The sequence below is a fragment of the Caretta caretta genome, chromosome 2 (genome assembly GCF_965140235.1).
Source record: "Caretta caretta isolate rCarCar2 chromosome 2, rCarCar1.hap1, whole genome shotgun sequence".
In the NCBI taxonomy this organism is placed as follows: Eukaryota; Metazoa; Chordata; order Testudines; family Cheloniidae; genus Caretta; species Caretta caretta.
In genome coordinates, this window is record NC_134207.1 from 268971840 (window position 1) to 269116018 (window position 144179).

Sequence of the window (144179 nt, forward strand, 5' to 3'; positions counted from 1 at the left end):
ATTCTCTGTGTTTTGAATCTAATTACCCTGTAAGGTATCTACCATCCTGATTTTACAGAGGTGATTCTTTTTTACTTCTATTAAAAGTCTTTTTGTATGGAAACTGAATGCTTTTTCATTGTTCCAAGATCCAAGGGTTTGGGTCTGTGGTCACCTATGCAAATTGGTGAGGATTTTTACCAAACCTTCCCCAGGAAGTGGGGTGCAAGGGTTGGGATGATTTTGGGGGGAAAGACGTTTCCAAACAACGCTTTCCCAGTAACCCAGATAAATGTCTGGTGGTGGCAGTGGAACTCCAAGGGCAAAGGGTAAAATAGTTTGTACCTTGGGGAAGTTTTAACCTAAGCTGGTAAAAGTAAGCTTAGGAGGTTTTCATGCAGGTCCCCACATCTGTACCCTAGAGTTCAGAGTGGGGAAGGAATCTTGACATGGTGGCAGAGTGGTGGGATTAACCTGAAATCCTTTTGAGATCAATATGAGATTTTTTGAACCAGAAAAACAGATTTTAAAAAGGAAATATTTTGTTTTTCCTTTGGGGCTGCTGGAAAGGAGGTCCAACTGAAAGCAGCTAGTTTTTTCTCTGCTTTGGGGCCAGAGCAGAGACAAAAGGGGATTATCTTTGTAAATTGCAGGTTTTCTTTGCCTGGAGGCAGAGTAGTTAACCTGCTGCAGGGAAATGCATAGTCTTCACAAACCTGAGGTTTTTTCCCCCCTAAAAGTAAATAGGGGGTTGTTCTACCCATTTGCCTGGAGACAAATGTGGTAGGGTTTTTTTTTTTAGGATTTTGATTTTTTTTTTTTTACAAGGAGCACAGATTTGAAAAGGAATTTTTTTTCCTTTGGGCTGCTGGAAAGCAGGTTTCCAAGTAGCTGGAGGTTTTTTTGCTTTGATTTGGGGCCAGAGCAGAGACAAAAGGGAATTGTCTTTTTCTGTAGGCTGACAATCACTATCAGAGAATAGATATTCTATTCCAGCACAGCAAAATTTTACAAGCCAAGATTTGTTTGTCTTATTTCTAAACCTCGGGTGTAAAGTTAGTTAAAAACAGAGAGGTTAGGATGACAGACTCCACGGCTCAACAAAAGCTGGAATTAGCCAGATTTCAGGCTGATGAAAAACAAAAGGAACATGAAAGACAGATAGAACTCATGCGGATGGAGAAGGAGGTACAGGAAGCTGCCCACAGGAGGGAAATGGAGGCAAGGAAGCATGTGGAGGAGGAGAAGGAAAAAGAGAGGAAGCATGAACTGGAGATGGAGAAGGTAAAGGCTCAGCAGAATATACCACCAAAGCCTAGCAATCCTTCTCCAGGTACCACTTCCCATCCCAGAAAGTTCCCCACCTACAAGGCAGGCAATGATAAGGAGGCCTTCTTAGAAAACTTCGAAAGGGCCTGCGTTGGGTACAACATCTCTACTGACCAATACATGGTAGAGCTGAGGCCGCAGTTCAGTGGACCCTTAGCTGAGGTGGCGGCTGAAATGCCTAAAGAACACATGAACAAGTATGAACTGTTTAAATCCAAGGCGAGAGTCAGAATGGGGATAACACCCGAGCAGTCTCATCGGAGGTTCAGAGCCCTAAGGTGGAAACTAGACGTGTCATTTACCCGACATGCCTACCACATTGTGAAACATTGGGATGCCTGGATATCAGGAGCAAGTGTTGAATCTCCAGTAAATTTGCCCTTCCTAATGCAAATGGAACAATTCTTAGAGGGTGTTCCTGAGGAAATAGAAAGATACATCCTAGATGGGAAGCCCAAAACTGTAATTGAGGCAGGAGAGATTGGAGCCAGATGGGTGGAGGTGGCAGAGAAGAAGAAAACTGGTCGCAGTTGGAGCAGAGACGAGAAGGGACAACCCCAGACCACACCCTATTACCGGGGGCCGGCCAAGGCCCCACCTACCTCCCAAAGAACCCTCCAGACACCTTATCGTCCCACCACTCTTCTCCAGCAACCCACCTCGCCCCAGTGACCTGTCAGCTTGATGATGTTTTAAATGTAACGAGCTGGGGCATGTAAAGGCCAACTGCCCCAAGAACCCCAACAGATTACAGTTCATTGCACCGGAATCACACCAGAGGTCTGCAGGCCCAGATACCTCCCAGATACCCTTGGAGCGGAGGGAAACTGTGAGTGTGGGCGGGAAGAAGGTCACCTCATGGAGGGACACCAGAGCACAAGTGTCAGCTATTCGTGCTTCCTTAGTGGACCCCAATTTAATCAACCCAGAGATCCAAGTGACGATTCAACCCTTCCAGTCCAACTCTTTCAATTTGCCTACAGCCAAGTTGCCTGTCCAATACCAGGGCTGGTCAGGAACGTGGACTTTTGCAGTCTATGATGATTATCCCATCCCCATGCTGTTGGGGGAAGACTTGACCAATCATGTGAAGTGGGCCAAGAGGGTGGGAATGGTCACCCTCAGCCAGGCTAAACAAGCCGTGAGGCCTAGCTCTGTTCCGGAAACTTCTATCAGGACCCGGTCAGAGGTGATGGACCCAGACCCCAGGCCAATGTCTGCAACAGCAGTAGTGGATCCAGTCCCAGAGACCTAGATGGAACCAGTCCCAGAACCGGAACTGGGAGAACAACCAGCACCAGACCCATTGCCAGCACTGAATCCAGTACTTGCAACCTCAACACCAGAGGGCACCACCGAACCTGAACCAGCAGCAGCCCATAACCCTACACAAGAGGCTCAGCCGGAGCCTGAACCCCAACATAGTGTCCCAGTGGAGAGCGGTTCACAGTCAATGGAAACAGCCCCATCCCCTACATCGCTTCCAGAGGGACCAAGCATAGGTCCACAATCCAATGAGGAACTGATGTCTCCAGCATCAAGGGAACAGTTCCAGACTGAACAGGAAGCAGATGAAAGCCTCCAGAGAGCTTGGATGGTGGCACAGAGCAACCCACCGCCTCTCAGCTCTTCTAATCAATCCAGATTTGTTGCAGAAAGAGGACTTTTATACAAGGACTTTTATACAACACAGCAGGAGTTTGCCTGGGAGTTCGCCTGGAGTGAGCCCAGTGAGGCTTACATCTTGCCAACTTCTCTGAGGAAGCTCATAGTAAGAAGGTGATATGGAAGGGGGGGGGTTCAGCTGTTGTGACCTGCACTGGATGTGCCATGTTTGTCTCTCTTCTACGGGACAGAAGCGACTTTATGTGTACAAAGTGGAAGCTGGTCTCCATACTGGAAGAGAAGATTGAAGGTCTGGAGCAACAGATAACGTCCCTGCGTTGCATATGAGAAACAGAGGATTTTCTGGACAAAAGTCAGGATATGCTTCTACGGGCACAAAGCTCTAAAGATTTAGAGCAGGTTGCACAGCGGAGCCAAGAGGCCAGTGAAGAAGCTTGGCAACATGTGACCTCCAGAAGAAGAAGGGGGAATGTCCGGGTTCTAGCAATGTGGACACAGGTAACTAACCGCTTTCATGTTCTCTCCACAGGTACCATTGCGGAGAGTGGACCAGATGATATGTCTGGGGGGAGAAAGCAGAAGGAGACTCCGCTGGTTGGAAGGCATGAGATGCGCTGTCCTGAGATGGGGGGTTCCATGACCACCACTCCCAAGAGAAGGAGGCGGGTGGTGGTGGTCGGGGACTCTCTACTCCGGGGGACTGAGTTATCTATCTGCCGCCCTGACCGGGAAAACCGAGAAGTCTGCTGCTTGCCAGTAGCTAAGATTCGTGATGTGACGGAGAGACTGCCGAGACTCATCAAGCCCTCAGATCGCTACCCCTTCCTGCTTCTCCACGTGGGCACCAATGATACTGCCAAGAATGACCTTGAGCGGATCACTGTGGACTACGTGGCTCTGGGAAGAAGGATAAAGGAGTTTGAGGCGCAAGTGGTGTTCTCGTCCATCCTCCCCGTGGAAGGAAAAGGCCTGGGTAGGGACCGTCGAATAATGGAAGTCAACAAATGGCTACGCAGGTGGTGTCGGAGAGAAGGCTTTGGATTCTTTGACCATGGGATGGTGTTCCATGAAGGAGGAGTGCTGGGCAAAGACGGGCTCCACCTTATGAAGAGAGGGAAGAGCATCTTTGCGAGCAGGCTGGCTAACCTAGTGAGGAGGGCTTTAAACTAGGTTCACCGGGGGAAGGAGACCAAAGCCCTGAGGTAAGTGGGAAAGAGGGATACCGGGAGGAAGCACAGGCAGGAATGTCTGTGAGGGGGCTCCTGCCTCATACTGAGAATGAGGGGCAATCAGCAGGTTATCTCAAGTGCTTATATACGAATGCACAAAGCCTTGGAAACAAACAGGGAGAACTGGAGGTCCTGGTGATGTCAAGGAATTATGATGTGATTGGAATAACAGAGACTTGGTGGGATAACTCACATGACTGGAGTACTGTCATGGATGGTTATAAACTGTTCAGGAAGGACAGGCAGGGCAGAAAAGGTGGGGGAGTAGCACTGTATGTAAGGGAGCAGTATGACTGCTCAGAGCTCCGGTACGAAACTGCAGAAAAACCTGAGTGTCTCTGGATTAAGTTTAGAAGTGTGAGCAACAGAAGTGATGTAGTGGTGGGAATCTGCTATAGACCACCGGACCAGGGGGATGAGGTGGATGAGGCTTTCTTCCGGCAGCTCACGGAAGCTACTAGATCACATGCACTGGTTCTCATGGGTGACTTTAATTTTCCTGATATCTGCTGGGAGAGTAATACAGCGGTGCATAGACAATCCAGGAAGTTTTTGGAAAGCATAGGGGACAATTTCCTGGTGCAAGTGCTAGAGGAGCCAACTGGGGGGGAGCTTTTCTTGACCTGCTGCTCACAAACCGGGAAGAATTAGTGGAGGAAGCAAAAGTGGATGGGAATCTGGGAGGCAGTGACCATGAGTTGGTTGAGTTCAGGATCCTGACACAGGGAAGAAAGGTAAGCAGCAGGATATGGACCCTGGACTTCAGGAAAGCAGACTTCGACTCCCTTAGGGAACGGATGGGTAGGATTCCCTGGGGGACTAACATGAAAGGGAAAGGTGTCCAGGAGAGCTGGCTGTATTTCAAGGAATCCCTGTTGAGGTTACAGGGACAAACCATCCCAATGTGTCGAAACAATAGTAAATATGGCAGGCGACCAGCTTGGCTTAACAGTGAAATCCTAGCGGATCTTAAGCATAAAAAAGAAGCTTACAAGAAGTGGAAGGTTGGACATATGACCAGGGAAGAGTATAAAAATATTGCTCGGGCATGTAGGAATGAAATTAGGAGGGCCAAATCACTCCTGGAGCTGCAGCTAGCGAGAGATGTTAAGAGTAACAAGAAGGGTTTCTTCAGGTATGTTGGCAACAAGAAGAAAGCCAAGGAAAGTGTGGGCCCCTTAATGAATGAGGGAGGCAACCTAGTGACAGAGGATGTGGAAAAAGCTAATGTACTCAATGCTTTTTTTGCCTCTGTCTTCACGAACAAGGTCAGCTCCCAGACTGCTGCGCTGGGCATCACAACATGGGGAACAGATGGCCAGCCCTCTGTGGAGAAAGAGGTGGTTAGGGACTATTTAGAAAAGCTGGATGTGCACAAGTCCATGGGGCCGGACGAGTTGCATCCGAGAGTGCTAAAGGAACTGGCGGCTGTGATTGCAGAGCCATTGGCCATTATCTTTGAAAACTCGTGGCGAACGGGGGAAGTCCCGGATGACTGGAAAAAGGCTAATGTAGTGCCAATCTTTAAAAAAGGGAAGAAGGAGGATCCTAGGAACTACAGGCCAGTAAGCCTCACTTCAGTCCCCCGAAAAATCATGGAGCAGGTCCTCAAAGAATCAATCCTGAAGCACTTAGAGGAGAGGAAAGTGATCAGGAACAGTCAGCATGGATTCACCAAGGGAAGGTCATGCCTGACTAATCTAATCACCTTCTATGATGAGATTACTGGTTCTGTGGATGAAGGGAAAGCAGTGGATGTATTGTATCTTGACTTTAGCAAAGCTTTTGACACGGTCTCCCACAGTATTCTTGTCAGCAAGCTAAAGAAGTATGGGCTGGATGAATGCACTATAAGGTGGATAGAAAGTTGGCTAGATTGTCAGGCTCAACGGGTAGTGATCAATGGCTCCATGTCTAGTTGGCAGCCGGAGTCAAGTGGAGTGCCCCAGGGTCGGTCCTGGGGCCAGTTTTGTTCAATATCTTCATAAATGATCTGGAGGATGGTGTGGATTGCACTCTCAGAAAATTTGCAGATGATACTAAACTGGGAGGAGTGGTAGATACGCTGGAGGGCAGGGATAGGATACAAAGGGACCTAGACAATTTGGAGGATTGGGCCAAAAGAAATCTGATGAGGTTCAATAAGGATAAGTGCAGGGTCCTGCACTTAGGACGGAAGAACCCAATGCACCACTACAGACTAGGGACCGAATGGCTAGGCAGCAGTTCTGCGGAAAAGGACCTAGGGGTGACAGTGGACAAGAAGCTGGATATGAGTCAACAGTGTGCCCTCGTTGCCAAGAAGGCTAACGGCAATTTGGGCTGTATAAGTCAGGGCATTCCCAGCAGATGACCTCCTGAGGTCCCTTCCAACCCTGATATTCTATGATTCTATGATTCTAAGGAAACTCTTTCTGGTGGACACCAGGAAGACTGGCATCCTCAGAGACAGTAGGTAGTTCCAACTAAATACTGGGCCAAGCTCTTGAGCTTAGCCCACGATCACCCTAGTGGCCATGCTGGGGTGAACAGGACTAAAGACCATTTAGGGGGGTCATTCCACTGGGAGGGAATGGGCAAGGATGTTTCTACCTATGTCCAGCCACTCCCCATCATTGAAGTTCCATTTCAGCGAGTAGCTGTGGATATTCTGGGTCCTTTTCTGAAAAAGACACCCAGAGGAGAGCAGTACATACTGACTTTCATGGATTTTGCCACCCGATGGCTGGAAGCAGTAGCTCTAAGCAACACCAGGGCTAAAAGTGTGTGTCAGGCACTAGCAGACATTTTTGCCAGAGTAGGTTGGCCCTCCGACATCCTCACAGATGCAGGGACTAATTTCCTGGCAGGAACTATGGAAAACCTTTGGGAAGCTTATTGGGTAAATCACTTGGTTGCCATTCCTTACCACCATCACACAAATGGCATGCTGGAAAAGTTTAATGGGACTTTGGGGGCCATGATACATAAATTTGTAAATGAGCACTCCAATGATTGGGACCTAGTGTTGCAGCAGTTGCTCTTTGCCTACAGAGCTGTACCACATCCCAGGTTAGGGTTTTCCCCATTTGAAATTTTATATGGCCGTGAGGTTAAGGGGCCATTACAGTTGGTGAAGCAGCAATGGGAGGGATTTACACCTTCTCCAGGAACTAACATTCTGGACTTTGTAACCAACCTACAAAACACCCTCCGAACCTCTTTAGCCCTTGCTAAAGAAAACTTACAGGATGCTCAAAAAGAACAAAAAGCCTGGTATGATAAACATGCCAGAGAGCGCTCCTTCAAAGTAGGGGACCAGGTCATGGTCTTAAAGGCGCTCCAGGCCCATAAAATGGAAGCATCGTGGGAAGGGCAATTCACGGTCCAGGAGTGCCTGGGAGCCGTTAATTATCTCATAGCATTCCCCACCTTCAACTGAAAGCCTAAGGTGTACCATATTAATTCTCTAAAGCCCTTTTATTCCAGAGAATTAAAGGTTTGTCAGTTTACAGCCCAGCGAGGAGACGACACTGAGTGGCTTGAAGATGTCTACTACGAAGGGAAAAGTGCTGGTGGTGTGGAAGAGGTGAACCTCTCCATGACCCTTGGGCGTATGCAGTGACAGCAGATCAAGGAGCTGTGCACTAGCTACATGCCGACGTTCTCAGCCACCCCAGGACTGACTGAACGGGCATATCACTCCATTGACACAGGTAATGCTCACCCAATTAAAGTCCAACCTTACCGGGTGTCTCCTCAAGCTAAAACGGCTATAGACCGGGAGATCCAGGATATGTTACAGATGGGTGAAATCCGCCCCTCTGGAAGTGCATGGGCATCTCCAGTGGTTCTAGTTCCCAAACCAGATGGGGAGATACGTTTTTGCATGGACTACCATAAGCTAAATGCTGTAACTCGCCCAGACAACTATTCAATGCCCCGCACAGATGAACTATTAGAGAAACTGGGACGGGTCCAGTTCATCTCTACCTTGGACTTAACCAAGGGGTACTGGCAGGTACCGCTAGATGAATCCGCCAAGGAAAGGTCAGCGTTCACCACACATGTCAGGCTGTATGAATTTAATGTACTCCCTTTCGGGCTGCGAAATGCACCCGCCACCTTCCAAAGACTTGTAGATGGTCTCCTAGCGGGATTAGGAGAATATGCAGTCGCCTACCTTGACGAAGTGTCCATATTTTCAGATTCCTGGGCAGAACACCTGGAACATCTACAAAAAGTCTTTGAGCGCATAAGGGAGGCAGGACTAACTGTTAAGGCTAAGAATTGTCAAATAGGCCTAAACAGAGTGACTTCCCTTGGACACCAGGTGGGTCAAGGAACTATCAGCCCCCTACAGGCCAAAGTGGATGCTATCCAAAAGTGGCCTGTCCCAAAGTCAAAGAAACAGGTTCAATCCTTCTTAGACTTGGCCGGTTATTACAGATGATTTGTACCGCAATACAGCCAAATCGCCGCCCCACTGACAGACCTAACCAAAAGGAAACAGCCAAATGCCGTTCAGTGGACCGAAGAGTTTCAGAAGGCCTCTAACCAGCTTAAAGCGACACTCATGTCTGACCCTGTACTAAGGGCCCCAGACTTTGACAAACTGTTCCTAATAACCACAGATGCGTCCGAGCGTGGTGTGGGAGCAGTTTTAATGCAGAAAGGACCTGATCAAGAATTCCACCCTGTAGTGTTTCTCAGCAAGAAGCTGTCTGAGAGGGAAAGCAACTGGTCAGTCAGTGAAAAAGAATGTTACACCATTGTCTAAGCTCTGGAAAAGCTACGCCCATATGTTTGGGGATGGCGTTTCCACCTGCAAACAGACCATGCTGCACTATAGTGGCTTCATACCGCCATGGGAAATAACAAAAAACTTATTCGGTGGAGTTTAGCTCTCCAAGATTTTGATTTCGACATCCAACACATCTCAGGAGCTTCTTACAAAGTGGCTGATGCACTCTCCCATGAAAGTTTCCCAGAATCAACTGGTTAAAATCATCCTTGAGATGTGGAAAATATTGTTAGTCTTTATGTAATTGGTAGTATATTTAGAGGTGCATGTGTCTTATTAACTCTGTTTTTTCCTAGAGCTCCAGGAAGAAATCCCAGCCAGGGTTTCACCCTAGCTGAGATTTGGGGGGCATGTCATAAATATAAAGGGAAGGGTAAACCCCTTTAAAATCCCTCCTGGCCAGAGGAAAAATCCTCTCACCTGTAAAGGGTTAAGAAGCTAAAGGTAACCTCGCTGGCATCTGAGCAAAATGACCAATGAGGAGACAAGATATTTTCAAAAGTTGGGAGGAGGGAGAAAAACAAAGGGTCTGTGTCTGTCTGTATGCTGCTTTTGCCAGGGACAGAACAGGAATGGAGTCTTAGAACTTAGTAAGTAATCTAGCTAGGTCTGTGTTAGATTATGATTTCTTTAAATGGCTGAGAAAATAGCTGTGCTGAATAGAATGAATATTCCTGTCTGTGTGTCCTTTTTATAGCTTAAGGTTTTGTCCAGAGGGATTCTCTATGTTTTGAATCTAATTACCCTGAAAGGTATCTACCATCCTGATTTTACAGAGGTGATTCCTTTTTACTTCTATTAAAAGTCTTCTTGTAAGAAAACTGAATGCTTTTTCATTGTTCTAAGATCCAAGGGTTTGGGTCTGTGGTCACCTATGCAAATTGGTGAGGATTTTTACCAAACCTTCCCCAGGAAGTGGGGTGCAAGGATTGGGATGATTTTGGGGGGAAAGACGTGTCCAAACTACGTTTTCTCAGGAACCCAGATAAAGTTTGGTGGTGGCAGTGGAAATCCAAGGGCAAAGGGTAAAATAATTTGTACCTTGGGGAAGTTTTAACCTAAGCTGGTAAAAGTAAGCTTAGGAGGTTTTCATGCAGGTCCCCACATTTGTACCCTGGAGTTCAGAGTGGGGAAGGAACCTTGACAGCTGCAGACACTGGAGGAAGAGTAATCGAGTGTTCTGTAAGTGAGACCGAAGCCCACAGGTGATATATTTACGTTAAGTTTGCTTACCATGTTTGAAATGAGTTTGTGTAACTGGCAAGTGAAGTGCCAGTTAGAGAGAGAGAGAGGATTTTCAGAGACCTCCTTTTGATGTTAGAGGGGCCATGTTGTTCTCTCGGTACACAGCGGCAGAGGTTGTGCTATGGGCAACCTGGTTGTGATTCTATAGGTAAGACTGTGTTACAGATTTCAGTTGGCACGAACACGTAAACACACCTGGTCATTCTGGGCTGCTCAGGGAAAAATGAAAACCGGCAGGTTACAGTAGAAGAGGAGGTTGAATTTGCAGTTGCTCAGAATGGAGTTAGGAGGTTATTGTTTTTATAAGAAGGACTTACACCTACTCATTTGGCAAATTGAGCAAGGCAGTGTCTCACCTTGGCGTTAGTTTTCTCTGATACTAAAATTACTTTCTAAAAATGGCTGGGATTTGGTTTACCAGTTAATGAAAAAACATATGGTTGGGAATCACTTGTGTTTTATCTGTGTCACTTCTTCTGTTTTTGAGGGGGGAAAATAAGGTTTCCTGATAGCTGCAAATAAGCGCACCAAGCTGAACCCACTGCATTTAACATTACAGATCCACGGGTGAGAAGAAACCTCACAAAGAGCGAGGGCATGGGAGGATATGTTGGGAATGTGCATTATTTTTTGTTATCTGTGGGACACTGAAGTGAAAGCTTTAGAGGAGTGTTGGAACGTGTAATTAACAGTGCTGTAGGCAATATGAAGGTGGCAAAGAATGCAGGAGACTTTTCCCTCAGCTTCCTTTCTCCATGCTTTCTAGGTGTTGTGTGTGTCAAGTGCATTGTGATGCAGCTTTAACTGTCACTAACTGTAGTTTTTGCTTGTGTTTAGTGTCTGTAACTCCATTTATAGTGGAGTAACTGAGAGCAGAATTTGGCTATAGCTACATGGTTAACGTTTACATCTGTTTTGAGTGGGAAGATGTATGAGGAGAAGTGTGTTTTAATAATCGCATGGGATTTGTCAATATTCACAATAAAGCTGTGGATGGGCCATTCAAAGTTCACTCATTCCTGCATTTCTGTGACTAATTAGCTCTGTCCTGAAATCAGAAGAATTTGCAAGTATTAAGGAGGTTTAGAGAGCTGAAGAATCCCACCTCAATATCACAGTGAAAATGTATCTTGCACATGCTGACATGAAAACAGCTCACTGAAGACTAGCCTACATAAGTGCCAGCCAAAATTGCTGCCCCTGAGGTCAGGGGCCCACCCGGCTACTGCTGTGATGCTCCCCTGCAGGGCCCTGGCACCCCAGAAGAGGAGGGGAAGGGAAAAGAGTAGACAGAGCTATTGCTCTGCCCCTGCTCCCCCACCTCCATGGCCTGTTCAGATCCACAGGGAAGAATATGTCAGACCCCAGGAAGGTGTATAGCAGCTTCCACACAGTGGACTGAAGGGTTCCATGTGCCCTCTGACCTGTGAATCTCTTCAATACCCCAGTCCTGGGCTGTGCCACAATCCAGCTCTCAATCCATTTATATTATAAGACAAAAGTCTCATCAAGTTGGGCACTAGCTCACCTGTTTAATTACAAGAGTTCATCGCTGATATTCTGGCCCTCCCTGCTCTCTCGTCTATTGTTGGCTTAAACCCACTTGTCACATCTTGCCTCAAAATTATTCTGTGAGCTCTTCAGGGCAGGGATTGTATTTTACTATAGATGTATCCAGAGCACTTAGCACAATGGGTCCCCTAGTTGCTACTCTAACTAGCACACAAAAATACTAGGTTTCAGAGTAGCAGCTGCGTTAGTCTGTATCCGCAAAAAGAAAAGGAGGACTTGTGGCACCTTAGAGACTAACAAATTTATTTGAGCATGAGATTTCGTGAGCTACAGCTCACTTCATCAGATGCATTCTGTGGAAAATACAGTGGGGAGATTTATATACACAGAGAACATGAAACAATGGGTGTTACCATACACACTGTAACGAGAGTGATCAGGTAAGGTGAGCTATTAGCAGCAGGAGAGCGGGCATGGGTGGGGGAACCTTTTGTAGTGATAATCAAGGTGGGACATTTCCAGCAGCTGACAAGAACGTCTGAGGAACAGCGGAGGGCGGGGGAGAATAAACATGGGGAAATAGTTTTACTTTGTGTAATGACCCATCCACTCCCAGTCTTTATTCAAGCCGAAGTTAATTATATCCAGTTTGCAAATTAATTCCAATTCAGCAGTCTCTCGTTGGAGTCTGTTTTTGAAGTTTTTTTGTTGAAGAATTGCCACTTCATCCTAGCCACTATGGATGTAGAAGCCCTCTACACCAACATTCCACACAAAGATGGACTACATGCCATCAGGAACAGTATTCCTGATAATGTCACTGCAAACCTGGTGTCTGAACTTTGTGACTTCATCCTCACCCATAACTATTTCACATTTGGGGACAATGTATACCTTCAAATCAGCGGCACTGCCATGGGTACCTGCATAGCCCCACAGTATGCCAACATTTTTATGACTGACTTAGAACAAGTCAGCTAATGCCCCTACTCTACTTGCGCTACATTGATGACATCTTCATCATCTGGACCCATGGAAAAGAAGCCCTGGAGGAATTCCACCATGATTTCAACAATTTCCATCCCACCATCAACCTCAGCCTGGTCCAGTCCACACAAGAGATCCACTTCCTGGATGCTACAGTGCTAATAAACGATGGTCACATAAACACCACCCTATACCGGAAACCTACTGACCGCTATTCCTACCTACATGCCTCCAGCTTTCATCCAGACCACACAACACGATCCATTGTCTACAGCCAAGCTCTACGATACAACCACATTTGCTCCAACTCCTCAGATAGAGACAAACACCTACAAGATCTCTATCAAGCATTCTTACAACTACAATACCCACCTGCTGAAGTGAAGAAACAGATTGACAGAGCCAGAAGAGTACCCAGAAGTCACCTACTACAGGACAGGCCCAACAAAGAAAATAACAGAACGCCACTAGCCGTCACCTTCAGCCCCCAATGAAAACCTCTCCAATGCATCATCAAGGATCTACAACCTATCCTGAACGACGACCCATCACACTCACAGACCTTGGGAGACAAGCCAGTCCTTGCTTACAGACAGCCCCCCAGCCTGAAGAAAATATTTACCAACAACCACACACCACACAACAGAACCACTAACCCAGGAACCTATCCTTGCAACAAAGCCCGTTGCCAACTGTGTCCACATATCTATTCAGGGGACACCATCACAGGGCCTAATAACATCAGCCACACTATCAGAGGCTCGTTCACCTGCACATCTACCAATGTGATATATGCCATCGTGTGCCAGCAATGCCCCTCTGCCATGTACATTGGACAAACTGGACAGTCTCTACGTAAAAGAATAAATGGACAGAAATCAGACATCAAGAATTAGAACATTCAAAAACCATTCAGAGAACACTTCAATCTCTTTGGTCACTCGATTACAGACCTAAAAGTGGCAATTCTTCAACAAAAAAACTTCAAAAACAGACTTCAATGAGAGACTGCTGCATTGGAATTAATTTGCTAACTGGATACAATTAACTTAGGCTGGAATAAAGACTGGGAGTGGATGGGTCATTACACAAAGTAAAACTATTTCCCCGTGTTTATTCCTCCCCCCGCCCCCGCTGTTCCTCAGATGTTCTTGTTAACTGCTGGAAATGCCCCACCTTGATTATCACTACTAAAGGTTTTCTCCCCTCCTACCCCCCCCCCCCCCGGCTCTCCTGCTGCTAATAGCTCACCTTACCTGATCACTCTTGTTACAGTGTGTATGGAAACACCCATTGTTTCATGTTATCTGTGTATATAAATCTCCTCACTGTATTTTCCACTGAATGCATCCGATGAAGTGAGCTGTAGCTCACAAAAGCTTATGCTCAAATAAATTGGTTAGTCTTTAAGGTGCCACAAGTCCTCCTATTTGAAAATACTTGTCATTCTCTACACAACCAGGAGAGGCTACTGGGCGTTTTGGAGGAGTAACTTTGGATTCTGTGCTTAGTGGTCAAGGCCCTTGAGGCATTGTCTGTTTGGTCTCTTTGTTGTTTGTTTGTGTCTTGGGGAGGGCTGTGTAGCTAGATCCCTGAGCTGTTTGATCAGCCCTGCTGTTTTAAGTCTGTAGAGAAGTAAATAGGCTTTCATTTGACCAATATTCCTTAATCCCTTTAGCTGTACAGAGTTTTTAACAGGGGAAACTCCTTGACATTCTTTTAGATGATATTACAGATGCTATTACCTGTCCTTTGGGGGAGAAAGGCGACCCCAGCATACAGCCTTGGTGTTTGGGATGCTAAGGAATGAGGGATCATCACCCTACTCACTACCTAGAAGCTGAATGGGAAGAAGTGGCAGATTTGGGTCCCAACTTCAGACCTAGAAGTTCTGGGGTAACGCTAGCACGAGAGGGAACATGGAAGCCTCTTATGCCTGCCTGTGAACATGCCCATCCAGTAGGATCTAAAGGAAGGAGATATGTGATGGAGTTGGAGTTGCCTGTGACTGTGAATGCTAATGTTCCATTTGTCCTGTCATTGTAAGGGGATTTGCTGTATGAATATGTAGGGTTAATTCAAGAAGAGGCTGTCCTGCAGAGTAGCTTGCAAAGGGAAGGGCCCAACCCTATGAACACAGGAGAACAGAGAGCCTCACTAAATGTTAAAGACACACACTCTCTCAAGCAGCAAGGGAGACAATTAAGGGGAACAGACTGACCTCCAGGCCCAGAGGTTAGGAGTGATGGGAAGCTGGGCCTGACAGGACTCTAGGTAGGATACACATGTGTAGACCTTTTGTTGTTTTAAAATCCTCTCTCTCTCTAAAGCTTTGCTCCTATGACCTAAGCAATACTTTTGCTTTAAGCAGGGTTATTGTGTCACTCTGTGCTTGGGTAATGCTGACAGACCCTAGTCATCAGCGGGCGGGATTGAACCGCGGACCTCTGGAGCTTAGTGCATGAGCCTCTACCATATGAGCTAAAAGCTAGCTGACTGGTAGCTAAGGTTCCAGAGCAGACTCATTTAACTTTCTCTGTAAGTGATCTCGGTGCCACTAGATGGGACAAAACACCACACCCAGGAGGTGAGTGGGTTACATACATCCCCTAGCTGAGGAACCTCCTGAGCTTCAGAGTCTTCCCAGTTGAAATCCTGGACAAGCCCCCACTTGTAATGCCGACAGATACCGGGTGGTCAGTGGGGGGGATTGAACAAGGGACATCTGGAGCTTAGTGCATAAGCCTCTACCGCAGGAGCTAGAAGCCAACTGGTGGATAGCTAAGGCTGTCGAGCAGACTCAGTTTCTCTCTCTCTCTCTAAGTGGTCTCGGTGCCACTAGATGGGACAGAACCCCACCCCCAAGAGGTGTGTGAGTTACGCTTTGTCACAGACTCCCGAAGAGGATCAAGTGCAGGGGCCCAAACTCAGTCAGGCCTTCAGGGTCAGAATGATTTTGCAGCCCAGGGCTCAGCCTGCGAGTGGCAGAACAATGGGCTTCCACCCTGGGAATGGTGAAGACACCAGGCCTGAGACCTGACGGGTGCTCTCAGAAAGACCAGGAAAGGGATGGAGGTGCAGCTGGCCCTGAACCCTGACAGTGAGGACCTCACTCAAGGTGTCCCCAGACCTTGCTTCTTTCAGCTGCCCTGGTGACCAGGAGACTTGGGATTGGAAGGAGAGGGAGAGGGACATGGACAGTGATTTGCTTCCTCATGCACTGGTCCAAGCATATGGATCCACCAGCCAGCAAAAGCCACTCCTTGGGGTTGGACCAAACCATAGCAGCTATATCATCAGATCAACCTGCTGAACCCTGTGAAACAGCCCTGCAAGATGCTCATTTGCTGGGGCTGTGAACAGGGAACAAGATGTGACCCATATCTGTACATGATCTTGCTGCATTCAGTCTGGGACCTTGCTCATCTCATGTGCTACACAGACAGCAAGCACAGGAGCTGCTGCCTCTGTCTGAGTGCAAGTGTCCCTCATGTACAAGCCTGTACTCCCCCTTGTTTCCTAGGCTGTTGGGGACATCCATTGGTGCCTCCTACATGGGGACGTGGGTGAGAAAGAGACTGGTGCATGTCTATCACCGCTGTGCCAGGTTGCAGCCCCTCTTCTGCTTCTTTCTGAGCTTCTGACTGAACTTTTCTCCTCACATTTTTATCGTTGGACACCTTTTCCTGGGCCTCGTCAAATCCTGGGACCTTCTTGTGCATCTCCTCTTGACACTGGCCAAGCTGAACACCTAAGTCCAGGAGGAGGAAGCTTAGTCAAGGGGCGTCTCTCTGCACTTGTGAGGCCAGTTTCCTGAGGCTCGCACATTCTCATATCTAGGCAGAATTCCTCTGGTTGGTGTTCATTGATTCCCTTGCACCAGTGTTCATTAGCTGGGGTTGTCTGGTCATGTCCCCCCACAAACCTGTTTTAAACATGTGTCAAGGTTCCTCCCCCACTCTGAACTCTAGGGTACAGATGTGGGGACCTGCATGAAAACCTCCTAAGCTTACTTTTACCAGCTTAGGTTAAAACTTCCCCAAGGTACAAATTAATTTTACCCTTTGCCCTTGGAATTTCCACTGCCACCACCAAACTTTAACTGGGTTTACTAGGAAACGTAGTTTGGACACATCTTTCCCCCCCAAAATCCTCCCAACCCTTGCACCCCACTTCCTGGGGAAGGTTTGGTAAAAATCCTCACCAATTTGCATAGGTGACCACAGACCCAAACCCTTGGATCTTAGAACAATGAAAAAGCATTCAGTTTCCATACAAGAAGACTTTTAATAGAAGTAAAGGAATCACCTCTGTAAAATCAGGATGGTAGATACCTTACAGGGTAATTAGATTCAAAACATAGAGAATCCCTGTAGGCAAAACCTTAAGTTACAAAAAAGACACACAGACAGGGACAGTCATTCTATTCAACACAGCTCTTTTCTCAGCCATTTAAAGAAATCATAATCTAACATATACCTAACTAGATTACTTACTAAAAGTTCTAAGACTCCATTCCTGTTCTGTCCCCGGCAAAAGCAGCATACAGACAGCACCAGACCCTTTGTTTTTCTCCCTCCTCCCAGCTTTTGAAAGTATCTTGTCTCCTCATTGGTCATTTTGGTCAGGTGCCAATGAGTTTACCTTTAGCTTCTTAACCATTTATAGGTGAGAGGATTTTTCCTCTGGCCAGGAGGGATATAAAAGGGGTTTACCCTTCCCTTTATATTTATGACAACATGTAAACCCACATCCACCCCTACCCTTTTTTTCCCCTTTGCCCCATTTAGCAGACCCCTGTGTCTTTGTGTCTCCTCCCGTCTATGGAGAGGAGGTGTGACAAGGTGTGCCCTGTGGGAGCCAGCTGAGGTCACCCAATTAGGTTGAACTGTAAAGAGAACAGGGTGGACAAACTCCAAAATCTGGTGGATATTCCAATATTTAGATTTACCAAGCCAGCACAAAACAGCTTCTATATTACCTCATTAGTTACTCAGAAATTCAAACCATGCAGTTTCCTTCAAGTGCCCAGCCTCAGGCCTCCATCCAGGTACCCATGTCAAAATATGATGATGATTACTGAAAATCTTATTTCATCATATAAAATAAAAGGTTCTTCTGATCCCAAAGGACCAGGCACATGCCCAGGTCAAATTATAACATAGATCTTACCCAAAATATAGGCTTATAGCCAATTCTTATTAACTGAACTAAAATTTATTAAAAAAGAAAAGAGAGTGTATTGGTTAAAAGATCAATATACGTACAGACATGAGTTCAATTCTTAAGATTCAGATACATAGCAGAGATGAAGAAATTTATTTAAGGTTTCAGAGTAGCAGCCATGTTAGTCTGTATTCGCAAAAAGAAAAGGAGGACTTGTGGCACCTTAGAGACTAACCAATTTATTTGAGCATAAGCTTTCGTGAGCTACAGCTCACTTCATCGGATGCATAAAAGTGGAAAATGCAATGAGGATGTTTTTATACACACAGACCATGAAAAAATGGGTGTTTATCACTTCAGAAGGTTTTCTTCCTCCACCCCACTCTCCTGCTGGTAATAGCTTATCTAAAGTGATCACTCTCCTTACAATGTGTATGATAATCAAGGTGGGCCATTTCCAGCACAAATCCAGGGTTTAGCAAGAACGTCTGAGGAATCGGGGGGGGGGGGTAGGAAAAAACAAGGGGAAATAGGTTACCTTGCATAATGACTTAGCCACTCCCAGTCTCTATTCAAGCCTAAGTTAATTGTATCCAATTTGCAAATGAATTCCAATTCAGCAGTCTCTCGCTGGACTCTGGTTTTGAAGTTTTTCTGTTGTAATATTGCAACTTTCATGTCTGTAATCGCGTGACCAGCAGGAGAATGGGGTGGGGGGAGAGAAAAGAGAGCAGGAGAGTGGGGTGGGGGGGAGAGAAAACCTGGATTTGTGCTGGAAATGGCCCACCTTGATTATCATACACATTGTAAGGAGAGGGATCACTTTAGATAAGCTATTACCAGCAGGAGAGTGGGGTGGAGGGAGAAAACCTTTTGAAGTGATAAACACCCATTTTTTCATGGTCTGTGTGTATAAAAACATCCTCACTGCATTTTCCACTTTTATGCATCCGATGAAGTGAGCTGTAGCTCACAAAATCTTATGCTCAAATAAATTGGTTAGTCTCTAAGGTGCCACAAGTACTCCTTTTCTTTTTGCGAATACAGACTAACACGGCTGCTTCTCTGAAACCTGTCATTATGCAAGTTTTCTTTAGCAAGGGCTAAAGAGGTTCGGAGGGTGTTTTGTAGGTTGGTTACAAAGTCCAGAATGTTAGTTCCTGGAGAAGGTGTAAATCCCTCCCATTGCTGCTTCACCAACTGTAATGGCCCCTTAACCTCACGGCCATATACAAGTTCAAGTGGGGAAAACCCTAAACTGGGATGTGGTACAGCTCTGTAGGCAAAGAGCAACTGCTGCAGCACTAGGTCCCAATCATTGGAGTGCTCATTTATAAATTTATGTATCATGGCCGCCAAAGTTCCATTAAACTTCTCCACCATGCCATTTGTTTGATGATGGTAAGGAGTGGCAACCAAGTGATTTACCCCATGAGCTTCCCAAAGGTTTTCCATAGTTCCTGCCAGGAAATTAGTCCCTGCATCTGTGAGGATGTCGGAGGGCCAACCTACCCTGGCAAAAATGTCTGCTAGAGCCTGACACACACTTTTAGCCCTGGTGTTGCTTAGAGCTACTGCTTCCGGCCATCGGGTGGCAAAATCCATGAAAGTCAGTATGTACTGCTTTCCTCTGGGTGTCTTTTTTGGAAAAGGACCCAGAATATCCACAGCTACTCGCTGAAATGGAACTTCAATGATGGGGAGTGGCTGGAGAGGGGCTTTGACCTGGTCTTGGGGTTTTCCCACTCTTTGGCATACTTCACAAGACCGGACATAGGTAGAAACATCCTTGCCCATTCCCTCCCAGTGGAATGACCCCCCCAAATGGTCTTTGGTCCTGTTCACCCCAGCATGGCCACTAGGGTGATCGTGGGCTAAGCTCAAGAGCCTGGCCCGGTATTTAGTTGGAACTACCAACTTTCTCTGAGGATGCCAGTCTTCCTGGTGTCCTCCAGAAAGAGTTTCCTTGTATAAAAGTCCTCTTTCTACAACCAACCTGGATGGGTCACTGGGGCAAGGTGGGTTGCTGGAGAATGGAGTGGTGAGATGATAAGGGGTCTGGACGGTTCTTTGGGAAGTAGGTGGGGCCTTGGCCGGCCCCCGGTAATAGGGTGTGGTCTGGGGTTGTCCCTTCTCGTCTCTGCTCCAACTGCGACCAGTTTTCTTCTTCTCTGCCACCTCCACCCATCTGGCTCCAATCTCTCCTGCCTCAATTACAGTTTTGGGCTTCCCATCTAGGATGTATCTTTCTATTTCCTCAGGAACACCCTCTAAGAATTGTTCCATTTGCATTAGGAAGGGCAAATTTACTGGAGATTCAACACTTGCTCCTGATATCCAGGCATCCCAATGTTTCACAATGTGGTAGGCATGTTGGGTAAATGACACGTCTGGTTTCCACCTTAGGGCTCTGAACCTCCGACGAGAATGCTCGGGTGTTATCCCCATTCTGACTCTTGCCTTGGATTTAAACGGTTCATACTTGTTCATGTGTTCTTTAGGCATTTCAGCCGCCACCTCAGCTAAGGGTCCACTGAGCTGCGGCCTCAGCTCTACCATGTATTGGTCGGTAGAGATGCTGTACCCAAGGCAGGCCCTTTCAAAGTTTTCTATGAAGGCCTCAGTATCATCACCTGCCTTGTAGGTGGGGAACTTTCTGGGATGGGAAGTGGTACCTGGAGAAGGATTGCTAGGCTTTGTTGGTATATTCTGCTGAGCCTTTACCTTCTCCATCTCCAGTGCATGCTTCCTCTCTTTTTCCCTCTCCTCCTCCACATGCTTCCTCTCTTTTTCCTTCTCCTCCTTCTCCAGCCGCATGAGCTCTATCTGTCTTTCATGTTCCTTTTGTTTTTCCTGAGCCTGAAATCTGGCTAATTCCAGCTTTTGTTGAGCCGTGGAGTCTGTCATCCTAACCTCTCTGTTTTTAACTAACTTTACACCCGAGGTTTAGAAATAAACCAACAAAACTTGGCTGTAAAATTTTGCTGTGCTGGAATAGGATACCTATTCTCTGATAATGATTGTCAGCCTACAGAAAAAGACAATTCCCTTGTCTCTGCTCTGGCCCCAAATTAAATCAAAAAACCTCCAACTACTTGGAAACCTGCTTACCAGCAGCCTAAAGGAAAAAAAATTCCTTTTCAAACTGGTGCTCCTTGTAAAAAAAGTCAAAATCCTAAAAAAAAAAACAAAAAAACAAAAACCCTGCCACCTTTGTCTCCAGGCAAATGGGTAGAACACCCCCCCCCCCCGTTTACTTTTAGAAAAAATAAAAAAAACTCTGGGTTGGAAGACTGTGAATTTCCCTGCAGGAGTTAAGTACCCTGCCTCCAGGGAAAGAAAACCTGCAATTCACAAAGATAATCCCCTTTTGTCTCTGCTCTGGCCCCAAAGCAGAGAAAAATCTAGCTGCTTTCCAGCAGCTCCAAAGGAAAAAAAAATTCCTTTTTTAAAATCTGTATTTCTAGTTCAAAAAATCTCAAATTGATCTCAAAATTATTTCCGCTTAATCCCACCACTCTGCCACCATGTCAAGGTTCCCCCCTCACTCTGAACTCTAGGGTACAGATGTGGGGACCTGCATGAAAACCTCCTAAGCTTACTTTTACCAGCTTAGGTTAAAACTTCCCCAAGGTACAAACTATTCCACCCGTTGTCCTTGGATTGGCCGCTACCACCACCAAACTAATACTGGTTACTGGGGAAGAGCTGTTTGGACACGTCTTTCCCCCCAAAATCCTCCCAACCCTTGCACCCCACTTCCTGGGAAAGGTTTGGTAAAAATCCTCACCAATTTGCACAGGTGACCACAGACCAAAACCCTTGGATCTGAGAACAATGAAAAAGCATTCAGTTTTCTTACAAGAAAACTTTTAATAGAAATAGAAGTAAATAGAAGTAAAGGAATCATCCCTGTAAAATCAGGATGGTAGATACCTTACAGGGTAATTAGATTCAAAACGTAGAGAATCCCTCTAGGCAAAACCTTAAGTTACAAAAAAGACACACAGACAGAAATAGTCATTCTATTCAGCACAATTCTTTTCTCAGCCATTTAAAGAAATCATAATCTAACACATACCTAGCTAGATTACTTACTAAAAGTTCTAAGACTCCATTCCTGTTCTATCCCCACCAAAAGCAGCATATAGACAGACACAGACCCTTTGTTTCTCTCCCTCCTCCCAGCTTTTGAAAGTATCTTGTCTCCTCATTGGTCATTTTGGTCAGGTGCCAGCGAGGTTACCTTTAGCTTCTTAACTCTTTACAGGTGAGAGGATTTTTCCTCTAGCCAGGAGGGATTTTAAAGGGGTTTACCCTTCCCTTTATATTTATGACACTGGGTGTAAACTAATTAAGGTGGTGAGATATAATTGGTTACATAATCATGTTATAATATGTTAGGATTGGTTCGTTAAATTTCAGGAAATTGATTGGTTAAGGTATAGCTAAGCAGAACTCAAGTTTTACTATATAGGCTGCAGTCAATCAGGAAGTAAGGGGGGAGGAAATGGGAACCTGGAATGGGGGTGGGGAAATTGGAATCATGTTTTGCTAAGGGATGGGAACAGGGACACAGGTAAGGCTCTGTGATGTCAGAGCTGGGAAGGGGGACACTAAGTAAGGAAACTGGAATCATGCTTGCTGGAAGTTCACCCCAATAAACATCGAATTGTTTGCACCTTTGGACTTCGGGTATTGTTGCTCTCTGTTCATGCGAGAAGGACCAGGGAAGTAAGTGGGTGAAGGAATAAACCCCCTAACATGTTCAGGTTTCCCCTCTGTACAATGGGATTAATGATGCTTCCCTCTTTGTGATCTGATGAAAAGAGTTAGCTATTATCATTATTACCTGGCCACCATAGCATCTCAGCTGCACACCCACATGATAATTACAGCTGCCTCAATAACCACTGCCCCCTACCAACAATATTTCTCTGTTAAAAAAAACACCCCAGGACATTCACTGACAAAAACCTTCATTCGTACAGTGAAAATTGACCAGTGGTTTGATGTGACCTTCTAGAACACAGAGTTTAGCATAACTCAAGCTTATGAAATCCAGGAAACACAGAGTTACATGCCCATGCAGGATACCTGCTCGTGCAACCTTAACTCTCCCCTCTATGAGAGAGGCCCCAATACACACATAACACATAACGCTACTTTTGCCCTGTACTGAACAGGAGCTACATACACCTGCCCGGCACTCACACACTTAGCGTACTCCACAGAAAGAACATCACAGCTGCTAAATTTTAAAACCCTTTCACCCTTGTGCACACAATGTCATCTTACACTGTTCCGTCACTTACCCTTCACTGAACAGACAGACCACAATCTTCTCCCAGCTCACTGTGGCTAACCCCCATGAGCTTGATTATATTACAAACTAAAATGAGACATGTATGGCTCTAGGGGCAGGGACTGCCTTCTTACTGCATGTTTGCAGAGCATCCAGCACAATAAAGCCCCAATGCTTGATTGGAGCCCTTAGATGCTAATAAAATACAAATAAATATACATAAAACAGTGTATTAGCATTAATTTGATTGTATTTTGGTGTTTCCAAACTGTAGCTACATACAACAAATAACTTTTTTTCGGGGGTAGAGGGCATGTGAGGGTGTAGCAGAGGCAAAAGGGGGAGGATGGGCATATGGGAACAAATTAGGGATGAAAACAAGGGAAAGTGGTAGGGAAGAAGGACAGAGGCAATGGTGGGGTGCAGCGATATTGCAGGGCAGGTGGCATTATTGGCAGTGGGGTGGGTTGTTTATGCATAGTGATTGAAGTAGGTTTCAGAGTCCAAAATAGGAAATCCAAAAGGTTCATTATCACATGGCAGGTTGGGAAGGTTCTGGTCCCTGGCTCCCTGCTATTGGCTGATGATGGCTACAGTTGCTTCCAGGGGGATAAGCCTTTTACACCTTGTCCTGGAGGCTGCCCCAATGGTACAGGCCCCTTCCTCCATAGATCAGTGGAAGGTGGGAGCTGCTGGGCCTCGGTCATTACTCTTACAGCCAGGGTCTCCTCAACATGTTGTGTAGTCTAGTAGTCATAGCCTCTCTCTTGGGTGTCTTTCGTTTTGCCATCTGCTCTCTCAGTTTTTCTTCAAACTTCCTGTACTTTTCTTCAGTTCCTCCACCCCCATACGCTCCACCTCAGAATACAGCTCATTGGTGTAGCATATGCTTCCATTCTCCTCCACCATTTTCTCAGTTATTTCCATCAGCTCATTAACCTGCTCGTCCCTCTCTGCTCCAGTTGCTTTGTTGTTGAAAGCGCAGTATCGGTTCTTACACTCTTGAATCAGCTCCTTAAGATTTTTGTTATCTGAGTTTGTCACATAGTCCCTCAGTGAGTCACCCCCTAAATCTTCTTTCCGGGTGAACAGGACAATCGTGTTCCTCTTAGCTTCGACTCCAAAAATCTCCCATACTCGCTTCACTGCTTCCTTGTCTTCTTCAGTGTAACGGCCCAGCTGAGTCACCAGCACCAGAGCATGGGGGCCTGGGGCAGAGAGCAGGATACAATGACTGATCTCTCGATAGGTTTCTGTGTCACTGGCCTCTGGAGAAAATACATCAGGCATATTGATAACCACAACTTCCTTCCCGTTCCAGCTCATGCTCCCTGTACTGCAAGCCTCGGTTACTGGCTTTGCCCCCAGTTTGGAATCAAACACTTTGTTGCCAAGGATGGTGTTTCCCGTTGCACTTTTCCCAGCTCCTTCCTTACCAACAAGGATGAATTTTAATTTGATGTGGCTGCTTTCTTGTGCACCTGTTGGGAAGAATTTTGACAGATTTACTATGTTATTGCATGTATAATAAAGTAAAGATGGTGGGTTTAAGATTTCTCTTAATTAAAACAAATATTTATATAAACTTGCATTAAAACTACAGGCTGCCTGAGTTTCAAGATTTGGGTCTGGATTTGAAACCTCCCTGTGTTTGAATTCAGATCAGAATTCAGGTCCAGGTCACTGGAGCATCCCAGTGCTTTGATACAAATGGATTTTAAGTCACATGTGAAAGGTGCTGCTCTCACCACTATGGTGTAAGAGCTGAGCAGCCAGTTGGCATTTGACATCATCACAGAACTGTAACACAAAAAATATGACAGCCTCTTCGGAATATGAGAGCAGAAACAACGGAGGATGTGGTGTGTTAGCATTGACCTGCATGGACTGAGATTTCTGAGGACTTACAAAAGGAATCAAAGGTTTCAGAGTAGCAGCCGTGTTAGTCTGTATTCACAAAAAGAAAAGGAGTACTTGTGGCACCTTAATAAATTTGTTAGTTTCTAAGGTGCCACAAGTACTCCTTTTCTAAAAGGAATCAAAGGGGATTTAGTGTATCATTATTTCCATTAATAGTTGTGTGGGGTCACAGGTGTACATGGCCAGAAGAGGTAATCTATGGTAATCTAGTGTGAACTCCTGCATAATGCAAGGCAGAGAATTTTAGCCAGTTACCTTTGTATTGAGCCCAGTAACTTGTGTTTACCTAAAGCACGTTCCAGAAAGGCAACCAGTCTCAATCTGAAAATACCAAGAAACAAGGAATTCCCCACTTCCATTGGGAGCTTGTTCCAATGGTTAATTACACTCACTGTCGAAGGTGTGCCTAATTTCTCAACTGAATTTATCTGGCTTTAACTTTCAGCAGTTGGTTCGTGTTCTGCAAGATTAAAGTGTTCTTTGGCACACAGTAATTTCTCCAAATGAATGTATTTATACCCTTGATACTGATTTTGATAAACTAAACAGATTGAGTCTTTAAATCTCTCACTGTAAGGCATTTTCTCCAGCCCTCAAATCCCTTTTGTAGCTCTTTGCTGCACCCTCACCCACTGTATAACATCCCTTTTCTAATGTGAACGCTAGAAATGGATGCATTTTTGATGAGATTACAAGTTGAGTTGATAAAAGAAACTGTATGATGTTTATCCTTAGGCTTCTCTAAGGCGTTGGACTTGGTATTGCATGACATTCTCATGAAAATACTAGATACAACATCACAGCACATGTTAAATGGATTAAAATCTCGTTAATTGACGGATCTCAAAAAGGAGTTTTCAATGGTGAATCATCATCAGATGGGAGTGTTTCTGAGGGGTTTTGTGAGGACTGGGGGTAGGCCCAACATTATTTGATACTTGTATTCAATATCTGGAAGTAAATATAAAAGCACTGAGATAAAAATTGTGGATGACACGAACTCCCAGTCCGACGCTGTGGCAAAAAGGGCTAATGTGATCCTTGGATGTATACACAGGCATAAGGAGGTGATTTTATCCATGTTTATGGCATTTCTCAGACTGATCCTGGAATAGTGCGTCCAGTTCTGGTGTCACCTTTTTAAAAAAAAAAGCTGAAAAATGTAGAGGGTACAAAGCACTACCAAAATGATTCAAGGGGTGGAGAAAATGGCAGATGTTAATGACTTAAAAACCTCTAAGGATGGAGATTCCACCGCCTCCCCAGGTAACCCATTCCAGTGCTTCACCACCCTCCTAGTGAAATAGTGTTTCCTAATATCCAACCTAGACCTCCCCAACTGAAACTTGAGACCATTGCTCCTTGTTCTGTCATTTGCCACCACTGAGAACAGCCGAGCTCCATCCTCTTTGGAACCCCCCTTCAGGCAGTTGAAGGCTGCTATCAAATCCCCCCTCACTCTTCTCTTCTGCAGACTAAACAATCCCAGTTCCCTCAGCCTCTCCTCGTAAGCCATGTGCCCCAGCCCCCTAATCATTTTCATTGCCCTCCACTGGACTCTCTCTAGTTGTCCCCATCCTTTCTGTAGTTCGTGGGGGGTCCCCAAAACTGGACCAAATACTCAAGATGTGGCCTCACCAGTGGCGAATAGAGGAGAATAATCACTTCCATCGATCTGCTGGCAATGTTCCTCCTAATGCAGCCCAATATGCTGTTATCCTTCTTGGCAACAAGGGCACACTGCTGACTCCTATCCAGCTCCTCATCCACTGTAATCCCCAGGTCCTTTTCTGCAGAACTGCTGCACAGCCAGTCGGTCCCCAGTTTGTAGCGGTGCATGGGATTCTTCCTTCCGAAGTGCAGGACTCTGCACTTGTCTTTGTTGAACCTCATCAGATTTCTTTTGTCCCAATCCTCCAATTTGTCTAGGTCATTCTGAACTCTATCTCTACTCTTCAGCATATCTACCTCTCCCTCCAGCTTAGTGTCATCTGTGAACTTGCTGAATGTTCCATCCATCCCCTCATCCAGATCATCAATTAAGATGTTGAAGAAAACCAGCCCTTGGGGCACTCCACTTGATACCAGCTGCCAACTTGACATCGAGCTGTTTATCACTACCCGCTGAGCACCACAATCTAGCCAGCTTTCTATCCACCTTGTGGTCGATTTATCGAATCCATACTTTTTTAACTTGCTGGCAAGAATATTGTGGGAGACTGTATCAAAAGCTTTCCTAAAGTCAAGGTATATCACATCCACCGCTTTCCCCATATCCACAGAGCCAATTATCTCACCATAGAAGGCAGTCAGGATGGCCAGGCATGAGTTGGCCTTGACGAATCCATGTTGACTGTTCCTGATCACCTTCCTCTCCTCCAAGTGCTTCAAAATGGATTCCTTGAGGACCTGCTCCATGATTTTGCTGGGGACTGAGGTGAGACTGACCGGTCTGTAGTTCCCTGGGTTCTCCTTCATCCCTTTTTAAAAGATGTGCATTATATTTGCCTTTTTCCAGTCATCGAGGACCTCCCCCAATTGCCACAATTTTTCAAAGATAATGGCCAATGGCTCTGCAATCCCATCAGCTAATTCCCTGAGCACCTTCAAATGCATTAGATCCAGACCCATGGACTTGTGCATGTCCAGTTTTTCGAAATAGCCCTTAACCTGTTCTTTCACCACTGAGAGCTGCTCACCTCCTTCCCATACTGTGCTGTCCAGTGCAGCAGTCTGGGGGCTGACCTTGTCTGTGAAGACCGAGGGAAAAAAAGCATTGAGTACTTCAGCTTTTTCCACATCTGTCACTAGGTTGCCTCCCCCATTCAGTAAGGGTCCCACACTTTCCCTGACCTTCTTGTTGCTAACATATCTGTAGAAACCCTTCTTGTTACCCTTCACATCCGTTGCTAGCTGCAACTCCAGTTGTGTTTTGGCCTTCCTGATTACACCCCTGCATGCTCGAGCAATATTTTTATACTCCTCCCTAGTCATCTGTCCAAGTTTCCACTTCTTGTAGCTTCCTTTTTGAGTTTAAGCTCACAGAAGATTTCTCTGTTAAGCCAAGCTAGTTGCCTGCCATATTTGCTATTCTTTCTGCACATCAGGATGGTTTGTTCCTGCACCCTCAATAAGGATTCTTTAAAATACAGGCAGCTCTCCTGGACTCCTTTCCCCCTCATATTAGTCTCCGAAGGGATCCTGCCCATCAGTTCCCTGAGGGAGTCAAAGTATGCTTTGTTGAAATCCAGGGTCCGTATTCTGCTGCTCTCCTTTCTTCCTTTTGTCAGGATTGTGAACTTGACCATCTTATGGTCACTGCTGACCAGGTTGCCATCCACTTCTACTTCCCCTACCAATTCTTCCCTATTTGTGAACAGTAGGTCAAGAGGAGCACGGCCCCTAGCTGGTTCCTCCAGCACTTGCACCAGGAAGTTGGCCCTAACACTCTCCTAAAACTTTGTGGATTTTCTGTGCACTGCTGTATTGTTTTCCCAGCAGATGTCAGAGTGATTCAAGTCCCCCATTAGAACCAGGGCCTGTGATCTGGAAACTTCTGTTAGTTGTCCAAAGAAAGCCTTGTCTACCTTCTCCTGCTGGTCTGGTGGTCTGTAGCAGATACCTTCCACTTCCAGTGGAAGACTTATGAAGCTCACTGTGTTGAGCTTACCAATAGAAGATTGAGAGGTGACTTGAGTACAAGTGCCTTCAGGCAGAGAAAACACCAGGTACTAAAGGGCTCTGTAATGTACCAAAGAGAAGCATATAAAGTGCGAATGGCTGGAAGCTAAAGCCAGAGATACTGAAATTAGAAATAAGGCACACATTTACCAGTCAGGATAATTAACCATTGGAACAAGCTACCAAGGGAAGTGGTGGATTCACCATCCCAGCTCATAAAATATTCAGATCAAGATTCAATGTCTTTCTGGAAGAGATGCTTTAGGCAAACACAAGTTATTGATCTCATTACTGGAGTAACTGGATGGAATTCTTTTGTCTCTGCTATACAGGAGCACAGACTAGATGATCTAATGGGTCCTTCTGGGCTTAAAATCTGGGTCTGTGAGGTCCTATTCCCATGCCTAAAACTACACCTGTATGTAACTCATTGAAGCATTGGTGCCTAAGTCAGTAGCGAGTGCAGAATAGATTTCTGAGTGTCACTTACCTTCAGCAGTTTCTTCATTTTCTCTCCCTTTCCTTTCTGGCTGAAAGATTTATAAAAATAAGCAGTTATTTGCAAACATGTTATCAGAGCAAAGAAAAATCATGAATAAGGCTGCAAAAATTCTCCTTGCCATCTCTAAGATTCTTTTTAATGTATTTGTTCAGCAGTGATCAGCCTCTCACTCAAATTGTAATTTTCTGCAATAATTACATGCATCTTCTCTTGAATCATGGTCTTACTGTTCCTTAGAAATGGCTACCCATGAAAAGGTCTTCTGACATATCTGTCAGATCCCAAAACTTGAGACTGGATCAGGATCAGCAGAAACTGCAAAAAATAATGAACAACAAGGGAGATGATCCAGGAAAAGAACAGAGTAAATGGCTTAGAGAAGGTAGGCCAGGCACTTACAGTTATACTAATAATTAAAACATAATCCAACTATTAATAATTAATTAATCCTTAATAAATACCTCGCTCTCATACAGCCTTTTTCATTAGTAGATTTCAAATCACGTTCTAAAGTGTCATAATTACAGTCCTGGGATTACAATCTGGTGAAGGGCTGAGTGCCTTTGGCAAGGTGCCAGACCCCTCAGTACTCAGCCCCTCAAGTCCAGATTCCCCTAAATACCACAGAACTTTGTTTAGGTCCCATTTGCACAGGAGTAAGTATACTTAAATATGCAAATTCAGAGCTAATCTCATTACCATCATTGCTTCCTTCTTCCCTTGTTTTACCTTTTCCTTGTAGTACTTCTGTATTTCTTTCAGCAGGTTTTCTTCCTGTTCTGCCTCTGTGGCTTTTTGAGCTTCTGACAGCATTTCTAAAGCTCGATATACAGTCTCGCCTAGTTTTAGATGCATTTCCTTTATTTCCTCTGGCCTTGACTTTAAGCCTTCCTTTATATTTTTATATTTCTCCTTGAAGTGATGTATCATATCTTTTACCTTTTCTTCCTCTTGTTCTCTGTATTTTTTCTCAAGTGCCCTCTCCTGTTGTTCAATCTTCTCTTTGGCATATTTGTACATCTCATTGCTGTAAGATCGGCCTCCATTCCCCTGCACCATTTCCTCAATCACTTTCCTCAGTTCATTAATCTGCTCATCCCTTTCTGTGCCAGTTGCTTTATTGTTGAAAGCGCAGCATCGGTTCCCACAAACTTTAATCAACTTCCGAAGATCTTGGTTATCCAAGTCTCTTATATAATCATTCAGTGAGTCACCTTCTAAGTCTTCTTTCCGGCTGAATAAGACAACCGTGTACCTCATCGCTTCAGCCCCAAAAATCTCTCGTATTCGCCTGACTGCTGCCATATCGTCTTCAGTGTAACAGCCCAGCTGTGTAACCAGCACCAGAGCATGGGGGCCTGGGCAGGAGAGCATGATACAGCGAGCGATCTCACAGGCAGATGCTTCAACAGGGGCCTTTGTATCAAAAATATCAGGAGTATCGATAACCACAACCTCCCTCCCATCCCATGTTACCCTCTCTTTAGCACAAGTCTCAGTTACTGACTTTACGCTGAGCTTGGACTCAAACTTTCTCTTGCCAAGGATGGTGTTTCCTGTCGCACTTTTCCCAGCTCCACTTTTACCAACGAGGACAATTCTCAGTTCACGTCCTCCAGGGTCTTGACCATCAGCATGAGAATCTGTGGGAAACAAATGAGATTCAGAACATCATTGCACAGGTAATAAGGTAGCGACAGACAGACTGGAGCTGTGAGGATAACTGTTAATGGATACTTCAGCTCAACTCTCTTGCCTCTGTTTTCTGTCAGTGAATTGTGTGCAAACAGACTGATTTTCTTTCATTTTTATTCAGAATTATTCACTGAATATTTCCTCCAAATAATATTTTATCTGTAGTTTCCTCTTTTTGTACAAGTAGCTCATTGAAACAATTCAATATTCAAAATTTCACTTTCACAGAACACATGAGTAACATGGTATTGTTACCCCTTTTTAGCCTGAGCCATTAGCCAATATGTGAGGCCATGAGGGTCCTTTCTAGTTGGAGGAGAAACTGCTAAGATTGTGGAACTGGATCCCCCCACTTAAACATCTCCCCACATGACCTTACACCACAGAGTTTTTGTCAGACGCTGCCCTCACATTTTCTCTAGCAAAGTTATGAACTCTTTCTATTCTGGGTTGTAGGTGTAGGGTTTCTACATCGTCCAGATGGTTCAAATCCCTCTGTTCCTCTTCAGGGACTCCATTCTAGAGGTTTGCTGGGGTGCTGAGCTCCTGCCCAAACATGAGGAGTTCTGGGGTACGCTTTGAACTCTCATAGCCTGCTGTTCTATGAGCCATCACAAGGAATGGGACATGCTGGTCCCCATCCATTTAGTGTGTTGTTCAACAGTAGCCAGCTGAGCCCCCAGCATCCTATTGAACCTTCCCCCCCTCACCCCCCAACAGACTGTGTGTGTGCTGGGGTGGGGTGAGTTGGGGATCCTTAGAGTCTCACAAACCTGCTGAAACACTTTGGAGTCACAGTTTCTCCTTTGATCCATGCAGTGGCAGATTAGCCAGTGGGCGCCTGGGCCCCATCCAATTAGGGGACCCTGGAAAAATGGGCACCCCACCCCCAGCAGACAAGTGCTGGGGCAGGTCAGGGGAAGTCTTCGCGCCCTGCCCCTACTCCCTGGAAGCAGTGCCAGATGGAGTGGGGGAAGCCCATGTGTCCCAATCCCGCTCTGCTCCCTGGCAGGAGTGCTGGGCAGCCAGGGTGGGGCAGGGGAAGCCCCTGCTCCCCGACTCCGCTATGCTCCTTGGCAGAAGCTCCAGGCGGCAGGGGATGGCCCAACACCGGGACCCCGGCTGCAGCCATAAGACCGGAGGAGCTCTAGCTCCCTGTTTTTGCCTCAGGGCTGGGGAAACTGTCACTCTCTGCTGCGGCCCCAGGGAGCAAACGGGGGGCTGCAGTGTGGGGACGCAGAATGGGGCGGGGCCATGGGTAGAACAAGGGCAGGGCCGTCGGGGAAGGGAGAGAACGGTGTGAGGCCCTGGGCAGGGCCACAGGCGGAAGGGGCAGAATCAGGGTGGGACTGTGGGCAGAAGTTGTGGGGAGGGGGCCCCCCGCTTACTCTGGCCAAGGGCCCCACGGAACCTTAATCTGCCTCTAGTTTCCTGTGCAACTCACTTGGGACCCCAGATCTGGTGAAGAATTCATTCACTAGAACCCCTGCTACTGTCACAGCAGGTCTGGATTGCATATCGGATAAGGCTCAGGCCATTTTGTGAAGTATCCGTCGCTACCAGTAAATACTGATTGTCGGCGTCTGTGTCAGGCAGAGGCCCCAGCACACGGACAGCAATGCACTCCCTTGGTGCTCGAGATACTGCTGCAAAGGGCCCTCCCTGTGTTAGGGGCGGCTGCTGTAAGACTTGCGGACGGATAGACCCACCCCATTTGTGAGCCTAATGATGAGAAATTGGGGTGGCCAACCTGAGCCTGAGGAGGAGCCAGAATTTACCAATGTACGTTGCCAAAGAGCCACAGTAATACGTCAGCGGCCCCTTCCCCCCCATCAGCTCCCCCACCCTTCTCCCAGCACCTCCCACACACCAGCAGCCCCGCGGATCAGCGCCTCCCCCTCCCTCCCGATCAGCTGTTTCATGGCGTGCGGGAGGCTCTGGGAGGGAAGCGGGGAGCAGCGAGGGCACGGCAGGCTCAAGGGAGGGGGTGGAAAGGGGTGGAGTGGGGGCAGGGCCTGTGGCAGAGACGGGGTCGAGCAGTGAGCACCCCCCAGCACACGGGAAAGTTGGCGCCTGTAGCTCCAGCCCCGGAGTCGGTGCCTGGACAAGGAGCCGCAGATTAACTTCTGAAGAGCCGCATGGGGCTCCGGAGCCCCAGGTTGTATAGCCCCAGCCCGCTATACAATGCTCCTATAGCCCCAGCCCGCTATACAATGCTCCTATAGCCCCAGCCCGCTATACAATGCTCCTATAGCCCCAGCCCGCTATACAATGTTCTAAACAGATGTAACAAGAAATGATGATGGGGAAAAGGTACGAAAAAGGGAGACAGAAAGACAAATTAGCCCAAACGAAAAGGTCTCCTGCTAGAGATTCATAGATTCCAAGGCCAGAAGGGGCCATTGTGATCATCTAATCTGATCCTCTTCTGACAGGTGGAGGGCTGGGTTTACCGGTGGTGTCCCCTAGTGGTTAGGTCACTGGGCCTCCACTCCCCACAAACCTCATCCTCAACAACAACTCTTGCCGACATACCCTCTCGTTGGGTCACCAATTCATGCCCCTTTCTGGAGTTACAGATTTCAAAGAAATATACAGAGTCCCAAGGCCCTACTTGTGGTGAGGATGTAAGTCCACCTCCTGACCCCCTATAGGTGGCTCATCCTTGCCTCGGGACTCTGAATGTCTCTACTCTCTCCTTACTTCTGGGAGGGCATAAACCTCCCTTCCCTGCGACAAGGACCTGGGCCCTCTCTCTCCAACGGGCTCCAACCCAGGGCCCTATGAGAGGCAACAGTATCAAGCACCCTGGAGCACCTCAAGGGTGCCTCCTTGGGCCACTTCCTACCATTCACCTCCCCAAAAAGACTCAAAGTTCAACACAGAGAGGAGAAATCCAGCTGGGCTCAGCTGGTAGCTGTTAGGATATAGATATTCAGGCCTGTCTGCAAAGGCCTGTACTTTAAGAATTTAGGTGTATTCTTATCGCTTGGCTAGTTCTAGAGGTATAAAAGAAAGAAATCACTGTCTGCCGGTGTAAGGGCCTTCTCTTACTGTGACAGTTTGTGGCCCTGTGCTTAGGCTCAGGCCTTTGGCTAAGCAGCAGAGGCAGCCATAAACTGGGAAGCGACCGGTCACATCCTCACATTCCAAACTAGTCACATTGAAATAAGGTGCTATTGGGCTGTTAGGCACTATCAGGACAGGATTGTATTCCTATCACCTCCAGAGAAAGGGAAGTGCCTAGAAAATGTAAAAGGAAACTTAGTTTGATAGCATCCTGTCTGGCAAGAACTCACTTATCAATAGCTGGGATGTGAAATCCTCACTTCTGTATTGTTTTGTCATTATAGTTCCCACTTTGCTGTTGTTTGTCTGTATAATTTCTGTCTGGTTCTGTGATTGTTCCTGTCTGCTGTATAATTAATTTTGCTGGGTGTAAACTAATTGAGGTGGTGGGATATAATTGGTTACATAATCATGTTACAATATGTTAGGATTGGTTAGTTAAATTTCAGGAAAATGATTGGTTAAGGTATAGCAAAGCGGAACTCAAGTTTTACTATATAGTCTGCAGTCAATCAGGAAGTGAGTGGGTGGGGGAAATGGGAACAGGGAATGGAGGGTGGGGGAAATGGGAACAGGGAATGGGGATGGGGAAATTGGAATCATGTTTTGCTAAAGGGGGAAATGGGAACAGGGAATGGGGGTGGGGAAATTGGAATCATGTTTAGCTAAGGGCAGGAATGGGAACAGGGACACAGGTAAGGCTCTGTGGTGTCAGAGCTGGGAAGGAGGATACTAAGGAAGGAAACTGGAATCATGCTTGCTGGAAGTTCACCCCAATAAACATCGAATTGTTTGCACCTTTGGACTTCGGGTATTGTTGCTCTCTGTTCATGCGAGAAGGACCAGGGAAGTAAGGGGTGAAGGAATAAGCCCCCTAACAGTAGCCTCTTCCTGAGAGCGAAGGCTTCTGCAATTCCCTCATTTGGGAGCTCTCAGGATAGGTCTGTCCACTTCTGAGCTGTCTGGCTCCCTTTTAAGCTCCTCCTCCAGCAGGAGCAGGCTGTACAGGTGGCGGGGTCAGAGATACCTGGGCCCAGAACTTCTCCTTAACTCCTTCAGTTCCAGTGTGGAACTATATACCCCATCACACACTGTATAACACAGGCCATAGAATCCTCCCAAAATGATTCCTATCACAGATTTTTTAGAAAAACATCCAGCCTTGATTTAAAAATTACCAGTGATGGAGAATCCACCATAACCCTTGGTAAATTGTTCCAATGGTTAATTACGCTCACCATTAAAAACTTATGCCTTATTTCCAGTCTGAATATGTCAAGCTTCAACTTCCAGCCATTGGATTGTGTTAGACCTTTCTCTGCTAGACTGAAGACCCCATAATTCAATATTGGTTCCCCATGTAGGTATTTATCGACTCTAATCAAGTCACCCCTTAACCTTCTCTTTGTTAAGCTAAATAGACAGAGCTCCGTGAGCTTACCACTATAAAGGCATGTTCTCTAATCCTTTAATCGTTCTCATGGCTCTTCTCTGAACCCTTTTCCATTTATCAACATATGGGCATCAGAACCGGACACAGTATTTTAGCAGTGATTGCACCAGAGCCAAATCCACAGGTAAAATAACCTCTCTGCTCCTACTCAAGATTCCCCTGTTTATGTATCCTAGGTTCTAATTAGAAAATTTGGCCATAGTGTCACACTGAGAATCAATCATGTTCAACTGATTATCCACCAGGACCCACAAATCTTTTTTTTCCAAGAGAACACTGTTTCCAAGGATAGAGTCCCCCACCCTGTAACTACAGCTTACCTTCTTTGTTCCTAGAGGTATACATTTGTGTGACAGGGTGCTGGCTAGGAAACCCTGAGCCAGCCTTCTGTCACGCCAGCTCCAACCAGGAAAGGGGAATTGGAGCTGCCTGAGTAAGCCCAGCCCTAAGTGGCAAATAGAGAACAGCTGTCAGCCTCGTTAGCCAGGGGCTACATAAAGGCTGGCAGGAAGGACCCCAAGGGGGAGGAAAGGGAGTAGCCAAGGAGTTAGAGGCCATGTGCCCCATGGCTGCAGAAGTTAGCAGTCCCTGAGGCTATGAGCCTGATGCTGTTGGTAGCTACAAGTTGGTGGGAAGTTGTACTGTAAATAAATAGCACAGGTGATTTCACCACAGCAGAGGTCTCTGGCTGGTTTGTGGGTGCAGAAGTGGCAGAAGACAAAGGGGCCTGCCTGTGGCCTGTTACATGTGGGGCCTTGTCCAGGATCCTGAGCCAATGGATGTGGTTGGCAGCCTAGAGATGGAGGAGGCCCTGCAGTGGCTCATCAAATAGCAGGAGCAGATGCACAAGGCACTGCAAGGCTTCCAGCAGTCCCCCAGGCAGAGCCAGGCCTTGCTAACCTGGCAGGCAGAACAACTAAAAGGCCTACAGGACTTTATAAGAGAGCAGGCCAGTGTAAAGCAGCATCTCCCAGTGAATGGTGAGTCCTGTGGTAGGGGATGGCATTTGGCTGCTGGGCTTGGGACTCTGTAAAATGGGCCCTGCAGTTGATCTGGATGCCTACCTTGGTATGTTTGAGTGGGTAGCCATGGGCACTGGATGGGATAGGGCAACCTGGGCCCCATGGCTGGCTCCCTACCTAGCAGGAGAAGCTCAAGCAGCCTATGTGGTCTTGAGTGGGGAACAGACCTGGCATTATGAGACAGTGAGGGCGGCCATCCTAGACCGGATGGGCCTGTTGGCAGAGAAATACAGCCAAAAATTCCCATCAGCCCAATGGACAGGGGCTATGCAGCCTGGTGCATTCTCCCAGAGACTGAGGGACTGGGCCACCCACAGGCTAAGGCACAAGATGCAAACAGTGGGGGTGATAATAGATGCCCTAGTCCTAGAACAATTCCTACAGGGCCTCCCCAAGAAGCCTTCTGTGGGGTTTCCCCCCCACACCAAAGATAGTACTTTGTCCCATCTTGAGAGTACAAATCTAACCTCTCCCCTCTGGGCCACTCTGGGTTACAAATGATGTTATAGCTATCTAGTCTTAGCCAAAGTTCTCTGGCCAATTCTACTCCCAGGTGGCTGATTTTCTTCTTTAAATGATTTTTCAGCTCCGTAAGTCCTCGCTGCAGCTCATCTCCCTTACCAAGCAGGACAGGGCCTTCCTGGTCTTCCAATTTTTGTGGGAAACTTTCTTATTCATGACAGTCAGGTTGCAGGTCACCTCATCAATTTGCCTTGGCAACCCAGCGGTAGTTGTATAAAGGGGATTCAAGTTCTTCCCGGAACGCTTTGTAATTGCTTTCCCAACCAAGATTCTCTCCATCCTTTCTGGGAAGCTTCAAGATGTTGCTCTATTTTTCTGTGAAGTCTGGCACATTTGTTTTTGGTCTTGTTTTAATTTATTTTATTAGGCCTACAGCTCTCCAGCTTTAGGTCTTTCTTTAAGTTTTATTTTAATTCCTTTTGCAAAGCTCTTGTTTTAAGTTCTTTTGGACATCTGTAACTTTTGTCAGCACGTCTCTTATTTGTTCCATCTTGATTCAACAGGAATACCAGCTCACAATTTCTCTCCTTGAAAACTGACTCCCACTCATGACATCAATATTACTCCTTTTTAGCCCAAGCTATAGCCAATATTCAAGACCTTGTGGGTTGTTTCCAGTAGAAGGAGAAATTGATGATAGATTCAAGTCTTTGGTTGAAGCAATCCTCTTTATTTACAAAGAAGGCACACAAAGTCTGATTCCGTGAACACAGTAGGAATTAAACAGGAGGCAGTTTCTTTGCTCTCAATTCCAAGCCACTTTCTAGCCAGCATGCTATCAAAAAACAAAAGAACAACAACAAAACCAACAACTACTCTCTCAAGACCATGTTACATGATGCCTGACTAGTTGTCTTCTAATTTTCTGCTTGTTTTTTTGCCTCCCTCTGGCTGCTTGAGACCCACACACATGTAAACAGAGCTGCAACCAATCAAACCCCTGAACTTGCATTCAGTCTAGTCTCTGGGCCATGTTTTCCACTCCCTTGGCTTCCAGAGCAAGACAGGCCTTGTGGGTGGAAAGGGCAAATGTTTTTAGTGTGTAGTCCCCCTTTCTGAAATTAAATGCCCTACCATGTTGGGCTGCTGTGGTGTTTTCCCCACCGTAGGGCGGTTAAATTTAATTATATTATGGTCACTATTACCAAGCGGTCCAGCTGTATTCACCTCTTGGACCATGTCTCAGGCACATGAGTAACTTGACATTTGTGGTCATTCTCTAGTTTGCCTGTCAGGTGCCTGAGACCCAGATCTTTGGAGTCCTTCTCTCTGGAGCCTCCAAATTAATAGGGGTTACACATCGAATTCAGAGTTCCTCATTCTTTATCAGAAATGGAAGCATCCAGAATGGGAGGCAGCTGCTGATAATATTAGGAAGGTGTCAAAGGTTTTTCTTTGTGAGGTAGGAGGAAATTTCCTTACACTTTTCAAAAGTAAAATCATTTATGTGTGTCCTTGGGGAAGTTGGGTGTGCTGCAAAGTGGGACACAGAGGAGGCAACAGACAGTAGAAGTTGCAGCTGTAACAGGTCAGCGGGAAGGCTGGGCAGTAGGACATGGTTGGGGGAAGGGATGCAGCTGAGAGGTGGAGAAACAGAGGAGTCATGTGGAAGTTATTCTAATGGTGGGAAAGCAGAGGAGAGTCACAGTTGGACAGTGGCTACATCTATTTTGCTATTTATTCCTATGCTAGCTAGCTGTCTGTGCGGTATCTGTACTCTACTTACCGTTGTAAATATAGACATCCAATGAGGCAAGTGGGAGAAGAGAGAAAATGTTTGTCTTGACCCTCCACATAAAACCTAGGTCACTGCAAGATTTTAGAAACTTAAAATTTGACCCCTGATCACTTTTACAGGAGTCTCTCCCTGACTTGCCAGCACTCAGCCACCCTTGGAAATATGGAATCATGGATATTACATCTGTGAAAAGACGGAAATCTATTTCCATAACAAAACAAAACTAGCCAAACCCAAACAGCAGACAAGAGGAGTAAGGCAGCCCCACAGCCATGGTTAATTGTCCAGCTTGTTGGGTGCTCAGAACTCGTAGTCACAACATGATCTCCACCGAACTACACTTCATTCATTAATCTGACTAGATTACACAACAAAGTTTTACACAACAAAGTTCGGTTGACATAAAGCAGTTTGTCGACCTAATTATGTCAGTGTCTACACCAGGGATTGGCAACCTTTGGCATGTGGCCCATCAGGGAAACCCGCTGGGGGGCCGGGACGGTTTGTTTACCTGCAGCGTCCAGAGGTTCGGCCACTCGCAGCTCCTACTGGCCTCAGTTCGCCGTTCCAGGCCAATAGGGGCTGCGGGAAGCGGCAGCCAGCACATCCCTCGGCCCGCACTGCCCCCCTGACTCCTGCAGCCGCCACACATAACCAGCCCCCCCCCACATCCCATGCCCTGATTCCTGCAACCCCCCCCCCATATTCCCATCTGCACCCCTTGCACCAAACGGAAACTGCTCCAGGTAAGAGCTCCACAACGAACTCCCTGCCCAAGCCCTGAGCCCCCTCCTGCACCTTAACTCCTGGTCAGACCCTGCCCACCAACCCCCAGCCCGCTCCTGCACCCCCAGCCCTGAGCCCCCTCCTGCACCTTAACTCCTGGTCAGACCCTGCCCACCAACCCCCAGCCCGCTCCTGCACCCCCAGCCCTGGGCACCCTCCTGCACCTTAACTCCTGGTCAGACCCTGCCCACCAACCCCCAGCCCGCTCCTGCACCCCCAGCCCTGGGCACCCTCCCGCACCTTAACTCCTGGTCAGACCCTGCCCACCAACCCCCAGCCCGCTCCTGCACCCCCAGCCCTGGGCACCCTCCCGCACCTTAACTCCTGGTCAGACCCTGCCCACCAACCCCCAGCCCGCTCCTGCACCCCCAGCCCTGGGCACCCTCCTGCACCTTAACTCCTGGTCAGACCCTGCCCACCAACCCCCAGCCCGCTCCTGCACCCCCAGCCCTGGGCACCCTCCTGCACCTTAACTCCTGGTGAGACCCTGCCCACCAACCCCCAGCCCGCTCCTGCACCCCCAGCCCTGGGCACCCTCCCGCACCATAACTCCTGGTCAGACCCTGCCCACCAACCCCCAGCCCGCTCCTGCACCCCCAGCCCTGGGCACCCTCCCGCACCTTAACTCCTGGTCAGACCCTGCCCACCAACCCCCAGCCCGCTCCTGCACCCCCAGCCCTGGGCACCCTCCCGCACCTTAACTCCTGGTCAGACCCTGCCCACCAACCCCCAGCCCGCTCCTGCACCCCCAGCCCTGGGCACCCTCCCGCACCATAAGTCCCTAACTCCCTCCCAGAGCCCACATCCCAAGCCTGAGCCCCTTCCCGCATCCTAACTCCCGAACAGATCCCGCACCCCAATGTTTTCTTACATTTTTTTTATAAAGCGCTCTTATCCAAAGCGCTTTACAATAGTTAGCTAACGGTACAAACAATATTTGGAAAGATCATGAAGTGGTCCGCCGAGACCCTCAACAATTTTCAAGTGGTCTGTAGAAAAATAAGTTAGACTACAAAAAGAATCAAGGTACCTCACTTTATTTTCATTTACTTCCTATTACTTATAGGAGGAGGATGAAGAAAAAAAGAATGAAAAATGGTGGTTGGGGGGAGGCAAGAGAGAATGTTCTTTTTCTTCGTGGGATCCCAAGGGGGGGGGGGCGCCCAAAAATGAAGCTGAGCACAGGGTCCCACTAACTCTAAATCTGTCACTGGACTGGTAAAACAAATAATAGCTGCCCAATTTGAACCCATTACTCTTCAGCCCAGAGTGCCCCACTTTCTCGAGGGTATATCATTTCTAGTGTATTCCCCTTTCGTAAACTAAGTTACATGTTTAAAAACATGATAAATCAACTCCAAATAAACAACACCGTATGGACCTGCACTACGGTGAATCTATGGAAATTAAGACTGTCAGAGCCAGCTTTTCCCCTTTCTCTTATAGAGAGATCAGGAGTGCCTTTTTTCCCTTCAGACCTCCTAGCTCTGGGACTTACATAAGGGATATGGGGAATGGGACTGGTGGAGGGGGCAACCTTAACACCAGATTTGTTTGTTTTGCAAAATTGCAGTCAGGCCATTTAACTCTCCCAGTTAGGAAGGGTGCATTGATCATCAAGCCACAATTGTAACTCGATATTAAATATGTTTGTCTGGTGACTATCACTTACAGCGGACGTGTAGCCTGGAACTGAGACTATCATGCACATTTCCTGCCAAGATCAGTTCAAGAAACTTTCAGTTACCCCCGCAAACAAAATTATAAATCAGTCTCTGCTGTACCTTTTAATCATTACTGGATTAAGTTTAGAAGTGTGAGCAACAAGGGTGATGTCGTGGTGGGAGTCTGCTATAGACCACTGGACCAGGGGGATGAGGTGGACGAGGCTTTCTTCAGGCAACTAACAGAAGTTACTAGATCACAGGCCCTGGTTCTCATGGGGGACTTCAATCACCCTGATATCGGCTGGGAGAGCAATACAGCGGTGCACAGACAATCCAGGAAGTTTTTGGAAAGTGTAGGGGTCAATTTCCTGGTGCAAGTGCTGGAGGAACCAACTAGGGGCAGAGGTCTTCTTGACCTGCTGCTCACAAACAGGGAAGAATTAGTAGGGGAAGCAAAAGTGGATGGGAACCTGGGAGGAAGCGACCATGAGATGGTCGAGGTCAGGATCCTGACACAGGGAAGAAAGGAGAGCAGCAGAATACAGACCCTGGACTTCAGAAAAGCAGACTTTGACTCCCTCAGGGAACTGATGGGCAGGATCCCCTGGGAGAATAAAATGAGGGGGAAAGGAGTCCAGGAGAGCTGGCTGTATTTTAAAGAATCCTTACTGAGGTTACAGGGACAAACCATCCCGATATGTAGTAAGAATAGTAAATACGGCAGGCGACCAGCTTGGCTTCACAGTGAAATCCTTGCTGATCTTAAACACAAAAAAGAAGCTTACAAGATGTGGAAGATTGGACAAATGACCCAGGAAGAGTATAAAAATATTGCTCGGGCATGCAGGAGTGAAATCAGGAAGGCCAAATCACACTTGGAATTGCAGCTAGCAAGAGATGTCAAGAGTAACAAGAAGGGTTTCTACAGGTATGTTGGCAACAAGAAGAAGGTCAGGGAAAGTGTGGGCCCCTTACTGAATAGAGGAGGCAAACTAGTGACAAAGGATGTGGAAAAAGCTAATGTACTCAGTGCTTTTTTTGCCTCTGTCTTCACTAACAAGGTCAGCTCCCAGACTACTGCACTGGGCAGCACAGCATGGGGAGGAGGTGACAAACCCTCTGTGGAGAAAGAAGTGGTTCAGGACTATTTAGAAAAGCTGGACGAGCATAAGTCCATGGGGCCGGATGCACTGCATCCGAGAGTGCTAAAGCAGTTGGTGGATGTGATTGCAGAGCCGTTGGCCATTATCTTTGAAAACTCAATGGCGATTGGGGGAGGTCCCGGATGACTGGAAGAAGGCTAATGTAGTGCCCATCTTTTAAAAAGGGAAGAAGGAGGATCCGGGGAATTACAGGGCAGTCAGCCTCACACCAGTCCCTGGAAAAATTATGCAGCAGGTCCTCAAGGAATCAATTCTGAAGCACTTAGAGGAGAGGAAAGTGATCAGGAACAGTCAGCATGGATTCACCAAGGGAAAGTCATGCCTGACTAACCTAATTGCCTTCTATGACGAGATAACTGGCTCTGTGGATGAGGGGAAAGCAGTGGACATGTTTTTCCTTGACTTTAGCAAAGCTTTTGACACGGTCTCCCACAGTATTCTTGCCAGCAAGTTAAAGAAGTATGGGCTGGATGAATGGACTATAAGGTGGATAGAAAGCTGGCTAGATTGTCAGGCTCAACGGGTAGTGATCAATGGCTCCATGTCTAGCTGGCAGCCAGTTTCAAGTGGAGTGCCCCAAAGGTCGGTCCTCAGGCTGGTTTTGTTCAATATCTTCATTAATGATCTGGAGGATGGTGTGGATTGCACCCTCAGCAAGTTTGCAGATGACACTAAAGTGGGAGGAGAGGTAGATACGCTGGAGAGTAGGGATAGGATACAGAGGGACCTAGGCAAATGAGAGGATTGGGCAAAAGAAATCTGATGAGGTTCAACAAGGACAAGTGCAGAGTCCTGCACTTAGGACGGAAGAATCCCATGCACCGCTACAGACTAGCTGAGCAGCAGTTCTTCAGAAAAGGACCTAGGGGTGACAGTGGACGAGAAGCTGGATATGAGTCAGCAGTGTGCCGTTGTTGCCAAGAAGGCCAATGGCATTTTGGGCTGTATAAGTAGGGGCATTGCCAGCAGATCGAGGGACGTGATCGTTCCCCTTTATTCGACATTGGTGAGGCCTCACCTGGTGGACTGTGTCCAGTTTTGGGTCCCACACTACAAGAAGGATGTGGAAAAATTGGAAAACATCCAGCGGAGGGCAACAAAAATGATTAGGGGACTGGAACACATGACTTATGAGGAGAGGCTGAGAGAACTGGGATTGTTCAGTCTGTGGAAGAGAAGAATGAGGGGGGATTTGATAGCTGCTTTCAACTACCTGAAAGGGGGTTCCAAAGAGGATGGATCTTGACTGTTCTCAGTGGTAGCAGATGACAGAATGAGGAGTAATGGTCTCAAGTTGCAGTGGGGGAGGTTTAGGTTGGATGTTAGGAAAAACTTTTTCACTAGGAGGGTGGTGAAACACTGGAATGCGTTGCCTAGGGAGGTAGGGAGGAAGGTGCTCCTTCCTTTGAGGTTTTTAAGGTCAGGCTTGACAAAGTCCTGGCTGGGATGATTTAGTTGGGGATTGGTCCTGCTTTGAGCAGAGGGTTGGACTAGATGACCTCCTGAGGTCCCTTCCAAACCTGATATTCTATGATTCACGCTTCTGTAAGGCATGTGGTTTATTCCCCCATCACATTCTGATAAAAAAGAATTAATACAATATCAACGTTGCTCACATAAAATAAAACAAAAATGGTTAACCAATAGAGCCCTAAAAGTAATTGTAAATAGGGGATCATTCTTGTGTGGGAGTGTTTTTCATGGGGTCCCACAGGGATCTATTCTTGGCCCAGTGCTGTTCAATATCTTTATCAATGATATGGAAAAAATATAAAATCATTGCTGGTAAAGTTTGTAGATGACACAAACATTGGTGGAGTGGTAAATAACAATGGGGCTAGATCAGTTATAGAGCATTATAACAACATACTTTTTAACACAGCCAAATGCAAGGTCATACAGGTAGGAAGAAAGAATGTGTAGGTCACACTTACAAGACAGGGGAGTGCACCCTGGAATGCAGTGACACAGAAAAGGATTTAGGGATTACAATGTATAACCTGTTTAACATGAGCTCCCAGAGCAATGCTGTAGCTAAGAGGGTTAACACAACTCTTGGATGTACAAGCAGCAAAATATCAAGTAGGAGCAGGGAGGTGATATCACCTGTATACAACATTAGTGAGACCATTACTAGAACACTGCGTCCAGCTCCTATGTCCACACTTCAAACATTATGTTGACAAATTGGAGAGGGTTTGGAGAAGAATGAGGTCTGGGAAACCTGCCTTATAGTGAATAACTTAAGAAGCTCAGTCTATTTCTTTGATCCAAGAGAAAGCTGATCACAGTCTATAAGTACCTATATCTAGCAGATTAAAGCATAAAAAGATTCAGTGGTTGGAAGCTGAAGCCAAAGTCAAACTCGAAATAAGGCACATATTTTTTAACAGCGAGAGTAATTAACTGTTGGAGCAACTTCATGTGGGAGGGCTTTCCCTTTACCCTCCCCCCTGGTTCTTGTCACACAGACAGAAAGCAGAAGACCAGAAGTCCGAAGTGCAGTGCTATGCAATGTTTATTGGGGGTTGTCATAAATATAAAGGGAAGGGTAAACACCTTTAAAATCCCTCCTGGACAGAGGAAAACCCTTTCACCTGTAAAGGGTTAAGAAGCTAGGATAACCTCACTGGCACCTGACCACAATGACCAATGAGGAGACAAGATACTTTCAAAGCTGGAGAGGGGGAGACAAGGCTGGGTCTGTCTGTGTGATGCTTTTGCCGGAGACAGAACAGAAATAGAGTCTTAGAACTTAGTAAGTAATCTAGCTAGATATGCGTTAGATTCTGTTTATTTAAATGGCTGAGAAAATAAGCTGTGCTGAATGGAATGGATATTCCTGTCTTTGTGTCTTTTTGTAACTTAAGGTTTTGCCTAGAGGGATTCTCTATGTTTTGAATCTAATTACCCTGTAAGGTATTCACCATCCTGATTTTACAGAGGTGATTCTTTTTACTTTTTCTTCTATTAAAATTCTTCTTTTAAGAAACTGAATGCTTTTTCATGGTTCTTAAGATCCAAGGGGTTGGATCTCCGGTCATCTATGCAAATTGGTGAGGATTTTTATCAAACCTTCCCCAGGAAAGGGGGGGGGGTAATGTTTGGGAAGATATTTTGGGGGGAAAGACGTTTCCAAACGGAATCCTTCCTAATAAAATAAAGCCAGTTAGACGTTTGGTGGTGGCAGCGAAAGTCCAAGGGCAAAAGGTAAAATAGTTTGTACCTTGGGGAAGTTTTAACCTAAGCTGGTAAAAGTAAGCTGAGGGGGTTTTCATGCAGGTCCCCACATCTGTACCCCAGAGTTCAGAGTGGGGACGGAACCTTGACAGGGTTAGTTTCCAGCAAGCATGTGTATCATAACTCTGATGTCGCAGAGCCTTATTGGTTAGTCTTTAAGGTGCCACAGGACTCCTCCTTGTTTTTGCTGAAACAGACAAACACGGCTACCCCTCTGAAATAAATACCAGCAACCCCACTGGCCCTTTACCTAGCCAGTTTCTTGTGGATATCTCAGTATAATTAAAACTTGAGGAGGAATTCAAAGGAGAAGAGATTAGTGGCTTCATATACTGTATGAGTGATCTCACTGATTTCAGTGGGACTATTCACATACCTAAAGTTAGGCACGTACTTAAGTGCTTTACAAAATTGGGGCGAGAATGCTAAGCACTTAGCAGGACTGAGCCCTAAGATAAAAGAGCAGATAAAAGAGAGAGTGAAAGAATCAATACCGAAGTGCAGGGTGCATTCTCTTCAACCTGATGCATCAAAAGTCAAACTGTCAGGTAAGTTCTCATTTAATTCCTGATGAAAATGTATTTGTACACATAGAGCAGTACATAGGAATGGCCACACTGGTTCAGAGCAAAGGTCCATCTAGCCCAGTGTCCCGTCTCCCAACAGTGGCCAATGCCAAGTACTTCAGAGGGAATGAACAGGACAGGGCAGTTTATTGTGTGATCCATCCTGTCATAGAAGATTAGGGTTGGAAGGGACCTCAGGAGGTCATCTAGTCCAACCCCCTGCTCAAAGCAGGACCAATCCCCAATTTTTGCCCCAGATCTCTAAATGACCCCTTCAACGATTGAACTCACAACCCTGGGTTTAGCAGGCCAATGCTCAAACCACTAAGCTATCCCTCTCCCTCACTCCCAGCTTCTGGCAGTCAGAGGCTTAGGTACACCCAGAGCACAGGGTTGCATCCCTGAGCATCTTGGCTTATAGCCATTGACGGACCCATCCTCCATACCAGAGACTGATTTTCATATACCCTCCTCAGCTTGAGTTACTGGCAGTTAGGAAAATTGGTATGGTCCCAATCCTGCAAACACTTCCACGTGTGTGTATGTGAGTATAGCCATTGCCTTCACTGGGACTAGCCCTGTTCTTAAACAAGACAAAACGTGTTTGTAGGATCAGTGCCTATGACTACAGTATAGCTTGGTACTTAAGCATATGTCTAACTCTAAGCACATGGGAGTAGTTCCATCGAAGTCACATGTCAATAGTATTAATTGTGATTAAAGTTAAGCACATACTTAAGTATCTTGCTGAATCAGGGTCTTTATTTCTAAACTGGGAAAATTTGAGGAAGAAGAATGATGGACATTAAATATTAAGAAACAAAGTGTCATTTTTAGAACCTCACTATTCTGGCCATAATCAAGATTTCAAGGCTGATAGAGGAATATTTCTAATACTGTAGTTTCTAAATTCTGAGCTTGGAGGTAAAAGGATGTTTTAAATAAATAACACATTTTAATCTATTTCAGAGAGAGATGAAAGGGAGGAAGAGCAAAGGAGGAGCCATAATGTATGGTGAGAAAGTTACACCAAGAGCCTTGTTCTGGCCACATTTCTGTGCTTCATTCAGAGGACCTTCCTCTTCTCTGCACCAACTTTCAGTGGGGATTCCAGAGGGCTCTGTTCTGGGCCCCCTCCTATTTTCCCTCTGACCCTATCTATTTAGTACATAAATATTGTTTTACCTCCATGCTGACAACTCACAAATATCCACTTCTGACCTATCTCCTTCTCCCCAAACTAAAGTCTCAGCCAGTCTTTCTGACATGTCATTGGTGACGTCCAGCCTTCAAATCTATTTCAAAATGGCCATAACAGAGCCTTTAATCTTTCTCAATAAAACTCTCCACTTTTCTTCTCTTTCTTAGTTACTGTGCCCAGCACCACCATCCTCCATGTCACTCAGGCCTATGACCTGGGCATCATCTTTAGCACCAGCATTTCTTTAGACCCTTACCTCCAGGTCATGTCTACATCTTGCTGCTTCCGCCTGCACAACATCGCTCGGATTCAGTCTTTCCTTTCTGTCCGCCCTACTAAAACTCTCCTCCAGGCCCTGTTTATTACTCAACCTCCTCTCTGGAGGAGCAGTCTTCCTCCAAGTCTATCCATTGAATATAGTATTGCATAAAACATAGAATCATAGAAGATTAGGGTTATCACAGAATCATAGAATATAAGGGTTGGAAGGGACCTCAGGAGGTCATCTAGTCCAACCCCCTGCTCAAAGCAGGACCAATCCCCAATTAAATCATCCTAGCCAGGGCTTTGTCAAGCCTGACCTTAAAAATTTCTAAGGAAGGAGATTCTACCACCTCCCTAGGTAACGCATTCCAGTGTTTCACCACCCTCCTAGTGAAAAAGCTTTTCCTAATATCCAACCTAAATCTCCCCTACTGCAACTTGAGACCATTGCTCCTTGTTCTGCCATCAGCTACTACTGAGAACAGTCTAGATCCATCCTCTTTGGAACCCCCTTTCAGGTAGTTGAAAGCAGCTATCAAATCCTCCCTCATTCTTCTCTTCCGCAGACTAAACAATGCCAGTTCCCTCAGCCTCTCCTCATAAGTCATGTGTTCCAGTCCCCTAATCATTTTCATTGCCCTCCGCTGTAAAACTCCACAACATTTTTGTCCTTTACATTTCTCCTTAAACCCACCTATGCCATGGTGCCTACAAAACACATGACAATGGTGAGGCAGCTGATGTGCTGTAGTCAGGGATAACAGTCTCACAATTATCTTGTGCTCCTTCCATCTGTTTCTTGTATTCATTTGTAGTCTCCGTTTTAAATTTAGAGTACAAGCTTTGTGTGGCTGTTCAGTGGTCGGACCTAGACCTGCTCACCTGTCCATAGTGTCTGCAGGTCCTTGGTTGCTCTGTTGTCTTCTTAGCTTGGTATCCTCTTAACTGCTTCTGTCTCCTGTCTGTTGGTCCTCTGCTGTGACTCATTCTATGCCTCATGGTAAGCAGAGTCACAGTTCTACAGCTCATCAGTCCCTGTGCTGGGCTACTATCTAGTTCACTGGAGGATGTATTGCGATGGTTCAGCATTGCCAAATAGGGATCCCTTCCTTTCCGTTTTGCCTTTGCCATCAGTCTCTTTGCTGTTGTTGGTGCTGATTCTGCCTTCTTGTTTTGTGTGAATCCAGGGGAAGATGTCTTAAGATCAAATTCCCATTTGTTGCTGAATTGTTTGAATTCTGTTGCAGTGTACTGTGGCCCATAGTCTGAGACAGCATGTCAGTTATGCCAGGCCTTAATAGATTCATGGATTCCAAGGCCAGAAGGGACCATTGTGATCATCTTGTCACACCTCCAGTATAACACAGCCCAGAGAACTCCCCCAAAATAATTCCTAGAGCAGAACTTTTAGGAAGACACCCAACCTTCGTTTTAAAATTGCCAGTGATGGAGAATCCACCACAGTCCTTGGTAAATTGTTCCAATGGTTAATCAGATGCTCTATTAAAAACGCTTGCCTGATTTCCAGTCTGAATTTGCTGAGCTTTAGCTTCTAGCCGTTGGATCCTGGTGTTACCCCTGGGTGCACTAGATTGAAGCGCCCATCTTAATAAGTATGGCCTACGCATTTGTTCCTAGATCTGTGAGCTTATATTTGGCATTGAAATGCGTATTGCTTGCTTGTGGATAGTTTACCATGTGATCCAGATCACTCTGTATACGTGACCTGTCCTCTTCATATTTTTGCCACACCCCCAATCTTTGTGTCATCTGACAATTTTATCATTAATGATTTTACTTTTTCTCCCAGGTCATTGATCAAAATGGCAGTATAGGGCCAAGAACTGATTCTTGTGGGAGAAACACCCAATTAGTGACGATTCCCTGTTTACAATTATAATTCCCTGTTCCGAGACCTTTCAGTTAACCAGTTTTTAATCCATTTTATGTGTGCCACATTGGTTTTGTATTGTTCTAGTTTCTTAATCAAATTGTCAAGTGGTACCTGACAGAGGTCTAAGTATATTACATCAACACTATTATCTTTACCAGCTAAACTTATAATCTCATCAAAAAAGCTACCAAGTTAGTTTGACCGGACCTATTTTCAATAAACGCATGTTGATTGGCATTAATTATATTACCCTCCTTTAATTCTTTATTAATCAAGTTCCAAATCAGATGTTCATTTAATTTCCCAGGATCTATGTCAGACTGACAGGTCTATAATTTACCAAGTCATCCCATTTGCCCTTTTAAAATATTGGCACAATATGAACTTTCTTCCAGTCTTCTGAAACTTCCCCAGTGTTCCAATACTTATTGAAAATCAACATTAGTAATTTAGTGAGCTCCTCAGGCAGCAATAAAACTCTTGGATGCAAGTTATCCTGACCTGCACATTTAAAAATGTCTAACATTAGTTGAAACAATGAGGAGTCCGGTGCACCTTAAAGACTAACAGATTTATTTGGGCATAAGCTTTCATGGGTAAAAAACCCACTTCTTCAGATGCATGGAGTGAAAATTACAGTTGCAGGCATTATTATACTGACACATGAAGAGAAGGGAGTTACCTCACAAGTGGAGAACCAGTGCTGACAGGGCCAATTCAGTCAGGGGGGATGTGCTCCACTCCCAATAATTGATGAGGAGATGTCAATACCAGGAGAAGGAAAGCTGCTTTTGTAGTGAGCCAGCCACTCCCAGTCCCTATTCAAGCCCAAATTAATGGTGTTAAATTTGCAAATGAATTTTAGTTCTGCAGTTTCTCTTTGAAGTCTGTTTTTGAAGTTTTTTTGTTCAAGTATGGCTACTTTTAGATCTGTTATTGTTTTTGTGGATACAGACTAACACGTTTACCCCTGATACTTGACATTAGTTGCTGCTGTTTAACATCCATGTGGTATGACTTTATCATCTGGCTTTTTCCCAAATAGAGAACAAACATATTTACTGAAAACTTCTGCCTTTTCTGCTTTAGTATTCTACCACATGTGTACACCAATTTACAGTCTATATCCACCTAGTAATGGGACAGTACCATTGTTAAGGCTTTTTTTGGTTCCTATATAATTTAAAAACTCCTTATTGTCATTAACTCAGCTGGCCATAGATTTCTTCTTCTAACCTTTTGTTTCTTTTTCAAATTTTCTGCAGTTCCTAGCCTCTGACTTACGTTCATTATTATCAGGTTCCGCTTTCTTTCTTTCTTTCTTTCTTTCTTTCTTTCTTTCTTTCTTTCTTTCATATAATTTTTATAGCTGCCTTCACTTCCCCTCTAAGTCAGATTGTCTGGGTTTTTTCCATCAGTGTGGCCTTCTTTACTGATTGTGAGTTTGTGGCTTTTGAGACATCTATTAAAATGTTCTTAAACAGTTTCCAATTATAATTCATATTCTTCTGTTTAAATTATTTCTCCCAGCTGATTTGGCTCATAACTCTTTCCACTTTTGTGAAACTGGCCCAAATTTGCTAGGGCTGCTGACGGTCTCTGGGCCTCTGCACCTTCAGAAAGGCTCCAAGACACATCACAGAGCAGAAAATGTACATAAGTCATAGAAACATAGAAGATTAGGGTTGGAAGAGACCTCAGGAGGTCATCTAGTTCAATCCCCTCCTCAAAGCAGGACCAACGCCAAATAAATTATCCCAGCCAGGGCTTTCTCAAGCTGGGCCTTAAAAACCTCTAGGGATGGAGATTCAACCATTTCCTTAGGTAACCCATTCCAGTGCTTCACCACCCTCCTAGTGAAATAATGTTTCCTAATATCCAACCTAGACCTCCCCTACTACTATGTGAGACCATTGCTCCTTGTTCTGTCATCTGCCACCTCTGAGAACAGCTGAGCTCCATCCTCTTTGGAACCCCCCTTCAAGTAGTTGAAGGCTGATATCAAAACCCTCCTCATTCTTCTCTTCTGCAGACTAAACAAGCCCAGTTTCCTTAGCCTCTCCTCATAAGTCATGTGCCCCAGCCCACTAATCATTTTCGTTGCCCTCTGCTGGACTCTCTGCAATTTGTCCACATCCCTTCTGTAGTGGGGGGACCAAAACTGGACAAAATACTTAGATGTGGTCTCACCATTGCCGAAGAGAGGGGAATAATCACTTCCCTCGATCTGCTGGCAATGCTCCTACTAATGCAACCCAATATGCCGTTGGCCTTCTTGGCAACAAGGGCACATGGCTGACTCATATCCATCTTCTCGTCCACTGTAATCCCCACGTCCTTTTCTGCAGACTGCTGCTCAGCCAGTCAGTCCCCAGCCTGTAGCAGTACATGGGATTCTTCCTTCCTAAGTGCAGGACTCTACACTTGTCCTTGTTGAACCTCATCAGATTTCTTTTGTCCCAATCCTCCAATTTGTCTAGGTCACTCTGGACCCTATTCCTACCCTTCAGCTTATCTACCTCTCCCCCCAGCTTAATGTCATTTGCGAACTTGCTGAGGGAGCAATTCATCCCATCATCCAGATCATTAATGAAGATGTTGAACAAAACCGGCCCCAGCACCAATCCCTGGGGCACTCCGCTTGATACCGGCTGCCAACTAGACATCGAGCCATTGATCACTACCCATTGAGTAGGACAATCTAGCCAGCTTTCTATCCACCTTATAGTCCATTCATCCAATCCATACTTCTTTAGCTTGCTGGCAAGAATACTGTGGGAGACCATATCAAAGGCTTTTCTAAAGTCAAGATATATCAGATTCACCGCTTTCCCCATATCCACTGAGCCAGTTATCTCATCATAGAAGGCAATCAGGTTGGTCAGGCATGACTTGCCCTTGGTGAATCCATGTTGACTCTTTTTGATCACCTTCCACTCCTCCAAGTGCTTCAAAATGGATTTCTTGAGAATCTGCTCAATGATTTTTCAAGGAAAAGTAAGGAAATATTCCCCAATGCACCATATTCTGTCCTAGATCCCCTCCTGGAAGGTCTTGCAAAAAACATTTGGCACCACATTCATCTCCACACCAGAGCAGAACCTGGTATAGGGGTGTGGTGTTGGGATGGTTTCATGGGTCAGACAGGAATCAGTTTGATCCCCAGCACTATTTAGAGCAGTCCACTTGACCTTGGCTGCCCAAGGCCCATGTTGGCCATTCAGCAGCTGGGGACCTGCTGAGTTGTAGGTGCACCCAACCCCTCCCTGCTCCCACTTCCAGAATGCCTCCTACACTGGAATTTCTGGTGGAAGAGTGCTGGCTCTGGTCTGCTGGGGAGCGCCTCCTATAATGGGTAATGAGCCTGGAAGGGGCTCTCATGAACTCGGCCCTGGAGTGCAAAGCCCAAAGATTCTCCTGTGCACAGTTTATTGGTGTTAATCCATTCTTTTCCAGGCACAGTAGATTGTTGTCATTTTTCACAGTACAGCCCATGATGACAAGTACACCCCACACCAGGTCTGAAATGCTACAAGGGCTAATCGGACATGCTGTGCCTGGATGAGGTGTAGGCTGGAAGGACAGCCCTAACTGATGATGAATCCCAGCCAGGTAGGAAAGGGCTGGGCTGCAGGAAGGTGCTGAACTTGAATAAAACCTGGAAGAAGAGAGCAAAAGGGGGGTGCAGGGGGAGAGAGTCTGCAGTCACTCTCGGGGTTGAGAGAAAGGAGTAGGAAGAAGTCCACAGAAACAGCAGCAAGGGGTAAGACTGTACAGATCTTGGCCACTTGTTATAGGGTTTCTGGGCTGGAATCCAGAGTAGAGGGTGGGCATGGGTTCCCATCCCAGCCGTTGAGGGAATGGCATAGGCAGGGCAGTGGGCTTTGAAGACTGCCTGAGGCAGTTTGTCCAGTGATACTCTCATACCCTGAAAGGGGCAAACTAAAGTAACCTGGCTGGAGGGCCAAGCCAGGAACAAGAAGTGCTGCAGGTCCTGGATGAGAGAGGCAATGGCACGGGAGATTGCGAAAACAGGCTGAGACTGTTGAGAGGCAGATAGAGACTTAATCCCCAGAGTAACCATGAGGAGGCACCACCTGTGGTGAGTGGAACCCGTCCCAGGCTCCCTAGATCCTTCCCCATACTGGCTGTGCCTGATGGACTCATTTAATCAGTTCTTGGTCGCTGGCTCTGGCTGCTCCTCCTTCCCCACGAGGCAGCTGATGACTGCATCTCGCGCCCAGTGAGGACACTGAGCAGTGACTAAGCCCCAGCTCCAGAAGCTTCCTATTAATCCCAAATATAATGAGAGCTAGTTAGTTAATCATAAAATCCCAAACCATGTGCTGTGTGACCACTTTTTCCTACAGGAACCAATGGAAGTCTCTCAATCTGATAAGGAAATTTCCTCAAATGACCTGCAAAACCAAAAACTTCCAACAATTTCTGCTTCAGACGCCAGAGTCAACATGACTTTGTACACCACCCCTAACCTCCCACCGCCATCAGCTGTGGAGACAAAAGAATCCTGAGTCCCATTCCTTTACCAATGCACTCTGCAGCTTTCTACCCAAATTCTCTCAGAGACCCTCCCTTGCACGTAGTAGGGCTCCTCCTTCTCACAACTTCCTGATCAGGGAACCAGGGCTGCTCCAGAGAGTGAGAGACCCCCCCAAGCTGAACTGAGGTAGGAAGCCTGCAGCCTGTCAGGACACTTATCCCTCACAATGTGTGGGGGGGATTGAGTGGGGAGGGAGAAGTAATGTTTGGGGGGTGGCAGCCAAGAGGGGTGGGGTGACTGTTCTAAGGGAGATGGTAGATTTGGCAATGGTGAGGCTGCTTTTCACTGAGGGTGGGAAGGTTTCAGCAGCAGAGGGCACTCAGTGTCCCGTCAGGTGCAGGCCTCAGGACCATTTGTCAGTGATCGGGTTGAGGCTCCTGTTATGTGTGACTCTGAACTAACATTCTCACAGAACCAGGTTGGAGAAACCAAAGAGACAGCTCCTGACCTGTCTAGAAACTAAGCACACGTTCATGGCCTGGGCAACGACTAAGGAGCTGTGCATGAGCTCACACTCCCAATTCAGAGAGAGCAAGGGAAAGAAATTCCAGCTCAGTGAAGGTGACATGCCCCCATTCACACCCACACCCCCCCTACTGATTCTGCACATGCTTCAGATAGAGAGACAGGAAGAGAGACAGGAAGCGAAATTAGTCTCTGGTGCGGGAGACAGAGACCTGCAGTTACTGCTGATTAAGACAGAGGAGCGGGAACTGCTTCAGCAGAGTGTGACCACAATTGCGCCCAGAAACATGTGTTTGCAAGTGCTCCCCAGCTACAAAAACAGGAAGGGAAAGAGGCACTAACACAGTGTGGGTAACCACCACGCCTCAGTTATCACACTGCAGACAGAGACAGGAAAGAAAGACGTGAACAGCAAGGTATCTAACTCTATTTCATCGTAAACAAGGTGACTTTTTCCTCTCAGCCTGCCCTGTTAGACGTCCCAGCATCTGACAGTATAGAAATGTATTTCAGATCACACATTTTACAATTAGCATTTTACAGTGTTATTCACACAGCTCTCTCCCATTTCATGGCAGTTACAATAATGGGAAGTCTGCAGTATAAAAGTGGGAGGGTGTGTGGGGGGGAACAGTGGAAACGGCCAGGTGGGAAGAGGCGTGAGGAACTGGTAAGCAGCTCTCTGATAATAGGTAGGAGAGAAGTGCTGGGTTTTGAGCTCCATTTTAAGATGGACTGGGAAAGCAGAGAAGTCCAGCTAGGTGGGCAGAGTATTCCAGACAGCTTGATGTCAGCAACAAAGAATCAATCCCTGAAAGATGAGAAAAGGGAGCAGGCGGCTGGTAAGGGGCAGAATTGGCAGAGAGGAGGAAGCAAATAGGGATCTAGGAGGAGATCACATAAGTAAGTGAAAAGGAGCAGGTGGGGCTGTAGGGGAGGCCCAGCCACTCCTCTGAATTCTGGCCCTTGGATTCTAATCCAGGGCTGCGGTCTCTCCTACACCCAAACATTCCCTGTTTCACACTCTCCTGTAGCTAATTCCTACCACTTCAACTTTCGTAGCTCTCAAAGCTTGCCAGAGAGTCCTGTTCGTGGATTTTAAGGCCAAAGGGACAATTTGATGATCTAGTCTGACTTCATGCACAGTGCAGAACACCTGACGAAGCGGGTTCCAGCCCACGAAAGCTTATGCCCAAAAAAATTTGTTCGTCTTTAAGGTGCCACAGGACTCCTTGCTGTTAATTCAGAACATAGAACTTCACCCAGTGATTTCTACATCAAACCAAATAATGTGCTGGAATTAGAGCATCCATTTTACAAAGACATCCAATCCTCATTTAAAGATGGAGAATCCACTTAGTTAGTTGTTCCAGTGGTTGATTATCCTCATTCTTAAAAATGTGTGCCTTATTTGTCTAGCTTTTACTTCCAGTCATAGGAGCTTGTCATACCTATAACTTGTTATTCTAGTCCTAGGAATTGTGATCAAGACATCTCTTAATCTACTCTTTGATAAGGTAATAGTTTGAGCTTCTTAAGCCTTTCATTGGGAGGCATGTTTTCCAGATATTGAATCACTCTCATGACTCTTCTGTGAACCTTTATGGTTCTTTCCAGCATCATTTCTGAAGTGTAAACACAGTATTCCAGTAGTGGTCTCAACAACGCCATGTGCCAAGGTCATATAAACTCTATTCCTACTTGAGATTCCCCCGTTCGTGCATCCAAGGATCCCAATAGCTCATCTGGACACATCTTTGCACTGGAAGCTCATGTTCAGTTGATTCTCTAACATGGACCCCCAGTCCTTTTCAGAGATGGTACTTCTTTGATATCATCCCCCATCCTGTAAATATGGCCTACGTTCTTTGTTCCTAGATGCATGGCCTTCCATTTGGCCACATAAAATGCAAGCTGTTTGATTGTACCCAGTATATGAAGTGATACAGATTGCTCTGTAACACGGACCTGTCCTCATGTTATTTCACTTCACTGATCTCAGTTATATGCAAATTTTACCATCAGTTGTATTGTATTTTCTGCCAGATCACTGGAAAAACTCATAAGTAGTGTTGGGGCAAGAACCCATCCCTCCGGGACACCACTAGCAACATACCCTGTTCTGAGGTCCAGAGGAAGGAGAGAGGTACTCCTGTTGAAAGTCTCTGGTTGAAGACAAAAGGGGGGTGGAAAGCAGGGTTGATGTCATTGTAGGGGGGTCTTCTATAGGCCATGCAATCAGAACAAGGAGGATGTGGATGATGCATTTGTAGAACAAATAACAGATGTATCCAAAGCATAGCTAGTGAACAGGAGGGGCAAACAGGAATTTTGCAAGGGAGTTCTCCAGGTGAAGGAGGAGCGATGAGGTGACCCTTGAGGTGAGTTTGTTGTCTGTTAGTTTGTTTGTGTGTGGTGTGCTTGCTTAGTGTGTGACTGCTGGATTAAAGTGTATAATATGGTCTGTCTGAGGGCTGTGAGCTGAGCCAAGCAGTCTGCCAGGGTAGGCTGAGAGTTTACTAATGAGACTCCAGCCTGCCATCCTTCAATCCCTACTCCCTTTAGGATCCCTTGGCAAGGGGGCAGAGCTAATTCAGGGAGAACAGAGGTTTAAAAAGCCAGCTCCTCAGCAAACAGGGGAGTTTTGCAAGGGAGTATGAGACACAGATACACCCAACAAACATACTCTAAATTTGGACCAATAACCGCCCAAAACATAAAGAACAAACGCAGCCCTCCGCCCCGCACCCCATGCCAGGTAGAGTCCAGCAGCAGAGTGGGAGCTATCCAACTTATTGCTCTGAATGCAGCAGGTAGAAGTTCCTGCCTTGTGGGCAGGTGGCCTATGTGTGCATTCAGTGAAAGCTGCTCCTGGCCCACTGAGACTGCATACGTGCTCTGGAGGCCAGAGTGGCTGAACTGGAGGAGCTAAGAGAGACAGAGGGGTATAGATGAGACTTTCAGAGACACAGTAGCGTGGTCCCATCCCTGATGCAACAGCCTTTGTGCAGGTGAGGGGCATGAAAGCCCCAGGGAAGGAGAACATGTAGCTAAAGTGGAGGGAAATGATCCCGGTGGTTTGGTACTTGAAAGTACCAATGACATAGGGAAAAGTAGGAGAGGACTCCTGGAGTCCAGATTTAGGCTGCTAGGTAAGGATTAAAGACCAGGACCTCCATGGTAACATTCTCTGAGATGCTCCCAGTTCCATGTGGAGGGCCAGTTACGCAGGTGGAATTGTAGGGTCTCAATGCATGGGGGATGAGATGATGATGATGTAGGGAGGAGGGGGTTAGGTCTATTAGGAACTGGGGAACCTTTTGGGAAAGGAAGAGCCTATACAGGAACAATGGGCTCCACCCAAACCCCCAAGCTGGATTTTGGAGATTTTTCAGAGCAGTTTAGACAAACCGTCAGGGATGATCTAGATACTACTTAGTCCTGCAATGAGTGCAGGGGGCTGGACTAGTTGACCTCTTGAAGTCCCTCCCAGTCCTACAATTCTATTAGATCTATTTTCTTGGCTCCCTGCAGTGCAGAGCTCAGGTCAGGTGAATGCCCCAAGCTCTGGGCTCTCCCTTTCACTAACCTTCCAGCTCAAATCCAGGCTGGCAAGAAAGGGAAGCTTGGCTGAAATGAACCAACCCCAGCTGACCTGGGCTGTAGTGTACAGAGCTCCCTGCCCAACAAGCAGAGGGCGCCCTCCTGATGATGGCTCTGTGCTGTTGTACGCAGCAGTGATAGTTATGGAAAGCAACATGCAGAAAGCTGTAGTATTTAAGCAATAATAATTTTTGCAGTCTATCCGAAACAGACGTCAAAACACAAAGCAGCCCATGCTCAGCGATTCCAAGAGGAGTGGCAGTCTCAGGGGCAGTTTAAGTTTGATTTCTGAAAACAGCTGGGCAGCTAACCTCAGGCCAAGCCAGGGGAAGGAGTAAAGAGGAGCTGAAATCAAGCTGGCTCCACCTTTGATCCTAATACGGAGCAGCGAGAAAGATCATCTGGACAAAAACAAGCCCCGGCTAATGTGCTGCTCTCTCCAAAGTGTGCCTGGCTTTCGTAAAACGTTGAATTAGCCTCCACAACCTTCCTTTCCTCCCCTGCAGACTACAGTGATCTCAGCCCAAGAAGCCCTGGAATGTGATTCCTCCCGAGGACATGCTCAATTCAGATGTAATGACATTGACTTGGGGTGCAACAGAATGTAGCGAGGAGAGCATGGAATGGATTGTATTAACACTAGTGAGCTGCTCGTGAATGATTTTATGACTAAACATATTGGTGACTTCTTTCTCTGAACGTCATTGTAACCGGAAAAGTCGCTAGCTGTGTCGCTGGTCACTTTGACACTTCTTTCCTCGCTAGGGAAACCAAAAAGTCGCTAAATCTAGTGACCAAGTAGCTAAGTTGGGAAAACTCCCGTATGGATACCCACTCTAGACTCCAGGTTCATCAACCATTGCGTCTCTTGACTAGATACCTATATCTCCGTCCCTCCTGACAGGTGTTTCCAGGCAGCACAGTCCCCTGACTCTACTGTGACTTTCTTTGCCCAGCAAAGTCAGACTGCCTAAGCAGACCTGCTTTGCTTTTCTCCTCAGAAAACAGTGTAATTACCCACAGTTAAGTTACTACTCAGGTCGTTCTAAGCAAGAACATTTATTGTTAAGGTAAAATCATTACAGGTAAAACATGTTAAAACAATAAAAGAACTGACACATATACTGATAAACTTACCAGAGATCACCCTAACTCCAACCAGGTCTCTGACTAGGGAACAGTCCTTCAAACCCCACTCAGGGGTTTTTTGTTGTCCCAAGCTCCTAACAGTTTATACTCAGAACAAGCACATTAATGAATAATGGGGCCTCGGAGGCCAAAGTCCTTCCGAGCTTCCCTAAGGATTGGGGCCCTCCGTGGATCAAAGGTCTTGTCCATTTGCTGGATCAGGAAGAAGGCTCTGAGTCAGTTTAAACTCAGGTTATTGACTCATCTTTGACTTCTGGTCTCTAGAGAAGCCAGCTGGGACCAATCCATGTGAGTATTTCAAGGGGGTGGTGCCTCTTGGGAAGTGTTACAACCTGAGTGAATTTGCCTAATCGCTCCCCACTGTTAGTTCCTGGAGGGATTTCGGTTCCCCTCCCTCATGGAATTACACACAATCACTGTTCCACAGTGATCCATGAACATAACGTAGCAAGACTTCCCATAATTCAGTCAGGAAATTACCAAACCCTGTCACAAGAGGCAATACATTTTTGTTCACATTACTTTTGCCTGTCAGGGAGGGGGAGTGTGAGATTTTCCTGTTGAAACAAACAATGTGAACACAAATATTTGACAATTATTGTGAAGACAAAAGCCTGCTAGGGAGGAGAGAAAATAAACATGGGAGGAAGAAGGATCATAGAAATCCCCGAATGCTGCTTCCATTCAGAAGTCAAATTGGGGGAAAGGGATGTGGTGACTCTCCTCCAAGATCCTTCCACCAAATAACTTCGGCTTAGGTGAGTTACCAGAATGAGGCATCACTCCCAGCATATTGTGCAAAATCTGATGGTGTGTATCACTGGGCTCCACTGAGCTCAACGAGCTTGGTACCCGCATGGCAGAGCTTGAGTATGCCTAAGGATTTTTCTGGGCTCATTGGGTTTGGCTCCTTGACTGGGGGAAAAAGTGATGACATCTCCCAAATGTCACCCCCTTGTCTCACCAAAATGAGACATCACTCACCAGAAATGGTGCACATTTGTGACTCTCCCTTTTCTTCTTACACAAGGAGTGAAAGTTGACTATGCTGACATTTAAATCGCCATGACTGGGCATCTGAGCTAACATGTCTCTGAGATGCATATGGCAGTTCACACCTTTTAAAGCTATTGGCCCAGGCTCTGCGGTGGAATCAGGTAGATGTTGCTGCATAGTCACATTTTAAGGTTTTATCTGCAACCATAATAGCTAGAGACCTACCGTTTAAAAAAAAATGAAAGCTGAGACACTGGAGAACAAGACAGTATATTCGGTGATGCTCTGGTCATAGAATCATAGAATCATAGAATATCAGGGTTGGAAGGGACCTCAGGAGGTCATCTAGTCCAACCCCCTGCTGAAAGCAGGACCAATCCCCAATTAAATCATCCTAGCCAGGGCTTTGTCAAGCCTGACCTTAAAAATTTCTAAGGAAGGAGATTCTACCACCTCCCTAGGTAACGCATTCCAGTGTTTCACCACCCTCCTAGTGAAAAAGCTTTTCCTAATATCCAACCTAAACCTCCCCCACTGCAACTTGAGACCATTACTCCTTGTCCTGTCCTCTTCTACCACTGAGAATAGTCTAGAACCATCCTCTCTGGAACCACCTCTCAGGTAGTTGAAAGCAGCTATCAAATCCCCCCTCATTCTTCTCTTCTGCAGACTAAACAATCCCAGTTCCCTCAGCCTCTCCTCATAAGTCATGTGTTCCAGACCCCTAATCATTTTTGTTGCCCTTCGCTGGACTCTGTCCAATTTATCCACATCCTTCTTGTAGTGTGGGGCCCAAAACTGGACACAGTACTCCAGATGAGGCCTCACCAATGTCGAATAGAGGGGAATGATCACGTCCCTCGATCTGCTGGCAATGCCCCTACTTATACATCCCAAAATGCCATTGGCCTTCTTGGCAACAAGGGCACACTGCTGACTCATATCCAGCTTCTCGTCCACTGTAACCCCTAGGTCCTTTTCTGCAGAACTGCTGCCGAGCCATTCGGTCCCTAGTCTGTAGCTGTGCATTGGGTTCTTCCGTCCTAAGTGCAGGACCCTGCACATATCCTTATTGAACCTCATCAGATTTCTTTTGGCCCAATCCTCCAATTTGTCTAGGTCCCTCTGTATCCTACCCCTGGTGTGGGTTTCTGAGCCCTGCTTCCATTGAAATCAAAACAAAAACTCATTGACTTCACTGGAGGAGAAGCAGGACCATAGGAGGAAATGAATAAAAAAATGATGTTTTTTATTTACCTCATTTAAAAAGCTGTTTTAATTTCAGTAACTTACCAGCCCCATTTCCTTTGTTTTTTGGTAATTTTTTCTTCATTTTCATATAAATTTAGGAGTGTAAAAAGTGTCCTCAAAGTTATAAAGGTGCTTAACTCTCATTGATACCAATGGGTGTTAGGTACCTAAATACCTTTGGAGATCTGAGCCTGAATCTTTACTGAGAATTTCCATTAAGTAATTAGGCAAATCCTTGGGCCTGAATTCATAAATCCATAGATCTTAGGCCAGGAGGGATGGTGATGATCAATTAGTTTGCCTTCCTGAATGGCCCAGGCCATAGAGCCTCACCCAGTAATTTCTGCATCAAACCCATAACTTCTGTTTAAGCCATAATGTATCTTTTAGAAAGATGCACCATATCCCGGGGTAAATTGTTCCAATGGTTAATAACCCTCAAGACTAAAACTTCGTGCTTTATTTCTAGTCTTGCAGCCATTGGATCTTAGATCTTTTTTCTTCTAGATCAGTGGTTCTCAAACTTTTTTTTCACGGACTACTTGAAAATTACTGAGGGTCTCAGTGGATCACTTAATGATCTTTCCAAATGTTGTTTGGACCATTAGCTAACTATTGTAAAGCGCTTTGGATAAAAGCGCTATCTATAAAAACCCTTAATAATAATTAACTATCCCTCTCGCATGCACACTATCTGCACACATAGCTCAGCTTTAACATGCTAAACAAATCTAGATGTCAATTAGAAATAGTCATGCTTTCATTGCAAATATTCAAACAATATTTTCTTGCTCTGCTCTGTAGAGCCCCTCACGGATACAAAATAGGGTTACCAGATAGCAACTGTGAAAAAACGGGACAGGGGGTGGGGGGCGTAATAGCCGCCTATATAAGAAAAAGTCCCCAAAACTGGGACTGTCCCTTTAAAAACAGGATGGATGGTCACCTAGACAGTCGTTCCCCATTTGGGAGTTGTGCGTTCGATTTTTCCTTCCTAAGTGAAGTACTTTGCACTTGTCTTTATTTTTATTGAATTTCATCTTGTTGAATTCAGACCGATTCTCCAATTTATCAAGGTCATTTTGAATTTTAAACCTGTCCTCTAAAGTGCTTGCAACCTTTCCCAACTTGGTGTCATCTGCAAATGTTATAAGCATACTCTCTAATCCAGTATCATTATTTGTCACTCCACCAACTTTTGTATCATCTGAAAATTTTACCAGCAATATTTCTAAATCCAATAAAAAGATACTGTATAGCACTGGGCCAAGAACAGATCTCTGTAGAATTCCACTAGAAATACGACCAAGGATGATGATTCCTTATGTGCAGTTATATTTTGTGATCTGTTAACCAGTTTTTAATTCAGTTAATGTTGGCAACAATGGTTTTGCATAGTATTAATGTTTTTTTCAGCAGACTTTCATGAAAGACTATGTCAAATCAATTGACTGACCGTCATTATTAGCCAATCAGCATAGGGATTTGTTTAATACTATTAATGAGAAATAACCATAGAATGATTATGGAAATAACTTACCCGTAACCAATCACAGAGTCGGGTATTTCATAATTAGGAAAAAATGTGGGTACACTTCGGTGACAGTACAACATCCCTGTTCTCTGACTGCCTGAGATATTTCCATTTCTGCATAGTACGAAATAAATATTTATGGATGATTTTATTCATGCTCATTCAGTTGTCCCATGCTACTCTGACTGCAAAGTTAACAGAAGAACTAGACATGACACTTCAAAGACTGTACAGTCACAATGGGGTGAAACTTCATTAATAACAAGTCAGATTAAACCACAGGGGGAAATGTAAAGAAACATAATTCATTCACCACCAAGATGGAAAATAATTGCCAAATGTGTCCCGGTTTGGCAAATATGAATATACCCAAAGCCACAGATCCCAAATCACACTCACTATTCTATAACTATTCTCAGCTTCTTCTCTGATTTGTTTTTGTTTTTCCTCATAACATTTCTGTATTTCTTCCAACTCTTTCAGCAGCTTTTGCTCCATGGCTTCCATTTCTTTTTGTTCCATGTGCTTCAGCTGCAGGAAAGCATCTTCTTTATCCTTCTCCTGCTTTTCAAGTTTTTCCTTTAATTCTTCTTCTCTCAGGTTTGACTCTTCCTTTATCTTCTTACAGTTCTCTGTAAACCACTGTATTATTTCTTCTTTCTTTCTTTCCATCTCTTCCCTGTACATTTTCTGTAACTCGTCCATTTTGAATTGGAGCTTCTTCTCAACATATTGGTAAGTCTCATTTGTATATCGGCCTCCATTCTCCTGTACCATTCTCTCCATCAATCCCATCAGCTCTTTAACCTGAGCATCCTGTTCCGCTCCTGTGGCTTTGTTGTTGAAAGCGCAGTATCGGTTCCCACACTCATCAATCAGCCTTTGAAGATCTCTGTTATCTGAATGTGTTACATAGTCACTCAATGAGCCATCCCCTAAATCTTCCTTTCGGGTGAATAAGATAATGACATGCTTCATTACCTCAACTCCAAAAATCTCTTGCATTCGCTGCACGGCATCCTCATCTTCCTCAGTGTAACGGCCCAGCTGGATCACCAGCACCAGGGCGTGGGGGCCTGGAGAGGAGAGCACAACACAGCGACAGATCTCCTGGGAGGTTTCTTCGTCAGGTACCTTTGTGTCCAAAATGGCAGAAGTATCGATAACCACCACCTCCCTCCCATTCCAGCTCCTGCTCCCTTTAACACATTTCTCAGTTACTGGCTTTGCACTGAGTTTGGAGTCAAACACCTTCTGGCCCAGGATGGTGTTCCCTGTTGCACTTTTCCCAGCTCCAGTTATACCAACAAGGATGATTTTCCATTCAGGTTTTCCAGGGTATTGGTCACCATTGCCTTGGGCTGTTGGAACAAATATGACAGAATTGACACATCACAGAATTGACAACATTCACAGAGAAGAGATTATTTAGGAGTTCTCTTTCTGGAATAAAAAATGTTTTAACTCTTAAAGAGCTGTTTAAAAAGCACTACTCTTACTGACATGTCATAGCATAATAGTTGAAATATTCTATCTTTTTTATTCTATCTTATTTTAAATCAGTAAGATCAGCTGCTGTATATTACTAGTTGAACAATCTTATCTTCTTTCTGGATCAAAGTGTCTCCTGTTTATGTTACAATGGAACAGTTTGGCTCTGTGTGCATGACTATTACTGACGTCATGAAATAAGGCAAAAACAATAAAGATATAAAAATGAAAACACTCCACAAACTAAGATAAAATTCAGAATAATTTTTTTTCAGTTTGGAATGAAAACAAATTTTGCAACATCCTGCAACATGGAAATTCAGAGTTTTGAGTAGCTCCAGCAGAGAGCTTATGCAAAGTCAAGGCAGGCCCAGAATCCAGCTCTCAAACTAGTTTAGCGAACCCCAGTTTTATCCTGTGCAACAATTTCCTTTTCAAACAGATTACAGCAGACTGGGACATTCTACCCCAACCACTATAATCTCCACTCCTCCCCCATGGCCACAGGTAGAATTCAGGATTCCTTATAACCAATAGTCTATTGCTGATGAGTAAATAGTTGTGTAACACACTCAGAAAGTGTGTATCCAGTCCTCACTCCCGTAATGCAAGTAATAAGGGTCTAAAATATAAATGAGAAGATCAAAGGATTCAAACCTGTTGCTGATCTTTGAGGGGGTTGGTATGGTTTTATATATACCTCTAGAAATAAAGAATGTCAGCCATACCTACAGGATGGGGGACACTAACCTGGGAAGCAGAGACTCTGAAAAATATTTGAGGATCATGGTGAATAATCAGCTGAACATGAGCTCCCAGTGTGACACTGTGGCCCAAATAGCTAATGTAATCCTGGGATGAATTTGGCACTGTTGAGACCGCGGCTGGAATATGATGCGCAGTTCTGGGGCCCACAATTCAAGAAGGCTGTTGAAAAATTGGAAAGGGGTCAGAGAAGATCCAGGAGATTGATTAAAGGATTAGAAAACCTGCTTTACTGTGATTGAGCTCTTTGAGTCTATCTATTTAGTTTAACAAAGAGAAGGTTAAGGAATGACTTGATTACATTCTATAAGTATCTACATGGGTAAGAAATATTGAATAATAAGCTCTTCAGTCTAGCAGAGAAAGGTCTAATATGCTCCAATGGCTGGAAGTTGAAGCTAGACAATTCAAACTGGAAATAAGATATACATTTTAAACAATGAGAATAATTAACCACTGGAACAATTTACCAAGGGTCATGGGGAATTCGCCATCACTGACAATGTTTAAATCAAGGTTGCATTCTTTTCTCTAGGAATTATTTAGGAGCAGTTCTCTGGCCTGTGTTACACGCAAGGTCAGACTAGATTTAATTCTGTTTGAACCAGAGCAGATCATTTTTAAAAAAAATCCACTCGATTTAAAAATTGCCTGTGCTGGAGAATCCACCACAACCCTTGGTAAGTTTTCCAGTGGTTAATTACTCCCACTGTTAAAAAAGTATGCCTTATTTCCAGTCTGACTTTGCCTAGCTTCAACTTCCAGTCATTGGATCGTGTTATACCCTTCTCTGCTAGATTGAAGGGCCCATTATAATATTTGTTACCCATGTACATACTCACAGACTGTGATACAGTCACCCCTTAACCTTCTCTTGTTAAGGTAAATAGTTGAGCACCTAACGTTTATCTCTAAGGCATATTTTCCAATCCATTCATTATTCTGAACCTCTACCATTTATCAACACCCTTCTTGAATTGTGGATACCAGAACTGGATACAGTATTCCAGCAAAGGTCATACCAGTGCCAAACACAGAGGTCCTATAACCTCCCTATGATTACTTGAGATTCCTCTGTTTATATATCCACGAATTGCAGTAGCCTTTTTGGCCACTGCATCACATTGGGAACCCATGTTCAACTGATTTAATATGATATTACCAGTACCACCCAGTAACTAATGTAGAAACTAAAAATGCAAAGCAGAGTGTGTATGTAAAGAAGCAATGCATGTTTTAGAGCTAAAGCTCTTTTGCCAAGAAGGTGAGTGTTCCTGAAAACAGCCTTTGGGTTACAGTTGTTAACATTCTTTCAACAGACCTTTACTTAGAGCTGCTGTACTTGGTAACAGGCTTTGTACCCCCGAGACAAAGTCGTGTCTGGCCAACTCCCCTTGAAGCAGCAGGCACACATTGCTTTGGATCTTCCAGGAAGTGATGGTTGAGCACTTGTTGTAATGCACCAAGTGAGATGTTTCTCTAGCAATGTGGTCGAAGACGTAATTTACAAAGGAATTCATAATATCCATGGCCTTAGAGGAGATGCCAGTGTCCACGTGAACTTACTTCAACTTGATTTTGGGGAAGTTCTATGGTCTGTGTTATACAGGACATCAGACTAGATAAGCACAATGGTTCTTCTGGCTTTCAAAACTATGACTCTATGAACACTTTATGCACATGGATGCATTTCTTGTCCCCCTTCTTCTGGGTCATGGTCATGACTTTCTTTACAGCCCTTTTTCAGAGCAGGAGTAGATTTTGCTGGCTCAGGCAAGACTTTGCTGGCTCAGGCATTTTGACAGCTCCGTCTTCTCTCCAGTTCAATAACAACTTAGTTAAAATGGCTGCTCCTCTCTTTATTTATAGGTTTCTTATGCAAATGAGCTGCATATACTTTAAAGTTTTCTATTGGAACTTAGATGATGTATATGGGAAAATGTTATATTCTGCAACTTGCAGAAGAGAGATTCTCATCTCCACTGATTGTTCAGACAATGACATTTTTCAGCCAATCATGAATCACTACCCCTCCAGGAAAAGGGATAAAAGGAAAAGAAACATTGAGTTGCATCACCACACTTATTCTGTGACTGTCTGTGAAAGGTAATTGTTGCAGTAAGAATTACAATGCCTGGTGCGAGGGTTCCAGATTTCTTGAAACATATAGATAGACTTTGATGTAGTGCTGGGGAGGAGCTAGTGGTTGTGGTACATGTAGGTACCAATGACAGGGAAGAATAGGAGAGAGGTCCTGGAGGCCATATTTAGGCTGCTAGGTAAGAGATTGAAGGCCAGAACCTCCATGGTAGCATTCTCTGAAATGCTTCCAGTCCCAGACACAGGGCCACTTAGACAGGCAGAGCTGCAGGGTCCCAATGCATGGATGAAACGATGGTGTAGGGAAGAGGGGTTTAGATTTATTAGGATTTGAGGAAACTTTTGGGAAAGGGGGAGCCTATACAGGAGGGATGGGCTCCACCTAAACCAAAATGGAACCAGGTTTCTGGCCCTTAACATTAGAAAGGTCATAGAGGAGTTTTCAAACTAAGGGCTGGGGAAAGCTGACAGGTGCGGAGGAGCATGTGGCTCTAACAGAGACCTCCCTTAAGGGAGGATCTACTAATTGAAATTCTCTATGTCCTAGTAAGGAGGAGAGGATGGAAAATAAAATGCAGGTAGGATCTGATGAGAAACAGTGAAATGAAAAAAAGTGCCATTCAATTACATCATGTAATGGGAGACAGCTAAAAAGTGACAAGTTTTTGAAGTGCTTATATACCAATGTTAGAAGTCTAAATAATAAGATGGTTGAACAAGAGTGCCTAATATTAAAGAGAATATTGATATAATAGGGTGTAACGATGCTGGTTCTGGCAGGACCCAACTGAGAGTGCCAATTCAGGACAAACTGCTTAAAGCAGGGCAGTTACAGCCCAAGGCTAGGGTTTCTGTGCATACCAAGGCAAACCAAACCAGCCAAACAGAGAAGACTTTGGTTTTACCCCACTGGCTAACCACAAGTCACACAAGCAACTCCCTTAGACACCCCAGTTTCCCAGTATCACCACCAGTGCCACTCGTTATGGGGACAAATGTTATGAAAACCAATACCCCAGTAAAAGAAAAAAGGTTCTCCCGATCCCAAAGGACCAAGCCTCAGACCCAGATCAATATACAAATCAGATCTTACCCACAAATCACGCTGTTGCCAACCCCTTAGAATCTAAAATCTAAAGGCTTATTCATAAAAGGGAAAAGATAGAGATGAGAGCTAGAATTGGTGAAATGGAATCCATGGCATACAGTCATGGCAAAGTTCTTGGTTCAGGCTTGCAGCAGTAATAGAATAAACTGCAGGTTCAAATCAAATCTCTGGAGAACATCACCAGCTGGGATGGGTCATTCAGTCCTTGGTTCAAAGCTTCAGTGTAGCCAAGTCCCTCCAGAGATAAGGAGCAGGATTGAAGACCAGATGGAGGAGCTGCAGCAGCTTTTTATAGTCTCTTGCCGTGTGGTCTCTGCTTCCTTTGTTCCAAAGACAAGCTGCCCATCCCATGGCCTGGAAAAACCTCAGAGTTCTGTCCATAGGCATGTCCCTGCATACCTTGCTGAGTCACAAGGTGTGTCTGCCTTCTCTCAATGGGTCACTTGTATCACTGATGGTCCTTAATGGGCCATCAAGCAGGCTAGGCAGAGCTGACCCCAACTTGTCTGGGGTGTCACCCAGAAGCATAGCACAAGTTTGAACTACAGACAGTAGAGCACCAATAATTATAACTTTAAATACAAAAATGATACATGCATATAGATAGCATAATCATAACCAGCAAACCATAACCTTGTCTTAGACACCTTATTTGACCCCCTATATACAAGATTTGGTGCCACTACAGGACCTTTGTTGCAACAATGTTCTATATGGTCCCAGTTCAAGTCAATACCATCACATAGGCATCACAGAAACTTGGTGGAATGAGGATAATCTATAGGACACAGTTGTGATGTTATTGACATGAACTGTGAGCGTACAGATCATTGTTGCAACCAAGGTCTTATAAAAGAAAAGGAGTACTTGTGGCACCTTAGAGACTAACAAATTTATTTGAGCATAAGCTTTCTTGAGCTACAGCTCACTTCGTCGGATGCATTCAGTGGAAAATACAGTGGGGAGATTTATATACACAGAGAACATGAAACAATGGGTGTTACCATACACACTGTAAGGAGAGTGATCACTTAAGATGAGCTATTACCAGCAGGAGAGCAAGGGAGGCGGGGGGGAGAAAACCTTTTGTAGTGATAATCAAGGTGGGCCATTTCCAGCAGTTGACAAGAACGTCTGAGGAACAGTGGGGGGTAGGGGTGGGGGAAATAGTTTTACTTTGTGTAATGACCCATCCACTCCCAGTCTCTATTCAAGCCTAAGGTAATTGTATCCAGTTTGCAAATTAATTCCAATTCAGCAGTCTCTCGTTGGAGTCTGTTTTTGAAGTTTTTTTGTTGAAGAATTGCCACTTTTAGATCTGTAATCAAGTGACCAGAGATATTGAAGTGTTCTCCGACTGGTTTTTGAATGTTATAATTCTTGACGTCTGATTTGTGTCCATTTATTCTTTTATGTAGAGACTGTCCAGTTTGACCAATGTACATGGCAGAGGGGCATTGCTGGCACATGATGGCATATATCACATTGGTAGATGTGCAGGTGAATGAGCCTCTGATAGTGTGGCTGATGTGATTAGGCCCTATGATGGTGTCCCCTGAATAGATATGTGGACGCAGTTGGCAACGGGCTTTGTTGCAAGGATAGGTTCCTGGGTTAGTGGTTTTGTTGTGTGGTGTGTGGTTGCTGGTGAGTATTTGCTTCAGGTTGGGGGGCTGTCTGTAAGCAAGGACTGGCCTGTCTCCCAAGATCTGTGAGAGTGATGGGTCATCCTTCAGGATAGGTTGTAGATCCTTGATGATGCATTGGAGAGGTTTTAGTTGGGGGCTGAAGGTGATGGCTAGTGGCGTTCTGTTATTTTCTTTGTTGGGCCTGTCCTGTAGTAGGTGACTTCTGGGTACTCTTCTGGCTCTGTCAATCTGTTTCTTCACTTCAGCAGGTGGGTAGTGTAGTTGTAAGAACGCTTGATAGAGATCTTGCAGGTGTTTGTCTCTGTCTGAGGGGCTGGAGCAAATGTGGTTGTATCGTAGAGCTTGGCTGTAGACAATGGATCATGTTGTGTAGTCTGGATGAAAGCTGGAGGCATGTAGGTAGGAATAGAGGTCAGTAGGTTTCCGGTATAGGATGGTGTTTATATGACCATCACTTATTAGCACCGTAGTGTCCAGGAAGTGGATCTCTTGTGTGGACTGGTCCAGGCTGAGGTTGATGGTGGGATGGAAATTGTTGAAATCATGGTGGAATTCCTCAAGGGCTTCTTTTCCATGGGTCCAGATGATGAAGATATCATCAGTGTAGCGCAAGTAGAGTAGGGGTATTAGGGGACGAGAGCTGAGGAAGCGTTGTTCTAAGTCAGCCATAAAAATGTTGGCATACTGTGGGTTCATGTGGGTACCCACAGCAGTGCCGCTGATTTGGGTATACATTGGTAGGTATACATTGTCCCCAAATGTGAAATAGTTATGGGTGAGGACAAAGTTACAAAGTTCAGCCACCAGGTTAGCCGTGACATTATCGGGGATAGTGTTCCTGATGGCTTGTAGTCCATCTTTGTGTGGAATGTTGGTGTAGAGGGCTTCTACATCCATAGTGGCCAAGATGGTGTTTTCAGGAAGATCACCGATGGATTGTAGTTTCCTCAGGAAGTTAGCGGTGTCTCGCAGATAGCTGGGAGTGCTGGTAGCGTAGGGCCTGAGGAGGGAGTCTACATAGCCAGACAATCCTGCTGTCAGGGTGCCAATGCCTGAGATGATGGGGCATCCAGGATTTCCAGGTTTATGGATCTTGGGTAGCAGACAGAATACCCCAGGTCGGGGTTCCAGGGGTGTGTCTGTGCGGATTTGTTCTTGTGCTTTTTCAGGGAGTTGCACTCCTAGTGTAGACTTATAGTTGCACCAAATCTTGTGCACAGGAGGTCAAGTAAGGGACTATGAAAAGGTTGTAATTTGCTGGTTATAATTATGCTGTCTGTATGCGTGTATCATTTTTGTATTTGAAGTTATGAATATTGGCTATGTACTTGTATCTCAATGTGTTTGATTCTAAGTAGCATTAGTGAAGCATTTGACCAGCTTATTGTGAAGGGACTCTTCAGATTAAGTGCCCAATCAAGAAACACTTAACTGACAATGGACCTTGGGAGACTCCAGTCCACACATTAGGAGCCTTCCTGGGAACGTTCAAGGTAGCATGTGAGCAATGGCTGCTCTACCTGTAAAGAACTGAGTTAAGCATGGACATGTGACTTGCTCATGTGACTCCAAACTCCATTTTGCTGCTGTGATTTTCCACAGTAAGAACAAAGAGGTGTACTTCCACATGGCAGAGGATATAAAAGGCCCTGGAATCCCCTCCATTTTGTCTTCATTCCTGCTTCTTACCTCTGGAGGAACTTTGATACAAACTGAAGCTCTGAAAAATGGACTAAATGACTCATCCAAAGCTGTGGATGTTCTCCAGAGACTTGATTTGAGCCTGCAGTTTATTCCATCACTGCTACAAGCCTGAACCAAGAACTTTGCCATTACTGTATGTAATTGATTCCTTGAACCAATTTTAGCTCTCATCTATATTTCTTTCTTTATATGAACAAACCCTTAGATTTTAGATTCAAAAGGACTGACAACAGCATGATTTGTGGGTAAGATCTGCCTTGTATATTGACCTGGGTCTGAGGCTTGGTCCTTTGGGATTGGGAGAACCCTTTTTCTTTTACTGGGGTATTGGTTTTCATAACATTTGTCCCCATAACGAGTGGCACTGGTGGTGATACTGGGAAACTGGGGTGTCTAAGGGAGTTGCTTGCGTGACTTGTGGTTAGCCAGTGGGGTAAAACCAAAGTCTTCTCTGTTTGGCTGGTTTGGTGTGCCTTAGTAGTAAAGGAACCCCAGCCTTGGGCTGTGACTGCCCTGCTCTAAGCAATTTGTCCTGAACTGATACTCTCAATAGTGTCCCACCAGAGGCTGCTTTGTTACAACAGTAATATGAGGGTACAAAATATATCAGAAGGAAAGAACAGGTCATGCTGATGGGGGAGTGGCACTATATGTGAAAGAAAGCACAGAAGAGAAGAATGAGGGGGGATTTGATAGCTGCTTTCAACTACCTGAAAGGGGGTTCCAAAGAGGATGGATCTAAACTGTTCTCAGTGGTACCAGATGATAGAACAAGGAGTAATGGTCTCAAGTTGCAGTGCGGGAGGTTTAGGTTGGATATTAGGAAAAGCTTTTTCACTAGGAGGGTGGTGAAGCACTGGAATGGGTTACCTAGAGAGGTGGTGGAATCTCCTTCCTTTGAGGTTTTTAAGGTCAGGCTTGACAAAGCCCTGGCTGGGATGATTTAGTTGGGCTGTGGGCGTAATGGAACACCTCCTTGTTGACCTGCTTGTTGGTAATGATTTTTTCTGTGTAGCTCAGGTTAAGGTATTTAGTTGGGGATTGGTCCTGCTTTGAGGAGGGGGTTGGACTAGACGACCTTCTGAGGTCCCTTCCAACCCTGATATTCTATGATTCTATGGGATAATTAGAAAGGCCAAAAAATAATCTGAAGAACCGCTAGCCAAAACTGAAAAAGTGACAGCAAATTTTCTTTAAGTAAATCAGAAGCAAGAAGCCTGCTAGACAACCAGTGGGGCCACTGGACAATCGAGATGCTGAAGGATCACTCAAGGACAATAAGGCCATTGTGGGGAAACTAAATGAATTTTTTGCATCAGTCTTAATGGCTGAGGATGTGAGGGAAATTCCCAAACCTGAGCCATTCTTTTTAGGTAACAAATCTGAGGAGCTGTCCCAGATTGAGGTGTCATTAAAGGAGGTTTTGGAACAAACTGATAAACTAAACAGTAATAAGTCACTAGGACCAGATGGTATTCACCCAAGAGTTCTGAAGGAACTCAAATGTGAAATTGCTGGACTACTAACTGTCATTTAAATCATCTTCTCAACCAAATAACTGGAGGATAGCTAATGTGATTCCAATTTTTAAAAAAGGGCTCCAGAGGTGACCCAAGCAATTACAGGCCTGTAAGCCTGATTTCAGTACTCGGCAAACGGGTGGTAACTAATAAAGAACAAAATTGTCAGACACATAGATGAACATAATTTGCTGGGGAATAGTCAACGTGGTTTTTGTAAAGGGAAATCATGCCTCACCAATCTACTAGAATTCTTTGAGGAGGTTCAAGAAGCGTGTGGACAAGGGGGATTCAGTGGATATAGTATACTTAGATTTTCAGAAAGCCTTTGACAAGGTCCCTCACCAAAGGCTCTTAAGCAAAATAATCTGCCACGGGTTAAGAGGGAAGGTCCTCATGGATTCATAACTAGTTAAAAGATAGGAAACAAAGGGTAGGAATAAATGGTCTATTTTCAGAATGGAGAGAGGTATATAATGGTGTCCCTCAGTGGTCTATACTGGGTCCAGTCCTATTCAACATATTCATAAATGATCTGGAAAAGGCGTTAAACAGTGAGGTGGCAAAATTTGCAGATGATACAAAAGTATTCAAGAAGTTAAGTCCCAGGAAGACTGCGAAGAGCTACAAAAGGATCTCTCGAAACTGGGTGACTGGGGAACAAAATGGCAGAGGAAATTCAGTGCTGATAAATGCAAAGTAATGCACATTGGAGAACATAATCTCAACTATACATATACAATGAGGGGGTCTAAATTAGCTGTTACCACTCAAGAAAGAGATCTTGGAGGCATTGTGGAGAGTTCCCTGAAAACATCCACTCAATGTGCAGCGGCAGTCAAAAAAGCAAACAGAATGTTGGGAATCATTAAGAAAGGGATAGATAAGGAGACACTACTTTCGGCGGCATGTAGGACAGGTGTAGCTGCATGTCGCAGTGAGAAGTAGGCTGTGTTCACACTGGGGTGTGGAGCTGCACGTGTCCATGAAAGGCTCTGGTGGGGTGAGCAGTGGAAAATGGCCTCAGCAGCTCTGCACTGCCAGAGCCTTTCACTGGGACGAAGAAAGGCTCTGGTGGCATGGAGGCAGCAGGGAAAGCCTCAGCCTGCCCCTGCCGCCTCGCCCCTGCCAGAGCTTTTCCTGGCTGCCTCCCAGCTGCTGGCGTCTTTCCCTGTAGCAAGAAAAGGCTCTGGCAGCAGGGAGGCAATGGGATACTACCTGGCTAAAAACAGCAGTGTAGATGGAGGCATGGCTTGGGCGAATAGAGAGCCAGACAGGGTGTGAACTCAAGTACATACCCACACCTTTCAGGTGTATGTGTACTCTACCTGCCTAAGCCATCCCTCAGTGAGTACACCACGATTTATACCCATGTTGAGGAGGGGAAGAAGGGAGAGGGCTACTCAGGTATGGACTCTACATGTGGCTGAAATAATGTGCAGTGTAGATACACTCCAAGTCTGGTTCCTTTCAGGCTGGATTTCAGTTCCCAGGGGGCCATGGTCATCGGCTGCTCTTGGAGGGTTATTTTGCTGAGCAAGGTGGGGCTACAGACCTGGTCTATATGGCTATGCTGCTGGAGTATCTGACCACTGAGATTCTCCAGCTGGCTGGTGATGCTGCTCAGGACAACAAGAGAAACCAGAATATAGAACGATAGAACCACAGCGTTAGAAGGGACTGCAAGGGTCATGCAGTCTAATCCCCTGCCAAGATGCAGGATTTGTTGTCTAAACCATGTGGTGTGGGAAGGAAGGAAAGTATTTTGACTGTGGGCGTAATGGAACACCTCCTTGTTGGTAATGATTTTTTCTGTGTAGCTCAGGTTAAGGTATTTGCCCACAGCAAGTATTTGCTGGGACCCCCAAGGGAAAGGGTAAGGTCTCAGGAATTGCTTGGGGAATGGGAGAAAGCCTCCTTGATTCCTCTGCGGCAGCGGGAAGCCACATGCTTCCAGGTGTGGAGGTGGTTGAGACCTGCTCCTGCATTGCAGATGAGGGATGGGAGTATAGGGCCTGCCAAGGAGAGAATTGTCCAGGTTGTTAGCTGCCAGCAGGTTGCAGATGAACCAGAGACAGCCCCCGCTCTAGGGAGCATAGAGAAATGTGTCTTAGAGGGGAGCCCAGAGAAGGGAGAGGGAACCTCAGAAACCACTGGGGTGGGTGAGGATTCCTGTTACTTTGTAACACAGGGAAGCAGGGTGCTTCCAAATACGGGAGGGGCTGAGACTAGCTCCTTTCCTGTAGAAGGCAGCATGCCTTCAGGATCAGGGGCAGGGGAGGTGTTGTCAGTGATTAAGGAAACTGTCCCAGTTGTTAGCTGGCAGGATTTTGCAGTTGAATAAGGATGGACCCCTTCTCAAGGAGGACAGAGAAATATGTCTTAGTCGGGGGCCCAGAGGAGGAAACTGGGGAGGGAATAGTGGGGGTACAGGAATGTCTCCTCACTGGTCACTCGGGAGAGGATTCCCAGGACCAAATGGATGAGACAGCATCTGAACACCCAGGCAGTCAGCCTGTGACCTAGGTATTCAGAGGGAAGTGTGTAACCGACCTCCTGGAGACACAGCCGACTTCTTAGGGACAGAGAAAGAGGTGACAGAGGGAACCCCAATCCAGGTCCCTGTTTTTCAGGATGCTGTTTCGGATAAATTTTTGGAAAGTAACTGTCTCTTTAAACCAAGATGCAGCTCCAATGCCTGTGATAGCAGATGAGTTGAGACCAGAAAATTGCCAGGTGATGGTTTGTGAGAATGCAAACGACCCAACTGACAGAGACGGGGGTGTTTTCCCCCAGGCTGGTGAGACACAGGGAGCAGTTATGGAAAAGCTGCAGGGACAGGTGCACCTGATCAAAGGGTAAACACACCTCGCCCAGGGAACAGAGATCACAGTCCTCTAGGAAAAGGAGGCAGGAAAGGAATCAGGGCTGGGAGGGGGAAACGCAGGGTAACCCCAAAAAGGGAGCTGGATTTTTTCCATATGTACTGCCCTCGGATTGGGAGACAGCTCCCCAGAGGGCCCGCCAATGTGCAGGATCCCCCTGGACCCTTATCTCACCAAACCTTGAGGTACCAAACTCCCAGAAACATGATTAAATTAAGAGCCCACACTGAAGGGAGCACGGGAGGGAAAGAAAACCCAGTGACTGATGACATGGGAGAAAGTCAAAAAACAGGAGTTCTCACAACAAAATGTTTGGTGGCCTCACAAGGCGGCCATCAACTCGTGTTGGTGGCCACACTGACACGTTTTCCTAAAATATTTAATTAACTTTAGGAATAAATAAATATGCACAGATCCACATCCAAATCATTGTAAGTTAAGTAGGGTTTCTTTTTGCAGACTCGGTAATAAAAATAACACTTTGAAAAGTGATATTTGTATATTTGTTAGTATCACTTTTCACAGGACACTTAATAGCTCCATGGGAGGCTGTGAAAAGCAATAAGTGACATCCACAAACATACACCTATCACTTTTCACAGCAAGCCCCAGGACGAGTTAGGCCCTGGGTGGGGAGGTCAGAGGTGGAGGCAGCTGGTGCCAGGGACAATGGTGGGATGGATATGGGGCCAGGGAAGGCAGCCAGGGGGCTTGGGAGGTGAATGCGGGGCCAGGAAGGCAGGAGGGTCCAGAGACGATGGGGTGGGGATTGAATGTGGGGCCGGGGGAGGCAGCAGGAGTCAGGGATGATGAGGGTGGGTGGTGAGCCCGCTGCAGTGTGGCTAGAGCTGGAGTTGGCGCCCTCTGCCACATGGCCAGGGGTCAGTGCCTGTGACCAGAGCCCAGAGCAGGAGTTACGTGGCTGGAGCTGGGGGTTAGAGCCTGCTGCCAGGTGTCAGTGCCCATGGCCAGAGCCAGGGGTAGGAGCCTCATGGCCAGAGCTGGGAGTCAGAGCCTACTGCTGTGTGGCCAGAGCGGTAGGTCGATGCCTGGGGCCAGTGCCCAGCACCACGTGGCCAGAACCTGGAGCTGAGTGCCGAAGCCCGGGGCTGCGTGGCTGAAGCCAGGGGCCAGTGCTCGGCACTCGCTGCTATGTGGCCAGGGCCAGGGGTTGGCATCCAGGGCCAGCTCCCGCCATCACGTGGCCAGAGCCCAGGATCAGAACCGGATGCATCTGATGAAGTGAGCTGTAGCTCACGAAAGCTTATGCTCAAATAAATTGGTTAGTCTCTAAGGTGCCACAAGTACTCCTTTTCTTTTTGCGAATACAGACTAACACGGCTGCTACTCTGAAACCTGTATTCCCTCACTGGTTACTCAGAAATTCAAACAACACAGTTCCCTTAAAGCACCCAGACTCAGGCCGCCATCCAGGTACACAAGTCAACATATGATGATGATTACTGAAAAATCTTATTTTATCACATAAAAGAAAAGGTTCTTCTGATCCCAATGGATCTGCCACATTCCCAGGTCAACATATAACTTAGACCTTACCCAAAATACACACTTATACCCAATTATTAACTAAAATTTATTAAAAAAGAAAAGGGAGAGAATATTGGTTAAAAGATCAATATACATACAGATATGAACTCAATTCTTGAGGTTCAGATTCGTAGAGTTGTTGAGCTTTGTAGATTAAGATAATTCTTTTCAGATCAGTCCAGAGTTATAAAGTCAATGTCCATTATGGGGCACCAGGAATCCTTGGATCTCATTCTTTGTAGCTTGCAGCTTTCCCATAAGCATTCAAGCAGATATGAGATAAAAAAGGATCGTATCCTAGGGTTTTTATAAATTTCGAGCAATCTCTTGGCCTGAGAGAACAATTCGGGTTAACCCTTTTGTCTCTCAAACATCATGGCAATTAGCATTGGGTAATTTATCCATTGAAAAGTTCATATACAGTTTACCACAACCTTCAAAGAGACATGTAGACAATAATACTACCTATTTCAATCAAGTGTCATCACAGATGTTAATATTCCTTTTGGATCTTGAATCAAAGCTAGAGTAACAGACAAGAATTGTTTGTTTACATCACAGGACCTGAGCAAACACCTACCCTTCTATGGCTCTAACAATGCTGGTTTGCATTTCAAAATTCTATTCTAACCTAATGCAATAACCCAACTACCATTTACCTATCTTCCTAACAAGTCTCTAAAGGTCAACCATGGCTCAGCTGGCCTGCAGATTTTCCTTAACCCTTTTCTGGCCATGTGTCATATTTCATAAGATGTTATATTATAGACAGATAACATCACATATGGTTTTCACTAAAATATGCTGTTGGTTTGGGAAGTGACCAGACACTAGCTGTCCAGAGACAGTGACAAGGGAAGAGGTAACCAATGCCCGGGTGGGTGCTGAAAAGACATCACCAGCTATTGTCCAGCAGAGGAGTTACAATTCAATGACTCATTCACAGGAGACACACAGGAGTATTGATTCACCTTGTGACTGAGCAATGCCCACCAGACATGCCTGGACTTGTGTTCTCCAAGCACATGGGACTAAGGGTATATATCAGAATGCAGGGTCCCCATGCTTGGTTTTTCTCCCTCCCCACTTATGGTGCAAGCAACAAGGATGATCAGAAGACTGAAGACTCCAATGGAGGAGACTGGCCCAGGTTTCAAGAGTGAAATCTCTGTACTATGAACTGAAATGTCCAGTGGGGTGAGAAAAACTGCTTAATCTAGATGTTGCCCTGTGTAATAGGGTTGAGAGTTTAGACTGCATGCTTATATTTTATTTTATTTTGGTAACTAACTCTGACTTTTTGCCTACCACTTATAATCACGTAAAATCTATCTTTTGTAGTCAATAAATTTGTTTAACTATTTATCTTTATCAGTGAGTTTGGCTGAAGTGTTTGGTAAGGGTGTTTGCTCAGGTTTACAAAGGCTGGTGTATATCCACTTTCCATCGATGAAGTGGTGAACCAATTAATAAATTTGCACTACTCATCTTGATCAGTGCAAAATGGTATATTCCTGAGGTACAGAGCTGGGAGCGGGGGGAGATTCGGCTGGTGCCTTTCTCTGGGTGATTCATGAGTGGCTCTGGGAGCATTCATGCTATCTGGCTGGGTGTGGGGGCTCCACATGCGGTTGTGCTGAGTGATCACAGCGCCTGGAGGGGTTTGCTGCTTGTCATTAGCAAAGCATTGTGAGAGACAGCCCAGGTTGGAGAGTTAAGGGGGCACAGCAGTTCCACAGTCCCGGGCTGCACCCCAGGGATCCCGTCACACCCATTGCCTGTCGCTCCTGATGCTGCTCCAGGATGCTGACATTGCCCATTGCCCTGTCGCTCCTGATGCTGAGGAGCTGCTACCACTGTCCTTGGTGGTATATCCCGGGGAGACTGAGGATGACCCCTGGACGAGGTTTGCCCAGGGGGAGAGTAGGAAGCAGCCCAGGGAAACCAGGCAACAGTTGGGTTGAGAGCTGGCCTGGTACAAGGTCAGCGTATTATGGGCAGATCCCTGCTGACCCAGTGGCAGATCACTCTGCTGTTAGGGCCTTGGTCTGGGATGTGATGGAACTGGGAGGGCCCACATCCCCCCTGCCACCCCACCCCTGAGGTGGCAGTACTCCCCCTCTTTAGGCCAAGAGGCCTGCATTCCTCGGACACCCCTGCCACAGTCCCATACATTGTGCTTGGCGCTCACCCCTGTTGGAGCCCCACAGACTATGCTTGGCGCTCACCCTGCCTGACTGCAGGCCAAGGCCCTGACTGCTGCCCTACCCTGCTTAAAGGCTGGGTGAGTGAACTGCTACAGCTCTTCCTGGTTGCCAGGCTATTTATAGCCCTGCCCCACTTGAAGGCTGAGGCCCGGTTGCAAGGTGCTAATTCCCCCTTTTCCCTTTGTTTGGAGAATACTCTAATAAGCCAAACTGAGAGCAGGTGTGACCTCCCTCAGAAGGAGGGAGGCCACGCCAACTTATACTCCACAACTCCCATTGGGAGGCTGTTCAAGAACCTCACTCCTCTGATGGTTAGAAACAGTCTTCTAATTTCCAACCTGAATATACTCATGGCCATATTAATAAAAAGAAACCAAGGAAAGAAGAAGTGGGAATTCTAAACCCTGAGGATGGGATGGAGACTAAAGATACACTGGGCATGGCCCAACTCCCAAACGAATACTTTGCCTCAGTTTTAAATAAGGGTAACGAGGAACCTAAGGGTAGTGGCAGAGTGGCTAATGGAAATGAGGATAGGGAAGTAGAAATTACCACATCTGAAGTGGGAGTCAAACTTATACAGCTAAACAATACTAAATCAGGGGGCCCAGATCATCTCCATCCAAGAATATTAAAGGAACTGGCACATGAAATTGCAAGCCCAATAGCAAGGATTTTTAATGAATCTGTAAACTCAGGGGGTCGTACCCTAAGATTGGAGAATTGCTAGTATAGGACCTATTTTTGAGAAAGGGGGAAAAGGTGATCAGAGAAACTATAGGTCTTTTAGTTTGACCTCAGTGGTACACAAGGTCTTGGAACAAATTTTGAAAGAGAAAGTAGTTAAGGACATAGAAGGAAATGGTAGTTGGGATAAAATACAACATGGTTTACAAATGACAGATCTTGCCTAACCAACCTGATCTCTCTCTTTGAGAAGATAACTGATTTTTTTTAGATAAAGGAAATGCAGTAGAGCTCATATGCCTGGATTTCAGTAATGCATTGGGTACAGTTCCACATGGGAAATCATTAGTTAAATTGGAGAAGATGGGGATTAATATGAGAATTGAAAGGTGGATAAATAACTAGTGGGATGCTGTATGATTGAAATATGACCATTTATATAATTAATATTGCCCCATTAGACAATTGCAACAAAACTTGTACAAAAAATATCATGTAAGATGTCAGTGGAAAAATTATGATTCCATAAAGATGATTATCCTGTTTAAATCCATGTATCATCAATGGATCTGAAGTTATGAATATCTGTGTCTCAATATCTGTATTTGTTCCTGGAGGAACACCCAACAGGTAATATCTACATCAAAGCCAGACAGCTTTGTGTTGAGGCCCATCAAAGGCAACTCTCACAGTCGGCCATAGAAGAAATTCATTCTGCCCAGATGGCTCTTCCTGCAGACAACTTAGCCTCCAAGTGGCCAATAGGATCCCCGGGGAGTCAGCAATCCATGTAAGGACAGGTGACTTGCTCATGTGACCCTGGACTCCATCTTGTGCCAGTAATTTTACACAAACTGTGCTGTGTGCTTTGTTTTGGGACAGTAAAATTCCAAGCACATGGCAAAGGGTATAAAAGACCCTTCAATCATCTCCATGTTGTCTCTTTCCTGCTCTGATTCTCTGGACTGTGGATTTACAACTAAAAGGAGCACACTGAACTTTGGAAGCTACCAGAGACTTTACAAGCCAGCAGTTTATTCCATCACTGCTTCAAACCTGATGCAAGAAATTTGCAACGATTTATGTATATTATCTATTAACCATTTTAACTCTCTTCTCTTCTTTATAAATAAATGTTTAGATTTTAGTTACTAAAGGATTGGCAACAGCATGATTATTGGGTAAAATCTGAGTTACATATTGATCTGGCTGTGCGGCTGAACTCTTGAGATCAGAAAGAGCCTTTGTTTGATGAAACTGGTTTTCAGTAACCACTCATCATAATGTCTCGTGTCTGGGTGATGAAATAAGGGCTGGAATGCCTAAGGAGACTGCATTTTTGACTTCTTGTTAACCAGTGTGGTGAGATAGAAGTTTACTTTTCTTGCTGGCTTGGTGTAATCTAATAAGGCAGACTACTTCTCAGCAGTTTATCCTGAATCTGTTATCCTCATCTGTGACCAGGCATGGTGACAACTGGTTAAAGGGGAGACTACAAGGGGCCATGCTCAAAGGTGAACTGTCAAGATGGAGGGAGGTTATTAGTCAAGTTCCACAGGGATCAGTCTTGGGACCGATCTTATTTAATATATTAGTGACCTTGGCACAAAAAGTGGGAGTGTGCTAATAAAATTTGTGGATGACAAAAATTTGGGAGGTATTGCCAATACAGATGAGCAGAATATCCTACAATAAGCTCTGAATGACTTTGAAAACTGGAGTAATAGAAATGGGATGAAATTTAATCGCGCAACGTGACAGGTCATGCACTTTATGGACTAACAACAAGAATGTTTGCTATAAGCTGGGGACTTATCAGTTGGAAGTGACAGAGGAGGAGAAAGATCTGGGTGTATTGGTTGATCACAGGATGACTATAAGCCACCAGTGCGATGTGGTCATGAAAAAGGCTAATGAAGTGCTAGGATGCACCAGGTATTTCCAGTAGAGATAGTGTTAGTACCATTATACAAGGCACTAGTGAGATCTCATCTGGAATACTCTGTGCCATTCTGGTCTCCCATGTTTAAGCAAGATGCATTCAAACTGGAACTGATACAGAGAAAGGCTACTAGGATGATCAGAGGAATGGAAAATCTGCCTTATGAGAGGAGACTAAAAGAGCTTGGCTCATTTATCCTAACAAAAGGACGGCCCAGGAAGATATGATTGCTCTCTATAAATACATCAGAAGGTGAGGAATTATTTTAGTTAGTTAGTTAGGCAGAGTGATGGGGCACTAGATGAGGAGGGCTCTGAGTTACTCCAGAGAATTCTTTCCCAGGTCTTGCAAAAATGCTCAGGGACTAACTGACCACCATATTTGCTGTTGGGAAGAAATTTTCCCCCAGTTCAGATTGGCAGAGACCCCGGAGGGTTTTCACCTTCCTCTGAAGCATAGGATAGTTGCAGATTTAAACTAATGTAAATGGTGGATTCTCTGTAACTTGGAGTCTTTAAATTGTGATTTGAGGACTTCAGTAACTAAACCAGAGGTTATGGGTCTATTAGAGGAATGTGGGGGGGGGGCGCCGAGGTTCTGTGCTTTGTGATGTGCAAGAGGTCAGAGTAGATGATCATGATGGTCTCCTCTGGGCTTAAAGTCTTTGAGTTTATCCCCATTTGTTCTTGTCTCAACATTGTCCTTTAGCTTAAATAGCTCGTAACCCACCCTGATGTTTACCCCTCTAATGTATTTATAGAGAGTAGACAGATCTCCTCTCTGATCAGCCTAGTAGCTGTTCCCTACACATCAATTCATTCTTCATCCAGCTTGAATTCATCCGTCTTCAACATGGGTGACCAGAATTGAACACAGTATTCTGGTGACGTTTTACCAATGCCCTGTACAGTGGCATTGATACTTCTCTATCTCCTGATACCTCACCTGATACATCCTAGGATCACATTTGCCTTTTTTTTGCAACTGCATCACACTGGTGGCTTGTAGTCCTCCTGTGACTGACCCACAGTCCCAGGTCTCTCTCCTCTTCTGTCGCTTCCAACTGATGATCCCCCAGGATGTAGCAGAAATACTTACTATTAGACCCAAAGTGCATGACCTTGCACTTTGTATTATTGAATTCCATCCCATTTCTGTCACTCCAGTCTTCCAGATCTTCCTATATAATGTTCTGATCCTCCTCTGTATTGATGATGTCTCCCAATTTTGTATCGGCAGCAACTTTCATTAGCACACTCCTGTGCCAAGGTTATTAATAAAAATATTTAATATGATTCGTGACAAGACTGACCCTTGAGAAACTCCACCAGTAACCTCCCTCTAGCCCAATAATTCACCTTTCAGCACAACCCATCATCTCCTCCCCTTTAGCCACTTCCTTCTCCTCTGGACATTTCTTGTACTGATTCCCATCTTCTCTAATTCCACTAATCATTTCTCAAGTGGTACTGTATCAAATGCTTTATTGAAGTCCAAGTATTTTAGATCTACTGCATTTCCCTTATCTAAAAAATCAGTTATTTTCTTAAAGAAGGAAATCAGGTTAATCTGGCAAGATCTATCTTTGGTAAAGCCATGTCACATTACATCCCCTTGACCATTTACCTCATGAATTTAATTATTCTTTCTTTCACAATTTGTTCTAAAGCCTTGCATACTACTGAGGTCAGACTCAGAGATCTGTAATTGTCTGGATCACTTTTTTTCCCTTTTGTTAAATACAGATATGCCATTAGCTCTTCTTCAGTCATATGGTACTACCCTCAAATAGACAGATTTATTAAAAATCCTTAGCATTGGAATAGCAATCTCATATGCAAGTATTTTTGGGATGGAAATTATCTGTTTCCCCCAGTTTGAGCTCATTAAGCTCTTTATGTTTTTTCTTCCATCTCTGATGTGATAATTTCCATTTCTACAGACTCATTTCCATCAGCAGTCCTGCCTTCATGTTCATGTTCCATATTATCATCCTTATTGTAAACTGAAGCAAAGTATTTAGTTTGAGGGCCACAGCTAGATTATCTTTAATCTCCTTCCCATCCACATGGTGTAGCAGCCCCACCTCATCCTTCCTTAGTCTGTTCTTATTTATATAACTAAAAAACCTCTTATTTATTTTAATTACCTTGGCATGAGCTAATTCAGCTTGACTTTTAGTAATTCTGACTCCTCCTTCAACTCTGTTATCTCTCTAGTGATGCCGCACAACTTCGCCATTCGCATTGACTCCCGTGCCCATAACCCTAGCCACTGATTCAGAATTTTTGAATCCCTCCTAAACCCCTCACCCTCTTCCACACACTTTCTTCCTTCTTTGCACAGCATTCTGCCAGTTAGTTCAAAGAAAAAAATGACAAAAATCCAAGGAAACCCCTCTTCCCCCCCTTCTTCCATCACCTCCTGTCACAGTCTCCTCCTTTTCCTCTGTCACAGATACTAAGACTCTCCTCCACCTGCCCCAGTGACCCCCACACTCTCCAGCCTTTTGAACTTCCTCATCCCCCATTCTCGCCATTGCCCTCACCCTTCTCAATCTCTTGCTCTCATCAGCCTCCTTCTCATAACACATGTGTGTGTCATCATCACCATCGTCATAAAATAATTGCAGTGTTGAGACAATCCCCCCTTCAAATTACCATCCCACCTCTTTTACCCCTTCAGTCTAGCTCCTGCTCCCTATACTGCACTGAAATGGCTCTTACCAAAGTCTCTAATGATCTTTTCTTGACCAGATTTCCTTCTTTATCTATGGGTGGCCTTTGACACTGTCACCCACAATCTTCTTTTTCAAATCAGATCATCCCTGGGTTTTCCTGATGCCATCCTCTCTTGGTTCTCCTCCTACCTCTTGGATCACTCCTTCAGTGTCTCATTGGGTGGGTCTTCTTCTTCTCTCTCTTTCAGTAGAGGTCCCTTAGGGCTCTGTCCTTGGCACCCTCCTCTTCTCTCTCTCCCCACTACATCTCTGAGCAATCTCGTCTGCAAATATGTCTTTGAAACCCATTCATACTGACGATGCACAAATCCACCTGTCTACTCTGGACCTGTCTCCCTCCAACCAAACTAATATCTGTCACCTATAGGTATAAGTTTTTGCTAGGTAAGGCATAGGTTTAAGTCAAGGCAATAATGCCAGGATCCTACAGGCCTCAAGGTCTGTAAGACAATAGCTTAGCTAAACTAATCAAGGCCTAAAAAGCCTTAGCTTAAGCAGTTAACTAGGAGTAACCCTAAATCATAAGCTAACACAAGACAGAGGGCTGTAATGCCTAAACTGCTGACAGGTAACCAGAAGGTGATAGTTTATACCAGCTTGAGATATTTTAAGTTAGGGACATCAGCACATGTCTGACCACAGGAACGCCGTGGTAACTAATGGACGTGTATGCCAAGGAGCTTGAGGTAAAAGGACTAGTAACCTCTGGGAGAAGGGCACCCCAACATTAGTAGGATGAGGAAATGCAGATAAGGAAAAGGGGGGAAGCTCCTGCTGAATATGCATCAGGCATAGTAGCTTCAGCATAACACATTATAAAAGCTGTATCTCAGCTGCTGTGCCTTGGGAGATGCCAGGCGGACGACCACTGGTGATGTGATGAGGATGACTAACATTTTAGGTGTGAGTATATGGATGCTCAGATGCTCATGCTGTATTATCTACTTTGCTGGGATGGAGCATTTGTAACTTTGCTAACTGTATTAATAAAACTATTACAAATGAACACAGGTCTTTCCTAAGTGTGACTGTTGCAACCCTGCACATTGTGGTTGCCAAATTAATAGCAATTCTAATAACTATGGGTCTAATTTTGAGACTAGAATCTACAAAACCCTGCAGTGTTAAGTGGGCATTCTTGTTGGATCATATTAAAGAAGTTCTGTATTAAAATCACAAATGAGTTTGATTCCCCAGAGTTTAAATTCCAGGGTATTACTAATTAAGAGGTCTCTTGGTTTTTGGTACTGTTTCTCTCCCTCTATGTGTGAAACTTGCAAGCTGCTAATTGTGTTAGTACATTCTAAGACAGAGTCTGTTCTCAAAGCAATTCACAGAGAGAGAGACTCAAAGCAATACTCTAACAACAGAAACAGCACCCAGAGACTCCCCGCCCTTTTGTTGTATTAACAATTGTGATTAAAATAGAGATAGAGGATGTATGTGGATGGATGTTTGGTGTGGATAATAACTGAATGATCAGGGAGGTGCCAGCCTAAGAATCCAGTGTCCATCGGCTGAAGAAGGCGTCAAGTGGAAATAACCAGAGGACCCCCAGAGGGCAGACTGGAATCCACCCAACAGCCTCAAGAATGGGAGAACCAAAGAACAAGATAACATCTTGGAGCTGTCAGGAATGTGCTATCTGCTGATTGATTCAGCAACAGCATGATGAAGCAATTCCCATAGACTGGCCTAGGAAGAAATTCCTATAAAAATGGACTCTAGAAAGTGAGAACTTTGGGGTCTGATTCTGCGAACCAACTTCCAGGAGCATCAGATGAGCATCTGACAAGGCCCTGCTCCCTCCTCATGTCCAGGCCACCTGGCCAGTGGCTTGGCATGAGCAACTCTAAGGCTGGTAACTATGATAACAACCTTGCAGAACCTGTGTGTGTGTTTGTATGAATGAATGTGTGAATAAATATGAGATTGAATGGAATGTTATAGCTATAACTAACTGCTTACTATGATTCTTTCTGTATTCACAATAAATGTGGTATTTTGCCTTTTTCCCTTTAATAAGATCCTGCTGGTTTTTATTTTATTGGTATAACATTCTTACGTAATCAATAGAATTAATATACAATCAATAGATCAGGCAGCATATCTCAACACGTCTTTCTGACGTCTCCTTGTGGATGTCCAGCCATCAGCTGAAATATGTTATGGCCAACAGTAAGCTCCTGATCTTTCCCCAAAAACTCCTGTTACTCAAACCCATACACTTGGCTTCATCTTTGACTTCCCCTTCTCTTCTGACCCTCACTTACCACCTATATATACATTTTGCCATTTCTTGCTGCACTATGTCTCCTGGATGTGACCTTTTCTCTCTGGCTACACCACCAAAACTTCTGCCCATGCCTTGATCATTTTGCATCTTGACTATTGTAATCCCCTCTCTGGCTGACATCCCTGCAGCCTGTCCCTGCAGGTGAGAGTTAAGGTGAACTGGCAGAGTTGTATGGGAATCCTATCAATGGAAAAGTGTGCTGTGCATTGGCAGAGCCATGGAGAAGGAGGGAAGAACTGGAATAATGGGAGATTGCGCATCAGGACTGAGGTACATTGGCAGAGCAACAAACCTTGCACAATTTTTTTTTTTGCCATACACTGTACCTGGCTCTACTCCACACTATCATCAGTCTCTTACTTTTCCAACCATTAATAACTCCAGAGTCATCCAAAATAAAAACAATTTTCAAACAGACAAACAAACAAACAAACAACCTGCCATTTGGTCAGAAACACAGAACATTTGGTAGTCCTGGAAACCTGGATTTCCCTCTCCTATTTGAGGAGCTCACATCCGCACTCAGGACAGCCTATTCCCATCCAGGTGGGGAGGCGTTCATCTGTTCTGGGGAGCCACTGTAGCTGTTCAGGTGGATAAAGGTATATCTGACCTGTAAGTTGAAACCTATCATTTTTGGGACTTTCATTTTCCACTACACGGAAAGCTGAGTAGAGCATAAAGGCAGCAATGGGGGCACAACAAGGATTTTAATGTCACTTTCTTACCATGGGAAAGTTCATCTCTTGCCAGATTTCCTTCTTCCATATCTGGGTGAGCCATCTGTAAAAAAAAAACACAGACCCAAACGAAAAGCCTATTTACTTGTTTACAGATTTCAAACACCAGAGCTGATCAAACAGCCCAGGACTCTAGCCACGCAGCCCTCCCCAAGACACAAACAAACAACAAAGAGACCAAACAGACAGTGCCTCACGTGCCTTGACCACTAAGCATAGAATCCAAAGTTACTCCTCCAAAACACCCAGTAGCCTCTCCTGGTCGCCCTCCTTGTAATGTATGTTGTGTAGAGAGTGACCTCAGCTCACACAAACTAGTATTTTTGTGTGCTTGTTAAAGAAGTGACTAGTGGCCCCAGCCAAGACTGCTGGCCCCATTGGGCTAAGTGCTGAGAATACATTTATAGTAAAATACAATCCATGCCCTGAAGAGCTCACAGAATAATTTTGAGACAAGATGTGACGAGAGAGCAGGGAGGACCAGAGTATCAGCGATGAACTCTTGTAATTAAACAGGTGAGCTAGAGCCCAACTTGATGAGACTTTTGTCTTATAACATAAATGGATTGAGAGCTGGATTGTGGCACAGCCCAGGACTGGGGTACTGAAGAGATTCACAGGCCAGAGGGCACATGGAACCCTTCAGTCCACTGTGTGGAAGCTGCTATACACCTTCCTGGGGTCTGACATATTCTCCCCCGTGGAGCTGAACAGGCCATGGAGGTGGGGGAGCAGGGGCAGAGCAATAGCTCTGTCTACTCTTTTCCCTTCCCCTCCTCTTCTGGGGTGCCAGGGCCCTGCAGGGGAGCATCACAGCAGCAGCCGGGTGGGCCCCTGACCTCAGGGGCAGCAATTTTGGCTGGCACTTATGTGGGCTAGTCTTCAGTGAGCTGTTTTCATGTCAGCATGTGCAAGTTACATTTTCACTGTGATATTGAGGTGGGATTCTTCAGCTCTCTAAACCTCCTTAATACTTGCAATTTCTTCCGATTTCAGGACTGAGCTAATTAGTGACAGAAATGCAGGAATGAGTGAACTTTGAATGGCCCATCCACAGCTTTATTGTGAATATTGATAAATCCCATGCGATTATTAAAACACACTTCTCCTCATACATCTTCCCACTGAAAACGGATGTTAACATTAACCATGTAGCTATAGCCAAATTCTGCTCTCGGTTACTCCACTATAAATGGAGTTACAGACACTAAACACAAGCAAAAACTACAGTTAGTGACAGTTAAAGCTGCATCACAATGCACTTGGCACACACAACACCTAGAAAGCATGGAGAAAGGAAGCTGAGGGAAAAGTCTCCTGCATTCTTTGCCACCTTCATATTGCCTACAGCACTGTTAATTACACGTTCCAACACTCCTCTAAAGCTTTCACTTCAGTGTCCCACAGATAACAAAAAACAATGCACATTCCCAACATATCCTCCCATGCCCTCGCTCTTTGTGAGGTTTCTTCTCACCCGTGGATCTGTAATGTTAAATGCAGTGGGTTCAGCTTGGTGCGCTTATTTGCAGCTATCAGGAAACCTTATTTCCCCCCCCTCAAAAACAGAAGAAGTGACACAGATAAAACACAAGTGATTCCCAACCATATGTTTTTTCATTAACTGGTAAACCAAATCCCAGCCATTTTTAGGAAGTAATTTTAGTACCAGAGAAAACTAACGCCAAGGCGAGACACTGCCTTGCTCAATTTGTCAAATGAGTAGGCGTAAGTCCTTCTTATAAAAACAATAACCTCCTAACTCCATTCTGAGCAACTGCAAATTCAACCTCCTCTTCCACTGCAGCCTGCCGGGTTTCCTTTTTCCCTGAGCAGCCCAGAATGACCAGGTGTGTTTCCGTGCTCGTGCCGACTGAAATCTGTAACCCCGTCTTACCTATAGAGTCACAGCCAGGTTGCCCACAGCACCGCTGTGTACCGAGAGAAGAACATGGCCCCTCGAACATCAAAAGGAGGTCTCTGAAAATCCTCTCTCTCTCTCTAACTGGCGCTTCACCTGCCAGTTACACAAACTCATTTCAAACACGCTAAGCAAACTTAACGTAAATAGATCACCTGTGGGCTTCGGTCTCAGCCACAGACCCCTCGATTCCTCTTCCTCCCGTGTCCGCAGCTCTCTCCAGCTTCTTCGCTGGCCCGCCGGGAAGCCGGTGTCTGAGCGGAGCAGCCTCGGCAGCTCTCACGGGTCCTTGCCGCAGCGAAGTTTGGATTCCCACCTGTGTCCGAGACAGCATTCAGCCGTGAAGGAAGGGATGCAGAGAACTCCTCCAAACTCTTGCTGCGCGTGGGCAGGGTGCAAGGGATGAGAAGAATCCTTTTGCCCCGCAAGGCAACCCGAGAGCCTTTCCCAGGGGCTGCCTTTGCGCGGAGCAGCAAGCCAGACTGAAGCTGAGGCCCCCCGTCTTTGAGATGTGGAGGGCAGCCTAGGGCAAGCTCTCCCCCCGGAGCTCCAGCTTTACCATGGCAAGCGATGCACCTCACAAGTCCAACCTTCTTCTCACGGTGAATTAGTGGTGAACAGGAAGTGACTTTTACTCATGTCGTCGTTATTTACACTCTGAGTGCACTACAATAGCAATAATGACTAACAATAATAATCGTGTCAGCAAATACTTGCCTATGGATTGCTTGCAAACTGATGGTTCAAATCCTCCCTCTGTGCTGTGCAAGTACACAGCTAAGACACAGGGGCCAGATATTTAAAAGTATTTAGGAACCAAAAGATGCGGGTCGGCACCTCTTCCATTTTTCAAAAGTGAGTAGATGCCTAACTGCCATGTAAGTGAAAGGCAGTTCGGCACCTAGGTGCTTTTGAAATCCCAGTAGCCACCAAACTGCATCTTTAGGTGCCTAAATACATTTAAAGGTCTGGCCCATGGTATCATTTTGTTCCCTGGTTGGATGACCCAGTCTTATAAACAGAAGTCTCTCTTATAGTGAATTTTCCATGAACCAATTCCAGTGTCTATGTATTCGTTTATTTATTTATTTGTGTTACCACAGCATCTAGGAGCCTCAGTCATAGACCACGACCCCTGTGCATGAGACACTGTAAATACAGAACAAAAAGACAGTCCCCAAAGAGCTGACAATCTAAGTATAAGACAAGAGACAGTAGACGGATACCCACAGACTGATGGGGAAGTGCAAGGAAACAGCAAGACAATATTGGTTAGCATGACAGACAGTGGTCTCTGCACACCAGCAGCCTACCTGTTGTGAAGTTTTTTGTAAACGTCACAATAAAGGGGAGTTTTATGGAGGCATTATGGAGGGAGAACCGGAAGTCCTGGCAAAGTCAAGGAATTATCATGTGATGGAATAACAGAGACTTGGTGGGATAACTCACATGGCTGGAGTACTGTCATGGATGGATATAAATGGTTCAGGAAGGACAGGCAGGGCAGAAAAGGTGGGGGAGTTGCACTGTATGTAAGGGAGCAGTATGACTGCTCAGAGCTCCGGTATGAAACTGCAGAAAAACCTGAGAGTCTCTGGATTAAGTTCAGAAGTGTGAGCAACAAGGGTGATGTCGTGGTGGGAGTCTGATATAGACCACTGGACCAGGGGGATGAGGTGGACGAGGCTTTCTTCCGGCAACTCAAGGAAGTTACTAGATCGCAGACCCTGGTTCTCATGGGAGACTTCAATCACCCTGATATCAGCTGGGAGAGCAATACAGCGGTGCACAGACAATCCAGGAAGTTTTTGGAAACTGTAGGGGACAATTTCCTGGTGCAAGTGCTGGAGGAACCAACTAGGGGCAGACCTCTTCTTGACTTGCTGCTTACAAACCAGGAAGAATTAGTAGGGGAAGCAAAAGTGGATGGGAACCTGGGAAGCAGTGACCATGAGATGGTCGAGTTCAGGATCCTGACACAGGGAAGAAAGGAAAGCAGCAGAATACGGATCCTGGACTTCAGAAAAGCAGACTTTGACTTCCTCAGGGAACTGATGGGCAGGATCCCCTGGGAGAATAACATGAGGGGGAAAGGAGTCCAGGAGAGCTGGCTGTATTTTAAAGAATCCCTATTGAGGTTACAGGGACAAACCATCCCGATGTGTAGTAGGAATAGTAAATATGGCAGGCGACCAGCTTGGCTTAACAGTGAAATCCTTGCAGATCTTAAACACAAAAAAGCAGCTTACAAGAAGTGGAAGATTGGACAAATGACCAGGGAAGAGTATAAAAATATTGCTTGGGCATGCAGGAATGAAATCAGGAAGGCCAAATCACACCTGTAGTTGCAGTTAGCAAGAGATGTTAAGAGTAACAAGAAGGGTTTCTTCAGGTATGTTAGCAACAAGAAGAAAGTCAAAGAAAGTGTGGGCCCCTTACTGAATGAGGGAGGCAACCTAGTGACAGAGGATATGGAAAAAGCTAATGTACTCAATGCTTTTTTTGCCTCTGTCTTCATGAACAAGGTCAGCTCCCAGACTACTGCCTTGGGCATCACAGCATGGGGAGGAGGTGACCAGCCCTCTGTGAAGGAAGAAGTGGTTCGGGACTATTTGGAAAAGCTGGACGAGCACAAGTCCATGGGGCTGGATGCATTGCATCCGAGAGTGCTAAAGGAGTTGGCGGATGTGGTTGCAGAGCCATTGGCCATTATCTTTGAAAACTCATGGAGATTGGGGGAAGTCCCGGACAACTGGAAAAAGGCTAATGTAGTGCCCATCTTTAAAAAGGGGAAGAAGGAGGATCCTGGGAACTACAGGCCAGTCAGCCTCACCTCAGTCCCTGGAAATATCATGGAGCAGGTCCTCAAGGAATCAATTCTGAAGCACTTAGAGGAGAGGAAAGTGATCAGGAACAGTCAGCATGGATTCACCAAGGGCAAGTCATGCCTGACTAATCTAATTGCCTTCTACAACGAGATAACTGGCTCTGTGGAAGAGGGGAAGGCAGTGGACGTGTTGTTCCTTGACTTTAGCAAAGCTTTTCACATGGTCGCCCACACAATTCTTGCCAGCAAGTTAAAGAAGTATGGGCTGGATGAATGGACGATAAGGTGGATAGAAAGTTGGCTAGATTGTCGGGCTCAACGGGTAGTGATCAATGGCTCCATGTCTAGCTGGCAGCCAGTTTCAAGTGGAGTGCCCCAAGGGTCTGTCCTGGGGCCGGTTTTGTTTAATATCTTCATTAATGATCTGGAGGATGGTGTGGATTGCACCTTCAGCAAGTTTGCAGATGACACTAAACTGGGAGGAGAGGTAGATATGCTGGAGGGTAGGGATAGGATACAGAGGGCCCTAGACAAATTAGAGGATTGGGCCAAGAGAAATCTGATGAGGTTCAACAAGGACAAGTGCAGAGTCCTGCACTTAGGACGGAAGAATCCCATGCACCGCTACAGACTAGGGACTGAATGTCTCAGCAGCAGTTCTGCAGAAAAGGACCTAGGGGTTACAGTGGATGAGAAGCTGGATATGAGTCCATAGTGTGCCCTTGTTGCCAAGAAGGCCAATGGCATTTTGGGATGTATAAGTAGGGGCATTGCCAGCAGATCGAGGGACGTGATTGTTCCCCTCTATTCAACATTGGTGAGGCCTCATCTGGAGTACTGTGTCCAGTTTTGGGCCCCACACTACAAGAAGGATGGGGAAAAATTGGAAAGAGTGCAGCGGAGGGCAATGAAAATGATTAGGGGACTGGAACACATGACTTATGAGGAGAGGCTGAGGGAACTGGCATTGTTTAGTCTGCAGAAGAGAAGAATGAGGGAGGATTTGATAGCTGCTTTCAACTACCTGAAAGGGGGTTCCAAAGAGGATGGATCTAGACTGTTCTCAGTAGTAGCTGATGGCAGAACAAGGAGCAATGGTCTCAAGTTGTAGTAGGGGAGATTTAGGTTGGATATTAGGAAAAAATTTTTCACTAGGAGGGTGGTGAAGCACTGGAATGCGTTACCGAGGGAGGTGGTGGAATCTCCTTCCTTAGAAGTTTTTAAGGTCAGGCTTGACAAAGCCCTGGCTGGGATGATTTAGTTGGGGATTGGTCCTGCTTTGAGCAGGGGGTTGAACTAGATGACCTCCTGAGGTCCCTTCCAACCCTGATATTCTATGATTCTATGATTCTATGATTTGAAAGAGGATAATGAGATAGCTTTGCAGATGTTTATAGGAGGCGCCTCCCAAATATCAGGGGAAGAAGGGAGAAAGCATGAAAGAGCTTGTTTGAAAATTTAAGAAGTGGGCCATAGAGGCTGGCAACATAGGCCAATAGGAGGCAAGCATTGACAGCTCTAGAGCGAATGAAAGATGATAGGCTGGATGGGGATTGACCAGAAAGGACCTTGAAAATGAAGACAAGCAGCTTATACTTGATGCTATAGAGAAGAGGGAGCCAGCGAAAGGATGCAAAGAGAGGGGTGATATGGTGAAAGTGATGGGCTAGGAAAACAATCTTCGCAGCAGCATTCTGAATAGATATGAGCAGGGCAAGACTGCATTTGTCAAGGCCGGAGAAAAGGATGTTGCAGTAATTGAGATGCAAGGTGAGGAGAACCTGGATGAGAATTTTTGCTCTGTGGCTGGACAGGTATCTTAGAGAAGTTACGCAGAAGGAATTGGCAAGATTTGGACATAACCTGGATGTGAGAACTGAGAGAGAGGTCTGAGTCAAAGATGACAATCAACTTACTTGATTACAATCTGTAAGTACCTACATGGGGAACAAGAATTTTATGATAGGCTCCTCAATCTAGCAGAGAAAGGCATAGCATGATCCAATGGCTGGAAGTTGAAGCTAAACAAATTTAGACAGGAAAAAAGCATAACCTTTTAGCAATGAGGGTAATTAATCATAGGAGCAATTTACCAGGGTCAATGGGGATTCTCCACCACTGGCAATTTTTAAATCAAGAGTGGATTTTTTTTTCTAAAAGATCTGCTGTATTTGAAACAGGAATGGATTCAGGGAAGTTCTCTGGACTGTGTTAGGCAGGAGGGCATACTGCCTCCGCACCTCTGCCTCCCAGCCCTCATTAAGGCTCTTTCCCTTTCTTTCATAGATATTGTACAAAACACAGCACGCAGCTTTAATTGAAGCCGATAGTGCACTGTGGCCTCCAACTTTATCCTGAGACATTACCTGCCTCTCAAACGGCCAGGTGCACACCCCATGGCCATCGTGCAGCTGCTCAGGCAAGTTAAACAGCTTCTGTCTTGTATCCAAGGGCCTGGCAAAGGGCTCCATCAGTCAGGGAAGCAGAGGCTAAACTGGATCTCCTAGGACCATACCATTGATGTCCGTAGTGATCCTGGGGGCACATTCTCCACTGCTCATTAAGGGAAACAGACATGAAGTCTGAAAGATCATAGCTTCGTGGACCTTTCCCGACCACCCTGCATTGATGTTTGGGAACCTGCCACAGTGATCCACCAGTGATCATCCAAAGTGATCCACCAGCCTGAGGTATACCCCAGAGAAATACCCCTGTCTGTTTATAAACTCTGATAATTGGTGCAGGGCGGCAAATAATAGGCACATGGATCCCATCAGTTGCCCCAGTACAATTCGGGAACCCCATGTGTGCAATAACTTCCTGAACAGTATCAATCTTTAGGACCTGGAGCATCAGTATGTTTTGCATAGCAGCACACACCGGCTGCATGACAACAACCCCAACTGTTGATCTGCCCATGCCAAACTGGTAGCTACAGACCAGTAACAGTCACAGGTGGCCAGCTTCCAGATGGCAATTCTGACCCATTTCTCAATGGGTATGGTAGCTCACATGTTGGAAACTTGTCTTTGTCATCCTAAACTTCTAGCACCGCTGAAGGTCATCCCAAGGCTGCAGAATGAACCTTTCCCTCCAATCAGGAGTGGTTTCTCAAGCCCAGAAATGGCACTGTGTGAAGCAGCTCAAGGAAAAGTTTTATGCAGGAGCAATTGCTGGATATCCTCCTCCTTATTCCCCTGCTGCTATTCACTCATTAGCATATTTCCATAAAACACATGGTATTAGGGGTTTATTAATAAATACTGATAATACTAATAATACTAATGAATTAAATATAGCTGCCTTCACCTTCCCTCTAAGCCTGCTGGTTTTTGAGGCACAGTGGCCTTCTTTCTCAATTCGGGGATTGTGGCATTCTGGGCAGCTAGTAAGGTGTTCTTAAACAATTCCCAATTATCATTCATAGTTTTCTGATTAAATTCTTCCTCCCAGCAGATTTAACTCATCATTTTTTAAATCTTTTTGAAATTGTCCCTTTTAAAGCATCAAGTATGTTTATCCCTGGACTTCATTCTGTTTGCACATTATAAATGTGATCAAGTACTGATCACTTGCACCTAAGTTAGCATTAATTTTTAATTCTGTGATCAGTTCCTCTTTCTCTGTCAAGATGAGGTTGAATGCAATATTCCCCAGTATTGGATAAAACACTTATTATAATTCATATGTTTTCTCTATAGGGAAATCAGACACATTTTTAGTACATCCCAGTTCTTCACCAGATTCTTTTGTTTGTCTGTTGTGTCCCCATCCCCTACTCTTCATCTGTTTGTGTCATAAGAACATAACTGTAAGCTGTTTTGGGCAGGGATAGCATTTTTTCTGTGTTTGAACACTGCTCAGAATGATGGGGTCCCAAATGGAGCTTTCACATGTTACAAAAATAATAATCCACACAGAGATGTGATTGTGACATTGCACCCCATAATACTCTATAGAAATATGCTTATGTGTGTAAATATGACATAACTGGAATATGTTTTATGCCAGATATGTCATATAACATATCTCTGCAAAGGTTATGGTCTATTGGATATATTCATCCATTTTACAGGCATGTACCATTTTTTGTATTTGAAGCTATGAATGTTGGCTATGTACTTGTTTGATTTTAAGTAGCCTCAGTGAAGCAGTTGGTCAGTTTCTTGAGAAAAGACTATTCTCAGTAAGTGCCCAGTCAAGAAACACTTAAGCTAACAATGAACTTTGAGAGACGCCAATCCACATCTGAGCTTTCCTGGGAATGTAGCTCAGCCTGTAAAGCTCTGAGTCATGCATGGACATGTGACTTGCCCACATGACTCCAAAACTCCATCTTGCAGCTGGATTCTTGAAGGGTTAAAATCCATTGCTGATGTAATAACCTGGTATATGGATTTGTGTACAGGCCCATAGTCCAGAGTTTGGTCAAGAGGTCAGAGGCCTAGCAATAGCTAAGAAAAAGCAGAATAACCAAAGATAACCTTGCTTTTGCTAAGATATGCCTGGTCAGCAAAAAGCCAGATGTTGGGGGAAATAATTGTATCTTATTCAAAGTTTCAAATAGAACAAAGAAGCCCTGTTTCTGTTGCGTTCGTTTCTTCTGTAGGGAGATGTTCTTCCCACACATCCAACCTTGAGTTTATGAAAGGTTCAAGCATGCCTCCTCCCACTTCCCTTTCCCAGGGACCAATGCCTGCCTTAAAACACAAATGAACAACTTGAAAGACAATCTCTATTGCCATATACTTTCACTGTTTCTTTGCTTTTACCCCTAGATATGTATCTGTTGGACAATCAAAGGAGCTACTTCATTCCTATGGACCCCAAATCAGAATTCAGCAAATATATTTTACACTAATACATTTATTAAAGTACTAATTAAATGTTAATTTGTCAACTTGAGACCATGGGCGGAGACATTATGTAATCTTTGACCTTTGGCTACTGTGCTATCATGTCTTGCAGCTAAACCTATCCGGGGGTATGGGACTGCCTACCTTGTCACTTTGCCCGCCCATGGAAAATCCATATATTCCATTGCAATCAATTGATTGACAGTGTCTCTGAGCCTAATAAGCGAGGTGACACTCTGTCAGTGCTGTACGTAATAAACTCCTGTGCTTGACCTCTACACAGCGTGGATTTATGTCCTTCAATTCTGCATAAAAGAGGGGAAGGGGTTTCCACCCACAAGAGAGAGTCTATTTAAGCCCATGGAAACCCTTCCATTTTGTCTTCAGATGGCTCAAGAGGTAGCCTCTCCACCCCCAACGGATACCTGAAAGAAACTGGAACAAAGGAGAGTAACTACAGGGGTGTGAGTGATTGCTGGACCCAGACCAGAAGGAGACTAACCTGTAAAAGAAGCTTACTGGAACTTCCCTGAAGGTGAGATTTCATCTGTAATCACTTTCTTACTGTACTAGGCTTAGACTTGTGTGTTTTTATTTTATTTTGCTTGGTAATTCACTTTGTTCTGTCTGTTATTACTTAGAACCACTTAAATCCCACTTTTTGTATTTAATACAATCACTTCTTACTTATTAATTAACCCAGAGCGCGTATTAATACGTGGGGGGGGAGGGGGAGGAAACAAATAGCTGTGTGTATCTCTCTATCAGTGTTATAGAGGGTGAACAATTTATGAGTTTACCCTGTATAAGCTTTATATGGGGTAAAACAGATTTATTTGGGGTTTGGACGCAATTGGGAGTTGGGTACCTGAGTGCTGGAGCTGTTTTCAGTTAAGCCTGCAGCTTTTGGGGGAAGTAGTTCAGACCTGGGTCTGTCTGTAGCAGGCTAGCGTGTCTGGCTCAAACCAGGCAGGGCACTGAAGTCCCAAGCTGGCAGGGAAAACAGGCTCAGAGGTAGTCTCGGCACATCAGGAGGCAGTCCCAAAGGGGTTTCTGTGACCCAACACGTCAGTCATTATTATTCATCAGCTGCAGCGGCACAGGAGCCAGCAAACAGAGCTGTAAACAGGAGAGTCTGAGGGGGAGTTTGTAAGGGGAGTTTGCATTGTGGTGCTTGTTTGGGGTTTGTTTTTGTTGTGGGTGGTGGTGTTTGGGTGTGGTTTGTGTTTCCCAGATTAACAGGATTTAGGTGGGAAGGCTATGACAGATACAGAGGCAGCCGTGGGAGTGACCCATGTAGTGGAAGACACAATGGAGATGACTGGATGTGGAAGCTGCAGTATGTCCATGATCCTGGAGGGGGGACCTGGCAAGAGTTTTGTCTGAATGAAATACCGTCTGATAGAGCTGATGGAGGAGAAGATCCGAGGTTTGGAGATGCAGGTGGAAAGTCTGGTTGAGTTTAGGAAGGGGTTTGAGCAGATTATGGAGCAAAGACATGAGGTATCTGAAGGGAAAAGCTCAGACTTGCAGATGGGAGCAGGACTGGGGAATTCTGAGGGGAGACTGGGTGAGGAAAGTGGTCAGTGGAAGCATGTGACTAAAAGAACCAGGCAGAGGAAAAGATGGGCTCGTGAAGGAGAAACAGAGCTCAAGAACAGGTTTGCAGAGTTGGAAAATGAAGAAGGGGCTCAGCAGGTGGTCATTGAAGATGGAGGGGCAAGGAAGAAGAGAAGAGCGGCTAGTCTTATAGGAAAAGGGGAAGAGTCAATGGAGACTACACCAAATATGAGCCCCAGGAGGATACAGAATGGGTTGAAGAGGATTACAAGGGAGAATAGGAATGGAAAGAACTTGCAGCCACCGTCACCAGGAAAAGGCAGGTCTACGTGATTGGAGACTCTTTGCTTAGAAGAATAGACAGGCCTGTAACCAGAACTGATCCAGAGAATAGAAGGGTGTGCTGTCTTCCAGGTGCTAAGATGTGGGATGTAGACCTGAGGTTGAAAAGGATCCTAAAGGGAGCAGGAAAGAATCCCCTAATTATCCTTCATGTGGGAACAAATGATATAGCTAGATTCTCGCTGGAAAGTATTAAGGGAGACTATGATAGGCTGGGGAAGACGCTTAAGGAAATCGAGGCCCAGGTGATCTGCCGTGGGATTCTGCCTGTTCCTAGAGAAGGGCAACAAAGGTGTGACAAGATTATGACAATCAACAGATGGCTTAGGCAGTGGTGCTATAAGGAGGGCTTGTCCATCCTCCCCGTGGAAGGAAAAGGCCAGGGCAGGGACCGTCGAATCGTGGAAGTCAATAAATGGCTACACAGGTGGTGTCGGAGAGAAGGCTTTGGATTCTTTGACCATGGGATGGTGTTCCATGAAGGAGGAGTGCTGGGCAGAGACGGGTATGAAACTGCAGAAAAACCTGAGTGTCTCTGGATTAGGTTTAGAAGCGTGAGCAACAAGAGTGATGTAGTGGTGGGAGTCTGCTATAGACCACCGGACAGGGGGATGAGGTGGACGAGGCTTTCTACCGGCAACTCGCAGGAGCTACTAGATCGCATGCCTTGGTTCTCATGGGAGACTTTAATCTTCCTGATATCTGCTGGGAGAGCACTACAATCCAGGAAGTTTTTGGATAATGTAGGGGACAATTTCCTGGTGCAAGTGCTAGAGGAGCCAACTAGGGGGGGAGCTTTTCTTGACCTGCTGCTCACAAACCGGGAAGAATTAGCGGGGGAAGCAAAAGTGGATGGGAATCTGGGAGGCAGTGACCATGAGTTGGTTGAGTTCAGGATCCTGACACAGGGAAGAAAGGTAAGCAGCAGAATACGGACCCTGGACTTCAGGAAAGCAGACTTCGACTCCCTCAGGGAACTGATGGGTAGGATCCCCTGGGAGAATAACATGAAGGGGAAAGGAGTCCAGGAAAGCTGGCTGTATTTCAAGGAATCCCTATTGAGGTTACAGGGACAAACCATCCCGATGTGTCAAAAGAATAGTAAATATGGCAGGCGACCAGCTTGGCTTAATGGTGAAATCCTTGCAGATCTTAAACATAAAAAGAAGCTTACAAGAAGTGGAAGATTGGACAACTGACCAGGGAAGAATATAATAATATTGCTTGGGCATGTAGGAATGAAATCAGGAAGGCCAAATCACACCTGGAGCTGCAGCTACCAAGGGATGTTAAGAGTAACAAGAAGGGTTTCTTCAGGTATGTTGGCAACAAGAAGAAAGCCAAGGAAAGTGTGGGCCCCTTACTGAATGAGGGAGGCAACCTAGTGACAGAGGATGTGGAAAAAGCTAATGTACTCAATGCTCTTTTTGCCTCTGTCTTCATGAACAAGGTCAGCTCCCAGACTGCTGCGCTGGGCATCACAGCATGGGGAGTAGATGGCCAGCCCTCTGTGGAGAAAGAGGTGGTTAGGGACTATTTAGAAAAGCTGGACGTGAACAAGTCCATGGGGCCGGATGCGTTGCATCCGAGAGTGCTAAAGGAATTTGCGGCTGTGATTGCAGAGCCATTGGCCATTATCTTTGAAAACTCGTGGCGAACGGGGGAAGTCCCGGATGACTGGAAAAAGGCTAATGTAGTGCCAATCTTTAGAAAAGGGAAGAAGGAGGATCCTGGGAACTACAGACCAGTCAGCCTCACCTCAGTCCCCGGAAAAATCATGGAGCAGGTCCTCAAGGAATCAATCCTGAAGCACTTACATGAGGGGAAAGTGATCAGGAACAGTCAGCATGGATTCACCAAGGGAAGGTCAAGGCCCCCAGATTCCTAGTTTAAAGTTCTCTTAATCAGTTGTGCCAGCTTCCATCCTAGAAGTCTATTTCCTTCCCTACTCAGATGAAGTCCATCCCGAGAGAACTGTCCTCTGTCCATGAATGCATCCCAGTGGCCATACATAGAATCACAGAATCATACTTCTTTAACTTGCTGACAAGAGTACTGTGGGAGACCGTGTCAAAAGCTTTGCTAAAGTCAAGATACAATACATCCACTGCTTTCCCTTCATCCACAGAACCAGTAATCTCATCATAGACGGCGATTAGATTAGTCAGGCATGACCTTCCCTTGGTGAATCCATGCTGACTGTTCCTGATCACTTTCTTCTCGTGTAAGTGCTTCAGGATTGACTCCTTGAGGACCTGCTCCATGATTTTTCCGGGGACTGAGGTGAGGCTGACTGGCCTGTAGTATACAGCCGTGGGTAGGAGAATGTATATAAGGAGGAAGGGCAGTGTGGATACCAGTCTAATAGGTCATACTGGCTGTAGAATGACCGTGCCTAATAGGGTACAGAATGTGAGCGAGGCCAAACAGCAAAAATTAAGATGTTTGTACACTAATGCGAGGAGCCGAGGTAACAAAATGGAGGAACTAGAGCTACTGGTGCAGGAAGAGAAACCGGATATTCTAGGGAGAACAGAAACAGGGTGGAATAGTCGTCATGACTGGAGTACGGGTATTGAAGGGTGTGTGCTGTTTAGGAAAGACCGAAATGAAGGTAAAGGTGGTGGAGTAGCATTGTATATCAATGATGAGGTAGAATGTAAAGAAATAAGAAGGGATGGAAAGGATAAGACAGAGTCCATCTGGGCAAAAATTACATTGGGGAAGAAAACTATTAGAGCCTCCCCTGGGATAGTGCTTGGGGTGTGCTATAGACCGCCGGGATCTAATTTGGATATGGATAGAGCCCTTTTTAATGTTTTTAATAAAGTAAATACTAATGGAAACTGTGTGATCATGGGAGACTTTAACTTCCCAGATATAGACTGGAGGATGAGTGCTAGTAATAATAATAGGGCTCAGATTTTCCTAGATGTGATAGCTGATGGATTCCTTCATCAAGTAGTTGCTGAACCGACTAGAGGGAATGCCATTTTAGATTTGGTTTTGGTGAGTAGTGAGGACCTCACAGAAGAAATGGTTGTAGGGGATAATCTTGGTTCAAGTGATCATGAGCTAATTCAGTTCAAACTGAATGGAAGGATTAACAAAAATAAATCTGCAACTAGGGTTTTTGATTTCAAGAGGGCTGACTTTCAAAAATTAAGGAAATTAGTTAGGGAAGTGGATTGGACTGGAGAACTTAGGGATCTAAAGGTAGAGGAGGCCTGTGATTACTTTAAACCAAAGCTGCAGAAGCTATCGGAAGCCTGCATCCCAAGAAAGGGAAAAAAATTCATAGGCAGGAGTTCAGAGTAACAGCCATGTTAGTCTGTATTCACAAAAAGAAAAGGAGGACTTGTGGCACCTTAGAGACTAACCAATTTATTTGAGCATAAGTTTTCGTGAGCTACAGCTCACTTCATCGGATGCATACTGTGGAAAGTGTAGAAGATCTTTTTATACACACAAAGCATGAAAAAATGGGTGTTTACCACTACAAAAGGTTTTCTCTCCCCCCACTCCACTCTCCTGCTGGTAATAGCTTATCTAAAGTGATCACTCTCCTTGCAATGTGTATGATAATCAAGTTGGGCCATTTCCAGCACAAATCCAGGTTTTCTCCCCCCCCCCCCCGCCCCAAACCCCCTCTCCTGTTAGTAATAGCTTATCTAAAGTGATCACTCTCCTTACAATGTGTATGATAATCAAGGTGGACCATTTCCAGCACAAATCCAGGGTTTAACAAGAATGTGGGGGGGGGGGGTAGGAAAAAACAAGGGGAAATAGGTTACCTTGCATAATGACTTAGCCACTCCCAGTCTCTATTCAAGCCTAAGTTAATTGTATCCAATTTGCAAATGAATTCCAATTCAACAGTCTCTCGCTGGAGTCTGGTTTTGAAGTTTTTTTTGTTGTAATATCGCAACTTTCATGTCTGTAATCGCATGACCAGAAAGATTGAAGTGTTCTCCGACTGGTTTATGAATGTTATAATTCTTGACATCTGATTTGTGTCCATTTATTCTTTTACGTAGAGAAAAAGGAGTTGTAAACCAAGTTGGATGAGCAAGCATCTCAGAGAGGTGATTAAGAAAAAACAGAAAGCATACAGGGACTGGAAGATGGGAGGGATCAGCAAGGAAAGCTACCTTATTGAGGTCAGAACATGTAGGGATAAAGTGAGACAGGCTAAAAGTCAAGTAGAGTTGGACCTTGCAAAGGGAATTAAAACCAATAGTAAAAGGTTCTATAGCCATATAAATAAGAAGAAAACAAAGGAAGAAGAAGTGGGACCGCTAAACACTGAGGATGAAGTGGAGGTCAAGGATAATCTAGGCATGGCCCAACATCTAAACAAATACTTTGCCTCAGTCTTTAATAAGGCTAAAGAGTATCTTAGGGATAATGATAGCATGACAAATGGGAATGAGGATATGGAAGTAGATATTATCATATCTGAGGTAGAAGCGAAACTCAAACAGCTTAATGGGACTAAATCGGGGGGCCCAGATAATCTTCACCCAAGAATATTAAAGGAATTGGCACCCGAAATTGCAAGCCCATTAGCAAAAACTTTTAATGAATCTGTAAACTCAGGAGTTGTACCGTATGATTGGAGAATTGCTAACATAGTTCCTATTTTTAAGAAAGGGAAAAAAAGTGATCTAGGTAACTACAGGCCTGTTAGTTTGACATCTGTAGTATGCAAGGTCTTGGAAAAAAATTTGAAGGAGAAAGTAGTTAAGGACATTGAGGTCAATGGTAAATGGGACAAAATACAACATGGTTTTACAAAAGGTAGATCGTGCCAAACCAACCTGATCTCCTTCTTTGAGAAAGTAACAGATATTTTAGACAAAGGAAATGCAGTGGATCTAATTTACCTCGATTTCAGTAAGGCATTTGATACGGTGCCACATGGGGAATTATTAGTTAAATTGGAAAAGATGGGGATCAATATGAAAATTGAAAGGTGGATAAGGAATTGGTTAAAGGCGAGACTACAACGGGTCCTACTGAAAGGTGAACTGTCAGGCTGGAGGGAGATTACCAGTGGAGTTCCTCAAGGATCAGTTTTGGGACCAATCTTATTTAATCTTTTTATTACTGACCTTGGCATAAAAAGTGGGAGTATGCTAATAAAGTTTGTGGATGATACAAAGCTGGGAGGTATTGCCAATTTAGAGAAGGACAGGGATATCATACAGGAGGATCTGGATGACCTTGTAAACTGGAGTAATAGTAATAGGATGAAATTTAATAGTGAGAAGTGTAAGGTTATGCATTTAGGGATTAATAACAAGAATTTTAGTTATAAGCTGGGGATGCATCAATTAGAAGTAACAGAGGAGGAGAAGGACCTTGGAGTATTGGTTGATCATAGGATGACTATGATGCTCACCTGGAATACTGTGTGCAGTTCTGGTCTCCCATGTTTAAGAAGGATGAATTCAAACTGGAACAGGTACAGAGAAGGGCTACTAGGATGATCCGAGGAATGGAAAACTTGTTTTATGAAAGGAGACTCAAGGAGCTTGGCTTGTTTAGCCTAAGTAAAAGAAGGTTGAGGGGAGATATGATTGCTCTCTATAAATACATCAGAGGGATAAAAACTGGAGAAGGAGAGGAATTATTTAAGTTCAGTACCAATGTGGACACAAGAACAAATGGATATAAACTGGCCACCAGGAAGTTTAGTCTTGAAATTAGACGAAGGTTTCTAACCATCAGAGGAGTGAAGTTTTGGAATAGCCTTCCAAGGGAAGCAGCGGGGGCAAAAGATTTATCTGGCTTTAAGATTAAACTCAATAAGTTTATGAAGGAGATGGTATGATGGGATATCATGATTTTGATAGTTAATTGATCTTTAAATATTCATGGTAAATAGGCCTAATGGTCTGTGATGGGATGTTAGATGGGGTGGGATCTGAGTTACCCAGGAAAGAATTTTCTGTAGTATCTGGCTAGTGAATCTTGCCCATATGCTCAGGGTTTAGCTGATCGCCATATTTGGGGTCGGGAAGGAATTTTCCTCCAGGGCAGATTGGAAGAGGCCCTGGAGGTTTTTTGCCTTCCTCTGTAGCATGGGGCACGGGTCACTTGCTGGAGGATTCTCTGCTCCTTGAAGTCCTTTTTCACTCGGAGGGTGGTGAAACACTGGAATGCCGTTACCGAGGGAGGTGGTGGAATCTCCTTCCTTAGAAGTTTTTAAGGTCAGGCTTGACAAAGCCCTGGCTAGGATGATTTAGTTGGGGATTGGTCCTGCTTTGAGCAGGGGGTTGGACTAGATGACCTTCTGAGGTCCCTTTCAACCCTGATATTCTATGATTCTATGATTTGGTAAATATGTCCATTTTAAGGGAAAAAATATAGGATTGTACCCTGGAAGATATATGTGCATGAGAAACAAAACAAAATGCACAACTGGATTCATCAGGAGTTCTGACCTGCATTCCTGCTCTGGTCCCGGCAAAAGCATCACACAGACAGAGCAAACACTTTGTTCCCCCCCCTCCAGATTTGAAAGAATCTTGTCCTCTCATTGGCCATTTTGGTCAGGCGCCAGCAAGGTTACCTTAGCTTCTTAACCCTTTACAGGTAAAAGGGTTTTGCCTCTGGCCAAGAGGGATTTTATAGCACTGTATACAGAAAGGTGGTGACCCTTCCCTTTATATTTATGACACAGGCTGAATGTTCTCATACGTTGCTACTGTTCTACACAAACCACTTCCTGTAAAATTCAGACTTGTTTATTTCGCAAATGGTATTTCCTGTTCAGTGGCAGTAGCTCATCCCACTGCATTTACTTAGAATGAAATTTGGATCACTGAGTAGTTTGTTTTCATTTTCACAACAATTTCATTAACTACTAATTTGAAGCAACTGTCAAAAAGAGGAAACCAGAAGACTTCAGACATTTTTGTATAATACCACCGGCTGGAAGGACTGTGCAGAAGATGGAAATATCTGCTTAATCTGAAGAAATATCACAGGTTTGATCTCCAAGTTGACCAGATGATGAAGAAGGTGTGTGTGTGTGTGTGTGTGTGTGTGTGTGTGTGTGTGTGTCTATAAGAGTGAGAGAGAGGCATAGGGAGAGAAAATAAGGGTGGGCAAGAGAGGTATTTTAAACTGGCTACAAAGCTTGACAAATGAAAACACTTCTAAGGTAGCAGGAGGAAATACAGGGAACAAGCCTTTGTCTTTCTGTTTGATATTTAGGTGCCTAAAGCCTGCCTGAGATCTGTTTCCAAAGGGGATAAGGGAGCACATGGGGGTGGAGGGGAATAAAGTTTTGACAGAGAATGCTTGACATTTACAGATGGTATGCATTTATTCCCAAATGCTGCAACAACCCAAGATAGCCGGGTGTAATTTTGGACAGCCTGGAGACTACTGTGTCCATGAGAGTCCAGCCCTCCCCCAGCCCTGCCCTTGTCCCAAGTTAGTGGAGGCACAAAGTTATTATAAAGCCACCTTCCTCCTTACTCAATCCCACGGCTGAGCTCAGCTCAGGTGCAGAGATGCCCAGTCCCCTCAAACCTGTCTTCTGATACTTATAATGATTTCTTACTGTCTATCCTCCACCTGCTTTGACTAAATGTATGGCTTTGTCTCATCTGCCTTCAGTTAATGTCTCAAAGACAAAAAGGCATCCTCCCCAGAACTTTATTTTGTCTTATGCGCTCCTCAACTCAATATTTCCCTTTTATTTCATTACCTAAAATCAGCCAAGGGAGGGGACACCAGGGGTAACAGTGTAGGAATCCATGTTTACCTGGGCTTGCTATGTGCACAATTTGCAGGTTTAGAGTCAAACCAGAGTTTTTTAAAGATGGTATTGTATTGAGTCTCTGTAGGCCATCTGCCTAGCTACTTTTTAATTTACTATAGCCATCCTAGCACAACGAGCTCACCGACACTATAGATTCAGGCTTAGTCTGGCACAAAACAAAAGCAAGCAGCCAGTCCAAAAAATGAAAATATGAATATATGATGTGTAATGTAAAATGAAATCCTGAGTGGTCTGTCCTTCCTCCACTCACTGCATACAAACGAGTCCACAGTATGGGGTTCCCATGACAAAGCCAGAGTGTGATCCTCAAACAGAGTGTGATCCTCAGGAACAGCCAGCATGGATTCACCAAGGGAAGGTCATGCCTGACTAATCTAATCGCCTTCTATGATGAGATTACTGGTTCTGTGGATGAAGGGAAAGCAATGGATGTATTGTTTCTTGACTTTAGCAAAGCTTTTGACACGGTCTCCCACAGTATTCTTGTCAGCAAGTTAAGGAAGTATGGGCTGGATGAATGCACTACAAGGTGGGTAGAAAGCTGGCTAGATTGTCGGGCTCAACGGGTAGTGATCAATGGCTCCATGTCTAGTTGGCAGCCGGTATCAAGTGGAGTGCCCCAAGGGTCGGTCCTGGGGCCGGTTTTGTTCAATATCTTCATAAATGATCTGGAGGATGGTGTGGATTGCACTCTCAGCAAATTTGCGGATGATACTAAACTGGGAGGAGTGGTAGATACGCTGGAGGGGAGGGATAGGATACAGAAGGACCTAGACAAATTGGAGGATTGGGCCAAAAGAAATCTGATGAGGTTCAATAAGGATAAGTGCAGGGTCCTGCACTTAGGACGGAAGAACCCAATGCACAGCTACAGACTAGGGACCGAATGGCTAGGCAGCAGTTCTGCGGAAAAGGACCTAGGGGTGACAGTGGATGAGAAGCTGGATATGAGTCAGCAGTGTGCCCTTGTTGCCAAGAAGGCCAATGGCATTTTGGGATGTATAAGTAGGGGCATAGCGAGCAGATCGAGGGACGTGATCGTTCCCCTCTATTCGACATTGGTGAGGCCTCATCTGGAGTACTGTGTCCAGTTTTGGGCCCCACACTTCAAGAAGGATGTGGATAAATTGGAGAGAGTCCAGCGAAGGGCAACAAAAATGATTAGGGGTCTGGAACATATGAGTTATGAGGAGAGGCTGAGGGAGCTGGGATTGTTTAGCCTGCAGAAGAGAAGAATGAGGGGGGATTTGATAGCTGTTTTCAACTACCTGAAAGGGGGTTCCAAAGAGGATGGCTCTAGACTGTTCTCAATGGTATCAGAAGACAGAACGAGGAGTAATGGTCTCAAGTTACAGTGGGGGAGGTTTAGATTGGATATTAGGAAAAACTTTTTCACTATGAGGGTGGTGAAACACTGGAATGCGTTACCTAGGGAGGTGGTAGAATCTCCTTCCTTAGAGGTTTTTAAGGTCAGGCTTGACAAAGCCCTGGCTGGGATGATTTAACTGGGAATTGGTCCTGCTTTGAGCAGGGGGTTGGACTAGATGACCTTCTGGGGTCCCTTCCAACCCTTATATTCTATGATTCTATGATTCTATGATTCTATGAAACCAGGTGAAAAAGGCAGGGAAATGCCTGTCTTGCCTGCAGGGCCCAATTCAGTAGGACTATGGAACAGTCTGAGGTGGGTGTCTCTCAGTCTCTCACATTGAAGCCATTCCACTTTTTATTCAATGTGTGTTGGGCCAGAATGATTATATAGAGCACAGCACTCACTTGAGACATGGGGAAACCCTGTTCAAATCCCTACTCATCAGACAAAGGGGGAATTGAACTGATGTCTTCTATCCCCTGGGTGACTTCCCTAACCACTGGGCTGAAGGTTATAAGGGAACTGTTGTCTTCCAACCATCAACCATTCTGTAGGGAGTTAGGCTGGCAACGAAGCTGCCTGACTCTACAAGAGGGGTTCCTGGCTGTGGGTTGCAAGTAGAACAAGGTGCCTTCGTGCAGTTCTGGCTTTAGGCACCAAATTCCTTGAGGGGGCAGGACTTAGGACCACACCCTTCTCAGCAGTATCTCCTATTGGCTCCTTGCCTAGCATCCTGGCTTTTACCTATCTCTCCCCATGCATTGTACAGGGAGCCTAGGTGCCTAACCCACGGTTTGTGGATTCCAGTGATTTTCAAGACACCTAAAAGTCCCTTTATGGATTCTGGCCTTAGACCCCGATACTGCAATTGAATCCACTAGCACCATTTCACTTTGGAAAAGCCACAATTACAGTCAATGGATCTCCATGCAGGCACAGCATCCATGCTAGTGTAATGTCGACAAACCCCGGTCGTTGACGGGCAGGATAGAACCGGGGACCTCTGAAGCTTAGTGTATGAGACTCTACCGCATGAGCCAAAAGCCAGTTGGCTGGTAGCTAAGCCTGTAGAGCAGACTCATTTGCTTTCTCTCTCTAAGGGTCTCTGTGCCACTAGAGGGGATAGAACACCACACCCAGGAGGTGTGTGGGTTACACTAGCACAGGGGTCGGCAACCGTTGTCAACCAGCCCATCAGGGAAAAGCCGCTGGCGGGCCTGGCCGGTTTGTTTATCTGGAGCATCTGCAAGTATGGAGCCCCACAGCTCCCATTGGCCGCAGTTCGCCTTTCCTGGCCAATGGGAGCTGCAGGAAGTGGCGTGGGCCGAGGGACGTGCTAGCCACTACTTCCCACAGCTCCCATTGGTCGGGAACAGTGAACCGTGGCCAGTGAGAGCTGCGGGGCTCCGTGCCTGCGGACACTCTAGATAAACAAACCAGCCCAGCCAGCCAGCGGCTTTACCTGACGATAAAGGGTGACAAAGGTTGCCGACCTCTGCACTAGCAGCTCCAATTCTAGGATCGAGATCTTAGCTTCTAAGCTCTTGTGGTAGGGACATGAAGGAAGAGTTTCAAAGGCACAAATATCAGTTAGGGACCTAGCGTCCATGGACATTAAATGCAACTTATGCCTCTGAAAATCTCCCCCCTTGTCTTCTCTTCATCTGTAATGCCATGCATATTCATGGCACTGTATAAATAAAATAATTAAGAAATAAACCACCCTTCAGTTTGCACAAGAACAAAGAGACACACATGAGATGGGATTTGGTCTTGGCTTTCATGAGTATTAACCAGTTCCATTGATTTTTCAGGAAAAAAGCTGTTTAAGATCCCTGTTTTAAAGGAGAAATGTCAGCCTATCAATCACTTGGAACAACCATGCCGGTATGTACTAGTGAAGGACAAATCCACAGAGGTTCTAAGGTTTGGTTACTATGTGTCAGAACCAACTTGATAGAGAAACCAGACTTGTAAGCTCATGAGAACAGGCCCTTTTGAGATTGTGAGCAACACTGTGAGCTAGCAGCAAGTGATCAAAAAGTAGATCATAGAGAAATATAGGTGGGAAGCTTAGGATGGCAAAATCAGATGCACACACAGAATCTATCTTTGACTCTGGGTCTTCCTCTGCTTTCTTGAATCCCGGCTTGAACAATTGCTAGAAAAACACACACTGCCTCCTAACTAGGTCAGATCATGGTCCATCTTGCCCAGTAGCCTGTCTATGACAATCGCTCGTGCCAGAACTTCAGGAGGAGTGTCCAGGACAGGGCAGTATCTTCCACTCCTGGCTTCTGGTAATCAGAGGTTTAGGATCACCCCGAGCATGGGCTTGTGTCATCTGGCCTTTTTGGCCAATAGCCATTGATAGACCTATTCTCCATAAACGTATCCAGTTCTTTTTTGAACCCAGTTATACTTTTGGACATCATAACTTCCCACAGAAATGAGTTCCACAGGTTAGTTAGGCATTATGTGAAAAAGTACATCCTCTGATTAAACTTCCTGCCTATTAATTTCATCAGGTGAAAGCGTTCTTCTAAAGCTGGATGAATAAACGGGGTAGGGAGGAACAGGGATTTTTCAATAAATTTTTATACTGACTTTTTTTCAAAATTTCAAAAAAAAATTGATCAGCTCTGTCGTTGGTAAAAGAACAAAAGAAGTTAATGAAAATATTTTCAAAATTTTCCCTGTTTTCTTTTTAAAACCAGTTCTAGTTCTATGAAGCTTTGCATATGCTGAAATAACAATTTGGAAACAGTTTGAAAATTGTGACAGGTTTCAGAGTGGTAGCCATGTGAGTCTGTATCAGCAAAAAGAACGAGGAGTACTTGTGGCACCTTAGAGACTAACAAATGTATTTGGGCATAAGCTTTCGTGGGCTAAAACCCACTTCATCAGATGATTGGAGTGGAAAATACAGTAGGGAGATAGAGATTAGAGATAGATATATATAGATATAGATATATATAGCCAGAAGAGTACCCAGAAGTAACCTACTACAGGACAGGCCCAACAAAGAAAGTAACAGAACGCCACTAGCCGTCACCTTCAGCCCCCAACTAAAACCTCTCCAGCACATCATCAAGGATCTACAACCTATCCTGAAGGACGATCTCTCATGCTCAAAGACCTTGGGAGACAGGCCAGTCCTCGCTTACAGATAGCCCCCCAACCTGAAGCAAATACTCACTAGCAACCACACAACAAAAACACTAACCCAGGAACCTATCCTTGCAACAAACCCTGTTGCCAACTCTGTCCACATATCTATTCAAGGGACACCATCATAGGACTTAATCACATCAGCCATACCATCAGGGGCTCATTCACATGCACATCTACCAATGTGATATATGCCATCATGTGCCAGCAATGCCCCTCTGCCATGTACATTGGCCAAACTGGACAGTCTCTACAAAAAAGAATAAATGGACACAAATCAGACATCAAGAATTGTAATGTTCAAAAACCAGTTGGAGAACACTTCAACCTCCCTGGACACTCAATTACAGACCTAAAAGTGACAGGTTTCAGAGTAGCAGCCGTGTTAGTCTGTATTCGCAAAAAGAAAAGGAGTACTTGTGGCACCTTAGAGACTAACCAATTTATTTGAGCATAAGCTTTCGTGAGCTACATCTGATGAAGTGAGCGTAAGCTACATCATGAGTTGAATCCGATGAAGTGAGCTGTAACTCATGAAAGCTTATGCTCAGATAAATTGGTTAGTCTCCAGACCTAAAAGTGGCAATTCTTCAACAACAAAACTTCAAAAACAGACTCCAACAAGAAACTACAGAACTGGAATTAATTTGCAAACTGGACACCATCAAATTAAGCCTGAATAAAGACTGGGAGTGGATGGGTCATTACACAAACTAAAAACTGTTTCCCCATGCTAATTTTTCCCCCTACTGTTACTCACACCTTCTTGTCAACTGTTTGAAATGGGCCACCCTGATTACCACAACAAAAGTCTTTTTTTCTCCTGCTGATAATAGCCCACCTTAATTGATTTGTCTCATTAAGAGTTGGTATGGCAACCCACATCTCTTCATGTTCTCTGTGTGTGTGTATATATATATATATATCTTCCTACTGTATTTTCCACTCCATGCGTCTGATGAAGTGGGTTTTAGCCCACAAAAGCTTATGCCCAAATAAATTTGTTAGTCTCTAAGGTGCCACAAGTACTCCTCATTCTTTTTGAAAATTGTGAAACTCTAACCGTGTGATCCCACATAGTCACAATAAGATACCTCAGTTTACTACAGTGATTCATGTTATACCAGTGGAGTTTTCTAATGTAGAAGAAAAGGTCAAATACCCTGTCTAACTCAGTCACTTTAAATTCCACAACACAGTCTGTCACTCTTAGTGCACATTGGTTCTTATGACATCCTCATCATGGTCGTATCTGTGTGTCTTTAGTACCACTGACATGGTGTTGGCAGCCTAGCTGATGGTGAATCACTGTCTCCCCCAGTGCTCTCATGTAAATAGTGAAGAGAAGCGCGGATAGTCTGGATCTCGGTGAGTCTCAGGTGAGGGCCTTCAGAGAAGAGGAACAGTTACCACAGTTACCAGAGTTTTGCTTGAATTTAGTAATAGGAACAGCTATAGTGTTAGGCCATCTACTCCTGCTATGTCACGTCAGTGGGTTAGCAGTGGCTTCTGGTCCACTGTGTCTAAAACTGCAGAAAGGTCCAGCAACATGGGCATGGAAAGCTTACCTGTGTCCATGGTCATCTTTTTAGTGCCACTAGAGCTGTTTCTGTGCTGTGCCCTAGTCTGAACCCTGATTGTGAGACATCCAGGATGTTGTCTGATGTCACATGTTGCTGGCACTTTGTGGTTACTACTTTCTCCTTGATTTTGGCCAGAAATGGAAGGTTGAAGACAGGATAATGGTTGGAGGGCATTAGGGACTACTGATGGATTCTTGAGGATTGGGTGAAGTATTGTGCTTTTCATGGATTTTGGCGGGTTTGTTTTCTGAAGAAGGCATTGACTATTTCCACTGGTAGTGAACATAGTTTTTGCTTTCCCGGGCGTTCATCAACCAAGAGGGGTAGGGATCCATTTCGCAGGTTGCGGCTCTAATATTTTTCAGGTCTTTTTGATCTTCAGCATGTGTCAAGGGATCGAATTCAGTCCAGGGTAGCTAGAGGAATAGTATGATCTGGTCAGGAATGGAGATTTCTTTCCCATTTAGTTCTATGCACATTTGGTTGATCTTATCAGCAAAGTTCACTGATGCAGTGATTAATAGAGTCATAGGACTGGAAGGGACCTTGAAAGGTCATCTAGTCCAGTCCCCTGCATGCACGGCAAGACTAAGTATTATCTAGACAGGTGTTTGCCTAACCTGTTCTTAAAAATCTCCAATGATGGAGACTCCACAACCTCCCTAGGCAATTTATTCCAGTGCTTAACCACCCTGACAGTTAGGAAGTTTTTCCTAATGTCCAACCTAAACTTCACTTGCTGCAATTTAAGCCCATTGCTTCTTGTCCTGTCCTCAGAGGTTAAGAAAAACAATTTTTCTCCCTCCTCCTTGTAACAACCTTTTACATACTTGAAAACTGTTATCATGACCTCTCTCAGTCTTCTTTTCCAGACTAAACAAACCCAATTCTTTCAATCTTCCCCCATAGGTAATGTTTTCTAGACATTTAATCATTTTTGTTGCTCTTCTCTAGACTCTCTCCAATTTGCCAACATCTTCCTGAAATGTGGCGCCCAGAACTAGACACAATACTCCAGTTGAAGCCTAATCAGTGTGGAGTAGAACAGAAGAATTACTTCTCGTGTCTTGCTTACAACACTCCTGCTAATACATCCCAGAATTTAGAAAATGTCAGAATGAAACATTTCAACTTTTTCTGAATTTTTTTCCAGCCAAAATATTTTGGCAAATTCAACCCAAATTCGCAAAATGTTTTGGTTGACCCAATTCAGGATTTTTCAATGAAAAAAATTGCATCAAAATTTTTTGCCCAGCTCTGGTTGTGCCATCTTCTCCCAAAATTGGCTCTAACTGAATCATAGCCACTTAATTTATGAACTGACACCTGTTTTGTACAAGTCAGTGCTGCAAAGGCAGTATCAGTACTGAAGTACAAGCTGCATTCTCTCTGCCTTGTGCGTCAACAGCCAAACTGTTGACTAAGTTCTGATTCCAGAACTTCTGTTGCTGATGAAAATGGAGGTATGTACAAGGCTGCAATAACAGAACCGATTTTCAAAGACTAAACCTAACTCTCGACTTCAGGAGGACGACCCATGTGCTTAAAGTTAGGCAGATGTGATGAAAACACTAATGGAGGTTAAACATGAAATATCAAGGTATCATGTTCAGAAACTCACTTTTCCGACCATAATAGACTTACATAGCAGTGATTATTGTTATTACTATTTATTATGTGTATTACTGAGTTTTTCTAAATGAGTATTTTTCTATGTTCTGAGTTCCTTGGTTAAAGTATGTTTGTAAATAACATATGTTTTATTACAAATATTTCAGGATGAGATGGATGGGACCAAGCAAAAAGGAGAGAATGTCACCTTCTATGGTAAGACAGTTACACAAAAGGCCCTATTCTGGTCTCACTTCTATATTTTGCTCAGCTCAAGTTTTTCAGTAAAGTAAAAGAGAACCCCACAAGCTCTAGGGGATTGAGGCATATTCTAAATATACCTTTAGTTGCCCAAAATTATTTTAGTGGCTCTAGCATGGGTGCAGTTACTGGGGGAATGGCAGTGACATTACCTCTGTAACTTTGTCTTCTGCTGGGGACAACCCTCACAAAGAAAATCCCTTTGCCAGTAGCTGTAAATTTGTCCATATCTCAGGCTGCTACAGCAGCTGCAAACTGTAAATCAAGAACATACCACTTTTGATCAAGAAAGAGATGAGAGTAGAAGCAAGGCAGAGCTTCATTCCAATCCAATGACACTGAGAGTCTGTGTACCAGGCACACCCCATTCCCCAGCTCCCCCAATCATTTCCAGGCAGATCCGGACAACTTTTTTCAAATTTTAACCCAAAAAATGGAAACAAATGTGTATGAAATGTGTTATCCTGCTTGACCAGCTATATAGAGCTAGGGAAGAACAGGAGGTAATTTATAGGCAAGTCAACCTGATTCACTGTATGCAACACAGCAGAAGTGGGTTTTTAAGAGGGATTTTGATGTGGACAGAGTAAGAATTTTGCAGGTGAGATTAGCAAGATCATAGCATGCGATGGGGGCTACAATAAAGAAAGCACACAGGTGATTGTGCAAGAATCTGAAAAAACAGATTAGGAGCATTAATAGAGTGGAGGAGATGGGGCAAAGCGAGGATATGTAATGAGGTGCAGAGTCCTATAGTAATTTGAAGGTAGAGACAAGAAGCTTAAATGTGATGGTCAAATGTTCAGAGATTTGAACATCTGAAGGAGGAAGTGGTCTGACCAGAACACAAGGGTTTGTTTTTATAGGCCTCGTATTTACATCTGACGTTAGGATCCAGTACAAAGAGCGTCAGCTCTGTGTGTGGGTCCAGGGGTTATCTGTGTAAAACCAGAGACAGAGGTGTTCCGATTCGACAGTGATGAGTGAGGTATAAGAACCTATTCTGTCAGACAGGGAGCCAACGGCAGACTAGAAAGAGAGAAGTTGCATGATCGAACCAACAGGCAAGGAAGACACATTTAGTGGTAATATTTTGAATGGACTGAAGGGTCTGATGTGTATGTCTGGGAAGCCAGAGAGGAGGAGTTGCAGTAATCAAGGCAGAATACACTGAGGTTCTGAAAGGGAACTTAGGTGTAGGGCTGGAGAGAAAAGGACAGAACTTGAAGGTGCTGAGGAAGAAGAACCAGTTGGATTTGGATCTGGCCTAGATGTGTGAGACAGAGGAGAGAGAGGAGTAAAAAAGCGCCCCCGGACTGCTGGCCTGAGTGACGGTGAGAATGGTGGTGATCCAAAGAGTGATAGGGAAAGGAGGAAGCAGAGAAGGTATGGGAGAGAGGATACGGAGTTTAGGTCATGTTCAATTTAAAGTGACAAGACATCCCAGAGGACAGAGACAAGCTGGGATGAGGGACTGGATGGATGTTGTTTACTCTGGGACTCTCAGCCTCAGAATTAGGTGTAACTCCTACTCATTTACTTTTATCTGTGCAATGATGTTCTGACTGTCAAACCTGTCCCCATCAACTGCAGATGACGGCAGGAAATCGGAACTCAGAATCATCCTTGTTGGCAAAACTGGAGCTGGGAAAAGTGCAACAGGAAACTCCATCCTTGGGAAAAGAAAGTTTGAGTCCAAACTCGGGGCAAAGTCAGTAACTTTGACTTGTGAAAAGGGGCAAAGGAGCTGGAATGGGAGGGAGCTTGTGGTTATTGACACACCTGCCATTTTTGACCAAAAGGCTTTTGAGCCAGTAACATCTAGAGAGATTGTTCGCTGTATCGCGCTCTCTGCCCCTGGCCCCCACGCTCTGCTGCTGGTGACCCAGCTGGGCCGTTACACTGAGGAAGACAAGTACGCAGTGAAGCGAGTACAGGAGATTTTTGGAGTTGAATCCATGAGGCACATGATTGTCCTGTTCACCCGGAAAGAAGATTTAGCGGTCAGCTCACTGCATGACTACGTGAGATACTCAGATAACAAAGATCTGAAGGGGCTGATTCAGAAGTGTGGGGATCGATATTGTGCTTTCAATAACAGAGCAACCGGAGCAGAACAGGCTGAACAGGTTTCTGAGCTGATTGAAATGATCCAGAGAACGGTTCAGGAGAATGGGGGCAGGTATTACGTCAGTGAGGTGTATTTGGAACCTAATTTAACGGAACAAAAAGTGAGGTATCTTACTGGAATAAATAAAAGAACCAGGGTGACCACTCTGTTTACCAAGTATAGGAAAGTTATTTTGGCCTTTGGGGTTGCTGCAGTAGTTCTTATTATTGTACTTCTCCTGATCTACCTTGTCACTGACAGTCATTCATAAAGTCTCATTGCAACCTAACCCTGCTGCGTCCCAAACCCTGCATCTCAGCTTCTCAGGCACCCTCACCCTTATGCCAGTGCAGCACATTCAGACAATATGACTAAAGCTATCCGCATTTGTTCTTTATTAATTATATATATTAGAATAATTTAAATATGCTGAGCCAGTTTCTACACTCAGATAAACTGTTGTAAATCCAGAGTTACTCCATTAACTTAAGAGCAACCGTATGGATTTACAGTCCTGTATCAGCTCTCAGCCTGCATTCGTAATGGAGTGTTTCCATTAGCTTCACTGGAATACTCTGCATTGACAGCCAGGTCACCGAGGGAAGAATTTGGCCCTTTGGCTAGAGCTGAGAGATCTATTCAGCTTTCACATAAACTTATAGTAGCTCAAACTGCAACATCAAACAGGGCAGTCATTTTACTAAAAATAAAATCTCAGACACTTACAGGGCAAAGTTCAGACTAGGTGTAAATTGGTGAAACTCGACTGACCTTACTGGAGTTACACCAAGGATTAGCCTGGCCCCATTGCCGAAGCTTCTTTTGATATTTTGAAAAGCAAACTTTAAAACCCACCAAAGATGTGACATGGTGATATGCAGCATTGTTTTTTCTTTTCTTTAAGATATCCTGTCTAAGCTCCTAAATGCTTAAATCCCATTTGAAAATGAGACTTATGCTCTTAAACCAGTTAGGCATTGCAATGCTGAGAGCAACAAAGCCTAAATGCCTTTAAGAGTCTAGCCCTATGTCTACAAGGAAAATTAACCTTACAGAATCAGCCTTGGTTTTTCACACTGTTAAAAGTTACAATGCTAAGATTAAAATACTTTAGCTTACTTACAAAGTTGTGACTGTTAAATTAATTTCTCCAAGCAAACCCAGGCTGTGAGTCTGAGTCCCTCAATCCCAACTGCCAAAGGGTCATTGTCCTATAACAGCAACTCCTACTTGGCCTGTCCGCCACATGGCTGTCAGAGTATTTATCTGTAATGAAGGTCATGTGAGAGTCAAATGAAAGCTTATAGCATACTGCATGATGTTTGTACAGGAAATAATTAAATTGTGTGTATGTATTAAAATATGTTCAAATCACAGGGTTTGATAAACGGGGTTGACAAACAAGTCTTTCCCCAGCAAAGGAATGTTGATGTACCTGTCTGCCTAGGTCTCTGATGTAAGTCAAGTATTGTGAAGCCAAATGCAATGGCAGGTACATTTGCATCTGAGGTAAACAGGAAGATTAGGTTAGCCGGAGGATGAAGAAAGCACCATGATGTCAGCACACCAGAGAACAAGCGGAGAGGGGGGTGGGTACACTGGAAAAAGAATCCATTTCCAAGGTTTACTGGATAATAAGAAGGAGGAAGAAAAACTCCTTGGTTATCCTTCACTGAGGAAGCAAACAAGACAGTGCTCTTTGCATTCATGAAAGTTGGATCTTGGCCATGTGAGCCAGTGACTTTAGGTGAGAAACTGCTTTACATAAGATTAACTTGCTGAAGTTAAGTCCTAGTCTTGTAGAAGCGGCTTATCTTTTTGTTTTATTTGTAATCAATTATTTCCATTATCCTTACTCAGTATCACTTAAATCTCTAGCTTTGTTAATAAACTTCTTATTATTTATCACAAGTACCTCTCTGTGTTGTAATATGAAGCCATGTGTGAATCCTCAGTTGAATCAAACAGGCTGATGTGTACAATGTCTCTTGGGAGCCAGCAAACTGGGTAATTTCGGGGAGTGTCCAGTGACGGGGCTGGGCACAACATGGGAATGCTCTTAAAGGGGATTCAGGAACTGGGCTGTACCAAGTGTTACCCACAAGGCCAAGTAAAGGCTAAGGCAGAGGGATAACAACATGACTCATAGTTCTGGGCACCCTGAGAAAGCGTCACAGTGCCGTAGTGATGGCAGAATTTACACACAGTTGGTGAGCGTCACCCTCCAAGCACTGGTCAATTAGATACTACAAGATTCACAGATGAGAAAGTTGGAAAGAGACAAAAAAGATTCCAGTTTTGACATTTTCTGTTTGTTTATCTTGGGTGATAGAAACGGAAGAAAAGAAAGTACAAAAATGATCAAGGCCGAGGCAGGCAACCGTGAAACCTCCATGAAGTTAGAGTTGGCCAGACTAGAATTAGAGAAAGCCGACAAGGAGTGTGAGCACCAGAAATGGGAAGCTGAACAGAGAGCCAAAGAGGGGGAGGCAAAAAAGCAATAGCAAATGGAAGCACACCAGAAAGCTCTGGAACTGGAAGACAGGAAGCGTAGGGTGAGGGAACACCAACAAAAAAAGCTGTTGACACACACGCAAAACCCTCAACCTATAATCAGTCCTTTCCAGAAGCCACCCCGGTGGGACAAAGGGTGCTCTAGTGTAACCCCCACTTGCCTCCCTGGGTTACTCGGGAGCAGGCAACACTCCCCTGTGTCCCTGGGCGCCTGATGTTCCTGACAGCAAATTAGATGCTGGGTATCCTAGTGGTGACATTGGGTAGGTGGGAATCCTCTATCCACCCCTCTGCTGCAGTCCCTTTACTCCCAAAGGAATTTAAAATTGGCGGTGCCTCCATCTGGCTGGTTCCTATACACACTCAATGGTGTGCCTTGGGAACCTACAGGAATAAACCCATTCTAATAATAATAATTATAATTAATAATAATCTGTGGCATGAGTGTAACTCAGAAATACCAATTATCAATATACAGCCCATCCACTTAGATTAGAGTTAACACACCTTTACTTCCTTTACTTAACAACTTATGTAAAGAAACAGGGTATAACCGACTAAGATTAAATGTCACTATTAATTTAAATCCACAGGGGGCAGTTAAATACAATCAATTAACAAATACAGCATATAGTGGGGTGGATAAAAATAAATTATTTTAAAATTTAAAAAAAAATGGATTTTTTTTTAAATTTAAATCAGATTTCTTGATAAGTTTTTTCCTCAAAGAGCATTTTATCTAAAGATAGTTTTTAATTAAGATACATTATAGCTCAAAGATATCTCATCATGGAATAGGAATGTACTCCAGGGACATCTCCATAAAGCTCTCCTGGATGTACTCCCAAAGCCTTATCAAAAGATTTCTGGGGAGGGCAGCCTTATTCTGTCCACCATGGTAGGACACTTTACCACTCCAGGTCAGTAGCATGTACTCGGGAATCATTGTAGAACAAAGCATTGCAGTGTATGTTTGCTGGCATTCAAACAACATCCTTTCTTTATCTCTCTGTGTTATCCTCAGGAGAGTGATATCATTCATGGTCACCTGGTTGAAATAGGGTGCTTTTCTTAACGGGACATTCAGAGGTGCCCGTTCCTGCTGGGCTGTTTGCTTGTGGCTGAACAGAAATGTTCCCCACCGTTAGCCATGGGGAGGGGGGAGGGTTGAGGGGGTAGCCACGCAGTGGGGGGAGGCAAAATGCGACCTTGTAACCAAAGCACATGTGCTATGTATGTAATGTTAACAGCAAGGTTTACCCTGAAAGAGTGTAGCCACTGTTTTATAAAATGTCTTTTTAAATACCACTGTCCCTTTCTTTTCCTCCACCAGCTACACGTGTTTCAATGATCACAGGATCTTCTCCTTCCCAGAGAATAGTGAAGATTAGAAAGAAAAAAAAACGCACTCGTGATGAAATGTTCTCTGAGCTCATGCTGTCCTCCCACACTGACAGAGCACAGATGAATGCATGGAGGCAGACAACGTCAGAGTGCAGGAAAGCACAAAATGACCGGGAGGAGAGGTGGCAGACTGAAGCGAATAAGTGGCGGGCTGAAGACAGGGCTGAAGCTCAAATGTGGCAGCATGATGAGAAGAGGCAGGATTCAATGCTGAGGCTGCTGGAGGATCAAACCAATATGCTCCAGCATATGGTTGAGCTGCAGGAAAGGCAGCAGGAGCACAGACCGCCACTACAGCCCCTGTGTAACCAACCACCCTCCTCCCCAAGTTCCATAGCCTCCACACCCAGACGCCCAAGAATGCAGTGGGGGGGCCTCCGGCCACCCAGCCACTCCACCACAGAGGATTACTCAAAAAACAGAAGGCTGGCATTCAATAAATTTTAAAGTTGTAAAATTTCAAAGTGCTGTGTGGCATTTTCCTTCCCTCCTCCACCCCTCCTGGGCTACCTTGGTAGTCATCCTCCTATTTGTGTGATGAATGAATAAAGAATGCATGAATGTGAAGCAACAATGACTTTATTGCTTCTGGAAGCAGTGATCAAAGGGAGGTGGGGACGGTGGTTAGCTTACAGGGAAGTAGAGTGAACCAAGGGGCGGGGGGTTTCATCAAGGAGAAACAAACAGAACTTTCACACCATAGCCTGGGCAGTCATGAAACTGGTTTTCAAAGCTTCTGATGCGTACCGCGCCCTCCTGTGCTCTTCTAACAGCCCTGGTGTCTGGCTGCATGTAACCAGCAGCCAGGCGATTTGCCTCAACCTCCCACCCCGCCATAAACATCTCCCCCTTACTCTCACAGATATTGTGGAGCACACAGCAAGCAGTAATAACAGTGGGAATATTGGTTTAGCTGAGCTCTAACCGAGTCAGTAAACTGCGCCAGCGGGCTTTTAAATGTCCAAATGCACATTGTTCCACCATTCTGCACTTGCTCAGCCTGTAGTTGAACAGCTCCTGACCACTGTCCAGGCTGCCTGTGTACGGCTTCATGAGCCATGGCATTAAGGGGTAGGCTGGATCCCCAAGGATAACGATAGGCATTTCAACATCCCCAACAGTTACTTTCTGGTCTGGGAATAAAGTCCCTTCCTGCAGCTTTTGAAGCAGACCAGAATTCCTGAGGATGCAAGCGTCGTGTACCTTTCCCAGCCATCCCACGTTGATGTTGGTGAAATATCCCTTGTGATCCACCAGTGCTTGCAGCACTATTGAAAAGTACCCCTTGCGGTTTATGTTCTCGCTGGCTTGGTGCTCCGGTGCCAAGATAGGGATATGGGTTCCGTCTATGGCCCCACCACAGTTAGGGAATCCCATTGCAGCAAAGCCATCCACTATGACCTTCACATTTCCCAGGGTCACTACCCTGATATCAGCAGATCTTTGATTGAATGGGCTACTTGCATCACAGCAGCCCCCACAGTAGATTTGCCCACTCCAAATTGATTCCCGACTGACCGGTAGCTGTCTGTCATTACAAGCTTCTACAGGTCTATCCTCACTCGCTTCTCAACTGTGAGGGCTGCTCTCATCTTGGTATTCATGAGCTTCAGGGCAGGGGAAAGTAAGTCACAAAGTTCCATTAAAGTGCCCTTATGCACACAAAAGTTTCGCAGCCACTGGGAATCGTCCCAGACCTGCAACACTATGCGGTCCCACCAGTCTGTGCTTGTTTCCCAAGCCCAGAATCGGCATTCCACTGCATGAACCTGCCCCATTAGCACCACGATGGCAGGACCTATGCTTTCAGAGAAATCTGTGTCCATGTCCTGATCACTCATGTGACCGCGCTGACATCACCTCCTTGCCCGGTATCGCTCTGCCAGGTTCTGGTGCTGCATATACTGCTGGATAATGAGTGTGGTGTTTAATGTGCTCCTAATTGCCAAAGTGAGCTGAGCGGCCTCCATGCTTGCCTTGGTATGGCGTCCGCACAGAAAAAAGGTGCAGAACGATTGTCTGCCGTTGCTCTGACGGAGGGAGGGGTGACTGACGACATGACTTACAGGGAATTAAAATCAACAAAGGGGGTGGCTTTACATCAATGAGTATTTCAGGCAGGACTTCATAGAGGGTTCCAATAAGAAATGGTGCACCTAAGTAATTGTTCTTATTGGAACAAGCAGGTTTGTCTGGCCCATGATTGATACATGGCTAGATTTACCTCTCTGTACCTTCTCTGTGAGTGACTGCAGTGTGACCTAGAGAAATGAGTCCCCTAGAGAGGGGAGGGAGAAAAGCAAATGAGTACAAAACAAATCTGGTCTATTTCTTGTTTTGATCCACTCCATCTATCTTTTACATCTTTGGCTGGCAGCAGATGGTGCAGAAGGACTGCATGCCATCCACATCTCATGGCTGCTTGTCAGAAGATGGTACAATAGGACTGCTAGCAATCCGTATCACCTGCCTGCTCACCATAAGATGGTTCAATGGGACTGACTGCAGGACTAAAGAGAATGACCTGGTCAAGTCATTTCTAATGTAGTCCCTGCACCCATGTCTGCCCAGGCGCTCCTGGCCGATGTGGCCAGGAGCACCTCGGACATGACGATGATGGCTACCAGTCCTATTGTACCGTCTGCTGCCACAAGGCAAGGGGTTGCTGCTGCTGTGTAGCAATGCAGTACCATGTCTGCCAGCACCCAGGAGACATACGGTGACGGTTACCTGAGCGGGCTCCATGCTTGCCGTGGTATGGCATCTGCACAGGTAACTCAAGAAAAAAGGTGCGAAACGATTGTCTGCTGTTGCTTTCATGGAGGGAGGGAGGGAACGGGGGCCTGACGATATGTACCTAGAACCACCAGTGACAATGTTTTAGCCCCATCAGGCAGAATTCCAATGGGCGGCGGAGACTGTGGGATAGCTACCCACAGTGCAACACTCCGGAAGTCAACGCTTGCCTCGGTACCGTGGAAGCACTCCGCCGAGTTAATGCACTTAATGCACTTAGAGCATTTTCTGTGGGGACACACACACTCAAATATATAAAAACAATTTCTAAAAACCCAACTTCTATAAATTTGACCTAATTTCGTAGTGTAGACATACTCGTACAATGCACATTCGGACTCCAACTGTTTTTAAAATTGCTGTGTCTCTTCAGCATCCAGGGTAGGGTTTGTGGTGTTAATTTAGGGTCATTTGGACAAAAGGTTCCTGAGATACAGTACCTGGAATAAAAGCCATGCTGGTCAATTTTTACCATTCTTGTAATTTTTTTAATGCATATCTGTGGCTCTAGCTTTAGCACTGGTCTGCCCCAGAATGATATTACCCACTGGGGCTGGACTCAGCTAGTATCTGGCAACCAATTCCATGGCAGGAAAGTAATATCTTAAAAGGTATTAGACGTTCTTTTTGGATTTCTAAATTAGCATGTGTCAGGGACATGTGCCAGAAAAAGTGATTTCTCCATGCACAGCCGGGCTGCTGCGTCTCAAGCCTGAGGTGCTGTGTCTAACAACTAGGTAGGGCAGGTCAATTCCTGTCATCCTCACTGGTTGGCTCAGGGAAACAAGGTGTCATCTTTGAACGTGAGCTCCACCCACGGACTATGAATTCAAATCCAGCCTCAGTAGGTTTCAGGTATGTCTGGAGTTCCCATTGTACTTCTGGCTGCAGCTTCTTTGGAAATTTTTTCCAGAGCAGAAGATTTTTTTTTAACATTTCATTAGTCAAAGTCCTCCATAGTGCACATACCATATATAGGGAGATTGTTTTGAACACTGATATACCACAACAGGGGCAGGGATATTCTTTGTGGTGGAAATGTTAGTTGTTCCCAAGATATGCCCTCCTCCAAAATAATGATAATAATAATAAATTAGTAAGTTGTTTTCAAAGGTTCCAGATTTGTTTTTTTTTTCTCTTCAGAGCTAGGGAAATATAGTGAGTCTGACTTTCATAACATTTATATCACTGGCCCACTACTGAGCTCAGCTACTCAACAGCATCAAGAAGCAGTTTAGAAATATTTTGAAAGTTAGCGTACAGAACATGAGCACATATACTGCTGGGTGAGTTACCTTCTTAGGAATAGATCGACCAGTGTGTTCACTTGGTGGTTCAGAGGATAAGGTCCTACCAGTTGTGTTCAAGGACCATCCGTTCAAAATGATTTGTTATGCGATTAGCATGCTAGGCACAACAGCACTCAGCCTATCTTTGACTCAGTGTCTGGGGCTACAATGGGGAACCTTCTGGAAATGTGAGTGACTTGTGAGTTCAAGTCCCCACAATTGTACCTCCATTAGATCTACCCAACTGCTTGGATCCCACCCTGAGATGACTCAGTGGGCAGTTCTGTGTCCAGCATGAAGCCCAGCATAGGGGCATTAGGAGGAATTTGTTACCAGACTGAAAATGACTCCAGGAGAATGAGCTCAAGAGTCCTGGTCAGGGCACGTTCTGTTCCAGGTGTGGGTTGCTGGACCCCTACTGGGCTGCACTAGATATGATGCACAAGATCTGTGGTCCAAAGGTGAACCTCTGGAAACCAGGAAATGCAGAGTTAAAGTATTGTCCCCCAGACCACACTGCAAATAACCTTAGATCTCCCTGCTTTGAGTGATGCCTGTCAGAGATGAAAGGACTGTGTAGTTCTGCTGGGCTCTAAGACTATGGAAAGGGGTGTTAGGGATGAAACACTTGGATATCCCTGTGACGGTGCACCCCATCAGGCTCTATGGAAATATGCTTATGAATGTATACATATGACATAACTGGAATATGTTTTATGCTACATATGCCATGTAACATATCTCTGTAAAGGTTATGATCTACTGAATCTATTCCTCCTATTTATATGCATGTATAATTTTTGTGTCCAAAGTTATGAATATTGGCTGTGTACTTGCTTGATTTCTAAGTAGCCTTAGTGAAGCATTTGGTCAGCTTCTTGAGAAAGGAATGTGCAAATTAAGTGCCCAATCAAGAAACACTTAATGAACAATGGATCTTGGAAGACTCCAATCCACATAAGAAGCCTTCCTGGACACATTCAAGATAGCATCTGGGCAACGGCTGCTGCTTATAAAAATTAAGTCATGCATGGACATGTGACTTGCCCACGCGACTCCAAATCTCCATTTTGTAGCTGGATTCTACACAGGGGGAAAGAGAGAGGGAGGGGTGTCCACCCACAAGAGAAAGTCTATTTAAACCCCTGGGAGACCCCTCCATTTGGTCTTCAGCTGGCTCAGGAGATAGCCTCTCCATCCCCAAGGATACCTGAAAGAAACTGAACAAAGGATAGTAACTACAGGGGGTGTGAGTGATTGCTGGACCCAGACTAGAAGGAGACTAGTCTGTAAAAGGAAGCCTTCTGGAACACCTCTGAGGATGAGGTTTTATCTGAATTCAGTTTTCTTACTGTATTAGACATAGACTTGTGTGTTCTATTTTATTTTGCTTGGTAATTCACTTTGTTCTGTCTGCTATTACTGGAACCACTTAAATCCTACTTTCTGTATTTAATAAAATCACTTTTTTCTTATTAATTAACCCAGAGTATGTATTAATACCGGGGGGGGGGTGAGGAACAGCTGCACATATCTCTCTATCAGTGTTATAGAGGGTGAACAGTTTATGAGTTTACCCTGTATAAGCTTTATATAAGGTAAAACGGATTTATTTGGTTTGGACGCCGTTGGGAGATGGGCATCTGAGTGTTAAAGACAGGAACACTTCCTAAGCTGCTTCCAGTTAAACCTACAGCTGTTAGGGGACATGGCTCAGACCTGGGTCTGGGTTTGCAGCAGGCTAGCGGATCTGGCTCATACCAGGTAGGGCACTGAAGTCCCAAGCTGCTAGGGCAGGAAAGCAGGGCAGAAGGAGTCTTGGCACATCAGCTGGCAAACCCAAGGGGGTTTCTGTGATCCAACCCGTCAAAATCCCCCTATCTTCTTGACATACCTCGTGGAATATCAGCCTCTAGGGGTGACAGCATTAGTTTTTCTGGCATCCCTGAAATTGTGCATACACTTTTAAAGCTCTCATGCATTCTCTGATTTTAGAGCTTGGAGGCACTAGTGTGATCATCTGTCTCACCTCCTGCATATCACAGCTCAGGAGAAAAGGGATCCCTGCTTCTTCTAGCTGCATCTGCACCTCTCTGCAGCTGATGGTGTGAGCTCTGGCAACCTGCTGCCACTAATTCCTTAGTTAACACAGCTCCACCTAGCAAGGGGCAGTGAGAGTGCAGGAGAAGGAGTGACAGAATAGATTGTGATGGGTATAGGACTGGTCAAAAATGCCCTGTCACAACTGTTATTCAGCTGCTATTTGGTTTTCAACTAAACAAAATTGTCATGAAAACTGTCTTGTTTCCTCTAAAAGTTTTGGTTTTTCATCAAAAAACTGAACACCTCAAAATTGAAAATTTTGAAAACTGAAATATTTCAGTTCAGAAATGGTGCTGTGGTCTCATGGGAGTTGTAGTTCAGTTTCCTCATGTCCCCATTCTCCTCCACAGGCCATGCTCCCCAGCTGGACTACATCGTCCAGGATACACTATGGCCAAGGATTCTACCAAAAAGGGAAGCCACAATGCATCATAGGAGATGCAGTCCAACCAAGGAGCCCAGACTGTTGAGGAGAAAGTGAGCATAAGTCATCCAAACTACAACTCCCATGAGGCACCACAGCTGCATTGCCAAACTGAACTATTCTGGGTTTTGGTCAATTTTTTTAAATTAAAAAAATCAACATTTTCCATGTTAGGAAAACATTTTTGGACCAACACTAGATGGATACAACAGAACAAACAGTGGCACATTTTATTAGGGATGAGACAGGACAGGTTCAGTATGGTCCCACTGGCTATTGCCAACTCCAGGGGGACAGAGTTAAGAGTATGTGGAGATGGTGGGATGTAGGTGACATCATGGGTGGTGGGTATCATAGCCGTGGGGAGACTGTGCCTCTCCGAAGAGCCTGGCATGGTCCTGCCCATGCTCTGCCCCCAGGCTCCCTCCTGCCTGCTTCTAGTTTCCTTCCCACTCTTCCGTGGCCCAGAGGCTGGGGTGGGCAGGCTGGGGCCAGTGCTTGTAAGGCCCGTGGCTGGGGATGCTGGGGCCATAACGTGTCACCTGCCCAACGCTCTGGGGTTGGGAGCACTGGGGCCAAGCCGCTCGCCCAGTGCTCCGAGGCTGGAGGCCGTGGGGGGGGGGTGCTCTGGGCTCGGGGAGATGGGGGCGCGGAAAGGGATGGGGAGGGACAGGGCCTCAGGCAGAGGAGAAGGAACCAGGGACTAGCCTTCCCCAACAGTTTGTTCACCCACCACCCATGGGTGACACTAGTATTTCCTGATTTTCAAGGTTGACTTTTCTTCACCGTTCACTTTCTAGAAGGGCATGCTGGGAAAGGGCTGGGGAACCTGAACTCTGCTTTAATGAAGTCTGTTGCAGTGAATAGCAGAGTTACAGATGCAAGATTCATTTCAGTCAATTGAGGGACGTAAGAGTTGATTGATCACTCCAGTGTACACAAAGCCTAAATTCACTTTGCCTGTAATGTTTAATAATTGTCTTTTTACTTCTCTCCCCCTTAATCCACTGCTTTGCAAGTGGTATCATCTGCATCCTTCACCATCCCCATTCTCTGCTCTTTCATTCCCTGAGGCTCTCTCCTCCCACCACCATAATTCTCCCTCATCACTCTCTCTTCACTCCCTTAACCCTCCTCTCCTTGCCCAGCTTGGCAGGAGACACTGGGAGCTGGGGAGGAGGCTGCCAGCAAGTGGAGAGATAGTGAGGGGGCTGCTGCTAGCAGGAGGGAGAAGAATCTCCCTCTGCACCCTACTGCCTTGGCCACTCTCCTATACCCTCAGCCTCAGCTAATCCCTGCAGGGGCCATCACTAGCTGCATGTAATAGAGCAAGAGGCAGCTATCTTCTTAACAGACTCTTCACTGGGTGCGGGGAGTGAAAGTGGGGGAATGTCCCTCTTGTCTAATCCCCTCGCCCTGCCCCTGGAGTTGCACCTCTGGTAACTCTTATTGGTGCTGCTGCTCCTGGCCTGTGTTATTCCTCACATGAGTGTTTGGGGCTTTGGCTGCAGGGTGCATTTGTCTGTGGTGTTTCTCCTCTTTGCAAGCAGCCAATCAAGCTACAGGCAGTTTCTGTAAAAAAGTTTCCCAGGGTTGCTTGTTTGGCACAATTTGCTGATCAGTGTGCTCGGCCTGCAGGCACCTAACTGCACTGCGCTCACCCTCTGCCTTCCTATCTGCACCTCCGAACTTTACCTCTGCCCTCAGTGTGTCCAGTCTATTGACAAAGAGACAACCCCAGGGGATTGTGTCTGTTCTCATCTGACACCAGCAGCCTGGGAGGAGAGTGCCGAAACAAACCAACAGCATAGAGGAGGTAGTGTGTGTGTGTGTGTGTGTGTGTGAGAGAGAGTGATGAGTTTTAATGTCCTGTTTTAAGCTAACATTGCCTAATATTTAGATTTGTAAATTTCCGCCAAAAATACTTCCTTGCAGTCTGTGGAATTTACTGAAACCAGGGGAAAATAAAATAGTCTTGAAAAGAATTACACTTTTAGTGTTTCATCGTTTAACTGAAGCTAATTTATCTAAATGAAATGTGAATGACCAGGTCTGACTGTAAAGCCTGGTGGTTTTCAAGCTGAAAAATCTAATGTGAAGAAGTAACAAAGGCTTTCATCTCTAGTATCATTTTTTTCGTACTCACTGATAATTTTATAATACAGATGTTAAAAGTTGATCAGTGACTCTCAAAGCGCAGCAGAGGATGCTTGGTTTGCCTGGGCACATATTTGGAGGACTGATGCCCAGAACCACACAAGTGGCACACGGTCACATGGGGGTGGTGGGAGGAAGGTGAGGCTGGTGTGGTCGAGGTGAGTGACAGGGGGTGACAGGCTGGGGTGCCCACATCCCTGGGGCACCCTGCCAGGGTCTGGACATGCAGGCTGGGAGGAGACGACCCTGGCACTTCCCTGAGCTGCAGCCTGGGTGTTGGGAACCCAGGGGGAGGAAAGATCTTGCTATGGGGGCAACCCGGTCTGATGCCGAAGTAGCATGATGTACAGTCATGGGGGGTGGGAGGGCAGGACTGCTGTGTCAGCCATCTTGGCTTAACCTCCCACATCTAACAACTCCTTCCCAGCTGCTGCCCCCACGCCTGCAGGCATCTCTCCCATTCGACAGGCTGCAGGGACTGCACAGGGTCCTCGCTAACAGGTCCCCTGTGATGGATGGATTCCCGGCCAGCTGCCTCTTCCTCTGCTCTCGCTGCTCCCGTGCTGGGCCGAGCTGGCCCAGAGCAGCTGGGAAGTGACTGTGCCCAGATGTCCCAGGGCCCTGCTGGCAAGGGGGACGATAGGAAAGAGAGCAGGGCAGAAGGAAGGGGCAGACACTGGGGTCAGGAGGAGGGGGTGAGCATGGGGGCAGGTGGGGGAGTGACAGAGAATGGGGAACAGGATGAGCAGCAGGAGCAGATGCGTAGAGAGGAACATGGGAGCAAAATAAGGGGCAGTGGCTGAAACAGGACAGGGGCAGCATGGATTAAGCTGATCCAAACAAAACACCACCTCCCCTCCAGACTGTTTCAGGACCTTCTGCTGCCCTTCTTCAAACAGCTCGCTCAGATTCACTCCCCTCCTTCTCCTTCAGCAGCAACCCCTGCCCCTCAAATACCTGCCCCCCCTGGCTCCCTGAACCCCTCCCATAACTGTGGCTCCCTTGAGCTGCCCCTGGCTTTCTCAACCCCCTTGCACCTGCTACTGAGGGGTGGGGGGATAGACTAGTTCCACCTTCCGCCCCCCATCTTCATCAGAGTCTGAACCTTGGACTTCAGTAGTGAGTTCTAGCATTTGAGCTATAGGGCTAACTACATTAGCTGGCAGCAGAAGACTGTTATCTTGTGTGAAGCAGCCACTAGAGGATGATGCATAACACTATGTTATAGGTAGGGACAAATATCGCAGAATCTCTCTGGGGAGCAGCATGGTTAAGTGGATGGGATTTGGGTCTGCCACATCAGAGATCTGGTTCCTGTCTTCACCTTGTGTAGATTCTCAATGACATATGAACCCTGGCTTAACTACAGTGGAGAGTCAACTCAGGCTGAGACTTACCAAGTCATGGAGTCCCAGGGCGATGCTCTGGAACTGCTCCCTACGAAGCCAGGCAGGACTCTGGGGCAGTCTCCTCTCTGTGAGCAGCCTGTCTGCAGGACACACAGCTTCCACCTTCCTGGGTCTGACCTCAGAGCATTCAGCATCCTCTGCCCCTCCATGCGCTTCCCACAGCGAGTCCGCTCATGTGGGGTCCTGGGGAAGCCAGAGGGTCCTGCCCCCCAACTCCACAGTCAGACGTGATTCTCAGCCAGCCTGTAAAACAGAAGGTTTATTAGATGACAGGAACACAGTCCAAAACAGAGCTTGTAGGCAGTGATGAGCTGCCAAAATCTTAACAATCGGTTCCCGATAAAAAGTTCTGATTTAAGGGATGTGCCCCAGTATGTATTTTTTGTACCAAGAGGGTTACCATACGTCCATATTTTCCCAGGAGGAATTTTTTAAATTTAAAAATTCCTCCCGGACGGCGATTTAAGAACCAAAAAGCCTGACCTGTCCGGGAAAATACGGATGTATGTTAACCCCGCCGAAAGTTCTTTTTTAAAAAGATGGGCCTGAGCTAGAAGCAAGCTCCGTTTCATGTGTGGGTCCCCGCCACGCCCTGGGGCTGTGCTAGGGTGACCAGATGTCCCGATTTTATAGGGACAGTCTCAATTTTGGGTCTTTTTCTTATGTAGGCTCCTATTACTCCCCACCCCCATCCTGATTTTTCACACTTGCTGTCTGGTCACCCTAGGGTGTGAACATGTGTGGGTCCCAGCTGCTCCCTGCCCCCCTCATTGAAGTAGGTCTGCAGGGTTACTGCCCTGGGAACTGCAGGGCACCAGTGGATGTGGGGCCAGCTGCAGACAGGGGCGTGGGGCAGGGCTAGCTGGAAGCAGGGGGGGAAGGGCTGGCTGCGGGCAGGCAGGGGGTGCGGAGCTGGCTTGAGACAGGAGGGTGCAGGCTTGGCTGGAGGCAAGGGGGTGTGGGGCTGGCTGGAGGCAGGGCAGGGGGTGCAGAAGGGGCTGGCTGCGGGCAGGATGGTGGGTGCGGGGCTGGTGTGGACAGGGCACGGGGTGCGGGGCTCGCTGCAAGCAAGGCAGGGGGTATGTGCGGCAGGGGCTGGCTGTGGGCAGGGGGTGCGGGGCTGGCGGGAGAGAGGGCAGGGGGTGCGGCAGGGGCTTGCTGCAGGCAGGGCAGGGGGTGTGGGGCTGGTGCGGACAGGGCACGGGGTGGCTGGAGATGGGCTGGCTACGAGCAGGGCAGGGGGTCCGGGGGTGGCTGGAGACAGGGGCTGGTGCGGGCAGGGCAGGGGGTGGCTGGAGACAGGGGCTGGCTGTGGACAGGGCAGGGGGTGCAGGGCTGGTGCGGGCAGGGTAGGGGGTGCAGGGGGTGGCTGGAGGCAGGGGCTGGCTGCGGGCAGAGGGTGCAGGGGTGGCTGGAGGCAGGGGCTGGCTGCGGGCAGAGGGTGCAGGGGTGGCTGGAGGCAGGGGCTGGCTGCGGGCAGAGGGTGCAGGGGTGGCTGGAGGTAGGGGCTGGCTGCGGGCAGGGTGGTGGGGGCTCGCGGGGAGCAGCCCGAGCAGCAGGACGCAGCCCCGGCCCAGCAGAGCAGCCGGGGACCCCCCAGGCAGCAGCGGGAGCCCCAGGGCCGGGGGAGCAGCAGCACCAGGGCTCGTGCCCAGGGCCGGGGGGGCAGCCCACGTGGCTCCCGCAGCAGCGCCCCCGGTGGCCGGAGGAGGAATCACATCACTTCCCGGCCGGAGCCCAGCAAAGCCTCAGCCCCCCCTGCAGGGAAGTGAGTTAACCAGTTCTAAAACTGCTTAAAAATTTAACAGCCGGTTCACACAAACCAGCTCCAGCTCACCACTGCTTGTAGGTACAGGAAACCGGACCCCTAAGCCAGGTCCATCTTGGGGCCAGGGAGGCCAGACCCCAGGTCTGGGCCTTCTTCTCTTTCCCCAGCCAGCTCCAAACTGAAATTCTCCAGCCCCTCCTCTGGCCTTTGTCTCTTTCCCCAGCCAGGAGGCCACCTGATCTCTTTGTTCTCCAACCCCTTCAGTTGGCTCCTTGCAGGGAGGGGCCCAGGCCACCAGTTGCCTGGGCACAGACAATGGCCAACACTCTGTATCATGGCAACTGATGACCAGGACCCATCCTCTGCAAGAGCCAGCTGGAAGTGTTGGAAAACAAAACAAGAAGTGGAGGCCAGGTGACCTGTTTTTCTGGGAAAGAGACAAAGGATGGAGGAGGGGCAACTGGGCGTGACTGAGCATGGGCTGCTGGAAGCGAGGCGGTCTCCTGGACTAAATCTCAGGAAGAAGATCTAGGGCTCTGGGCTCTGGATTCCCCAACATGGAATTTGCTGAGTTGATGAGCTAACAAGATCTGTTCTACTCTGTGTCCCAGTCAACCAATAAATCTTCTGTTTTACCTCGCTGCTGAGAGTCACTGATGACTGCGAAGTTGGGTGTATGTCCCCTTAGGGGGGTTGGATGTATAGGTCTTCTCCAGCTGTCCTATCCAGGTGGACTCACTGCAGGGAGCTCATGATGGGAACAGGGGTTCTAAATGCTCCAAGATCAGACCCAAGAGGTGCTGAAGCCAAGGAGGCTTGCCCTAGTGAGTGTGTGCCCTGAGGGGTGTCAACCTGCCAGAGGGTCCTGTGTGAACTTCATTCATGAGTGGTTCCAGGGCACCAAGCCTGTGTGCCCATGACATCCTCCTACCTCACCCCTGCCCCCACCTGCCTCATACAGCCCAGCTCAGAAAGCCCTACTTCTCACTGGGTCTGGAAAACAGGGGCAGAGGTGCTAGGAAGCATGTGCAGATTAGCCTTATGTAAGCAGGACATAAGGCTAATGTGCAATGGTTAAATGGGAGTTCCACAGAGACCTGTTTTATTAGGAAGTAGTTTTCTGAGTAGCCAATGCCAGGGGCCCCAGAGGGAATGAACAGAACAGGGAATCATCAAGTGATCCATCCCCTGTCACTCAGTCCCAGCTTCTGGCAAACAGAGGTTAGGGACACCATCCCTGCCCAGCCTGGCTAATAGCCATTGATGGACCTATCCTCCAGGAACTTATCTAGTTCTCTTTTAGTTATAGTCTTGGCCTTAACAACATCCCCTGTCAAGGAGTTCCACAGGTTGACTCTGCACTGTGTGAAGAAGAACTTCCTTTTGTTTTTTTGAAACCTGCTGCCTATTCATTTCATTAGGTGACCCCTAGTTTCAGGGTCAGGCAAAAACAATGAGACAAATGGTGTTAAATTTGGTCTCTGTCTCATGGTTATTAACTGGTTTTCTTGACTTTTACTGAATTAGGCGTTCAAGAATATATAAAGAATGCAAAAATAAATTACGAATGAAAAAATCTCAGTAACTGTTTTTAAATAAAAACAAAATAATTGATTGAATAAACTAGTGTTTACTTCCTAGAAATACTATTACTTCCTCATTCCGCATTGTCAAACCTCTCTGGTGAGGGGAAAATTGCATTTCCTTGAATGTTGTGTTCTGTCAGCCTGTCGTTGCTTTACTCAGTGTAACTCTATTGACTTCAGAGAAGTTATTCCTGATTTACACCAGTGTGTGCCAGGGGAGAATCTTGCTGTATGTTTTGTAAATAGCTGCAGGAGAGTCTCATTCGTGCTTTGTTTTGTTTTTTAGCAGACGGCTGAATCCATTATGGGAGGAAAACAAAGTTCAGTGAGTATCATGAGAAATGGATCATTTCAGAGTCCAGCTAAATGAAATGTTCTGGTGCAAAGTATATATAGCACTGAGAGACCTGGGTCGTCAGCAGGGGGGATTGAACCTGGGACCTTTGGCGCTAAAGGCATGAACCTCTACTGCAAGAACCTAAAGCCAGCGGGCATTTAACTAAGGCTGTAGACCAGACTTGCTAATCTCTCTCACAGTGGTCTCAGTACCTCTGGTTTACATATATATAATTCACAGAGAGATTAGATTTGTGTTGTGGCTTCATCTCATCTCTGCTCAGCTTAGTTTCCTAAAGGCAGAGCAGCTTCTCTTAGGCAAGAGAAGCCTCCTCTACCACAACTGCACCCCCTCTTACAGCGTGCTTCTCAACCCAGATATTTGTTCCATTTCCCTACTGTGTCTCTGGCTTTGGTATCATCCTTAACCCTGAATGTGACTCCTCTGCCACTTCCGTGTCTACAGATCTGCTGCCTCTGCAACGTGGCTTTCCCAAATGTAATCAAACGATGCCCAAAGTGGCCTAAGGGAGTTCAGGTCGATGCGTTGCTATTTCATGCGTTCTTTATGTCTATGTTCTAATCATTTTACAATATTCACATTTTTAAAATCAAATATTTCAGCCAGAGTTTTATCCTGGATGGCAAACTGAAGATGAAACGGGTAAGAAAATGACAATTTCCCTGTGCTGTCCTTCTTTCTACATGAATTGTCAGCTTGTGATTTTCCGTAATGAAATTGAGAGCCTCGCTAGCACGGGGGGTTGATCCAAAAATCCCGAAATATCTCTTCTCACTCAACAGGTTTGCGTGGGGCTCAGTAGTTCCCTCTCCCCAATTTGGCCTCTTTGCTCAGCTGCAAGGACAGATGCAATCGTTGTAAAAACAAGAGAAGGAGTTGCTAGGTCACGTGTGTGAGATTCTCATGAGCACTGGTCAAAAAGTTTCCATCAAAGCTGGGGTTTTTTTGGAAAATTGGGTTTTCTACTGAACAAAACTTTTCCTAAGAAGTGGGTGCTTTCCATGGCTAGTTTTGACTTTCCCTCAGAAAACCAAGAACTTGTTGTCTTTTGGCAACTGGATTTAGACTGAAAACGTTTTATGTGTTTTGTTTTGTTTGTGTGAACATCTGAAATTTTTCAAAAAGAAAAGGAGTACTTGTGGCACCTTAGAGACTAACCAATTTATTTGAGCATGAGCTTTCGTGAGCTACAGCTCACTTCATCAGATGCATACTGTGGAAACTGCAGCAGACTTTATATACACACAGAGAATATGAAACAATACCATCCCACCACCAACCTCAGCCTGGTCCAGTCCACACAAGAGATCCACTTCCTGGACACTACAGTGCTAATAAACAATGGCCACATAAACACCACCCTATACCGGAAACCTACTGACCACTATTCCTACCTGCATGCCTCCAGCTTTCACCCTGACCACACCACACGATCCATCGTCTACAGCCAAGCTCTGCGATACAACCGCATTTGCTCCAACCCCTCAGACAGAGACAAACACCTACAAGATCTCTGTCAAGCTTTCTTACAACTACAATACCCACCTGCAGAAGTAAAGAAACAGATTGATAGAGCCAGAAGAGTTCCCAGAAGTTACCTACTACAGGACAGGCCTAACAAAGAAAATAACAGAACGCCACTAGCGGTCACCTTCAGCCCCCAACTAAAACCCCTCCAACGCATTGTTAAGGATCTACAACCTATCCTAAAGGATGACCCAACACTCTCACAAGTCTTGGGAGACAGGCCAGTCCTTGCCTACAGACAGCCCCGCAACCTGAAGCAAATACTCACCAACAACCACATACCACACAACAGAACCACTAACCCAGGAACTTATCCTTGCAACAAAGCCCGTTGCCAATTGTGCCCACATATCTATTCAGGGGACACCATCACAGGGCCTAATAACATCAGCCACACTATCAGAGGCTCGTTCACCTGCACATCCACTAATGTGATATATGCCATCATGTGCCAGCAATGCCCCTCTGCCATGTACATTGGTCAAACTGGACAGTCTCTACGTAAAAGAATAAATGGACACAAATCAGATGTCAAGAATTATAACATTCATAAACCAGTCGGAGAACACTTCAATCTCTCTGGTCACGCAATCACAGACATGAAGGTCGCTATCTTAAAACAAAAAAACTTCAAATCCAGACTCCAGCGAGAAACTGCTGAATTGGAATTCATTTGCAAATTGGATACTATTAATTTAGGCTTAAATAGAGACTGGGAGTGGCTAAGTCATTATGCAAGGTAGCCTGTTTCCTCTTGTTTTTTCCTACCCCCCCCCCCCAGATGTTCTGGTTTAACTTGGATTTAAACTTGGAGAGTGGTCAGTTTAGATGAGCTATTACCAGCAGGAGAGTGAGTTTGTGTGTGTATGGGGGTGGGGGGGATGTGAGAAAACCTGGATCTATGCAGGAAATAGCCCGACTTGATTATGTAAAGAGTTGTCACTTTGGATGGGCTAACACCAGCAGGAGAGTGAATTTGTGTGGGGGGGTGGAGAGTGAGAAAACCTGGATTTGTGCTGGAAATGGCCCACCTGTTGATCACTTTAGATAAGCTATTACCAGCAGGACAGTGGGGTGGGAGGAGGTATTGTTTCATATTCTCTGTGTGTATATAAAGTCTGCTGCAGTTTCCACGGTATACATCTGATGAAGTGAGCTGTAGCTCACGAAAGCTCATGCTCAAATAAATTGGTTAGTCTCTAAGGTGCCACAAGTACTCCTTTTCTTTTTGCGAATACAGACTAACACGGCTGTTCCTCTGAAACCTGAAATTTTTCAGTAACAGTAAATTCCACCCAGCTCTACTCTGACAGTACAGGTGGGGTTCTGTTGTTTGGGTCAAAGGAACATACTTACATTTTAGATACGATAATGTTTGACATTTCTATGCTCCTGCAGACAAAGGTTTGAGACTGCTGGTGTGGGTTAAGCTGCCTCCTCCTATCTCTGCCAATGCACCTCAGTCCTGACCTGCGATAGACCCTGGCAGGTCAGTGCCGGTTCTCTCCTGAACAAAGACCCAGGCTACGGGTGCGCTACGGAGCTCACGGCGGCCCAGCTGCATTGGCGCAGCTGAGCCGCCATGGCGCTGCTAGTGCCGAGAGCTCTCCTGCCGACTTACTTACTCCAGCCTTGGGGTAGCTGTGCTTCTCCCACCCATATCTCGCCGCCCACACCAGTGCGTAGGTCAGGGTAACTTACATTGCTGGGGGGGGTGACTTATTCACACCTGAGTGACGAAAGTGATGTCACTGTGAACTGTCGTGTAGACATGGTCTGGCAATCAAGGCAAACCTTGCAGTGGTTTTGTGACGTGGGAAGTTGTTTTCTATGGTCCAGGACAACACCAAAAGTGGTTCACTGAAGAGCTGTCCTTACACTGGAACTGACAGTTCACACTCCCACCCAACAGAGCTGGGCTAAAGGTTTTCTCTCTCTCCATCCCACCCCTTTGGGGGCTGCAGTAAGTCCCACAACTGCCTTGAAAAAAACCCAAATCCCCCATACCCCCTCCCAGCACTTCTCCAGATTTTGCAAACAGGAACTTTTCCCAGGCTGCACTGCCGGTGTAACGCCGACAGACCCCAGTTGTCAATAGGCAGGATCGAACTGGGGACCTCTGAAGTTTCGTGGCTGAGCCTCTACCGCATGAGCTAAAAGCCAGTTGGCTCTTAGCTAAGGCTGGAGAGCAGACTCATTTTCTCTCTCTCTCTCTAAGTGGTCTCAGGGCCACTAGATGGGACAGAACACCACACCCAGGAGGTGTGTGGGTTAGACCAGCTCCACAGACAATCTCGGCTTCCTGGGTGTGGTTGGAAGGATGGTCTGTGTCTGTGGCATACCCCATCCCTGCACCCGCCTAATTGGTCTGAGGACAGTCATGCTGATGTGGACACAGGTTCGGTGGGACTCTCCTCACTGATCAAGAGTGAGGGGGTCACTTGTGGGCAGGACAAGTGCTCTCGTGCAACTTATCTCCCTTCCTCCAATGAGCCTTCCACAAATCCTACCCACCATTTCTCCCCCATGCAGGGGCCAGGGCAGTTACTGATGACCCGGAGCAGCCCAACACCACAGGGAGAGGGGATTCAGAAGGGGAGTTTTAATGAAATCACCGAGGGCCATTTTCTCCATCTCCCAGGCCAGTTGCCCTTGGTGGCTGTTCTTCACCCTGCCAGGCCCACCCTCCCCAGCTGGCAGCTCCACCTACCACCTGTCAGCCAGAGCGGCTTTCTCTGGGCTGCTCACCCGTTCGGTGTCCCGGGCTGTTACCCAGCTGATGAACGGCCTCACTGGCTGAAACAGTTGGGAAGGCGCCATTTCCCCTGGTGTAACTCCCCCCTAGCTGTGTGCCATGCAGACTCCATGCGAGGGGAAGAGCCCAGGGGATGCTGTGGCCATTGTCGAGAGAGGGCTCCTCTCTGGGATCCCATTGCTCCTCTGCTGCTGTGCAGACTGGCTACCCATGGAGGTCCTAAGGGGTCCATGCCACGGAGAAGGTGGGATTTGGCTCTAAAGCCAGGCAATGCAGCTCTGGTGCATTTATTCCCCTGGATGTGTTCATCAGCTCCCCTAACTGAGAGTGACAAGAGCTGCTATTGTGGGCATGGTGCATGTTCTCCATCTATTTCTACTGTCTGTACCTCTCCTACAGTGTTTTCTTCCTGTCCTCCTCCTCTTTTCCCTCACCGTTTTCCCTCCTGTTTTCCTTCTCCTGCTCCCCAGGCTCCACTCTTTTCCCCTTTCATCCATCTCTCCAAATTATTTGTCCCTGTCATACATATAAAGGGAAGGGTAAATCCCTTTAAATCCCTCCTGGCCAGAGGAAAAATCCTCTCACCTGAAAAGGGTTAAGAAGCTAAAGGTAACCTCGCTGGCACCTGACCAAAATGACCAATGAGGAGACAAGATACTTTCAAAAGCTGGGAGGAGGGAGAAAAAACAAAGGGGCTGTGTCTGTCTGTGGGATGCTTTTGCCGGAGACAGAACAGGAATGGAGTCTTAGAATTTAGTAAGTAATCTAGCTAGGTATGTGTTAGATTATGATTTCTTTAAATGGCTGAGAAAATAGCTGTGCTGAATAGAATGAATATTCCTGTCTGTGTGTCTCTTTTGTAACTTAAGGTTTTGCCTAGAGGGATTCTCTATGTTTTGAATCTAATTACCCTGTAAGGTATTCACCATCCTGATTTTACAGAGGTGATTCTTTTTTACTTCTATTAAAAGTCTTCTTGTAAGAAAACTGAATGCTTTTTCATTGTTCTAAGATCCCAGGGTTTGGGTCTGTGGTCACCTATGCAAATTGGTGAGGATTTTTACCAAACCTTCCCCAGGAAGTGGGGTGCAAGGGTTGGGATGATTTTGGGGGGAAAGACGTGTCCAAACTATGTTTTTTCGGGAACCCAGATAAAGTTTGGTGGTGGCAGTGGAAGTCCAAGGGCAAAGGGTAAAATTAGTTTGTACCTTGGAGAAGTTTTAACCTAAGCTGGTAAAAGTAAGCTTAGGAGGTTTTCATGCAGGTCCCCACATCTGTACCCTAGAGTTCAGAGTGGGGAAAGAACCTTGACAGTCCCATTCCCCTTTTCCTCTTTTTTTGTATTCCATTCTTTCTCTCCCTAGTCTCCTTCCTTTCTCTTTTTACCTCATCACCCAAAAAAATAAAGCAGGGGCTGATTTGCAGAGCTGCTGAGCACCCAAAACTCCAGCTGAAGTCACTTGGAGCTGGGCATGCTCCACTTCTCTGGGAAGTCAGGTCCAAGTTAAACTCCTTGGGCATCTTCTGCTAACTCGGGAGCCCGTTCTATAGCCTGCCCCTGGCTCTTTCTGCTGCTCCCACATTGCTGGGCTGGCTCCTGGTGACTGCGGCTCCTCTCTGCATGTAGTAGAGGCTGGACAGGGAGCTAATGAGACCTGGTGACAACACTGCACCATGAGCAGTGATTCCAAAACAGAACAGTAAGGATCCAGATCAGCATCCCTCCCAGAAACAACACCTGATCACTGCGCTGGCCCCCTCCAGCCCAAAGCCTGCTGTGTGCTTAGAACTCACTCAAATCTGAACCGAGGCCTCCAAAGGTGACAGGCTGTCAGTGCTAACCAACCACTTTACTGCTCCGCTCCAACATGCAAAATGTTTCCACACCGATTAGCTAAGGCCTTACAATAGGTATAATTACAGAAAGGGAAATCCCCAAACACATCCATTGTTACTTTATTATCTTTACAATAACATTGTCAAACTTACTTCTTCCAGGCCCAAGAACTGCCAGCCCGTGCACTGAGATATCCGAACTAAGGATTGTTCTTGTTGGTAAAACTGGATGTGGGAAAAGTGCAACAGGAAACGCCATCCTCCGTGAGAATCTGTTTGTGTCTAAAATCACAGCACAATCAGTAACAGTGACATGTAAGAAGGAGAGCAGGGCTTGGAACGGCAGGGACATTGCAGTCATTGATACACCTGGTCTTTTTGACACAAAAATTCCTTTAAAAGAAACTATGAAAGAAATTGGGCGTTGTGTCCTAGTCTCTGCCCCAGGACCCCATGCTATAGTTCTGGTGATGCAGCTGAGTCGTTTCACTGAAGAAGAGAAAAAAACAGTTGAACGAATACAAGACATTTTTGGGGAAAGAGCTGTGCAGTACATGATCTTCTTGTTCACCAGAAAAGATGACTTAGGTGACACGACTTTAGAAAAATATTTAAAAGATTTGGGTGACAAAGATCTTGAGAAGTTGATGCAAAAGTGCAAGAATCGATGCTGCGCTTTTAACAACAAAGCAGAAGGACAGGAGAAGGAAGACCAGATTTCAGAGCTGATTGCAATGACTGATAAGATGGTGCAACAGAATGGAGGCTCACATTATACTAATGAGATGTATGAATATGCTCAGAAGAAACTTCAAGAAAATATCGAGGAGAAGAGAAAATACTGTCAGGAAGAGAGGGAAAAAAATATAAGAGAAGTGAAATCTTGGTATGATGAAAAAATTAAGAAAATAGATGAGAAATTTAAGAAAGAAGTCTCAAATAATGAAAACTGTTGGAAAAGAGAGATAGACACCCAGAGACAAGAAAGGAAAAAAGCTTTAGAGAAAATAAATATTCAATACCAGGAACAGCTACGTGAACTCAGGGAAAGAGCTGCTGAGGATGTTACTCTGATACAAGATATTTTAGAAGCATTCTCTTCTGTATTTTCAAAAATCAAAGGCTGGTTTTCTAAATGATTGACTTACTATAATTTCTCCTTCTCTTGCCACTTTGCCACTAGTGATGAATGGAGTTTGTGCTTTGTAACACTTTCACCTCCTCTTTTTTTTCTTCACAGAAGTTTACAGTTGTATCAGCTTCTTAGTCAGCTTTGTACTGTCATACCCTACAGCTAATGCATACAAGCTATGAGTAAATGAAGCCCTTAGCATTTGGTCTTTATTAACAACATGTGTTGCTTCCATTGAAGACTCTGGTTACAGCTCTTAGATCTCTTCTGGACTAAAAGTTGGAATAAGCTAGGGTTGATGTATTATATTAATTGTGACTAATATTGCTGTCAATATGGTGGTAAATGTAGACCGTATTTCTGTTCAGGAATCATTTACAGACATCAGAATCTGTTCATTAAAATAACCATTCATAAGTATTCACTGATCAGTTTGGATCAACAGTTCCCAGCTCATTGGTTGTTCGCAAGCAGTTCATTCAGACTAGTCAGTATTCGATATTTGTAAGTTGTGACTGACCACCCAAGTCACATGATATTGTTTCTGCTTCTGGGGGGAAATTTTGTAAACAAGAAGATAACAAATGATCCATGATGTCAATTTTCAGACCAATAATCTGGAAATTCATGAAACCTTCACAATTTGCAAATATTTTTTTACATTCAATTCAGTACGTCTATTCGCTAAACTCTTTGTGACTAAATGTTTTTTAAATATTCAACCAGTTCTAACTGCTGTGTAACTCCCACAGTGCTCCCACATTTACCCATGGATATAGCCTGCCTGTAATCATGTAATTAGTTCTCCTATATTTTCCTGTTTAGCTTTTGATTTGCTGTGAAATGTGATGATTTCCATGAATTATGAATGATTCTATGAAAATAAATTCTATTATTTGTATTTAACCGTACGGCAGCACTTGGGGGTTTCGAACGTGAGGACTCTACTGCAGCGATGTCTACACTGGCAGGTGTGCAGTGCTGCGGTTACTGCGCTGCTCACAGAGCGCTGCAGGGAAAGCGCTGTTGGGTGTTCACACTGTGCTCCTTGTGACTGTGGCACACGGCCACATGAGCAGCTCTTGCAACGCCACAGAGAGCAGGGCATTGTGGTTGCTATCCCAGCGTGCAAGTGGCAGCAGGGTGCTTAGGGAAGGGTTTGCCTTTTTTATAATGTGATTTTGTCTACACCTACATTCTGTGCGTGTCCATAAAAGCGTCCAC

General features: G+C 45.6%; 2 protein-coding genes across 5 annotated transcripts; one reads left to right on the plus strand and one right to left on the minus strand.

Moving 5' to 3' along the window:
• Nucleotides 1–23393: 23393 nt before the first annotated feature.
• On the minus strand, nucleotides 23394–91217 carry LOC125632990 (GTPase IMAP family member 8-like). Its single transcript, XM_075124692.1, is given in 6 exon segments — nucleotides 23394–23986; nucleotides 23989–24642; nucleotides 29253–29292; nucleotides 29964–30907; nucleotides 88474–88528; nucleotides 90562–91217. Coding segments are annotated over 5 exon segments (1806 nt in total). The 5' UTR covers nucleotides 90562–91217; the 3' UTR covers nucleotides 23394–23873.
• Nucleotides 91218–106722: 15505 nt separating this feature from the next.
• Nucleotides 106723–119808, plus strand: LOC125633070 (GTPase IMAP family member 2). 4 transcript variants are annotated; one of them, XM_048842178.2, is made up of 4 exons: nucleotides 106724–107020; nucleotides 110976–111048; nucleotides 115694–115742; nucleotides 117381–119808. In XM_048842178.2, exons 2-4 carry the CDS (start codon nucleotides 111013–111015, stop codon nucleotides 118166–118168), a joined length of 873 nt encoding a protein of 290 aa, XP_048698135.2. In that variant the 5' UTR covers nucleotides 106724–107020; nucleotides 110976–111012; the 3' UTR covers nucleotides 118169–119808. The 4 variants fall into 4 exon arrangements, with proteins under 4 accessions (XP_074980811.1, XP_048698135.2, XP_074980810.1 ...); XM_075124709.1 differs by having other exon boundaries at nucleotides 106724–106986; XM_075124710.1 differs by lacking the exon at nucleotides 110976–111048 and having other exon boundaries at nucleotides 106723–107020.
• The last annotated feature ends 24371 nt before the right edge of the window (nucleotides 119809–144179 follow it).

Excerpts from the sequence above, each read along its gene's own strand:
- LOC125633070 (XM_048842178.2), top strand. The coding sequence starts at position 111,013 with ATGTCAGCCTATCAATCACTTGGAACAACCATGCCG. Across the intron at positions 111,049-115,693 it reads CACTTGGAACAACCATGCCG|GATGAGATGGATGGGACCAA; the intron begins GTATGTACTAGT and ends CAAATATTTCAG. Across the intron at positions 115,743-117,380 it reads AGAGAATGTCACCTTCTATG|ATGACGGCAGGAAATCGGAA; the intron begins GTAAGACAGTTA and ends CATCAACTGCAG.